We start from the raw sequence: 144,179 nt of genomic DNA on the forward strand, positions 1-144,179 counted from the left end.
GGGGAAATGCTTCGGAAAGCAGAAGCACAAAGGGACTTGGGAGTCCTTATTCACGATTCTCTTAAGGTTAATGTGGAGGTCCAGTCGGCAGTTAAGAAGGCAAATGCAATGTTAGCATTCATGTCAAGAGGGCTAGAATACAAGACCAGGGACGTACCTCTGAGGCTGTATGAGGCTTTGGTCAGACCCAATTTGGAGTATTGTGAGCAGTTTTGGGCCCCATATCTAAGGACGGATGTGCTGGCCTTGGAAAGGGTCCAGAGGAGATTCACAAGAATGATCCCTGGAATGAAGAACTTGTTGTATGAGGAACGTTTGAGGATTCGGGGTCTGCACTCATTGGAGTTTAGAGGGATGAGCGGGGTCTTAGTGAAAAGTAGAAGATACTGCGAGGCCTGGATAGAGTGGACGTGGAGAGGATGTTTCCACTTGTAGGAAAAACTAGAAACAGAGGACACCATCTCAGGTTAAAGGGACGATCCTTTAAAACTGAGATGAGGAGGAATTTCTTCAGCCAGAGGATGGTGAATCTGCGGAACTCTTTGCCGCAGAAAGCTGTGGAGGCCAATTCACTGAGTGCCTTTAAGACAGATATAGATAGGTTCTTGATTAATAAAGGGATCAAGGGTTATGGGGAGAAGGCAGGAGAATGGGGATGAGAAAATATCAGCCATGATTGAATGGCAGGGCAGACTCGCTGGGCCAAGTGGCCTAATTCTGCTCCGATGTCTTATGGTTTTTGCTGCATGACTTATTTGAAGCAGTTGGGTGAACTTGCTCGGTCCATATTTTCCAGTTCATCATTTTTGTCCATAGATATATAGTTGATGGAACAGAGACAGTGAACCCAGAATTATACTTCGATCTGCCAAGGTGACAGACCAAGAAAGAACAGTTAGGGAAAATATTTCAATTTATATGGTATTGGCTTACAGTGTATGATTAACAGTTGACATTGGGTACCAGTAATGATGACTGGTACCAGGATATTGGACTCAATTCAGAAATAATGAGATATGTGAAAGAAAAGATAGGTTAGTATTCTAGAATAAATGATCTGCGGGGCTTCTTCATCTGTATCTTGCTACAATCCTCATAGAGAATGAAAATTTTCAAATAATTAGATTAATTTCTCGTGACCGATGGTAAAACTCACGTTATAAGATTTCACTTTAGAAGAATTTTATCTGAGCAAACAAACTAAAATCAACATATGTCAAACATTACCTAACAGGCAAGAAAACCATCTTTTCAAGCATTCTGCTTAGCTGGTAACACAAAACAGTTCACCTTGCTCTTCACAGCAGTACCTGCTACTTCCCCACACAGATGTAATCACTTTGTCTGCCTCTTTGTGTCTGTCTGACTGTGTTTCACAAATCAGCTACCCCTCCAAGTGTGAAATATGGGGCCGGGATTCTCCCCTACCCGGCGGGGCAGGGAGTCCCGGCAGGATGGAGTGGAGTGAACCACTCGGCGTCGGCCCCCCCAAAGGTGCGGAATCCTGCGCATCTTTAAGGGCCAAGCCCTCACCTTTAGGGGCTAGGAGTGGTTGGCGCGCCGCCGGCCGGTGGGAAAGGCCTTTGGCACCACGCCAGCCGGGGCCGAAGGGACTCTGCCGGCTGGCGGAAGTCCCTTCGGGACGTCAGCGGCTGCTGACGTCATCCCCACCCGTGCACGGGGGGGGGGGGGGTCACCTCCGCATCGGCCATCGCGGAGGTTGATGCCTGACGTGGAAGGAAAAGAGTGTCCCCATGGCACAGGCCCGCCCGTGGATCGGTGGGCCCCGATCACGGGCAGGCCATCGTGGGGGCACCCCCCCGGGCCAGATCGTCCCGTGGCCCCCCTCCCAGGATCCCGGAGCCTGCCTGCGCTGCCTGGTCCCGCTGGTAAATATCTTGTTTGAATCACGCCGGCGGGACCGGCATAACAGCAGCAGCAGCAGCAGGCCGGAGAATCGTCCGGGGGTGGGGGGGGGGGGGGGGGGGGGACCTGCCGACAGGCAGTGCGCGATTCCCGCTCCCCGCCGAATATCCGGTGCCGGAGAATTTGATGGCCGGCGGCGGCGGGATTCACGCCAGTCCCCGCCGATTCTCCGACCCGGCGGGGGGTCGGAGAATCCAGCCCCCGGTATTTAGTTTTCAATATGTTTCAATTGCAGATCACATGGACCTGTCTCTGTTAAAAATTGGTATGACCCATTCAGAATATTTTATTTTACCTTAAGTTAAAAGAGACAATTAAAACATGCCAATCTAATAAAGTCCTGAATTCATAACAACCTGTCTTATGATTGTGTAAATGGGAAAACATTATATGTTCATTTTAATAAAAATCAATTATTTTTTTTAAATTCAGCTTTTAAATAGGAATTTCAAAAGATTGAATCTTCTTAAATATACAGTTGGATTGTTGTTCTTATTATTGATAGGAGGAATTTCATCCTTGTAGAATGTGCATATGCTAACCACCAAGAAGATTACAGGCTAGATTCTCTGTTTTGGAGACTTTGGGCTGGATTCTCCGTTTCAGTGGCTAAGTGCCGGTGCCAGTGGAGCATGTGTGTTCTTTTATGACCAAAATATTGGCGCAGACCCCTCACCGACTCCAGAACCTGTGAATGCCTAGCACCGCCGCCGGTGAAATTCCCGCCTCACGTGCCAAAAACAGCTGGAGAATGATTGGGTCCCGGACCACACATGCACACAGCTGACGACCTGCAGCGGTCGCGCTGTACAACATGGCGCTGGTCATGTGCGGGCCCGACCATAGTGGGCCGGATCTCGAATAACGACGAGTCCGAATACCGGAGGGAGATAGAGAACCTAGTGGAGTGGTGTAACAACAACAATCTCTCCCTCAATGCCAGTAAAACTAAAGAGCGGGTCATCGACTTCAGGAAGCAAAGTACTGTACACACCCCTGTCAGCATCAACGGGGCCGAGGTGGAGATGGTTAGCAGTTTCAAATTCCTAGGGGTGCACATCACCAAAAATCTGTCCTGGTCCACCCACGTCGACGCTATCACCAAGAAAGCACAACAGCGCCTATACTTCCTCAGGAAACTAAGGAAATTTGGCATGTCCACATTAACCCTTACCAACTTTTACAGATGCACTATAGAAAGCATCCTATCGGGCTGCATCACAGCCTGGTATGGCAACTGCTCGGCCCAGGACCGCAAGGAACTTCAGAGAGTCGTGAATACCGCCCAGTCCATCACACGAACCTGCCTCCCATCCATTGACTCCATCTACACCTCCCGCTGCCGGGGGAAAGCAGGCAGCATAATCAAGGATCCCTCCCACCCGGCTTACTCACTTTTCCAACTTCTTCCATCGTGCAGGAGATACAGAAGTCTGAGAACACGCACGAACAGACTCAAAAACAGCTTCTTCCCCGCTGTCACCAGACTCCTAAATTACCCTCTTATTGACTGACCTCATTAACACTACACCCTGTATGCTTCAACCGATACCAATGCTTATGCAGTTACATTGTATATCTTGTGTTGCCCATTATGTATTCTCATGTATTTTCTTGTATTTTCTTGAATTTTGTTTCATTCCCTTTTCTTCCATGTACTGAATAATCTGTTGGGCTGCTTGCAGAAAAATACTTTCCACTGTACCTCGGTACACGTGACAATAAACAAATCCAATCCAATCCAATCCAATTCCACCATCTGCAACCCCACAGCCAACCCCCTGGCCACCCCCTGGCCGTACCAGTCCCCCAGCCCTCGCGGAAGCACCCCCCCCCCCCCCGCCATCGACCAGCGGCACAGAACCCGGCCCAAGCGTGGCTGTGCTGGCCAATGACGTGCCAACAACGTTGCAACGGCGCATGGCACGTTATCCGGTGACACCATTTCTGAGGGGGTGGAGCATGGCTGACTTACATCATACCCGCGCTGGACCCGATTTTGCCGTTTGATCCCATTCTCCATCCGATCGCCGAACACGATTTTGGCGTTGGACGCCAGAGATATTGTTTAAAGTTTAAATACAGTACAATGTGCAGCGCTTTGCATTCCTACTGAAATAATCTGTGAAATAAAATAAAGAACCAAATAGTCACCCGCCAATGACTTCCTTCCACTCCAGCAAGATAGGTTCTGAAATGGCTGATAAGTAAAATGTGCAATCTCTAGCCATTGTCACGTCTGGGCAGATATTGTTTGAAGGACCTTCACTCTCTTCACTTCCTTGACTATGTTCCAAAGGAAGTCTCTGGCCAGAATTTTATGCTCCCCTTCCTGATGGGTTCTGATTCGGGGAGGGTGAGCGGAGTGGGGTGCGGTGGGGGAGTGGGGCGGCAGTGTGGAGTGTAAAAATAGCATGGAGAGGATTCTCTTCAGAATCCCACCGGCCCTGACCTAGATGCAAATTTATGTTGGGGCAGACAGGGCCTCCGAGAGGAAGCCGTCCCATGCCCCTATTATGGCCATTAATTTTTCATTGAGCCTTAACCTTTAGGCCAGTGGGATCCGATGACAGAGGATGGGAAGCATAAAAAGTTCTCACCCGCGATCTCGGGTGGGAAGATGTGGGTACTCAATTGAAAGGCCTCTTCACTCTGAGGGCATCCTCCCTTCAGGGTTCAGAAAGCTCCGGCCCTCCATCACACCCCCAGCCTATTCCCCAACAGTGAGATTGCCTCCCCTCCCCAAGACCCCTGGTATTTGCCTGAAGTGCAGTCCCAGGACTAAGTCTCTGGCACAGCGCTGCTGACAGCTCTCTGAACTGGAACTCTGTCTAAATGCTGACAGAATTCCCACCTGCTGCTAATTAATGCTCAAATGAGTGATTCAGAACTTCATTGGTGATACTCACCTGCTGCAAAAGGACAAGCAGAGTAGACACACTGGACAGCAGAACGGAGAAGTTTCCCTCATCACCGGTTCAGATTATATTTGCTGGAGTTTAGAAGATTGAGGGGGATCTCATAGAAACCTATAGAATTCCAACAAGACTGGGCATGGTAGACACAGGAAGGATGTGCCCAATGGCGGGGGAGTCCAGAACAAGGGGTCACAGTCATGGGGATACGCGGTTGACCATTTAGGACTGAGATGAGGAGAACAGTCTTCATATAGAGAGTGGTGAACATGTGGTATTCTGTACCACAGAAAGCGGTTGCGACCAAAACACTGTTTATTTTCAAGGTGTTAGATATAGCTCTTTGGGCTAAACGGATCAAAGGATATGGGGGAAAGCAGGACTAGTTATTATCAGCCATGATCGTAATGAATGGTGGAGCAGGCTCAAAAGGACCGAATGGCCTGCGCCTGCTCCTGTTTTCTATGTTTTTAATTATTAGCAAGGCATGCTTCTGTGAACCCTCTCTCCCTTATTCACAACAGTCTGACAGTGTAGTTTTCCAGAGGCGTTTCAACTAACCAACCAATAGCACCCCAGCTCATGGTTTAGCCACTTGGGAAAACACTTGGGTATTTTGCATCTCTGTGCTATTCACACAGCTTTTCTGATTTTAGACCTCTTTAGTCAGCTCACTTAGTACTTCAAAAAGCTCCTCTCTCCTTTTCAGTCAAACAAAAAAACTGACCTTTTCTTGAGAGTGATTTGCTTCTTCTTCACACAGGAATTAACTGTTGCTGCTTCGATCTCTCTTTGCTTTCTCATTTGCATCTGTGCACAGTTCACCTTCATTTTAAAAAAAAATTTAGATTACCCAATTATTTTTTCCGATTAAGGGGCAATTTAGCGTGGCCAATCCACCTACTCTGCACATTTTTGGGTTGTGGGGGCGAAACCCACGCAGACACAGGGAGAATGTGCAAACTCCACATGGACAGTGACCCAGAGCCGGGATCGAACCTGGGACCTCAGCGCCGTGAGGCGGTTGTGCTAACCACTAGGCCACCGTGCTGCCCACAGTTCACCTTCATGTCACTATTCCCCTGTTTGTTATTATCCTTTGTGTCTGCAGTTTTCCTTTATGTCTGCCAGCCACGCGGATTCTTTCTTAACTTGCTTCCTATTGGTACTGCTTCTAGGTCAAAGCTGGCCACGTCACATGAACCAACGTTATTAATTAGGCAAGAAAATTACATTTGATCCCATTACAATTGATGCAAACTCTGAGAAGTCATTTTTGGACATTCTTGAACTAATTACAAATTCCAGAGACCTTTAAAATAAATTACTCATTTAAAAAATATTATACCACTTACCACTACGCCCTCTGTCCCCTTGGCTGCCTGGTGTGCAGTAACTATTCTCTGGCTAAAGTTTTCCACGAATTGGTGAGGAGGGGGAGGTAAGACTGGAAGCTGGTGGCGCTGGTGTTCCCACTCCGATCCACCATCTTGCCAAACTGACATGTCACATGTCAGTGGCTTTTCACAGTAACTTCATTGAAGTCTACTCGTGACAATAAGCGATTTTCATTTTCATTTCATTTCACATGGTCAATTAAAGACAAGCAGGTGTTGGAGGGAGGGAGCAACCATTCAGTGGTTGGAAGCAGGGTCTGAGGGGCCAGTCGCACTGTCAGCTGATGCTGAAGGATGTGCTGGAACTCGAATGCTGCTTCCGTTTGAAGGGACATATATTTTGAACCTTCTGAAGTCTCCCACAGATCATACACAATAATAGAGAACTATTGTCTCTGATGGAAGCCGGTCACCTCTGATTAAGAGGAGGAGGGAACCTCAGAAGGTGCAGCATTACATCATTCCCCTCACCTTTCAATAGTGCAGCTTATTTCCCCATGAGTATGTAGCCATGACTAGAATCAGGTTCACAAGCTGGTGAGAGGCCCGCACATGCACATAACCAGTCGCTGTCCTTTGACATCCGAGTTCACTGACTCTAAGATGAGTGTGGGAAGCCAAGCCAATAGTAAGCCCTGACCGCGTATCCCCATGACTGTGACACACCTCGGGAATCATCAGTAAGGCAGCAGATACTGAAAGCTGAGCGTGAAGGGTATGATGATCTGTCAGGGATTCCAGAAGGTATCCACACAGTGGAGGTGTCCATCCAAGCAATGAGAGCAGCAATTTCCCGTTCACCTTTACACATGGCCTCCTCCATCAAAGGATTGCCAACTCTTATGGAGAGCCAGACTCAGCAGGCTTAGCAGTAGATGCTAGAGTTGCATGCCGACCTGTAAGCAATTGGCTTTTCCATAAGCTGAAGGGAGCATTTACAACGTGGGACGGTTATGAAGTACCTGCAGTCTGCCCCAGGTCATTGTCCTTCTCAGATTAGCAGTGGTATAACTGCACCTTGCAAGGGAGCAGGAGCGGCTACCCTCCAATTCTTGGGCTCTTCTCAGAGCGCTCGTACTGTGGATGGCAACTCCTCAGTCCCTCTACCAGTGCACCAGTGCCTCAGGTTGCCATGGCAATAGAGAATGACCCTGTAGCTGTGCAAGCGTCACTCAGCATGCCAGAGTCCGTAAGGTCCCAGGCAGTGGCGGACAGCCACCAAGGCCATCCCAGACAATAGGGAAGCAAGATCAGCAGCCTGCCTTCAATACAGCTGGCAGATGGGGGAGAATAGATAGGCGCACTCAAAAGAGAATTTTAAAAACACACTAGGTGCACTTGGTCGTTACAGGTAAATAGAAAAATGTTATTGCTTAATTATGACTGCTTATGCTTGTAATAAAGGTGCTATTTTGTTGTCTCCGCATTTTATAATAATCTTTATTGTCGCAAGTAGGCTTACATTAACATACAATGAAGTTACTGTGAAAAGCCCCATTTGCATGCAATATTGGAGGCCTCAGAAGTGCAGGATGACCACTGCTCACCTCAGGGGCTGTTGGAGGAGGATATGGCACATGATCATTTTTTGGCCCATCTAGGAGGACCAGCTGGCAGTGGTTGAAAGAGTCTGGGATGATTGGCAACAACAGAGATTGATGGTGGACCTTTGGTTGGTGGAATAATGTGGGAAAGGTCATCTGAACCAAGCACCTTCCAAGCCTCTCTTGTCCCTATGTCATTGTGTCCTCCACACAGCCCCGCATGCCTGCGCACATTGCAGGGCTGATCATCATCCTCCAAGGATGCCTTGCACTCTCCCAAATTCTCATTGGCCAGGACCACCTCATTCTGCAGCATCAGCATATGGACCACCATGATCTGGGACACCTTCACTGGGGCATGTTACTCTTCCCACCAGATCCCTCCAGGTACTTGAATTTCATTTTCAGGGGACCCATGGTCAGCTTGATGGTGATTTGGGTCATCGGCTGCCTAGTGTTGTATTTCTCCTCTCCCTCCTTCTCATTTCCCCACTAGTGACAGTACCCATCTCGTGGGTGGTCCTCGTAGCCAAGAATTCAAACATGTCGGCACGTGGGGGGTGGAAAAGGTCAGGCACCTGTGAGTGCATGAGGGTGCAGGCATCATGGCTGCTCTCAGGATAAGGAGCACACACCTGTAGAATCCACTGGCAGTGGTCACAGATCAGTTGCACACTGATGGAATGGAATGGACTCCCTTCCTGTTAATGAAGGCTGCTGGCTGCCTGTGCGGCCCTTAAATATATGCAGTTTTATCAAACATTGCATCTGGTGATTGCAGTGATGGCCCTGAATCCTTTGGCTGTTTCGGCCTGACTGCCTGCAGCATTTTGAGAGTGTATGTATTGGCTGGTCTTCCTGAAGAGGGCATTGGTCATGACATTGTTGCAATGATGTGCCACCGATTGGGCGATGTGATTGGGTACATGTCTTCAATTGACCCTAGGAATGAGCAGGGGTGAAGGAATTAAGGGTCATAGTGACCTTTCCTACTTGCATCAGTGGGCACCAATGCCAATAGGCTTCAGCTCATCTGTCATCATGGCGTAAAGATCAATAAAGACCATGCAGGAGAGATGCAGTGATTGGCAACACTGCAGCTCTAACATCTGGAGCTTATCATCTCTTTGCAGGCCCTTTCCACAGGGTACCTTCTTGTCCACATAATGCCTGCTTGCCGTCCTTTCTGTGGCCTTCTCAATCTTCCCCTTCAGTTTTTTTTCTTCTTAATTCTTTGATGGGATGTGGGTGTCACTGGCAAGATCAGCATTTATTTCCCATCCATTATTATTCATGAACTGAGTGGTTTACTAGGCCATTTCAGTGAAGAGTCAACCCCATTTCTGTGGGTCTGGAGTCACGTGACCTTACTCGCTCCGTATCCCTCTATTTCCTCCCTATTCATGTACCCATCCAGATGCCTCTTAAATGTTGCTAACGAGGTCTTATGAGGATGAGATCCAGATTTACATATTTAAGTGAACCATTAGTTCCATTTAAGTATGTCGGTGCACCATTTTCTCAAGGTCCAGGAATAAACGCCCGTGCTTGGGAGACCTCGCCATGGCACCATTTAGCCCTGGGCCACACAAACATGGACCAGGCATTACAGCAACTGGGGGATCGTCCAAACCATCAGAGGCCCCAGGTGATCAGGCTCTGGGCAGTGTGGTACATTGGCACTCCTGCTGGCACCCGGTCACCTTGGCACTGCCAGCCTGGCACCTTGGCACTGCCGTTTGGGCATCCTGGCAGTGTGCCCAGTGACACTGCTAGGCTGGCAATGCCTAGGCACCCAGGTGCTAGGTAGCCTATGCCAGTGATCAGGCCTCGGGTTGTCCGGTCCTGAAGAAGTGGTGTGAGTGAGGGCTCGAGCACCCCCGATAAGGTAAGTTGGGTCTGTGAGGGAGTCCTGAGGCCACAGTGCCGTATCTGAGGATGGGTAGAGAGACCAGGGTGACATTTGAAAAGTGAGGTAAGTGCAGTCTCAGCCTCCGAGAAAGACCGCGCGCGCTATGTACGCCCAAAATTGGATTTTTTTTTTGCGTTAAATCATACCATAAGACTCGTTTTGATTTCCCAATGTGGGATTTGAACCTACTTCCCCAGGGCATTAACTTGGGCCTTTGGATTATTAATCTAGCAACATTACCACTACATCACCATTCCCCCATGATGGCCATGAGTTTGCTTCCGTGTGCCTGCACCTTCCCTCCTCTCAAGTTCTCTTCCTTACAGATGATCCACCTCCTGACAGGATGATGCCCATGGCAACATTGCACTGTCAAAAACCTGCCCCACCTCCATCTCTGCCCCCTCTCAAATGATGCTTGTGTGAGCAACCAGGTAGCATAATGGGAGCTCGACCCCAAATCCTAGCACGCTAACTCACTCTCCTTGATGCTAATCGCTCTGGCTGCACTGCACCAGACCTCCTGTGAAGGCAAGCTGCCTGACACCAAGCTGCCAAATGCAGCACTCTCATCAGCTGCTACGACATTAACAAGCTGATAAACCAGCCAGGTGTCTGATGTCCCATAGCCCCCATGTCGTCTGCATTAAATTCAAACAGACCTGTGAAATACAGCTCAATTAAATCTTTAATCATTTAACTAGTTCTCAATAGCTATTTTTACAAACTGTGGCTTGGCACGCATGACTTGCTGTCTGCCACTGGTAAAATATGGACTTAGCATGATAACGTCCGAAGTCCGTGCCAACGCCACCTCGCGCATTATTTTGCCCACCTCTGCTTCTAAGGCTATCCTCAAAGAGGCCAGAGAGTCACGATTCTGTAAATAAGAAGCTGGCAATATGTATCACGGAACAAAGTATTATATGTATTAGAACAAAGAACAAATACAATTACAGCACAGGAACAGGCCCTTTGGCCCTCCCAGCCAGTGCCGATCCAGATCCATTATCTAAACTTGTCACCTACTTCCCTCTGTTCCCCACCTGTTCATATATCTGTCTCAATACATCTTACATGATGCTATCGTGGCCGCCTCTACCACCTCCACTGGCAAAGCCTTCCAGGCACCCACCACCCACTGCGTAAAAAACTTTCCACACACATTTCCCTTAAACTTTCCCTCTCTCACCTTGAAATCGTGACAACCTCGCTATCAGCAACTCCACCAATCTTAGTATCATCTGCGAACTTGCTAATCAGATCACCTATACCTTCATCCAGATCATTTATGTATATCACAAACAACAGTAGTCCAAGCACGGATCCCTGTGGAACACCACTAGTCACCCTTCTCCATTTTGAGATACTCCCTTCCACCACTACTCTCTGTCTCCTGCTGCCCAGCCAGTTCTTTATCCATCTAGCTAGTACACCCTGAACCCCATGCAACTTCACTTTTTCCATCAAGCTGCCATGGGAAACTTTATCAAACGCCTTACTGAAGTCCATGTATATGACATCTACAGCCCTTCCCTCATCAATTAACTTTGTCACTTCCTCAAAGAATTCTATTAGTTTTGTAAGACGTGACCTTCCCTGCACAAAACCATGCTGCCTATCACTGATAAGTCTAATTTCCTCCAAATGTGAATAGATCCTTTCCCTCAGTATCTTCTCCAACAGTTTGCCTACCACTGACGTCAGGCTCACAGGTCTATAATTCCCTGGATTATCCCTGCTACCCTTCTGAAACAAATGGACAACATTAGCAATTCTCCAGTCCTCAGGGACCTCACCCGTGCTCAAGGATGCTGCAAAGATATCTGTTAAGGCCCCAGCTATTTCGTCCCTCGCTTCCCTCAGTAACCTGGGGATAGATCCCATCCGGACCTGGGGACTTGTCCACCATAATGCCTTTTAGAATACCCAAAACTTCCCCCTTCCTTATGCCGACTTGACCTAGAGTATTTAAACATTCATCCCGAACCTCAGCATCCGTCTTGTCCCTCTCCTTGGTGAATACCGATGCAAAATACTCATTAAGAATCTCACCCATTTCCTCTGACTCCACGCATAAATTCCCTCTTTTGTCTTTGAGTGGGCCAATCGTTTCTCAAGTTACCCTCTTGCGCCTTATATATGAATAAAAGGCTTTGGTATTTTCCTTAACCCTGTTAGCCAAAGATATTTCATGACCCCTTTTAGCCCTCTTTATTGCGCGTTTGAGATTTGTCCTACTTTCCCGATATTCCAACAAAGCTTCATCAGTTTTAAGTTGCCAAGATCTTATGTTGCTTCCTTTTTCATCTTAGCTAGTCTCACAATTCCACCTGTCATCCATGGTTCCCTAATCTTGCCATTTCTATCCCTCATTTTCACAGGGACATGTCTCTCCTGCACTCTAATCAACCGTTCCTTAAAAGACTCCCACATTTCAAATGTGCATTTACCCTTAAACAGCTGCTCCCAATCCACATTCCCGAGCTCCTGCCGAATTTTGTTATAGTTGGCCTTTCCCCAATTTAGCACTCTTCCTTTAGGACCACACTCGTCTTTGTCCATGAGTATTCTAAAACTTACGTAATTGTGATCGCTATTCCCAAAGTAATCACCAACTGAAACTTCAATCACCTGGCTGGGATCATTCCCCAATCCCAGGTCCAGTATGGCTCCTTCCCGAGTTGGACTATTTACATACTGCTCTAAAAAACTCTCCTGGATGCTCCTTACAAATTCTGCTCCATCTACGCCTCCAACACTACATGAGTCCCATTCAATGTTGGGGAAGTTAAACTTTCCCATCACGACTACCCTACTGCCCCAATATTTTTCTATAATCTGTCTACATATTTGTACCTCTACTTCATGCTCACTTTTGGGAGGCCTGTAGTAAAGTCCCAACAATGTTACTGCACCCTTCTTATTTCTTCGCTCTACCCATATGGCCTCAGTGCTAAAATCCTCCAAAGTGCCCTCCTTAATCACAGCTGTGATATCATCTCTGACCAGTAATGCAACTCCTCCACCCCTTTTACCTCCCTCTCCATCCCTTCTGAAGCATCTATACCCTAGGATATTTAGTTGCCAATCTTACCCTTCCCTCAACCAAGTCTCAGTAATACCAATAACATCATATTCCCAGGTACTAATCCAAGTCCTGAGTTCATCTGCCTTACCTGCTACACTTCTCGCATTAAAACAAGTGTTTTTCAGACCACCTGTCCCTTTGCGTTCATCATCTCTTCCCTGTCTACTCTTCCCCTTAGTCACAATGAGTTTATTATCTAGTACCTTACTGGCTTTAGTTGTTGCCTCTTTACTGACCTCTAACTTCCTAATCTGGTTCCCATCCCCCTGCCACATTAGTTTAAAACCTCCCCAACAGTGTTAGCAAAATCACCCCCGAGACATTGCTTCCAGTCCTGCCCAGGTGTAGACCATCCGATTTGTAATGGTCCCACCGCCCCCAGAACCGGTTCCAATGTCCCAAAAATCTGAACCCCCTCCCTCCTGCACCATCTCTCAAGCCACGTATTCATTCTGACTATTTTTGAATTTCTACTCTGACTGTCTCGTGGCACTGGTTGCAACCCTAAGATTACTACCTTTGAGGTCCTACTTTTTAACTTATCTCCTAACTACCTAAATTCTGATTGTAGGAACTCATCCCATTTTGTACCTATATCGTTGGTGCCTATATGCACCACGACAAATGGCTGTTCACCCTCCCCCTTCAGTATGTCCTGCAGCGGATCTGAGACATCACTGACACATGCACCCAGGAGGTAACATACCATTCGGGAGTCTCGTTTTCGACCACAGAAACACCTGTCTACTGCCCTTACGATTGAATCCCCTAAGACTATAGCCCTGCCAGTCTTTTTCCCGCCCTTCTGTGCAGCAGAGCCAGCCATGGTGCCATGAGCCTGGCAACTACTGCCTTCCGCTGGTGAGTCATCTCCCCCAACAGTATCCAAAACGGTATAGCTGTTGTGGAGGGAGATGCCTGCAGGGGACACCTGCACTGCCTTCCTGCTCTTTCTCTGCCTTTTGGTCACCCATTCCCTCTCTCCCTTACCAATCCTAATCTGTGATCAACTCACTGAACGTGCTATCCACGACCTCCTCAGCATCGCCGATGCTCCAAAGTGAGTCCATCCTCAGCTCAAGAGCCGTCATGCGGTCTAACAGGAGCTGCAGCTGGACACACTTCCCGCACATGAAGGGGTCAGGGGCATCGGCTGCGTCCCTGAACTCCCACATTGAGCACGAGGAGCATAACACGAGTCTGGATCTCCTGCCATTTTTACACTTTACCTTAACTGATTACAAATATAATATCAAATAATGAATAAGTGAAAGGAATTTTGGAAGCTATATGGATGAATCTGAATGCCATTTGTCACGACAATAAGGACTCTGCATTCTGTGACTCATATTTTCTGTCAGCAAGTTGTTCGTAATTACTGCAGACTTTAATAATAACAAGAATCTTTATTGTCACAAGTAGGCTTACATTAACACTGCAATGAAGTTACCGTGAAAAGCTCCTAGTCGCCACATTCCGGTGCCTGTTTGGATCCACAGAGGGAGAATTCAGAATGTCCAAATTACCTAACAGCACATCTTTCAGGAAACCTGAGCATTCGGAGGAAACCCACGCAAATACGAGGAGAACGTGCAGACCCCGCACAGACAGTGACCCAAGCCGGGAATTGAACCTGGGATTGTGGAGCTGTGAAGCAACAGTGCTAACTACTGTGCCACCGTGCTTATTCATTTCCAAGCATTGAGAAGTATCCCTTTGGAGAAGTTGTACTGGAGAGCAATCAGAGTCTGACGGTTTCTGCCCTGAAGCTCCTGGGCAGAGGCAAATGAGATTATGATCATTTACGATCCCTATAGTGTGCAGTCCCTCATGGTGTCAGTACTTGTGGATGGCTTGGAACATGTTTCTGATTATGTCAGTCAGCTCGATATAAGCTAACCTCTCAATAGCACTGAACACAAGTTCAGTGTATACTCATGCTGAATGCCATGGGCTAGTTTTAAAAAGAGCAAAGGTATTCCATAGGGCACATTGGGAAACACGTGAGATTTAATTCTGACCACCAGAGATTCTTCATTGTGAAGTTACAGAGATGTAAACAGACGTGATATGGTGTGCATTTATTTTCAGTGCAGAGAGTTTGGAATTTCATTAACTGTTGGAAAGCAGAAATTGATTTGATATTTGACACAGAACATATCAAAATAGGGTGCAAATAAAACAACTGAAGGTAATGTGTGAGCATTTGATTTAACCTGAATCTAAACAACAATATGATTATTAAGAAATTTCCTTTTCTCTTCTTGCATTATTTTCAAATATTCCTATTGACACTAACCTTAGGTGTATTTTTCAATGCAACCACTTACTGTTATGGCTGAAGGTTAGGGTAATAAACAGAAGAAGATCTTAGTTACATAGTGGCCTTCTTAACATTCTGAATAAAAATAAAGGTATCTTAAAATAAAATAATACCATCTGTCATGTGCAATTGCTCAATTGTTTGGTGTTTGATTGTTTGTGTCTGTTGACTGCTCATTGTGCTGATACTGTGAGTCACGGTTGTGGGTGTGGTTACAGAAAAACTGTAAGTAGTATAAGTATGAGAAAGCAGACATTTTAAAAGCATTTGTAATAAAGCTCCTGTTCACACATGGAAGCTAGTGACAGACATCTCTGCATTTCTCCGAGGCATAAAACACAATGGGCTGGAATCTCCAATTTTCAGGCTATGTCCTGACGCCGGTGTGGGATTGGTGGCGTTTTACGACCGAAAAATCGGCGCAAAACGGCCACCAATCCTCCTTTTGGTGGAGGGCTAGCAGACAGGCAGTGTATAGCACCTGGCTCTAGCTGCTGATACGGCCGGAGAATTGCCGGATACGTGGCTGCAAATGCGCACGGCCTGCAGAGGCCCCGGCTGCGCACAGACCGAGCCTGCCAAGTAGTGCTTCCCCTTTGGCCAGGCTCGCGACTCCCAAACCACCCGCTACAGTGTCCCCAGCCCCTGCCAATGCCACCCCCTGCATGCGGATCAGCTCTTCCCCGACTGTGGCGGCGTTGACCTCAGACTGCAGCTGCCATGCTGAGTTCCTGACAAATAATAGCATGAGACCCACGCCATTGAAAACTCGGGCGGTTGTGGGCAGAGCATCATGGGGAAGGCCTCAGGTAACGTCCTGACTTGGTCCATATGGTGTGCCGCGTACTCCTAGAGTACGGCGCTTTGGAGGGGATGGCGCCCCTTTCGCGATGCGCCGCCCCCGATTTCAGCGCCAACGTTGATTCTCCAGCTGATCGCCAAACGCAATTTTGGCGTTGGGGAATCCCACCCAGAGTCTGGTGACAAATGTAGAGAACAGTTACAATTTATCGGTTCCAGCATCAGTCCTTTTTTCACCACGAGATCCACCCATGCCATTGGGATCGATGGATTTGGGCTTCACGGCCTACTTGCTCACTCTGGGAGTGGGGGGTAACAGAAACCCACAAGAGGGCGATACTAGTCCATTGCCTCTGACAGAAAGCCAGAAGTATTCGAGATGCTCAAACAATAAACGTCCATGTTTAATATGGCAGGAAGTGATCGCAGAAAAATATTTGGGCCAAGAAATGTACGCTGATTAAACAAAACACATTCTGCTAGGGATGGCAGGGCAATGGTGAATGCATAAAACAATATGTGGAATTATTTTGACAGTTGGCTTCAACGTGTGAATTTGATATGTTAGCCAATGAACAAAATTTTAATCAACTACTTATGGAGAGGAAGCATGTCTGCCCGTGAGCCAGAGGCTGCATTTATTCCACACTTAAAGGGCAAAGTAAGATGTGTTCATAACATGGACAGACAGGTTGAGTATCAACCTGCAAATCCAACCAACACTTTCCAATGACAAGCAGTAGAATGGGAGAGATGTTTTAGTCAGCCATGGAATGGAAAGAAATTGGATCCTCTACCTTCATTCTCCATAGCTTCAGACTACAACATACACGCAAGAGTGCTTGTTGCCACAGCAACTTTGATTCCCTGAGTAAACTGTAACAAACCGCTCATGAAGGACGATTATTTAATCTTGAAAAAAGCCACGTCTCAAATCTGCTATGACTGATTCAAACAAGTTACACAGAAATGCACCTTCAACTCAGGGTCAATTTGAAAATCCATGTCCAGCTCAAGGGAAAAAGTGTCACGAGTGCACGGAAATGAATCACGTAGCAAAGGTGTGCAGGACAGCGAAGAAGACTTCATTTGTTCGTAACGTGAAGAAATCTAGTCCTGAGAGTAAATGTGTACAGTAGCAAGGACAGTAAAGCACCTGGTAATTTTAAAGAATTCTCAGTCAAGATCATGGGTATTTCAGTGTTGCTTCTCAGTGATGTTGGCTTGGAGGTATCTGTTGTATTCTGTGTTCTTGTCCAGCAATGATTCAACTGAAATGCTTGTGGCTAAGTCAGAATGATGTTTTATTTATGTACAGATGGTTTAGTAACAATGCAAATCTTATACAGACTAAGTTGTTACAGAGTTTCTCTGGGCTCTCCTGGAACTTGACTTATGTGCGACTGTCCTTGTGTAAACCTTACAACCTTCTGCGAGTAGACGGAAGTCACCTGACTTATATCGGTCGCCACCTGCTAGTGGGAGGTCATCCTGCTGAGTACATGGCCACCTGCTATTTGGAGGTCACACTGCTGAGTATACGTAGTATTATCTATAGGCATATCACCACATCCCCCTTCCTGAGGAGATATAGATGTTTGTATACAGACATGATTACTCTCTTTGCTTTATACATTTGTGATAAGCATAAACAATATAAACAGGTTTAACTAGGGTGTTCATGGACATGAAATGCCTGGTCACTGTTATATTTTAAATAATGACTTATCTAAAATATATATTACTCTTGAATCAACTAGGGTGATAAAATGACCAATGGTCTTCTTGTTGAAAGATGAACTATTTAACAAGTAATAAAATAATAAACTGAGTCCTTTTACTCAGTACTAAACTAACAATAAATAATTAAAGTACAATGCAAATAACTATATAACTCTACACTATTATAACAAACTAGTTCTAACTTCTCTCACTCTAGCTATTCTATGTCTTGCTTGTTCACTGTTCTGAATCACATCATCATCTGAATCATCTGCATCATCTGACTTAGAAAAGGCGGGAAACCAGTTCTTATAGGATCTGATAGTGAGCCAGCTAGTGTTGAAATGACTGTACTACATTTACATAATTGATCATGTATATTGATATCTGAATATCACTACAGTCACTGTCTGTTTCTTTTGCACAGTTCATAGTGCCTCCCTCATGGGATCGCCCCTGTGATCACTTGGGCAATTGCCAGCCTTTTCAAAGACTGGTTTGCGTGCCAGTCCTTGCTTCGTATCCTTTGAAGACTGTGCCTTTTGGAGGGATCCTGAATGGTCAGATGCGCATCACCAACTTCTTTTTTTATTTCTTGCTACAACATTGTTTGCTGCTTTGCTGTATGCTTTCTGTCTCTTCCGTCACTGGCTTGTCACTCAAACATCAACTTCATCTTGTTTGTTTCCGTCAATGGGATGAGCTAGCTCTCCCACTGTTCTCCACTGTCTCCTTTTTATTTTAACAATTACTTTGCAAACTCTTTTCTTTTTATGTTTGGGTTTGGCAACTCCTATTTCGGTGTTGGTCTGCACCCTGTGCATAGAATTATGTGGATCCTCAGCTTGGACCTGTGGCATCATCACGGCCACGCCTAATTCTTTGCCCTCATCTGGAGGTTGGAGTGTCTCACTCGCTGGGTGGAAGCTACATCAAAGACATGGGTGCTGGCCTTTCTTGGCTTGCTAGAGCAGCTATCAATGGCTCCTCATCATAGAACATAGAACATAGAACAGTACAGCACAGAACAGGCCCTTCGGCCCTCAATGTTGTGCCGAGCCATGATCACCCTACTCAAACCCACGTATCCACCCTATACCCGTAACCCAACAACCCCCCTTAACCTTACTTTTATTAGGACACTACGGGCAATTTAGCATGGCCAATCCACCTAACCCGCACATCTTTGGACTGTGGGAGGAAACCGGAGCACCCGGAGGAAACCCACGCTCACAGGGGGAGGACGTGCAGACTCCACACAGACAGTGACCCAGCCGGGAATCGAACCTGGGACCCTGGAGCTGTGAAGCATTTATGCTAACCACCATGCTACCCTGCTGACGATGCAAACACTCTCTGGCCCTGACGATCCAGGCTTTGGGACATCCTGGTCTTGCTTGAGTACATATGTGTAATCAGTCAAGCTGCAGAGTGAGATAGTCATCAGCTCCTCCAACTCATCTTCCGGTGGAGTCACCTCAAGGACCATGGAGTCGATCACTGGAACCACTTTAGAGGCCTGAAAAGATTCGCCCGGTGGCTCTGAAGCAAACTTCTCTAAGATTGGAATGATGTCATCTGTTGCTAGCTTGTTCATAAGAACATAAGAACATAAGAACTAGGAGCAGGAGTAGGCCATCTGGCCCCTTGAGCCTGCTCCGCCATTCAGTGAGATCATGGCTGATCTTTTGTGGACTCAGCTCCACTTTCCGGCCCGAACACCATAACCCTTAATCCCTTTATTCTTCATTAATCCCTTTATTCTTCAGAAGTGCTGTTCTTCCAAGGTATTAGCCCTGCAATCTCACTTTCTATTTTGAAGTGTGCCACCTTCGAGTTCTTGCCCTTCTCAGTGTCCAGCATGGTCTGGGTGCCCCTTGTGACCACCTCGTCATTCCCGCCAAACCACCAGAGCAGCACTTCTCGGGCCTTTTCACTAACCCCGTCATTGCTCCTGCGAAATAGATTTATAAACATTTTGCATTCATCTTCATCTGGCTCACCTTCGACGTCTTTACTTTCCGTAAACATCTTCAAAGTCATCATATATGTCTTCATAGTATTCATCATCTGATTCAGCATCGTCTGCAATGATTTCTCCAGTAAAATACAACATCGCACACAAATTATGTGTTTGCTCAGAAGGCAGCCAATTTCAAAGTAAACATGGAGGTTTGCTGTGGAACCTCAGGAGGACTTGAGAAATAAAAGAATGATTCATTTAGTACAGTTTTCAGAACTGTTCTGCGATTACTCCGACCCTTATGCTTCGGCTTGGCTTTAATTGTTTTCAACGTGACATTTTTCCTTTCTTCCAATTGATCTTGCAGCCTGTGCATCTCATTATTTCCAGTTCATCATGGAATGAATATTCAAGCTTATCAGGCCTCGATTGAAGCTGGTACACTTTCATAAGTACCTCATTTGTAAAGTATTCATCAGGCTCGAACTTAAGCTCATCGGCTTTTCACGCTCTGAACATTTAACAGTCACATCTTGTAAATGCTTTAATATGGGCTCATCATGTTCCTGTATCATGCCACTAAGTACAGATACCTTCTACATAGATATAGATAGATATATAGGCATAGAATTTACAGTGCAGAAGGCGGCCATTCGGCCCATCGAGTCTACACCGGCTCTTGGAAAGAGCACCCTACCCAAGGTCCACACCTCCACCCTATCCCCATAACCCAGCAACCCCACCCAACACTAAGGGCAATTTTGGACACTAAGGGCAATTTATCATGGCCAAGCCACCTAACCTGCACACCTTTGGACTGTGGGAGGAAACCGGAGCACCCGGAGGAAACCCACGCACACACGGGGAGGATGTGCAGACTCCGCACAGACAGTGACCCAAGCCGGAATCGAACCTGGGACCCTGGAGCTGTGAAGCAATTATGCTATCCACAATGCTACCATGCTGCCCAAGACGTTTAACCAGAAACCTGGAGTGCTCTCTGGCTCTTCCTTTTCTTCATCTGATTCGTCGTCTTCTGCCTGGATTTCTGCTGAATCATCATCAAATAACTGCACCTATATATCTGGCTGGGATTTGTTGAGCTTGGCTAGCCACCCATTTTCTGAAGCATACTGTCGCTCAACGAAGTTCAGGGATTCTGCTCCTATGAAAGACCCAATTTTCATGTCCACAATATAAACATGTATATTGCGTCTTGTATGCAAAGCTCAAGTTCACATTCACTGAACATCTCCATCTTTTTGTATCGTAGTGCACTGGCAACCCCGGCCGAACAACGGCTTTCGGTTGCACATACAGCTTGTGCAAAGCGGATAGACTGACGAGGTTGGCTTTGTTCGAATGTCAAGGTTGCATCGTTTCAATGAGTCATTTAATAGCACCATCGTTTTCCACCTGGTTTTGATGGGTTCAGGTTTGTCCTTACCATTGTCATTATTTTTTTAGATTATATTTTCATTTATATGGGTCGAACTCTTCAGGTCCTTTGTTGCGATGAGATCGATGAAGAACTGTTCATCCGAGACATCTCATCCACCACGTCAACTGATCTGATTTGGTCCACTGGAGGACGCGAAAAACACAGTTTCGCAAAATGACCAATACCCCCACATTTTGAAACAAACTTTTTCAAATGCGAGACATTGCCATGGGCCATATCGATTGCCACATTCCTCGCACAAGGGGCTGTTTAGCACACAGGGGCTGTTTAGCACAGGGCTAAATTGCTGGCTTTGAAAGCAGACCAAGCAGGCCAGCAGCACGGTATGATTCCCGTAACAGCCTCCCCGAACAGGTGCCGGAATGTGGCGACTAGGGGCTTTTCACAGTAACTTCATTGAAGCCTACTCGTGACAATAAGCGATTTTCATTTTTTTCATTTCATTTTTCACAAGGTGGCAGCTCCTCCATGTTTACTTGGAAATTGGCTGCCTTCTGCGCGAACACATAATTCCGTGTACATATTTGTATTTTACTGGATAAATCATTGCAGACGATGCTTAAAATGGCCGAGACCACTTCACTGAGATTAATGGGGTTTTGGGAACAATCATAGTTCCAGCAGAAATACTAACCAAGGCAAGGTCATGTTCTATGAAGCCTTCTGGGGGTAAATTTGTTTGATAAGGTTGACTTTAAACTTGAACGTTCCAATGGAGCACACATTAATGTGATTGATGATACTGACTCGGTAGAACAGTCTTCTTCTTTATTTACTGTACTTTAACAGATTAAGAGATACTGTCATGCTCCTCACATTGACACATCGATGAAGTGGCCCTCAATTTGAGATGGTCACCATTTGTAATACATGACAGTGTCACAGAAACTAAAATGACTAGAAGCAGAAGATATCTTTGAGCAAATCAACACATCCCCATGGATTTCAAACCTAACACAATGCAAAAATGGTGAACTTAGGTCAAGTGTCGACCTTAAGGCAGCCACAAAAACAATAATTTCAGACATATATCCACCTCCTGTGGACCAATAACAATCAGCATTATTTCATAGCTCCATGGTCCTCACAAAGCACGAGATGCAATGGATATGACTAACAAAGCCAAGCTGATATATTTGTTTTATTTATTTTTAAAAATAAATTTAGAGTACCTAATTCATTTTTTTTACAATTAAGGGGCAATTTAGCGTGGCCAATCCACCTACCCTGCACATCTTTGGGTTGTGGGGGTGAAACCCACGCAAACACAGGGAGAATGTGCAAACTCCACACGGACCGTGACCCAGAGCCGGGATTGAACCTGGTACTTCAGTTCCGTGAAGGTGTGTTTCAGTACTGCAGAATTCCCCATGGACCAGCGATGTGGATCAGAAATTGGCTAGTTGAAAGAAGACAGAGGGTGGTAGTTGATGGCAAATGTTCAGAATGGAGTTCAGTTACGAGTGGCATACCACAAGGATCTGTTCTGGGGCCGTTGCTGTTTGTCATTTTTATAAATGACCTAGAGGAGGGCACAGAAGGTTGGGTGAGTAAATTTCCAGACGACACTAAAGTCGGTGGAGTTGTAGACAGTGTGGAAGGATGTTGCAGGTTACAGAGGGACATAGATAAGCTGCAGAGCTGGGATGAGAGGTGGCAAATGGAGTTTAATGTAGAGAAGTGTGAGGTGATTTACTTTGGAAAGAATAACAGGAATGCGGAATATTTGGCTAATGGTAAAATTCTTGGTAGTGTGGATGAGCAGAGGGATCTCGGTGTCCATGTACATAGATCCCTGAAAGTTGCCACCCAGGTTGATAGGGTTGTGAAGAAGGCCTATGGTGTGCTGGCCTTTATTGGTAGAGGGATTGAGTTCCGGAGCCATGAGGTCATGTTGCAGCTGTACAAAACTCTGGTACAGCCGCATTTGGAGTATTGCGTACAGTTCTGGTCGCCTCATTATAGGAAGGACGTGGAAGCTTCTCCCGCGGATGGAGGTGGCTAACATGAGGGGACATAGCCTTAAATTGAGGGGTAATAGATATAGGACAGAGGTCAGAGGTAGGTTTTTTACGCAAAGAGTGGTGAGGCCATGGAATGCCCTACCTGCAACAGTAGTGAACTCGCCAACATTGAGGGCATTTAAAAGTTTATTGGATAAGCATATGGATGATAATGGCATAGTGTAGTTTAGATGGCCTTTAGTTTTTGACTTCCCATGTCGGTGCAACATCGTGGGCCGAAGGGCCTGTACTGCGCTGTATTGTTCTATGTTCTATGTTCTATGTTCTATGACCTACTTCTTCAGCCTTGTCAGACATGGAAGAGAGCTCAACTCACTTGATTTTGTTCTTCATGGAAGAGATGAAGCAGAACACAATCACTTATTACAGGTGGTACTCACGCGACTTGCACAATGCAATTTGATGCTCAACAAAGAAAACGTATATTCACAGCATTGTGATTGACTTTCTGGATAAAAATGTCGACAGTTGGGGTCAAGCCTACCCGGGACAAAGTCAAATCCATTCCTATGCTTTCAAACCCATCTAACATGAAAGAGTTGGCATCATTCCTTGGTACTACCAACATTTATCATGAATTTGATCCGAAGTCTGCAGCACGCATACTCTTCAGAAGTTACTGAGTAAAGACACACAATGGAAATGAACAATCACACAGCAAACAGTGATTGTTATGTTCAAGGTGAAGATGCATCTCTTTCCTCAAGCATTTCAATCCACATGCTGAAACATATGTCACAACAGATGTGTCAGAAACAATTGACCAAACACATATAGATCATGCCCATTGTCAGAAGCAGAAACAAATGCTTTATTAGAGAGCAGGAAGCACTAGCCTGCAACTATGCATGTGAAAGTTGGCGCATGTATCTTTATGGCCGAAAGTTTACTCTCTGTACTGATCATCAAGTGTTGGTTATGTTGTTAGCACATCAGGATCTGACCATCGATCGCCATGCATCTACAGATGGTCAGATTGTCTTCATCAGTACAACTTTGGGGGTGAGTATCTCGCAGATTCATGCAACCGAGTAGCAGAAATGCTTTGCTGACAGCATCAGCAATGGTGAAGCAGCAGTGAAGACTATGTGCTCACATTGATTTCACAAATGATTGCGAAACCTGTTGGGCAAGAGGAGTTGGAGGCAGAATCAGTGACAGATAACATTCTGCAGGAAGTCCAGAGTACACAATCAGCTTGCATTGTTTGATGACAACTGTATTGTACAAGGAGCTTGAGTGGGTATCCCAAAAGTACACCAATAATGTGTATTGAATCTTGCACATGAAGGACATCGGGATGTTGTTGAGATGAGCACATAGTTGCTGGCAATAGACCGCTGCATAAAAGAATTCATTAGAAACTGAGTGCTTTAACTGTGTCCCACAACATTGCTACTGACAACATGGACAATTAAAATAACTCCAAAGATCTCCTTGGAGAAGTGCAAGATGTCTGTAACCATCAACATTTTTTCCTCGCTGTTTTTGATCTAAAAATCAAATCGCCATGATAAATTCCATAACGATCGCTTCGGTCATTAACATTTTAGTAAAGTTGTTTACAAAATGGGGTTTACTGGAGACTATCATGTCAAAAGATTGACCACAGTTTGCTTCCAGTCAACGCATGGGGTTCCTAGCAAGTTAAGAAACTCACCACTCTCTGACATGGCTGTAAAACCTTCAATCGAATGGTGGCTTCAAACAGTTCAACAGGGTGATCCAAGGACAGTCTACGAGTTAGCATCGGAGGGGGAATCGTTCAAACAACCCATTGGCATTGTACTTGACACATATTGATTAATTTCACACACTCTGATCAGAAAGCAACAGTTGAAATTATGGCTGATCATAACCATTCTTAAACTGTAACCACTGTCCTATGAGAATGTCAGAACGAAAGAAGGAGAATTTGCCCAGTGACAAGGTAAACATGAGTGTACTTCAACTAGTGAACAGGTGCAAAGAAACCACAATTTGAAGTTGGAGATTGATTTGAATCAAAAGGTCAAATTGCGCCCACAAACCCGCTCGCAACATCTCTAGCAGGACCAAAGCTGATCAAGCAGTTGCTTGGTATCAATGCTTATCTTTTGTATGACAACACCAAGTACAAAATGAGGTACTTGAGAGAGAGCAGTCCAGTAGAAATCGAGGACAGTGATTATGAGGATGCTTTTCCGTTCTCAGTGTTAATCATCTGCCTTATTGAGGTGATCACATGGAACTACAGCCTCAATTTCATAGATCACAGCACCATCAATAACAACAGTGGTACCTCAAAGGCCGTTTCCGTACTTGGAGAAAACGGATACTGAAAACTAAGATATGACTTGATGAACATTTCTTTTCAGGGTTGTTTAATATATATTAAAGTCTTTTAGTTTTACAGGGGGCAAAAGTTGTGTTCAATTATTCAATTGTTTGGTATTTGATTGTGTATGCCTGTTGATTGCTCACTGTGCTGTCTGATGTGTCTCAACCCTGAGGGTGTGTGGTGACAGCAAAATTGAAACAAACCTGCAAAAATGTCAATGCAGGCATTTTCAAAGCATTTCTAATAAAGTTCCTTGTTCATAGTTAGGGAAAATTAAGATTAAAGAAATTAAATTGGGATGTAATGAAATAATACCGAGTTGATAGGGCTGCTGCCTGAAGAGAGTTTGAGTTGGAAATCAGCATATCAGTGAAAAAGGCAAGTGTTTACCTTTGTGACTAGAGAAGGGGTAACTTCAAGGTGGAGAGATAAGGAAATTGACACGTATGCTAAAAGCCGGATTGAATGGCAAGACCATAAGAAATAAGAACAATAGTGGGCTGCTGGGTCCCTTGAGCCTGCTCCGCCATTCAATAGGATTGTGGTAGTCACCACTGTTGTATATATATCACATATGAGGTGTAATACGGTAAGGCTCCTGTACTACAGATACAGGGGTAGATCCGTGCCTGCTGGCTCCGCCCAGTAGGCAGAGTATAAATCTGTGGGCTCTCCGAGCTGCAGCCATTTTGGCAGCAGCTGCTGGAGGCTACACATCTCTGTACACTCTGTACACATCTCTGTCTACAGATCCATCTCACAACGATGGATACTGCATCAAGCCGGATCACCTGCAGCTGCACCCTCAAGCAGACAACGCCAAGTCGGCCTTCGTACATTGGCTAGCTTGCTTTGAAGCCTCCATCGGATCTGCGACAGAACCACCCTCAGAGGCACAGAAGCTCCAAATCCTGTATACGTGGCTGAGCTCCGATAGCTTTCCACTCATCTGGGACGTGCCTACCTACCCTGAGGCCCTGGTGCTACTGAAGGAGAACTACACTCAGCAGACCAGCAAAATCTATGCCAGGCACCTTCTGTCCACGCGGCATCAACTCCCCGGTGAGTCTGTGGAAGATTTCAGGCGTACCCTACACGCCCTGGCGAGGGACTGCGATTGCCAGGCCATTTCAGCCGTTGACCATTCCAAACTCCTAATTAGGGATGCTTTTGTTACGGGCATAGGGTCAGCGTACATTCGCCAGTGCCTCTTAGAAGGGGCTACCCTCGACCTCGCGGCGACCAAGAAACTCACGATCTCACTACCGGTCGCCTCCCGTAATGTACAAGCATACGCCCCTGACCGCACGGCGCCCCCCTCCTGGGCATAATGGACCCCACCAGCGAACACCCCATTGTGGACCCCACCAGTGACCGCCCCCAGCCAATCCCAAGCCTGCGCCGCGCAGCAGCCAATCAATCCTGGGGGACCCAAGTGCTACTTCTGCAGGCAGACAAAGCACCCCCATGCGGTAAGAAAGGACATTTCTCTGCTGTGTGTCAGGCCCACTCGATCGCCGCTGTAACCAGGCCCATTGTCCCTGCACCCCCCCACGTGCGACCCGTGGGCTCCGTCACATTCCTCGCCTCAGACCACGTGCGGCCCATGGGTGCCGCCATCTTGCTTGCCTCAGGACACGTGCGGCCCATGGGCGCAACCATCTTTCCCCCCATCAGGCCTAGTGCAGCTCGTGGGCGCCACCATCTTTAACAGCGCCCACCGCGTGCGCCCCGTGGGGCAGCCATCTTCCCCGCCTCAGGACCCCTGCTCGTCGGGCACCTTATCGGGCCACACATACTTGCAACCGCCACCGATCAGCCAGGGGCATTCCAACACCAGCCGCGTCTCATCTCCATCACGATCGACCAGTCCCGACCGCACAACCTCGCGACCGCGTCAGCGACAGTGAAGGTCGATGGGCACAAGATATCATGCCTTCTTGACTCCGGGAGCACTGAGAGCTTCATCCACCCTTCTATGGTAAGGCTGTATACCCCATTAACCAGAGAATCTCCCTGGCCTCTGGATCCCACTCCATGGCGATCCGGGGCTACTGCACCACCACCCTCACCATCCAGGGCGTAGAGTTCAACGACTTCCGGCTTTATGTCCTCCCCAACCTCTGCGCTGCCTTGCTACTCGGCCTGGACTTCCAGTGCAACCTCCAAAGTCTAACCCTGAAATTTGGCGGGCCCCTACCACCCCTTACTGTCTGCGGTCTCACGACCCTTAAGGTCTACCCGCCTTCTCTGTTTGCAAACCTCACCCCGGATTGTAAACACGTTGCCACCAGGAGCAGACGGTACAGTGCCCAGGACAGGACCTTCATCAGGTCTGAGGTCCAGCAGCTGCGGGCCACCTTCCTGTACCTGGATAACATCACCATCTGTGGCCACGACCAGCAGAACCACGACGCTAACCTTTCCAAATTCCTCCACACCACCAAACTCCTCAACCTAATGTACAACAAGGAGAAGTGCGTGTTCAGCACCAACTGCTTAGCCATTCTCAGCTATGTGGTGCAAAATGGAGTTCTTGGGCCCGACCCCGATCGCATGCGCCCCCTCATGGAACTTCCTCTCTCCCACTGCCCCAAGGCCCTCAAACAATGCCTGGGGTTCTTCTCATACTACGTCCAGTGGGTCCCTAACTATGCGGACAAGGCCCGCCCACTCATTCACTCCACCGTTTTCCCACTGACGGCCGAGGCTCACCAGGCCTTCAACCGTATCAAGGCCGACATCGCCAAGGCCACGGTGCACGCGGTCGACGAGACACTCCCCTTCCAGGTCGAGAGCAATGCATCTGACGTCACTCTGGCCGCCACCCTCAACCAGGCAGTCAGGCCCGTGGAATTATTTTCACGCACCCTTCATGGCTCCGAAATTTGGCACTCCTCTATCAAGAAGGAGGCCCAAGTCATTGTAGAAGCTGTGCGACATTGGAGGCATTACCTGGCCGGCAGGAGATTCAATCTCCTCACTGACCAAAGGTCGGTTGCCTTCATGTTTAACAACACACAGCGGGGCAAGATCAAAAATGATAAAATCTTGAGGTGGAGGATCGAGCTCTCTACCTACAATTACGAGATTTTGTATCGTCCCGGTAAGCTCAACGATCCCCCCGATGCCCTATCCTGAGGTACATGTGCCAGCGCACAAGTAGACCGACTCCGGACCCGACACGACGATCTCTGTCACACAGGGGTCACCCAGTTCTTTCACTTCATAAAGGCCCGCAATCTGCCCTACTCCAGTGAAGAGGTCAGGGTTATCACTAGAGACTGCCAGGTCTGCGTGGAGTGCAAACCGCACTTCTACCGGTCAGACTGTGCGCGCCTGGTGAAGGCCTCCCGCCCCTTTGAATGCCTCAGCTTGGATTTCGAAGGGCCCCTCCCCTTCACTGACTGAAACACGTATTTCCTTCACGTGGTCGACGAATACTCCAGATTCCCCTTTGTCGCCGCACGTGCTTGTGGAGGAGAACGGGTCCTGGAGCTGCTAACCATGTTGGGAGCGAAACCCCGGAGCTGGACTTCCTGGGGAAGGCAAGGAGATGTTCATGGGGGTTTCATTAGTTGCAGTGCAAAGGAGCGACCGAATGGAGGGAAGGGCATCAGGCAGGGCTTACTGCCAGCAGGAGCCCGGCAGATTCTTGGACCGTAGGGCCAGCTGGACGGCCTTCCAGACCGTCCCATTCTCCCGCTCCACCTGTCCGTTTCCCCGGGGCTTGTAGCTGGTCGTCCTGCTCAAGGCGATGTCCTTGCTGAGCAGGTACTGGCGCAGCTCATCGCTCATAAATGAGGATCCCCGGTCGCTGTGGATGTAGGCGGGGAAACCGAACAGAGCGAAGATGGTGTTGAGTGCTTTGATGACGGTGGCAGACGTCATATCGGGACATGGGATCACAAGTCGGACCCGTTGGTCAAGAGGGTACAGCTACTCCACGCAAACCTGCAGTACGCCTACGTGGCATACCCCGACGGCTGCCAAGACACAGTCTCCCTCAGGGACCTGGCACCAGCTGGGTCCCCAAACACCCCCCCCCCCCCCCTCTGACCCGGCGTCACCCTCCCTTCCCCCGGCGCACCTCACCACAGCCCCTGCTCCAGGACGATCCGTCCTCCCCTTGGTCCCACCCGGGGATGAAGATGAAGTCGACACGCTTCCGGAGTCACCGGCGACCGAACCGACGCCTGCATCGTCACTGGGACTGCGGCACTCGCAACGGAGGATAAAGCCACCCAATCATCTTAATTTGTGAACTTTCCCTAAAAATGTTAACCTATTCATGTAAATAGTCTTCCACCACCCCTGCTGGACTCTTTTTTTAACAGGGGTTGATTGTGGTAGTCACCACTGTTGTGTATATATCACATATGAGGTGTAATACGGTAAGGCTCCTGTACTACAGGTACGGGGTAGATCCCTGCCTGCTGGCTCCACCCAGTAGGTGGAGTATAAATGTGTGGGCTCTCCGTGCTGCAGCCATTTTGGCGGCAGCTACGGGAGGCTTCACATCTCTGCTTAATAAAGCCTCGATTACACTCTACTCTCGTCTCGTCATAATTGATCGGGCATCAAGGATCATGGCTGATCCAACATTCCTCACATCCACTTTCCTGCCCTTTCCCTGTAACCCTTGCTTCCCTTACTGATCAAGAATCTATCAATCTCAGCTTTAAATATAGCCATAGCACAATGATTGTGGAAGGGGACACAGTCATGGCTACCATCACAGTGACACCGAGAAACAATCTCCCGAAAAGAGATATTGTTAAACAGGCAACAGGTTAGATCCAAAACTCAAATCGAGCAGAATTCACCTTCGCTGAAACTGAAGACTATTTTCTCAAACGTGGCTACATAACACTATGTGTGGTAATTATTTGCTGGAGTTAGCTTGTAGAGTTGTATAATATTAGATGTTGTTTGGGAACAATGGGATATCTCAGAGTTCAGGGAGCATAGGTAGTTGGGAACCAAGATGTAATTGCAAGTAATACTGGATGTGGATACCCATCACTGTAATTAAGCATTGTCGTGTATTAAAGTCCTTCTTCTTGTGTTTTTTAAGTTAATAAATATTTTTTCTTAATTGATCACACATTGCCAGGACTATTCCTCCCTAGTTCGTATATGTTTCTCACAGTATGCCAAATTTAAAATATAACCAGTGTTCCAAGTTACCTTTCTTATTTTTGCGATACTCTCGCATTTAATACCAGCGGGGTTCTTAACATCTGCTTTATACTAGTACTTGATGAGTCATCTCTGCATATCTCTGAGGCAATAAACATAATGCCACCCTATACATCCCATTTGTGAGGGTCCAGATATTTCAGGAAGTTGCACACGCTGCCTTTAGAAAATATATTTAGATTGTACAGCATGAGTAAGTCATGGTTTTAAATTAATTAGTGGACAAATTATGGAATCCTAAATGTCTACTCCTCTTGATGTAGTTATAGCCATTAATATTCAGCAATACATCATGTTCTGATAACAAGATGAACGGGAACAGTTCAATAGTAATTTCAGAAGCTGTATTTCACTGGTTATAATAAATGTCTCGCAGTGCAATAGGGAAGAGAACTGATGAAGGTTCCATGTGAAACTCTGCTCTCCTACCCCTTCTCCTACTTCCCTCCCCTCAATTCAGTGATAAATCATGCTCAAAATTTTGAATCAGTGATGTGCCTAAAGTTTCAAAGAACAAGAGTGCAGCTGGAGTTGCATCCCCTCCAGTGCTGTAACCACTAGAAGGGCTGTGGAAACTTCAGTTATGGTGGATTAAGAGGAGTTCAGCAAATTCACATTAGGTAGTGATATAAAATACAGTAAAAGGCAATTCTTAAAAAAAAAAATTTAGAGTACCCAATTTTTCTTTTCTAATTAAGGGGCAATTTAGCTTGGCCAATCCACCTAACCTGCACATCTTTGGGTTGTGGGGGTGAAAGCCATGCAGACACGAGGAGAATGTGCAAACTCCACACGGACAGTGACCCAGAGCCGGGATTCGAACCCGGGTCCTCAGCAACGTAGGCAGCAATGCTAACCACTGTGCCACGTGCCGCCTGTAAAAGGCAATTCTAATATATTCTAAAATATAAATTCTAAAATAATAATCTCTGTCTTTTAAGCTTGACAACTCGAGTATGTAAACCAAACTTTTATGACAGCCTTTATATTTCCTTAACATAGGGGATCAACTTACTTTTTAACAAAAATCACTGAAATTGTACACCTGCAATTTCTGGATTATCCAGTGGTTGATAGTTTAAGCAAAGCCAGAAGGAGTTTTTCTTAATTGTGATCTACCATAGAGCAGTGTATAAGTCAACCATTGAAGCTTCAATCAAAATGTCCTTCCCGAAAATGGCGGTTTACTTGAGTGCCAAGTATAAAATGTGAACCATCGTTGTTGGTGCAGGTGATCGCCATTTTGAAATGTGAAAAAAAATAACATTGGCAATCCAAAATAAGTCTTATGTGTCACATTTTATTTAATGAAATAATTCTACAAGGATAGTTTGAATCACAGTCATAGCATTCTAAAACCCATCAAATTCATCTTTTTTAGCATGCAACATGAAAAAGATTTGATGATGACACAAAACATCAAATGGGGCAGTCCACACATTCCCATTCTTTGTGAAGATTTTTTTCATCCATCTATTCCATTGATCCCTGAATAGATTGTGGAGGCACACACCCAAAGGTTAAACCATGGATGTTAGAACTCTTGGTATAGCTGTAATTTGGGTGTTATTTTTTACACAGGCACTTCTTGATCTCAGCGGTTATATAGGATCTGAACATGCCTGTGCTAATAACTTATGTTCTTTGTGTAGGCCACCAGGCTCTTTCCACACATCACTGATCCACAACTTTACTTTATCTCCATCCATTCAACCGTTGCCACAGACATGCACAAATACTCCCAACACGGAACTTGTCGAACATTTCCTGGGAAAATACCCAGGTAAGCACTGCAGTTCCATCCAAAATCTCTGACACTAACTCAGAGCCAGAGACATCCGTGCAGGGACCCAGGGAGCAGGGTAATTGTCCAATGGAAGTTGAAATATTCTGGCCAATTTCAACAGAGTCAATGTGTTGGGGCTTCTGGGGGGTCCCACAGCACACATTTACTCATATGTATAGTCTCCAATGAACAGGGGATTTGGCTCAATATCTTGCCCCAGTCATGATCTTCGAACTCACATGGCATATCCTGTCCTGAATTAAATGAGTGTATGGATGAGTTAAATCATGGAATTTTCAATCCAGAATTTCCAATATGACCAATGTGCCCTGTGGAAAGTTGGGAAATTACCTCCATAGAGCAATGGTTTAGCAGCCATTTTATTGACTTTTAATGCCTCAAATGATACCTTTTCTTATGTGCATACTATCAGAGATGGAAGCTTACATTGACTAATTATGTTGACTCCTCATCCTCCCATGTAGAATTATGGGTTTGCATCATCTGACATTATAATTAAATATAGGGGCTGCGATTTAATGGAAAAATTTCAAGGTATCATTTTGTGCACGAATAATGGAGCATTTCTCGACGGTTATGTTGGCAAGATCGCTGTTTGTATTTAACGCCACTTAGTGCTGGAAATAAGCCCTCACAGAATTCTCACCATTACTGGCTATCTCACCGTCTGATTCATCAGACTCGCCCCTCAGCAGCTTTCCGATAACAAGGAAGAGCTGCTTTTAACAGCTCCCTTAAAAGATCCCAGACGTAGGGTCAGCAATGCCACCTGAGAGGCAGCGGCTGTCGTGTGGGCAGCATGACAAGGGGGACCACCATTCAATGTCGGAAGCAGACCAACAACCTCCAATCAGCTGCAAGGGCAAGTTACCAACTCTCTCCTGGCATCAGTGCCACCTGCCAAAACTCCCAAACCCCTACCACCCCACACAAATCTCTGGTTGACACACCCACATCCTATCTTTGTACTTGCTGCTCAGCATCCCCTGGCACCCACCAGCACAACCCCTTCATGTCCAGGTGCGGTGCCACACATGCCACTTGCCATAGATCTCCGAACCATCAGGCGCATGCTCTCTGTTTGTTCCGAATGGAGAAGATAGCCCATAAAAAGTGAGAAAGGGCCAAGATGGGGGAGAGGGGCAGTGGTGTACCAGAGGTCCGAGTCCTCATCCCCTATGCGGAACGGGCCTTGGAGATCACACGGTTGGCTGAGGAGGGAACAGTCACTAACAGTGAGGTTGGCCTATACCGAGGAGGTGAATCCATTGCCCCTTCATCCAAATGATCTGCCTCAAGTGAGTTTTTTATGCCAGAAAAAATTATCCTTCCCTCTCACTGACCACATGTCCATTCTCTTGCCGGAACCCCAAATGATTGGGCCTGGCCATCTGGCGTCTTCCCCCCTCCCTGTCATCCAAGAGAACACCGGGACTCCGAGGAGACCACCATCAAAGAGTCACAGCTATCACCCACACCTTCCACCAGTGCAGATCCACACACCTTGGTAGGTGACATTAGTGGACAGACTTCAGGTACACATTCTGGTGAGCACCTCACAGTTGTTGATGCACATCAGTTGGAGGCGGGAATATTTAAGGGAGTCAGCAGTCAAAGGGCTGATGGAAACCAGGACTCAGCTGTGTCCCAGTCAGATGCTGAGCCTCTGGACAAGGTTATCCCAGAGTTAATGCACATGCTAGGACATGGCCGCGAGATTCAAAAGAGAATGTCAATGACATTCCAGTGAGTGCATTGCCGACTGTAGGAGCCAATGGGTGCATGAGATGATACCGACAATGCATGGCACCGAGGCCAACAATCCCCAGGTGGAGAACAGAGTGGAAAGTCTGAAGTGCAAGGTCAGCATCTTGAGTGGTTGTGTCCAAGGCATGGCTCAGTCTGTGACAACCATGATTGAGGGCATTGACATCATGTTGCAGTCGCTGAGGGACATGTCCCATACACAGCTGGACAGTGCCGAGGCTTTCCATAGCATGTTCCAGTCACTGAGGGAAGTGTCCCAGACGCAGGTGCACATTACCGGGGCACTACAGAGCATGATCCAGTCATTGAGGCGCATCACTGAGGGAGTCAACACCATGGTGCAGACAATCGCAAGCTGCCACGGTTAGCTGAGTCATATGGTGCAGAGGCTGCTTTAGCACGCTCCCGCTGCTCATGCTCCCATGGAGATCCCTCGGGCCTTACAGCACCATCAGGAAGGAGGAGGTGCTGGAGGCCAACCCAGGACCTGCCACCAGGGAGACGACGGCGGTCTCCAGTTCTTCTGAATCCCTCCCTCCTAACACATGCGCATCTCAAGGGCAGCGGGCAGAATAGGGCGGCAAGCTGATACCAGTGACACTGGTAAGTCAGCCGGGGTCTCTGGCTCCAGGCCCTCCAGAGGACTTCTACCAAGGGCATCAAAGGCGACGGGGCGTGAAAAGCAGCTGCCTGCCCAATCTCTGATGTGCATCTTGGGACACAACCAGGCATAGCTGTGGACCACATCAGATCAAGAAGATTGAGGATCACTGAGTGGGCAATTGGGGTGGGGGGGGGGGGGGGGGGGGGGGGGGGGTCACAATCTGTAGCTAGGGGGAATGGGAACATCCAATGTTCACCATTAAAATACATTACAACTGATGCATGAGAAACCTCTGTCACGTTAATCTTCACAGGGTGCCTGCCTGCACTCCACCCCCTGTTGCACTCTGCTTCCCCCAAACGCCACCGTCAAACACAGTGGTCCAAGACCAAGCACCCCAGCGAGGACATGACCCAGGTGCCACACTATCTCATCGTTGAGACGGAATCTCCTGTGGCAGATGCTGTCCGTCATCTCCTCGAAAGACCAACAACACCTACACCATGGGCCATCGCTGGTATCTCCCTCTGGGTTCTTTGGCCTGATGTGCGGTGGCCCCCTGCACCTCAGTACCATGTCCAGCTTGTGTCAACGTTCCTGCTGCATTCTCCAGTGTCTGATCACCTGGGCTGCCACCAGCAATGTGAGGGCATCCTCTGCCCAATACCAGCTTCATTTTGATACCTGTAAGGAATTGGAGAAGGAGATAAACCAACAATCAGTTAGGGCTTCCACCCCATGACCCTCAATCCCCCAAGCATCTCCCACCCTTACATGTCCTTCCTTCTTTCAGGGTGCCATCCAGCGAGCCAGTTGTGCTGGAAAACCTCAGTTTGCACATTCACTCCCTGCCACATCAGGAAGCCCTGGACCCCAGACCCCTGCCAGGAACATTGGGGAGACCATGTTCAGGTGCCCTCCCCTGATCCACACACTCACCATTTGCTTGTGAGGATATCGTGAGGATATTGAATGTTTAATTGTTAACTGCTGCCTCTATGGATCTGACACTTTCAGAGTTCAGGCAAAGTATTCAGGCTTCAAAGTTTAAGTGAAATGCAATGCAATAATCATAATATGAGACATGGCACATGGACCCACGAGAAGCCACTTGCGAGTTATGAAATACTGTCATAACTAACAAGGCCAATTCCTTACTAAAAATAGCCTTCAACTGTGAAGGTTGCCCTTAGTGTTGGTTGTGGTTACTGGGTTATGCGGATAGGGTGGCGGTGCGGGCTTGGGTAGGGTGCTGTTTCCAAGAGCCGGTGCAGACTTGATGGGCCGAATGGCCTCCTTCTGCACTGTAAATTCTATGAATTCTATGAAGCTTGAGGCTGCACACAGTAAAGGGAGCTAAAGTGACCTTCAGCATATAACTAAGAACAAGTGCCCTTGAGCTGCATTGCTGAAAATGGAAATGGCTACTCCCCTCCTCAGTTCACCTGAGCAGCCATTGCACCAGCTTCACATTTTAAAAGGAATGAACTTCAATCTCACTAATGAGATGGAACTTAATGTAAATTGGGGTTAATGATATGCTCGCTATTCTTGGGCGTGATCCGGAACTCTCCATTGTGAGTGGGGCGTTTAGATGGCGGCCAGATCCACACCGAGCGCAAAACTGGTTAAATCGTGCCCAGGGAAGAATGAATCCATTGTTTTTGGTCCCAATACAAACTCTGTTCCTCAGCTACCAATTTCATCCCTATCCCCTTGGTAACAATTCAGGATTAAAGTAATTTGTTTGCAACCTTGATGTCATATTTGATCCCAAGGTGAGCTTCTGACCTCCTATTCGTGTCATGACTAAGACTGTCTTTTTCAATCTCCCTAACATTGCCTGACAGCACTCTTCTCTCAGCTCATCTGATGTTGAAACTCTTGTCCATGCCTTTGTTAGCTCTAAATTCTACAACGACGTAAATTTGAGGTGATCCAAAATTCAGCTGCCCATGATTTAATCACAAGTCCCATTGCCCTATGACCCCTGTGCTCACTGACTTCCATTGGAATCCAGTCAAGCAATTTCTTGATTTTAAAATCTACATGTTGGTTTTCAAATCCCTCCTTGGCCTTGCCTATCCCTATCTCAGTAATCTCCTCCAGCCCCACAACCCACTAGGTTATTTGTGCACCTCTAATTATTGTGCGTTCCCAATTTTAATTGCCATGGGGCTGGTTTAGTTCCGTGGGCTAGGCATCTGGTTTATGATGCAGAACAAGGCTAGCAGCGCGGGTTCAATTCTCGTACCAGCTGAGAATTCTGAATTTTCCCTCTTTGTACCCGAACAGGCGCCTGAATATGGCGACTAGGGGCTTTTCACAGTAATTTCATTGCAGTGTTAATGTAAGCCCACTTGTGACAATAAATGATCTTTATCTTTTATCTTTTTATCTACCATTGGTGATCGTGCCTCAGTTGCCTAGGCCCCAAGCTCTGGAATTCCCTCCGTAGACTCATTTTTTAAATATAATCCCTACAGTGCTTAAGGGGGGCATTCGGCCTATTGGGTCTGCACTGACACTCTGAAAGAGCACTAGGCCCAATCCCCCACCCTATCCCCATAACCCCACCTATCCTTTGAACACTAAGGGGCAATTTAACATGGCCAATTCACCTAACCTACACATCTTTGGGCTGTGGGAGGAAACTGAAGCACCCAGAGGAAACCCACTCAGACATCAGGACAATGTGCAAACTCCACACACAGCCACCCAAAGCTAGAGTTGATGGAACCATCAATTCACCAGACACGTGTTTCCGATATGAATATAGGCTTTAATCGACTTACTACAGAGCCAGCCTGTTACCCGTTGATGAACTCTCAGTGAACTGCAGGCTGACTCTGGACAAGGATATTTATACAGCAGCACTAGGGGGAGGAGTCGTGGGCGGAGCCAAGGCTGGAGCCCTGTACAAGCTCCTGAGCATTCCCAGAGCTACTCCGCTTAGTGGTCGGATAACGCTACTGCGCTTACAAAGACATAGTGTGAATTATCATGATACATTCACCACAAGAGTCAAACCCAGGTCTTTGGCGTGTTAGGCAGCAGTGCTAACGCGTGCCACCCTTACCTCAGTTTCCTTCTTTAAGACGCTGCTTAAAACCTACCTCTTTCACCAAGTTCTTTGACATCTGCTCTAATATCTCCTTTTGTAACCGTTTGTCATACCTTGTTTTATAATGCTCTAGTGAAGTGCTTTGGGATGTGTCAGTACATGAAATCGTTAATATATTTGTATAAGTACATCATTGTTGTTAAATTACCACATTGTTAAGTCATAATATTCAAGCATTAAAGTAATAAAACTAGGCCAGAGCATATAGCCACAAAGGGCTAAGTTTACTAACTTGAATGAAAAGATAGACATGGGCAAAGTGAATGAACCAATACATACCCCAAATTGTCACCTTCCTGTATGAGACAGCATGTATCCTACTATTGGAGGACACACTATTCTCTGGCCGGCATGAGTTTCATCCCCATTGTCTGACTGCTGGGCTTGTCCTATTCATAGAACAAAATTCACACCATTCGAAATGATAACCCCATATCCAATATCTGATGTGGCCTTTATTTTTATGGCACACAGATTGCAATCTTTATGGAATGGTGTGTGGTGTGAGGGAACAACTTATGTGCAAAATCAATGAATGTATTGTAAAAAAAACATAAAAGAAGAATGCCTTCCATTCTTTTTTATATGGTATAGGCCCCAAACCTGTGATAAATGCTGAATCAATCCAACAGCCAACGGATTAAGTAAAAATGATTCCTCCTCTTTGTGGAACTGCTTCTTTGTAGATAATCACAATCTGTTCTGTTCACTGAAGTCCAGAACCACAATATATCATTTATTTACTGAGCTAGTTACGTGGCCATGAAATCGGAATTTTCTGCCTAAAATCCAGCTACTTTCTATCACAGAAGAGCTCCTTTTCCAGTGCAAATGCCAAGTATCAAGGGATTATCTCAAGTTTTACATGATTAGTTTCAGCTCATTGCCTCACAGACAATGTTATTTCCCCAGATAGGCTGGCGAGTGTCATTTGCTCAGAGGTCTATTAACGGGAAAATTCCTTTCATTGATTGAAAATACTAAGTTGAAACCTATTCACAGTAAAACCCATCGGCAGCGATTTGAGGAGATTCTCCCCAGGGTCGCGAGTTTCTGCCACGGGATCTTCATATGATTGAATAGGCCCATTTTCAACCTGCAGATGTTTCAGCACATGCAGCAGGATTTTCTGTCCTTCGCTGGTGTCGTTAAGCCTCATCATTAAGGCGACTGGGCTCCAAGTGTGATTCTGCTTGTAGGCCAAGTTGTCACCATTTTAAATGACTGGTAGCAAGCTCCTCCCAGTCCTTAATGTCAATGCGATGGCGCATCAAGCAGAGCTTCAGAGGGTCTTTGAAATGTTTTCCTTTTCCGAAATTAAGATATAATGACTTAATGAATGGTATACAAATAGATGTGATTTTTATGTTTTGCCTTATCTCTGTTAACAACACAATTTGTAAAATCTTTGATTCCTGACAGAAATCATGAACTTTGCCTCCAGGACAATTTGACACAAGGGACGGGATTCTCCGACCCGCCCCCGCCGTGTCCCGAATTCTCCGCCCCCCCCGTGATTTGGCGGGGGCAGGAATCATGCCGCGCCAGTCGGTGGGACCCCCGCGGCGATTCTCCGGTCCGCGATGGGCCAAAGTCCCGCCGCTGCCAAGCCTCTCCCGCCACGTGGATGAAACCACCTACCTGACCGGCAGGATTGGCGGCGCGGGCGGGCTCCGGGGTCCTGGGGGGGGGGGGGGGGGCCGCGGGGCGATCTGACCTGGGGGGTGCTTCCACGGTGGGCTGGCCAGCGATCGGGGCCCACCCATCGGCGGGCGGGCCTGTGCATTGGGGGGGCACTCTTTTTCTTCCGCCTTCGCCATGGTCTTCACCATGGCGGAGGCGGAAGAGACCCCCTCCACTGCGCATGCCCTGTATGACATCAGCAGCCGCTGACGCTCCGGCGCATGCGCAGACTTACGCCGGCCGGCAAAGTCCTTTCGGCCCTGGCTGGCGTGGCGTCAAAGGCCGTTCACGCCAGCCGGCGGAGTGGGAACCACTCCAGCGCGGGCCTAGCCCCCTCAATGTGAGGGCTTGGCCCCCAAAGATGCGGACACATCCGCACCTTTGGGGTGGCCCGACACCGGAGTGGTTCACGCCACTCCGACACGCCAGGACTCCACGCCCCGCCGGGTATGGTAGAATCCCGGCCCAGATTAGTAACTTCTTAATACTTTACGAATGCTGAATTTATACAGATATTGGGCTGGATTCTCCGACACTCCGTGCCGAAATTGTGAAACGCGATCGGCCGCAGAATAGGATTTGACGCCAAAATCGACTCTGACGCCAGTTTGGCGGCGATTTTTGATTCTTCACACCCCCAAATATGGCGTGATCGCGGTGGGCGCCACACAGCCCGGAGAATTGCGGGACGTGCCCCGACAACCGATTCTCCCGGCCCTAACACATTCTGCATCCCGAATAGGCCGAAATCCCGACAGCGTGGTTTTAACCACGTTTTAAAAATCGTCAACCAGTCGTGCTGGCTGTTGATGCTTCTGGAGGAGGTAGGGGTCAGCGTGGGAGGAACCTCGGGTTCCCCAAAGGGACACAGCCGTGGCTATTGCGGAGGGGGAGGGCTTCCAGGGTCGGGGGCATGTCGAGGAAGGGGGGGAGATAGTCTGGGCAACCGGGAATCACCCACCATGACAGGGCAGTGCCCACGCAATGGATGCCGTTACAGCGGCCATGTTGATGGGCACCCACCCTGGGCGCTGGCTCAGCGCAGGCCTTTCGGCCATTTGGGTGGGTGCTGGACCCCTCATGGGGCACCCCACCCAGCCGGCGGCACCCACCAGGGGGACGACCCAGGGCCACACCCATGGCAGCCCCTAGTGAGGGAATTGCCATTAATCGGTGGCCATGGCAGGAGGGATGGGCGACAGGAGCCGAGGTACCGAGGGGGCAGGGGTGGGGGGCATGCGTGGCTTGGGCACACGCTGCCAACCCGGGCGATCATGTAGCCCATGTCACCTGGTTGTGGAGGGGTGTATGCGCCATGATAGAATTTTGCATATCCTCACCCCCTGCAGATCATAATGTTTGGGCACCAGCCAGCGACATTGGCCACCTTGGCAGGGGCCGCTCTCCTGCAAAATAATATAATAATCGCTCATTGTCACAAGTAGGCTTCAATGAAGTTACTGTGAAAAGCCCCTAGTCACCACATTCTGGTGCTGTTCGGGGAGGCCGGTATGGGAATTGCACTTGCACTGCTGCCTTGTTCTGCATTACAAGCCAGCTGTTTAGCCCACTGTTCTAAACCAGCCCCTGTGCTAAACCAGCATGCAGCACTGTGGGAGCTGGAGCTGGGGCGTCTCAGAGATGAGGCGGAGGCTGCAGCAGAGGAGTGGGCCGCAGAGGGGCAGGTGCCAACGCTCAGGCTGGAGGGCCGCCTGCCCGACAGGCCAAGGAGGACGAAGGGGGAGCCACAAGGCGAGCATGCCGATGAGGGGTATGAGGAGGTGGTGCCGCGGAGGCGCCTGATGAGGCCTGGTGTATACCGGCGTTGCATGTGCTGTCAGGAACTCCCGGACTTGACATGCAGGAGGAACTGTGAATGAGCCGGGAAACTGTTACCATATCTGCCACATGATGACACACCTGGCACAGCGTGGAACTGGGGGAGGACATGGTGTCCTGGTGGCTGCCAAGGTGACGATCGCCCTAAACTTCAATGCCACGGCATCATTCTCGTCGCCGTGTGGGGACCTGTCCAGCATCTCCCAGGCATTGATGCACCGGTGCATCCGTGCCCTGACGGACGTCCTGTATGACCTTGTGGACTGGTACCTACAGTTCCCTGTGGATCGCCCCCACCAGGATGCCCGGGCAGCAGGCTTCGCTGCCGTCGCCATGATACCCATAGTTCAGGTGGTAATTGATGGGGTACACGTCGCCCTGTGGCTCCCAGCAGATAACAGGCTGACATTCATGAACAGGAAGGGGTACCACTCCATGAACATTCAGGTAGTCTGTGACCACCGGATGAAGATCCTGCACGTCTGCACCCAGTACCGGGCAGTGTGCATGATTTATTCATTCTGGCGCAATCATTCATGCCCGGCATGTCCGAGGGACACCCTGCACGGCTGCGGGGCTGGTTGCTGGGCGACAGGGGTTACCGTTGCGGTTGTGGCTGATGGCGCCTATACGGAGGCCACAGACCGAAGCGGAGACCCGATACAATGATGCCTATAGTGCGACCAGGGGTGTGGTCGAGAGGTGTTTTGGGGCCCTGAAAATGCGCTTCATGTCCTTGGACCGCTCTGGAGGGGCCCTCCAGTACGACTCGAGGAGGATCAGCCGCATCGTTTTGGTCTGCTGCGTCCTTCACAATATAGCTCAGCAGAGGGGCTGGAAGAGGAGGACGAGGATCACGGAGGGGCACGCCTCTCCAGATGAGGAGGAGGAGGGGGAGAGGGAGGAGGGGGAGGGGGACAATGTACACGTCATGGGGTCTGGACATGGACGGGAGGCTGCACTATGCCACCGGCAGGGCCAGCGAGCACGGAACGATTTAATCGCCGCACATTTCACCAACTAGGGGTGGAGTGGAGGATTTGCTGAGCAGGGGCATGGACTCCACAGTACCACACCACCTCACCACCAACCACCCTCACCTCCCACAACATCAATGAGATTCACCTCCCCCTCCACCGACCAACCTTACTTCCCACACCACCGCATCACCTGCATTCACACCATTCTTCCATTACACACCCAGCTGCGGCACAACGAGCTGGGGTTACAGGGTTGCCAGTGAAAGCGGGTCTGGCCCGTGGGATGGAGGATGATGACATCCCACTCTGCGATGAGCTCTGAGCTCCACATCATTAGACAATGTCTGACTCATGGCCACAGTAAGACCCTACACCTGGGTGATCCCTGTGTGCGGGCTGGAGACTCCATCGCATGGCCCTGTCATTTCGCTGTGGGCAGGGTGATGTGGACGTCCGGTGGGAGGGGTGGGGGGAGACACAACGTTCCATCGTCCCTCACCCACAGTGGCACTCACTTCCCGCCCCACCCCCGCACAAATCAGACAGCGCACAGAGGCAGCTTCCATTGTTGGAAAAATGTGTTTAATTAGAAAAGTTATATGCATATGCCCTAGCCCCTATAACTGGACTGTGTCCTGTACCCATGCCAACTTACTAAGTGTCTAACTTTCTGGCCTTACGGGCCCTATCACTACGCCTAAGTGGTTCCTCAGAAGGTTCAGCAGGAGTGGAGGTGGACTGCTGTGATCCCTGCCCTGCGACAATGGCCCCTGTTGGCACACGTTTCCTGGGGCGGCCCGGCCTAGATGGGCCACGCTGCTCCTTGGTTTCTCGGCTGGCGTGGTGCCGCCCTGTTCTGCTTGCTCACCACCAGATGCACCAGAGACGGAACCGGGGGGGTGGAATCCGAGGTGCTGCAGTGTGCCAGGGCCTTCCCTGCAAGAGTTACCAGCACAGCCCCAGCACCTCCTCCTCCCCGGGGTGCCCAATGGCCCCCGGGCTTCTCCATGGGACAGGGGTGCGAGCGGGGCCAAACCCCGAGGCCCCCCGGACACCTGGAGCTGCCAGTCCTGGAGGCCCACTCTGGTATTGACCAGGGTCTGCATGTTAGCGGCCATGGAGTTCAGGGAGTGGGCCACCCCTGACTGGGCTTGTGACACCTCCCTCTGAGACTGTGCCTCTTCCCTCTGGGACTGCGCCATCTCCCTGTGGGTCTCTGCAATGCCGGCCAGCGGCTGGGCAATGGCACGGATGCTCTCAGTAATGGCCTGCTGGGACTGGGCCATGCTGAGGAGCGCTGCTGCAATCTGCAGCTGGCTCTGGCTCATGGCTGCCTGTGAGTGGGCAGCCATGTCCTAAGACATGGCCTCCACCTTCACAGATAGCCCCACGCATTGCATAACCTGACCCATGTCCAACACATTCACCCCCATAACTTCCAATGCGGACCCCACCCATGTAGTTTTAGCTTGGGTGGCAAGAATGACAGGCACCACTCCCTGATTCTGCACACGGATGGACTCCTCCACCTGCGTCTGCAGGTGCTGGAAGTTGGCCGTCATCCCCTTCTCTCGTTCCTGGGCCGCTGACTGCATCGGATCTATGAGTAGGAGTGGAAATTCCAGGATCCCGGGACCCGTCTGGGTGACAGCTGGTGGTTGGTGCCTGTCTGCCCTCCGACCGTCCGGCCCCTCGGCTGCTCCTACCTCCACCTGCTGTACCGGGGCAGCTGTGTGCTGTGCACCAGGAGCCTCATCACTAAACAGCCCAGCCGAGGTGATAGTCTCTGAGATGGTGGAGGGTGTGGGAGACAGCAGTGCCGGATAGTCTAATTGCTGGATGGGCCGGGACCATCACCAGCTGGTCCTGCAAGACACAAAACAGTATGTATGTTTAGACAGACGGACGGGGGTGAGGGGGTGGGGTGAGGGAGTGGGGGTTGGCACAAATATGTTGTGAGGAGCCGCGGCTAGGCAGGGGGTTCTCACTTGGTGGTGCGCCTCCGATCTCTGCATTGCCAACCTCCCGCTCCTCGGGTCCGCCAACAATGTCCAGTGCCCTCTGCTCGGGCACTGTGTGGGGACGCAATTCAGGTGCAACCCCTCCCTGTGGTTATGCGCAGACTTCTCCTGGGGTGCGCACACAAACATCAACAGTGTCAAACAGTCCGACGCATGCAGCCCAGCGGTTGGGTCTATGATGGCATAGGTGCACAGGGCACCCGGCTACTGCAGCTGGCATGGGTGGCGTGGGTGCAGCCATGTTGGTCAAAGCGGTGGTTGGACCGTCCCCCTGGGGGGGAAGGGGGTGAGTGGTGTCACATGTGTGGGGGGTAGGGGGGTTGATGCCAGGGGCACAGTGCTGGCTACTCACCTGGCTGCCCTGAGTCGGTCGTGCAGCTTCTTCCTGCACTGTTCCCCTGTCCTTTCAACTGGCCCGATAACACTGAGGGCCTCGCCCACCTCCCTCCACAGCTGCCAAACGGTGGTGCCTGGTGTCGTGTGGCCGGGTCCAGGGTACAGAACTCCCCTCCTCTGCTCCGCGGCGTCCAAGAGGGTGTCTAATTCGCTGTTTTGGAACTTTGCGCTGTGACGGCTGTGTGTGAATTTTATTAAGCCGCCGCGGCGTCACGTCAATGAAGCAACCTGCGTATTGGCAGCCGATCGGCGGCCGCTCCCTCGGGCTCTTCCCATGGCGCCCATGTTGGCCACTTGTGGGCCGCTGAATTGATGGATCTGGGGGCCCGTTGACGCTGTCGTAAAACACAACGGTATTTACGATGGCGTCAACACTCATTATCGGACAATCCCGCCCATTATGTCTGCAGGAGGCTGAGGTTAAAGAGAAACACCCATAATCAGTTCAAAAAGTGCTTTGCACAATAATTCAGATGCACCTAATTTTTTTAAGAGTCTTCTTGTAGTGTAACTAGTGTTGAACTAAGTAGTTGCTTTTAACAGATTTGTGACTAAATGTGGAAAGTGATTTATTGCTTTACAAATCTAGACGTGAAATGTTTATTCTGAAAAGTCTGATTTTCTTTTAACCCAGTTGCTTATTCAAACAAAAATATGCATTTTCTTTCTCAAATCTAAAGGTTTTAAAGCTGTCGGTTTCATGAAAATGGACAGGACCTCTTGGGCCAGATTTTCACCACTGTGGCAGGTAGCTCAAATCTGGAAATTTCACAATTCGACTGACCCGGCTCAGTTTAAATGTTCCATGAGGCCCAATTTTCAGCCCATGGAGATGGGAGTAGGATAGGATGGTGGATGCAGGAGCAAGCACGTACTAAGGTGAGTTACCTCAAGGCCCTCGGTTCTCTGGTACTTTGCCTCAGTTGTTTAAGAAGTTGTCAGGCCCTCTCAACCGTCACCCACCCTCACCCTCACACATTTCTTAGGCCCCTCAATGTCAGCACATATGCCCCACCTACCGCTAATTACCTCATACCCTGAAGCCCTATCCATGCGAACTCATGCATCCTCCATGCCACCGCCATTCCTCTTCACACTCCCCATAGCCAAATCTTTAGCCTCTCACCCAGCATCCACTATTGGCAGACCTCAGGAGCCACGTAGAGCTGGAAAAAATATTTTAATAATTTTATAGAGCTCTCACTCATACACGTTTGATACTGAAAAAAAAATCCCTAGCATTCAAGAAACCTATTAAAATATTTTAAATCCCATCAATATCAGCCCTTTGGAAATGTCTACAAAGAGCTCCAATTGAAACTTCAGGAGCAGAGGGTAATCAGTATTTATCGCTTAACCAGATGTTATGTCAATAAAAGCAGTCCAAAAGAGGGCTTTTTAAAATTCTGGCATCTTAAGTCTGCTTTTTGTGTTTAAATGGCTGGAGATTTAAAAACTTTAGATCACAGCACCGAGACTTATCTGTCCTTCAAGAACTATTAGAGCTATTCCATTAATTTGTTCCTCTCACACTGTTAGTTAATGCTCTTGGAACAGAGAAAATGAGGTATGGTTGAACTCTCCCCCAGTTTCAAATGGCTCTGCCGAGTTCAGGTTTACCACCTGTGTAATTCTCTCTGACAGTACAAATAGGGGGCGCAATTCTCTGACCCTCCTGCCGGGCCGGAGAATTGGCGGGGGGCAGCGCGAATCATGACACGCTGCCCCGATGCCGGGATGCCATTCTCCCGCCCGTGAAAAAACAGGTGGGCGCGCATGGCACCGGGCAGCATGGAGAATCGCCAAAAACAGCCATAGCGGCGATCCTCTGCCGGCGCTGCGATTCTCTGGCCCAGATGGCCGTCCGAAAAAAATCAGAGTCCCACCAGCGCCGCTCTAACATGCTCTGGGCCGGCAGGGTTGAAGGATCCAGGGCGGCCTGTGGGGGGGAGAGGGAGGGTCCAACCCCGGGGAGGGCCTTCATAGTGACCTGGTCCGCGATTGGGGCCCACCGATCGGCAGGCCGGTCTCTCTGTCGAGGGCTCTCCTTTTCCTTTCCTCCGCGCCAGCCCCTGGATCCCTGTGTCATTTGGCGTTGGGGCCGGTGCGGGGAAGAAGGCCACTGTGCATGCTCTAGTTGGTGCCGGCCCAACTGCTCAGGTTTACCACCTGTGTAATTCTCTCTGACAGTACAAATAGGGGGCGCAATTCTCTGACCCTCCTGCCGGGCCGGAGAATTGGCGGGGGGCAGCGCGAATCATGACACGCTGCCCCGATGCCGGGATGCCATTCTCCCGCCCGTGAAAAAACAGGTGGGCGCGCATGGGTCGATGCCAGGACCGGCAGCTGGAGCCGCGTGGGCCCTCCAGCGCCGAGCTGCCCCCCCCCCCCCCCCCCCCCCCCCCCCCCAGGAATAGAGAATCGGCCAGGATCTGTCACAAATTGGTCCAGCACATCTATATCAGAATCCCACTCCATTTTTAAATGTTTCCAATTTTGGCTAAAATCGACAAAAATCCAGCACTTCAAGACAAATATAAAGAATGTTATATTCTTATAATAATATGAATGAAGAACTGTCTGTGAAAGTTTTTTTACTTATTCTCACTTTTCCATGGAAAATTACTTGCAATTAACATAAAGTGAAACTTTACAAAGTGAACTAGGACGAGAGGCGAACTGCATAATTCCACTCTTGATAGGATTTTAAATATGCACCAATGCTTTCAAAAGGAACTCAAAATGTATGCATTCTAAACAGCACAAATTCACCACACAATCTAGAGAGGTCAAGTAAAAAGGAAAATCAATTCCTTGGATCTAGATTTGTGCATCAGGAAGGATGTCAAGGCTTTAGAGAGGGTACAGAAGAAATTATGTAAGATGCCATAAGGCATGAAATACATTAGAGATGAGAAGAAACTAGACTGCAGTTTGTGTCATACAGTAAAGAATGTAAGTGGATATCTGGTTTTGCAAAAGCTTGAAGAGTGTTAATCGGAGAAATGGAAACCAGTTAGTAAGTCAGAAACTAAAAGATATACATTTAAGATCATTGGCAAAAGAATGAAGGCAAAGCCGATGATAATCTTTTTACAATCTCTTCAGCACGACTGCATCACGGCTGTGATGAACTTAATTTTAAAAGATTAGGAATTAAAAAGTAAAAGTGAACATAAAACTGTTAATTATACCAACCAAGCGAAGTCACTATTGATCTCTTGGGAATAATTATTGTCTCCTTATACCCTTTGGCCGATGTGTAACAAGTCTAACATCTATATAATAGACTATAAACTACCCACTGAAGTGGCCCAGCAGTTGTACTAAACTACTACCAGTTCAAAAAGAAAAGAAAGGGCTCTACTAGCCAGCCTAACAGTAATGCCCACATCCTGAGATTATATGGTATGTCATCTTTTTATTCATTCATGGGATTTGGGGTTAGATGGAAAGCCCAGCATTTGCTGCCCACCTACGGAAGACATTGGTGATGCTCTTTGTTCAACCATGACAGCCTGTGTGGTGTTGGTACATTGGTGCCGGTTAGCTAGGGAATTCAAAGACTTTGATTGAATATGGTGCCAAGCGAACCTGGGATCATTAGGAATTATGGAGGAAACTCTCCACTGGTTGGAGTTATACTTTGCACAAAGGAAGATGGTTGTGGTTGTTAGAAGTCAATCATCTCAGCTTCAGGGCATCACTGTTGGAGCTCCTCAGGGTAGTATCCTAGGCCCAACCATTAATAACCTTCCTTCAATCATAAAGTCAGAATTGGGGATGTTGGCTGATGATTGCATAATGTTCAGTACCATTCAAGCCTCCTCATATACTGAAGCAATCTATGTCCTAATGCAACAAGACCTGGGCAATATCCAGACTTGGGCTGACAAGTGGCAAGTAACATTCATACAACCCAAGTATCAGGCAATGACCATCTCCATCAAGGGAGGATCTAACCATCGGCCCTTGACACTTAATAACATTACCATTGCTGAAATCCCCACCATCAACATCCTGGGGGTTACCATTGACCAGAATCTGAACTGGACAGGCCATGTAAATAGTGTGACTACCAGAACATCAAAGGCTAGGAATCCTACAGCGAGTAACTCGCCTCCTGACTCCCTAAAATGAGGCACAAGTCAGGAGTGTAATGGAAAACTCTCTACTTGCTGAGATGAGTGCAGCTCCAACAACACTCAAAAGTTCAAAATTATCCAGGACAAAGAAGCCCGCTTGATTGCTCCCCCTTCCACAAACATTCAATCTTTCCACCAATGACAAACAGTGGCAGCCGAGTGAACCATCCACAAGATATACTGCAGTAACTCATCAAGATTCCTTAGGCAGCACCTTCCAAACCCACAACCACTAGCATCTAGAAGGACAGGAGCAGCAGATACCTGGGAACCCCACCACCTGGAGGTTCTCCTCCAAATCACTCATTCTCCAGAACTTGGAAATATGTATCACCACTGTTTCACTGTCGCTGAATAAAAATTACGGAACTCCCTTCCTAACAGCACGAGCAACTCAGGGACTGCAGCGGTTTCAGGTGGCAGTTCACCACCACCTTCTAAATGGCAATTAGGAATGGGCAATAAATGCTGGCCTAGCCAGCAATGCCCACATCCCTTAAGTTCTTGGTGAGGGAGTGTGGAATCTAATTCCAAGTCAGGAAATATGTGCTGCGCTTATCCAAGCAAGTGGAGAGTATTCATTTGCACTCCTGACTTAGGCTTTCAGATGGTGGGAAGCCTTTGAAAGTCAAGAAGTTCAGAATTCTAAGCCCCCAACTTGCTCTTAAGCTACAGCATTTATGTAATTGTTTCAGTTATTGTGTCCCTCAGGATGTTGGTGGTGGGGCAATTCAGCAATGGTAATACCCTTGAATATGAAGGGAGATGGTTAGATTCTACTTTTTTGGAGATGGTCATTGCCTGGCACTGAGTGGTGTGAATATTACTTGTTATATATCAGCACAAGCCTGACTGTTGCCCTGGTCTTGCTGCATGTGGGCATGGAGTGGTTCAGTGTCTAAGGAGGTGAAAATTATACTGAACAGTGTGCAAACATCAGCAGCTTCCCCCATTCTGATCTTATGTAGGAGGGAAGGTCACTAATGAATACCTGAAGATAGCTTGATTGAGTGCTCTGCCCTGAGGAACTCCTGCAGCCATATCCTGGGACTGAGATAATTGGCTTCAACAATCACAACCATCATTCTTTGTGCCAGTTTTGAATCTTAAGAAGTGCAGAACTTTCCTCAAGATTTCCATTGGCTTCTATTTGGCTATGGTGACTTGATGCCACTTGTGATAAATGCTGCACTGGATGTCATGGGCAGTCACTTTCAATTCTTTTCTGGAATTCAGCAAGGTATTGCCATGTAAGTGCAGCTTGATAGCAAAGTCAATGACACCTTTGCTGTTGATTGAGAGTAGACTGGTGGAGTGGTAATTTGCTGGATTACATTTGTTCTGGTTGATTTGAACAAGCTACATCTGGACATTTCTCCACTTGTTGACTGGGTGCGACACAACGCATAAGCTATGATTGTGTGAGTATGAATATGTCAAACTGGTGCTCAGCTAGACTATGGGACAAGTTTCCCAATTTTGGCACAAGTTTCCATATATTAGGGACAGCATGGTAGCACAGTGGTTAGCACAGTTGCTTCACAGCTCTGGGGTCCCAGGTTCGATTCGTGGCTTAGGTCACTGCCTGTGTGGAGTTTGCACTTTCTCCTCCTGTCTGCATGGGTTTCCTCCAGGTGCTCCGGTTTCCTCCCACAGTCCAAAGATGTGCAGGTTAGGTGGATTTAGGCCATGCTAAATTTCCCTTAGTGCCCAAAAAGGTGAGGTGGGATTACTGGGTTACGGGGATTGGGTGGAGGTGTGTGCTTGGGTGAGGTGCTCTTTCCAAGGACCGTGGCAGACTCGATGAGCCGAATAGCCTCCTTCTGCACTGTAAATGCTATGATTCTATGTTCGTGAAGATTACTAATAGCTGTTAAAAGACAAGTAGATAAATATATGCAGAGAAACGTAATGACATATGGAGAAAGGCCAGAAGAGTGAGACTAAATTGATTGCTTTTTCAAGAGCCACTACTTGTACCAAATGGCCTCCTTCAGTATGATAACATTCTGTGATTCTAATCTATCAAATATAAATTAATTTCAATCTTTTGCCCTTTGAATTCCTTTGGGTGCTGCTGGCTTGTACTTCTGGCTTTGCCTGCTTGGACCCTTCAGCTGTTAGAGGCATTGGCCTAGATTCTCCATCGCCCGTCGCAGGGTAACGAAGTTCCCGATGTGGCGGAGAATCTAGCGTCATCCAAAAAAATGGGATCTGTGCCATGTTGGCGATGGCATCAAGGTTTACGCCCCATGCCAATGGGAGGGTGCAAATAGGTCCAATTCACCCATTTTCATCCTATTAACGACTGGGCATCGGATTCTCCAAGTCTGCGTGAATCTCTGGTCCTCTGGGTGAGATTTAGTGCAGGTATTTCCCAGCATGGCCCTGGCATGGTGGACCTTGAATTGGGCCAAGGGGATAGTTATTTTCAGGATATTCCCCCAAAGTCCATCGGAGGGCCGAAATGCAAATCCTGCCCACCCCACGAGCACCAGACCTCACCCCACCATCGCCCCCATATCAGAGACCCCCCCATAAGAGAGAACCATACAAGAAAATCCCCACAAGAGAGACTCCCGCTGGAAACTTCGTCATTAAAGATAGCCTACCAGCACATTCTCCCCGTGTTTGCGTGGGTTTCGCCCCCACAACCCAAAGATGTGCAAGGTAGGTGGATTGAACACGCTAAATTGCCCCTTAATTGGAAAAAATTGAATTGGGTACTCTAAATTTATATTTTTAAGAAAGATAGCCTGCCTGAAAGCCCCCCATTACAGAGATCCGTGCCTGGAAGCTAGAGAGGAGTCCAGACAGAGACAGTGAAAAAAAATCACCGCGCTGTCCAATTGGCTAAAATGTACTGGTTGGATGACACTATGGCCCTCCAATCAGCTGAATGTATCCTTGACTTTTGCCAGCATTGCACAGGAGACCAGCGGGCCCTGAAGTATTTTGGCTGGGCTTCAGCATCCACATATATCTTGGCCACAGCACCCTTAGGTTTTCCCAGGCACCTGGATACTCCCCCGGGACTTTGTAAAGCCCTCCGATGCCTATACAGAAGATTTGTTGCCAGCCCAGCCGGAGGCGTTGTAGCCAATCGCGGCCCAGCAGCCTCGGTTTGGTTACCACACTATTATTACTGGTAGTCTAATGAGCTGCTATCCACAGTTGACTGGGGTCATAGTCGCACCTGCTATGGTTAAGGGTTCCCCGGTGTAGGTTGCTGGTCTTGCCTCAGTGTCCCGCAAACCCAGCTGTTGAATCCCCGTCCTAATTTTCTCAAATGTCTGTCTCCCTATTATGAAACCGCGACCCCTGTGTCCAGATACATATCCAACAGGTGGCCATTTACCTGGACAGTTATTCGGATGGGGACAACCCGCGGGGCGGTAATGCACTCATCCTCCGCAGGCCATTCCAGGTGGAGGGTCCTGGCTCTGGGCTGACTGCTCCTTCGCGTAGTGTGGTGGTGATGCACCGTCAATTACCACAAGACAGTAATGTTGGAACAATCGAGGCATTATTGAGCAAGATGTTGCGTCTCCTGTAGCTGGAACCAGAAAGGCTGCAGCGCCGGAGAGCACACACTTTTCTACGCTGCCTGCTGGGTGGAGCCAGCAGGCAGGGATTTACCATTGTACCTTTAATATATGGGCAGTGCCGTAATACATATAATATGCCATGAGTGGTGACTATCATAGGTGGGTTCTGGCTTACCTGTGGTTTCCTTTCCCTGTGGCTTCTTCGGACACAAGCGCCACGCTGCTGCAAATCATCCTCCACCGACTGCCTGGTTACAACGGCCCTCAGCTAACGGCCTGGTCCCGACTATGTTTGGTGGGGTTCCAGGGATCCCACCCCTAGGGAGTACATCACAATATGGGGCATCCTGGGCAACACGGTGGCGCAGTGCGTTAGCCTTGCTGCCTCACAGCACCGAGGTCCCAGGTTCGATCCCGGCTCTGGGTCACTGTCCGTGTGGAGTTTGCACATTCTCCCCGTGCCTGCGTGGGTTTCACCCCCACAACCCAAAGATGTGCAGGTTAGGTGGATTGGCCAAGCTAAATTGCCCCTTAATTGGAAAAAAAATGAATTGGGTACTCTAAATGTTATTTTAAAGAAGGTATGCAATTCTGTTCACCTCCATCCTAGACATCTCGTAGAAATCCTGGACTCCCTTCTCTACACTTTCCCATGAGAGGGAGATCTCAACAACTTTTTGTAGGTCCAGCAGTTTGGGCAGAGATGGCCCTGTTCACCTTAAGAAAATAGCACATATGCTTTGCATAATGAGCCCAGTCCTCCAGCCCCACGACATAAGCTTCAAGTCTGCCAAAGAACAGCATTTTCAAAATGGTGCAAACCTTATTCCTTCGTGCAGAGAGATGGCTGTACTCAGAATGGCCAGTAGAGCTGACTACAATTCTGCTGTATCCTCGTCGCCTTTACCATGCTGAAGTAGGAGTCTGGAAAGAAGAGTCCAAAAAATAGTTTATTTCCAACCCTTGGTTAGGAAAGGCATATACAAGCAAAAGTCCAAGTCCCAGCCTGGACTATTCCGGCTCCTATCTAGGCCGGGTTTTATACTGTGGAATTAATGAGCCTGCCAATGAGCCTCTGCACCTCAGCGGGGGAGCTCGTACTCCATGAGACTCAGGGGGAGATTATTCAGGTCGTCCCCGTGGGTCTTGGCGTTATAACATTCAGTATCAAGCCTTTCCCGTGTCTGAATTGTTTCCATTCAAAAAAGGCAGTTTGCCAGTGAGCCAGAGATTGCCACAATGCCTCTCCTGGCAGATATTGTGAGCAGGATCAGCTGAGGAAGGCAGGATAAAAGACAGCTGGATTCTCCTTCGGCAGAATCCTCCATTTTACTGGCAGCGCACTCACGCCCATGGATTTCCCGACGGCATGGGATGCACACAATGGGAAACCCCATTGGCCAGGTGCGGCAGGATGGACAGTCTCACACAGAATGTGTCATCAACATTAACAAAAATGGTAATGAAAAACTAACTTGTTCCTGGTGACATTTTTGGGACAACAGTTTTTTAAAAGATATTTTAGATTTGGTATCATTCAGAAAAAAATTCAGACTTAAGAAAGTGAACAAAATATACTAGATTGATTCCGGGGATGAAAGGGTTGATGTGTGAGAAGAAATTAAACAGTTTGTGTTTATACTTGCTGGAGTTTAGAAGGATGAGAGAGGATCTGATCGAGGTATATATAATAATAAAAGGGATTGATAAAGTAAATGTAGACCAAATGTTCCCCCTTGCGGGGATATCTAAATTGAGAGGTCACGGATATAGGTTGACAGGCGATAGATTTAGAACTGAGATGAGGAGGAGCTGCTTCTCGTAGAGGGTGGTGAATTTGTGGAACTCCTGCCCCATAGTGCGGTGGAATCTGAGTCATTAAATGGTTTCAAGGAGCTAGATGTATTTCTGATTTACCAGGAAGAGATTAGCCATGATCTGATTGAATGGCAGAGCAGGCATGGGATGCACACAATGGGAAACTTGAATGGCTGAATTGCCTACTTATGCTCCTAATTCCTATGTTCCTTTGTCCCTATGTTCCTATGTTCCTATGTATCCAGCTTTTCTCCCAAATTTCTCTCCATTCCTCTTTAAAGTAGAATTTCATGCTACAGCACCTCCATAATGTTTGTATCGAGACAGTGTCTGTGGAAAAGTTATTCTGACATGGGAGCATCACAGTTCAAAATCCATCCATGTACACTTTCCCACATGGGTCACCAAATAGCAGATATGAACACTTATCCTGTTTAACGTTTACTCTCTCTAACTGAAGCCAATTTATCCTCTTAACAGTTACTATTGATTGAGATTAGCTGCACACCTGCGGCATTTTCTGGATAACCTCAACCTATCTGATTTATAAGTGGCATCAGAGCTTCTTCATTTTCAGCGCTTCCAATAAGATTCAAATCTCGAAGGTTGAGGTAAACAATATGTTCTTCCATTTATATTTTTTATTTGGGTTTGAGCACAATTCTCAGGTAATCACAATTGTCCGCCAAGAGTACTCCCACTTGATTGCCTCTAAAATGGTGAAAATATGGCAAGAGTAATTCAGTAGTGTTGTGTCAAAACTCTTGCAGTAGAATCTAGCTTTCAGACCTTCAATAGTGATTGCAAATTCTGAAACTAATATGTGTTCAGCAGGGATTTGGAGTAATCACCGCCTGCTTGAAATCTTAAATTCTTGACAGCCCGAATATAAAAAAAATCAATTATTTTGAAATTGACACTGGGATTTATACCAATAATGAATCTGCTTCTTAAGTAGGTGCACATTTGCTGAGTATTGATTTTTATCGATGCTGGTTATATTTAATTTCTTTTATTGATTTAAAAAAAAATCTTATTCAAGTGAAACAGGTTGTAAAAAATGTAAACTTGCCATATAACACAGTAACAACAGGGTGATAGTTTAATTATTCATGAGGTAAAAAATTGCATATTACAAGGTATCAATGAAAATAAAAAATACACTGACTTCCTTAATATTTATTGATATGGAAGATCACAACTGGCATACTGACAAGAAGCAGCCTGAAAATTACTGTATTATAATGCAAACTCTGCTCATTGCAGTGAATCTCCTCCACCTAAAATATTAGCAGTAAACCTCGACAATTCTGGTTAGCAATGGAGTCGTTTTCAAAATGGTCAAAGATCTAAAATCTTTTTGTCAGTGTGATGCTGATCTGTTTTGCGGCACTTGGCTGAGACTTCAGCATCACCCCCATGCTCAGCTCCACCTGTGTGAAAAGTATCACAGACTCACAGAATTGTTATAGAGCAGAAGGAGGTCATGCGGCTCATCGTGTCTGCACTGGCTCTCAAGATGAGTATTATGACTGAGTGCCAAGGGGGGAGAACTATTAGAATTCCTACACTGCAGAAGGAAGCCATTCGGCCAATCGGGTTTGCACCAACCCTCTGTAAGAGCATCCTACCTAGGCCTAATACCCCGTTGCATCCCCGTAACCCCACATAACCTTCACACCTTTAGACACAATGGGGCAATTTATCATGGCCAATCCACCCAATCTGCACACTGAGAGGAAATTGGAGCACCCGGAGGGCAAATTCCTCACAGATAGCTGCCCAAGGCCGGAATTAAACCTGAGGTAGTACTGCTAAGCACTCTGCCACTGTGCCACCCGTGCTTTTATTTTCAGTCTGTCTCACAGCTCCTGGGAGAGTGACCATCACACAACTTGCCCTCACTTTTTATGGTTCGTACCTGGGGCAGTGCTTGCTCCAGTGCGATATGTAGGCCCAGACTGCAAATATCAAAGGTTGGTTCAGGTGCTTAGTTTGTTGGAATAGGTTGTTTTTAATCCAATAGCAGATCCATAGCCCCACAATTTATTAGGTCTAGAAAAATGCCAGTTCCCGGAAATTGAATTGTTTATACTTAGGAATTCAGTTTACAATATGCTTTGTAATATGTGATTTTTTCTCTCCATGTCCCTCGATGCAAAGTGTTACGAGTGTTAAACAGTTACTACCATCACCTCCAGCGCAGCATGTCATTCTCTGCATTTCCTGGTTCTCCCTTTCCCTTATGTCAATTTTAAACAATTTCAAAATTCTTCAGCGGAATGCTGAAGGATCACAAACTTTCACCAGGGGGTTGCCCCTGGAAGAGAGGATGTAAGATGACCTGCTGCCAGCACTGGAGAAGGGAAAGGGAGCTCCTTCTCACTTCTGGTCTGCTCTGTGACAGTGTGATTTTCTCCCTGCTGTGGAGTCTACTGCTGGGAGCTGCAAGAGGGAGAGAGAGGCCGATTGATCCGAATGAATAACTTGATGGAGGTATTGAAGAAATGAATTTGTAGATTGCTGGTGACCTATCTTTGTTGACTGTTCAATGTTTAATGCCTGGAGTCCGTGTGTTTGTTTGCTGCCTCTTTTGCTTCTGTGGCCTGGAGTAAGGAAAGGAAGGATATAAGATGACCTGGTGCCAGAGCAATTTGATGAAAGTAGAAGCAAATTACTGCAGATCCTGGAATCTGAAACAAAAACAGAAAATATTGGATAATTGCAGCAGGTCTGAAAACATCTGTGGAGAGAGAAGGGAGCGAACACCCGCTTTGACAAAGAGTCATCGGAATTTGATGAAGGTATTAAAGAAATGCTTTTGCAGATTGCTGGTGGCACTACTGTACTGTTAATTGGTTAATGTTTATATGAACTGCTGTATCTTTGTGTTTGTACTGATAGTTTGTAGTGAAAAGGTGTGTCTGGCACGGTACCTTTTTCCTGTTGGTTATGAGTTAGTGTTATGTATGAACTGTTAAATTTTTTTTTTCATCTTTTTGTATAAAGGTATTGTTGATCGTTTAATAAATAAAATATTCTCCAGTGCGTTCCCGTGGTTACACATGCCACGTCGCAGCCAAGTGTTATTGCCTAGCATTCCAATCAAACTGTGAGACCTGAACACTTATCCTGAACCCTGGAGGTGTCAGCACTACAAAGGCAGCAGCTAACAAACACTTTATAGTTGGGCTTCAGCGCTGGGAATATCCCCACAATCAGAAGGTGAGTGTGTGGATCAGGGCTGGGTACCTGAGCTCGGTCCCACTAATGTTCCCGACAGGAGTCTAGTGTTCGGAGTCTAGGCAGTGGCCTGGAGTAAGGAACCTGCAGTGGCCGAGGTGCATGTGCAGAGCGGGATCCCCCAGCACAACCGGCTCTTTGGATGGCACTCTGAGAGAAGGCGGAACACGTAAGGGGGTGGGAGGTTTGGGATTGAGGTTCCCAGGGTGGAAGCAATAACTGCTTGTTGGTCTTTCACCTTCTCCAATTCCTTCCAGATATAAGAATATGGATGGTATTGTCGATCCCGCAGAGTCTGTCCACATGGTGCTGGTGGCAGCTCGGGCGGCCAGACTCCGGAGAACGCGGCAGCAGCATTGGGTAGGCTCAAGGTGGCACCCCATGTGCAGGAGGTCTCCTGCTTTATGATGGTCTCTTCTGTGCCCTCCACAATCTGGCAGAGCAGTGGGGAGGTGGAGAAGGAGGGACATACGGCCTCGTACGAGAAGGACAAAGAGGGCTGGAGGACGCGCCAGAGGAGGACCATTGGTGTCAGCCAAGTGAAAGAAGGCAGATGGCGGCAGTGGCAAGCGTCTGGCATGCTGGAGGGTGAGGAAGGCCCTCATCCTCACCCACTTCACATACGACGAAGCTTTGTCCGTCATCTCACTCTTTACTCACCCCCCCCCCCCCCCCCAGTGCACCCTGCCTCCTTTCCCCTTTCCCTCCTAATCCCACCCCGTCCCGCCCTCTCCCCGAGTTCCACGGACCCTGTGGCCTTTGGTGCCCCTGGTGGACATCCTCCATAGGGCCTGGGGCTGGAGGGCACTGGCCGCCTTACCGGTGACACTGGTGTTGCCATGCCACCCTATTCTGCCCACTGACCTTGAGATGTGCTGGTGTCAGGAGGGTGGATTCGGAAGAATTGGAGACCTCCATCGACTCCTTGGTGGAAGACAACAAGTCGGCCTCCAGCACTCCCTCCTCCCAGATGGTGCCCGTAGGGCTTTGATGGTTTCCATGGGAACAAGTCGCAGCTGGTGTGAGCTCCAGAGGCCTAAGTGTCATCCGGCCCTGGCTGCCCCCCATTGTCTGTACCATGGTGTCAATGTCCTCAGTGCCTCAGCAATGTCCATCTTTATCTGGGACAAGTCCCCTGCTGGGACATGATGTTGAGACTCTCAGCCATGTCCGTCACTGATTGAACAATGCCTTGAACACCACCACTCGTGGCTCTTACATCGTGCTCCAGACTTTCCACTACGGACGCCACCCTAGCAGTGTTGGCCTCGGTGCCACGCATGGCCGGTGCCATCTCCTGTGCCATTAGCTTTGGAACTCCTCCAATTGGATATGCACACATTGACATCCCCTCCTGTATCTCACAACTGTCTGCGTCAGCTCGAGATTACCTTGTCTAGAGGCTCGACATCTGACTGGAAAGCAGCTGTGTCCTGGGATCCATCAGACCTCCGACTGCTGACTCCCTCGGATGTTCCTGCCTTCATGTGAGGAACATCAGCAATTATGTTGTGCCCCAGAAGTCCACTAATGTCACCCACCGAGGTGTGCATCTCTGCACTGGCGGAGGGTGGGGTTTATAGCTGTGACGCATTGATGGTAGCATCCTCGGAGCTCTCCTCCAAGGTAGTCTCTTGGGTGGGCAGGGAAGGAGGCCACCACGGAAGGCCCAGCCCCATCAGATGGAAATCCTGCGAGAGAAAGGACATGTGGTCAGTGAGAGGGAAGGATGATTTTGTATGACATGCACAAAAGTCACTGGAGACAGGTCATCTGGGTGGAGGGCAGTGGATCCTCAACTCTGCGGCGCAGGCCAACCTCACTGTCCGTGACTGCTCTATCCTCAGCTAACCCTGTGGTGAGCCACGTATGGCTACTGTATATACTCACTGTTGTTCTATTATTACTATTGTCATTGACATCCACTATTGTATATACTTACTGTGGGTGCTGTTACTGTTGCTGTTGAATTGTTGTGTTGATGCTGCTGTTGTCTCCACCTGTGGCTCCGCCCCTCTGGCGAGGTATATAACCAGCTGATCTGAGACAGGCTCTCAGTGCGGGAGAAGCTACAGGTTGTCCCGCCCAATCTTTAATCTAGTTGATTAAAGCCACTGTTCTTTGATACAAACTGTCTCGACTGAATTGATGGTCATCAAACCCCACGATCGCCAGGGCCCGCTCCTCAAAGGAGGTGGGCACTCTGATGTCCGCCCCCTCCCCCCCTCCCCCAACGTCTGGACCCATCCCGCCTGTTATGTGCCAACTTCTGTGGGAACAAAGAGAAGCCATTTCGAGCCACACACTTTATGCATTGGAGGGGTTCTATGGCAGGTGTCATGTGTGGGCACCACTGCTGGGTTTGGGTAGGTTATGCCAGAATGTGCTGGGGCACAGCTGCAATATTATGCTTGGGGTGGGGGGGTGCAGAGTGTTGGGGGGGGGGGGGCGATATGAGGTGCCAGCCATCGACTCATTTGGTGGTGAGCGGTGTCAACTTTCCTCCGTGGCCTGATCAAGGTCACTGGTCTTCTTCCTACATGAGACTGAGGTCCTCCTGGTCACTCTGACAGCCACTGTCACTGTCTCTCAGGCAGCTTTGTGACTGAGCCTCCAGACCCGTCGGGGGAACAGGATGTCCCATCTCTCCTCCACGGCATCCTGGCCAGGTCAGTGTCCACGAAGCATGGAGCAGCTCTCTCTGGTGGCATGACTGTGTGCTGTCAGGAGTGTGTTTGGAGGGAGCGGTTTACGTGCCGCTCCCCCGTGTTAGCAGGGAGCTGCCAGGAGCGGACCAGGCAAATTAATTGGCAGGATGGCATTTCTGCCCGAACTGACGTCAGAGCCCGTGGTCTCGCCGGGTCAGCTGTCGGGATGCACCCAGAAAGACATGCCCGCTACCACACCTAGCGCTTCTTCCATTAGATCGTAAATTTAGCCATACAGCTGGTGGAAAGACATACCCCCGCTATCTTCCTGCATTGCCAGCCCATTTCCTCCAGATGGGGTACTGTTATTTCCACCATAGCTTTTAGTAGGAGTCACTGACTAGAAATCAGGAACAGAAATCCTGCCAGAATTTAGGGGCTTAATGGGAAATTGCTGAGTCTCTAAAGTCTGCTGTAGTTGTGATCAGCTAACCCAGTCGAGATGAGCTTTCTTTGTCTGTAGGCTCAATACCACGCTGGTCAATGAGCTGGCAGGAGAGTGAATGCTGGTGCTGAAAAAATACATTTCTTTTCTTCCCATAGCATATTATTTGCACTTCTAATGAAAGTCAAACAAAGCCATATTCAATTATAACAGAAAAGAAACCTGCAGTACACTTGTGTTATGAGTATAATGGGTTTTCACAATATTTCATACATAATTGGATACGAACTGTTCTCTGCCAGATTGTGCAATTTCCATAATTATCTCTGTCTATTAGTAACTTCCAGTGGATGCCAATACAGCTGGGGTTTCACATGGTGATTAAGACTATGCAAAAAAAAGTTACGTGATGTTTTTATTTCTTAGTTGTATAAACAAAAGGCATACTATGAGAACACTTTGAAAATACTTACAGAAGAAAACTTGCATCATGTCATCTTGTGTGCATTGTTATTAGTCACAACAGTTGCTGAATATTTTCGACATTTAACACACAAGATGACTTTTCAGATGCACAAGCCCATTGTGAAAATTCAAGTATGTTTTGCATTGCTCACATTTTCCAATGTATTGTTTGGACTGGTCTAGGTATTCATTATCGTTCTGTACTAGTTTGAATAAGATGTTGTCAGCTCACGAGTGCCCCTATTTCTCCGTCACTCCCATTGCCACATGGCAGAACTAAAATCTGTCAGCCTGCATACTGCTAGCTTTTTGCCAACCGTCAATTTAGCACCTTTGGCTAGTATCAAAATGACAGCAGTAATTTGTCGCAATTTCATTAATAAACAATCTTCAAAGAGCCAGTCACATCAGGATTGTTTGGCAATAATGAAAATTTCAGACAAGAGGGCTGCAAATACGCCTTGCTTGGGTATCACTCTGAGTCACAGATCAAGACATATTACTCTCCAAATAAGCATATCAGGTGTTTAGGCCCATAGCTTCACTGTAGTAAATCCCATATAGCAGCCAGCTGCCTTTCACCATCAAGGCACAGATCTGGCAGTTTTTCATTCCTGCAAATGGGAACACCTGTCGATAGCTTTTTCACCTTCACCTGCTTCTGTGCATTGCAATAAAATGTAACAGCTGTATCACAGCAGCAGCCTATCTATAACAATCAGAAGGTAATCATATCTGGTCCAATCTTTCAGACGTCTGTAAGAGACAGATCTTGAAACATTGACAGTCTGCCTTGCGAGCTATTAGAGAACTTGCCCACATCAACCATCTGTTTACAATAGCCACCTTTGCAGTTTTAATTGCATAGGTCATTATACTTCTGTATTGTATGTATGTGAATAACATCAATATCACAGGTAGAGAGAAATTGTGTGCATGTTTCTTTTCCTCACCATCCTTTTGTCTGTTTTTAAGCACCTGAGGGTTTTTTCCAGTTCTGATGAACCATCCGTACTTATGTTAACTTGTCTGTTTCCTTCTCTGGTGCTGAGTTATCAGCAGAGTTTTTCAGCTTTGTGTTATTTTAGAAATACCAACTGTTATCTTTTTTAATGTGCGTTTCAATGGTGCCTGTTAAGTGGCTTTCTGCAACAAAAACCAAAGGCTAGCAAAGTCATGAACTCATCACAATGGAAGGAACCTTGAGGTCATTATGACGCCGCAGTCTTAATGTAACCTGTGGGTTGAGGTCCAATCCCTCACTAATCTATATTGCAGTTTGGATAACCAATTATTCCTCCTTTGCTTCTCACAATTCCCCTTGTGTTTTATAAAGTTTCTCCAAATTTCGCTCCCATTATTGTCTCTAGGCTGTAATTGGCTGAAGTCATCTTGAGCACTTTGATTAGAGACTGTAATCTTTTTCCCTTTGATTTGATACTACCCCAATTTACAATATTCTAAGAGAGAATTATTCATACCTGCTTTGTATTTTGATGGATGTTGGTTGTTTCCCTTTTATAAATTTTGCGTTTGAAAACCTAATTACGGCTGTTGAGAGATCTCGAGGGGCAATCTAATTAAGTTTTCAACTGCGGATCTGTGAAGGCCTGTAGTAGCAGATCAAAGAAATCAGGCTATAGACAAAGTGTCAGGATCTCTTTTACAGCTGGGGCTATAAGTAGGAATGAACAAATAAAATAATGTCTTCATAGCCCTTCAAGGGAGATTGATAGGATAAGAAACATTCAACATTTTGCAGCCTAGTGTTAACATCTCAAATTTGCTAAATTATTTAAGTATTTTGGCATGGTTTTTCTCCGGACTGAAATTCATATAACTGATAATATTTGTACAGGCTTGCTCCAAATTTAAAAGTAAAGGGGAGTGAAAATTCTGTTGCACTTGTATCATTAGCTCAGGCAATAGTTGAAATTTCTTAACTTTCTTCATAGATGCTGCCTGACCTGCTGAGTGTTTCCAACATTTTCTGTTTTTAGTTCGGATTTCCAGCATCCACGATATTTTGCTTTTGTATCTGCAAGGTGAATAAATTCCTTCTTAGTACAGGTTCTCAGCTGGATTTGACATGATCTTGATAAAACAGCAACCCTCAATCCCAATACTTTGGCCAAAACACATGGGACTGAATTTTCAGTCCTTCTGCTTGGTAGAAATAGGGTAGTTAAAGGCCCAAAATGCTAAGATGACCAAGAGCACCTTTGTCACGATGATGTTGCCTGAGGCCAACCACTGGGCACCTGGTATGGCCCATGGATTCAGGAAATCCTATGATATTGATCAGAACCCTGATTGCCACTGAAGTCTATAGCTGGCAGCGGATGGATGAGAGTGTCACCAGCAGATGGACTGAAGCAATGGCGGAGGCAGGTGATGTTATGAAGGTGGTCTTTGCAATTGAAAATTGAAAAATTGAAAATCGCTTATTGTCACAAGTAGGCTTCAAATGAAGTTACTGTGAAAAGCCGCTAGCCATCGCATTCCGGCGCCTGTTCGGGGAGGCTGTTACGGGCATTGAACCGTGCTGCTGGCCTGCCTTGGTCTGCTTTTAAAGCCAGTGATTTAGCCCTGTGCTAAACAGCCCCTGATTGGTATACAGTTTGGAGGTTCAGCTCACAATCAAATATCTCTAAGGTGGTGAATAGTCTGGTTCAACCTGAGACAATGGTCTGGGCAGGAGATGAAGTTGATTAAAAGGTTAGATAGAGATTGTGTTATGTACAAAGATGATGACATTAATCTTCCTAGTGTTTAATATCATCCAAACAGCACAAAAGTGTATAAGAGCACTACACTTAACACCAATGCCAATTACAGCTTCCAGGCATGAGTGGGAGATATCACTGGGATTTGTGAGAGATGCTCACTGTTGTATTTTTCACATATGGTTGTTGTCTTTCGACATGTATTAGTGAACATTAAAATCAATGACTGCAGGCATCATCAACTGGGAAGGCAGATCCAATTTCACAGGCCATATCTGTATGTGACATTCCATAAGGACAAAGTGCAATTTATTGTATTTGGACTTATGAATTTCGTGCCATTGTCATCTTTATTAACAACGCTCTTGGGCACGATTCAACCACCGCGTTGCGCCCGGCACGGATCTGGGCGCATCGGATAAATAGCAGGAAAGGCCAAAATTGAGATTTGCACCAGATAAAAGCAGTTTGCAATTCACCCGGCCCGCTCCCGATGGAGGTGGCACTCCATGAGCAGGGGACTGCCGCACACCCTGAAGAGCTGGGATCCAACAGACCTCTAGCTGTTGTTTTTGGGTGTTCCTGCCTCCACCTTTGGATTTAGATTTATTGTTACGTGTACCAAAAGTATTGTTCTATGTACAGTCTAGACAGATCGTTCCATCATGAAAAAACCTAGGACATATGTAAATACACAATGTAAATACATAGATGCAGGCATCGGGTGAGCATACAGAGTGTAGTACTACTCAACAGAGAAGATATGTGAAGAGATTGGTCCCATAAGAGGGTCATTCAGGTAACAGTGTGGAAGAAGCTGCTTTTGAACCAGTTAGTGTGTGTTCTCAGACTTTTATATCTCCTGCTCGATGGAAGATGTTAGAAGAGGGAATAACCCGAGTGGGAGAGGTTTTTAATTATGCTGCCCGCTTTCCCAAGGCAGAGGGAGGTATAGACAGAGTCCATGGATGGGAGCACCTGATGTGTATCAGCAACTGTGTGGTGCTCCCAGATTATGCCCCAAAAGCCTGTCCACTAATGTCCCCCACCGAGGTGTGTATTCCTGCGCTTGTGGAAGGTGAGGGTGATAGCTATGAAGCCTCAATGGTGGTCTCCTCAGAGCTCTCCTCCGAGATGATCTTTTGGATGACAGGGAGAGAAGAGGGCTCCGGATGGTCCAGACCCATCAGTTGGAGATCTTCCGAGAGAATGGACATGTGGTCAGTGAGAGGGAAAGATCATGTTGTCTAAAATGAACAAACTCACTTGAGACAGGTCATCTTGGTGAAGGGACATTAGATACTCACATCTATGGCGAAGGCCAACCTCGCTGTCGATGACTGCTCTTTCCTCGGTCAACCCCACAATCTCCAGGGCCTGTTTCTCATAGTGGGTGAGTACTCGGATCTGTGGGACTCCACCCCCTGCCTTGGCCTTTTCCCACTGATTATTGGCTTCCTCCTCCTGCGGGGCAATTTGAATGATGGCAGGTGGAACTGATGCCAGGAGAGAGGTGGCAACTTATCTTTGTAGCTCATGGAGGTCGTTGGTCTTCTTCCGACATTGGACGGCGGTCCTGCTTATCATGCTGCAACACTAACAGCCACTACCACTGCATCCCAGGCTGCTTTTCTGACCCTGCTTTTGGTCCTCCTACCCCCTCGAGGGAACAAGGGGCTGGATTCTCCCAAAATGGGGCAATGTCCCTATGCTGGCTTAAAAACGCTGGTGTTTCATGTCCCAGTTTCCTGCAAAATATAAAAGGATATTCACTTACCTGCAGGGCGTTAGCAGAGACCCGGGGAACTTCATGCAGCTTTGGCTGCGGATACGGGCCTATGCACCTCCGGTTCCAAGTCCGCACATGCGCATGGCGGCGGCCTCCAGCGGCCATGCCGAGCGCTGTGGCGGACTTGGACCGCGGACCAACACGCACAATCTAGGCCCCCCGATCGGCCGCACGCCGCTGCATCGGACTGGCCCGATCGCAGCCCCGGTCGCCCATAAGGATCCCCTTGGTACTCGATCCCTCCCCCCCCCCCCAGGATGAGTCCTCAGCCGCCACACGAGAGGCCCAACTGGCCATACCACATTAGTTCCACGCCATTGGGAACTCAGCTGGTCAGGAGCAGAGTATTGCTGGGAGGGCCTCTGGCAATGGCTCCGCAGCCGCGTGGCTTAATTCACGGACAAGCGATTCTCCGGGGCTCGATACGGTCGGGAATGTTGATTCCCCGCCCCCGCGCGAAACGCGATTTCAGCGAGGGGTTACAGAAAAACCAGCCCAAGATGTCCCACCTCACATCCACAGCATCGAGAAGGCTGGCCAGGTCGGCATCGCCAAAGTGAGGAGCAGGTCTGTGCACTGCCATTCTTGTGTGATGACTGGAGTGAGTGGTGAGGAAGGTTTTAAAAGCAGCCCCCACCTTGTTAGTGGTGAAATACTGAGGCATCAGTCTGACGAATCAGAAAGCGAGACAGCCAGTACTGGCGAGAAGCTGATAGGGGCTCATTTTTGGCACTAAGTGCTGTTGAAGACAGGTTGCAAACTCGCCAATGCAGCCATTGAGAAACACTCTGCCAAACATACCCAAAATGACACTTAGAAATGTTCCTGTTGAATTGTGCCGCTTATTAATGGAATACATGTGACCAATAGAATTTCTATATGTTTGTGCTTGGTTTCTAAGGTCCACTCACAGCACACACAGCATAAAGAGATGTGTTTGTCGAGAAAGTAGTGCAAACCTAGTTGTTGGGAATAATGTGCTATCCAATTTGAAGATGAATGATGATACTTCTGCAAAAAAATCAGATCTTAAGAAAACGACCACAATGGTAGCGTGAACAATGCATTAACAATAATAGAGCATGACTTGACTCTATATAATATTACCAATCTACTAACGTATTCTGGTGGTGCCTCACAAAATATAATAGAGTGACTTGGTAGAACAACTGTATTTTGTAACATATTACATAATATTGGCATTGAAAGAAGCACCTGAAAATAAATAGTCAGACAGACGTCAGGATGATGATGCTGGGGAAAAGAGGCTTCGCAGTAAGGACTCGCAGCTTTTATTTGTAGCAAGATGTATATCCCAGAAGTTGTGTAGCTGTGTGGATTGTCACTGCACTAGGAATGTTGAATATCTTTGTTTTATCCTTCGATGCAAAAGACATGATGACTTTCAATCAATAATTTAGGCTTGCGCAGGAAGTGGCCCAATGCAATTTAAGACATTGACTCTTTTGGAAGAGGTTACCATTGAAACGAGAGGCCAAGGGGGAGCATTATGTGAGTGGTGGATTATGAGACATTTGGATTTTGCCAAGCTAGAGGCTAGTATCATAATGTTCCCTTGGATAAAGGCTGGGATTTTCTTGCCTGGCCATCGCGGAACCTGCTGCAGGGAATGGGTTGGCCAGCCAAAAGTCCATTGACTTTTCCATTTCTAATCCCACTTTCCTGCACCACCCGGTCCCTAGTGCTGACAGCACTTAATAATAATTATAATCGCTTAAGGTGCAGATCCAGGGACTTGTTAAAAGAGTTTAGGGTCTCTGCCTCCATCTCCAACTTGGCCAGCGAATTCCAGACTTCCACTACCCTCTCCGGATAAAAATTCTTTCTCATGTCCCCTCAACACATTCTGTCCCTTATCATGAATCTATGTCCCCTAGATTCTAGAATTCTCCACCAAACGAAACAACTTTATCCTGTCCATTCTATCACTTCCCCTCATAATTTTGTAGACCTCAATTAAGTCACCCCTCTGTCTTCTTTGTTCCAAGGAAAATAACTTCAACTTATCCAATCTCTCCTCATAGCTACACTTTTCCAGCCCTGACAACATTCTTGTAAACCTCTTCTGCACTCTCTACAGGGCAATTATGTCCTTCCTTTAATATGGTGACCAGAATTGCACAAAATACTCCAGTTGTGGCCTCACCAGTGTTTTATTCGATTCCAACATTATATCCTCACTTTTATATTCTATACATATGCCAATGAAGGAGTGCATTTCATATGCTTTCTTTGCCACCTTGTCTGCTTGAACTGCTGCCTTTAGGGACCAGTGTCCTTGTTTGCCAAGAGTCATTGTAACTTTTATCCCTCCTCACAGGCTGTACACAGCTTTCTCTGACTCGGACACCTCCTTACACCCTGTGCCACTGACTCTAAACATGGGCTTTATGTCTCTGATGTGCCTGTATCTGGGACAGGGTTTGAGCTAGTATGTTGGGATGGTGCCTTGTTCCTCTTCTTGAAGTCCGAGGGATAAAATTAACCTCGGATGGTCAGGAGAGTTGGTGGAGCCAGGCCTTGTGTGAGACACAAAAGGAGACATTTAGGCATAGCCCTTCTCATAGTGAAAGGACTCTGTGATGATCCCACTTCCTGATATACCCAACCCACACGGTGCCTGCCTCGGAACTCTCCCCACTTCTGTGGTTGCCCACCCGGCCCTCCTCATCTGACCAAGAGTCCTATCTGTGAGCGGACATGTTTAAAAGTCGGTTTTGTCAATCGCAAAATCTCCAGACTCTCAGATTTGGCTCACTTCTGATCTATTAATAACCATCAGCACATCATAGATTTTGTCATGTCACTCATTGCTGAACATTTATTTGGTTTAACAGGGCTCAAAACAGCAGAAGCTCTAGAGGTGTATAAAATGTTCTGGAGGGAACTTAAAAAGGAAATTTGGAGAACAAAAAGGGGACATGAAAGGATACTGGCAGGTAAAATATAGGAAAATCCTAAGTTATTTTACAAGTACGTTAAGGGTAAACGGATAACTCGGGAAAGAGTTGAGCCCATTAAGGCCCACAGGGTAATTTGTGCGTCGAGCCGAAGGATGTAGGTCGGGTTCGAAATTAATACTTGTGTTGGTGTTCACTCGTGAGAAGGACAATGTAGGCCTTTGCGTACAGGTTACCCGCAAGGATGTGTGCTCGGTCCTCTACTGTACTCCCTATACACACACGACTGTGTGGCAATATTTAACTCCAACTCAATCTATAAGTTTGCGGATGATACAACTGTGGTGGGCCGTATCTCAAACAACGACAATTCAGACGACAGAAGGGAGATAAATCACTTGGTTGCGTAATGTACCGAAAACAACCTCTCTCTAAATGTCAGCAAAACTAGGGAACTGATCATCAACTTCAAGAAGCGTAGCATGACACACACCCCTGTCTACATCAATGGCTCCGAAATGGAGATGGTCGATAGCTTTAAGTTCCTGGGGGTCACCATCATCAACAGCCTGTCCTGCTCCACTCACATTGATACAACAGTCAAAAAAGCCCAACAACATCTCTACTTCCTACGGAAGCTAAAGAAATTTGGCATGTCTGCATCAACTCTCACAAACGTCTACAGATGTACGATAGAGAGCATCCAATCCGGCCGCATCACAGCCTGGTATGGCAACTGCTTGGTCCAAGATCGCAAGACTGCAGAGTGTAGTGAACTCAGCCCAACTCATCACACAAGCTTGCCATCCCCACATTGATTCTGTATAAAGCTCCCGCTGCCTCAAGAAGGAAGACAGCATTTTCAGAGATCCCTCCCACCCAGGCATTGCCTTCTTCCAGACCCTTCCATCAGGCAGAAGGTACAGAAGTCTGAAGACTCGCACATCCATATATAGGAACAGCTTTTCCCCCACATCTACAAGACTCCTAAACGACTCTGCCTCGGACTGATCTGTTCCCAGTAAGAACACTATTCACGACGCCCTATGCTGCTCTTGCTCATGTATTTACTTTGTTTGGCCCCTTATTCCGCACTGTAACCAATCACTGTTTGTCGATGTACCAATTGTCAATGTTCTGTTGATTATTCTTTTGTCTACTATGTACGTACTGTGTACGTTCCCTTGGCCACAGAAAAATACTTTTCACTGTACTTCGGTACATGTGACAATAAATCAAATCAATCAATCAATCAATCAATTCATGTGCATGGTAGCAGGGTCGGTGGATATTGTTCGTAAGAAGGCATACGGTATATATTATAACTGGCCCCAAAGGAAGGAGTCCACATCAGGTTGCACGATAAACAAGATTTTCATTGAAGTTTACTACAAAGTCTTTCATACAAGCTTCTCCTCCGAGTGAGTACCAGGCGGATATGAGCTGGTCAGCTTTATACCGGAACTCCTCGGAGGCACATGCCTGATGGGTCAGGGGGTCTATAGCAGGTGTGGGCACCGCACCTGGACATGAAGGGGTTGTGCTGGTGGTGCCAGGGTGTACTGCAAAACAAACTTGTAGATCGGATGTGGGGAGGGTGTGAGGTGTCAGCCAGTCAATTTGGGAAGGGTGTGGGGGAATTTGGAGGGTGGCAGGTGGACCTGATGCCAGGAGGGGGCTGGTAACGTACCCTTGCAATTCTTTGGAGATTGTTTCCTTCCAACATTAGATGACAATTTAGCGGCCTCGTCGTAACCGACTTTGTGTTGGGACGAGGCCGTTGAATCACATGAGAGGCCTGCATCAAGATTACATCGTTCGAAATGTCTTGCGAGATTCAACTGAATCCCACGGTGCGTCTCAGTCTTGATCTTGCTCTCACAGGACAAGATCCAGGCGCGCACATTTAAATGAGCCATTCACCCAATTCACCTGGGGCCCAGGATTCGCCAGCCTCACCAGTGAGGCCTCAGCCAGGTACCATTTGGTACTGGTTCACAAAGTCATGAACCAGTCATGATGGCACCTCGTGGGGTTTCACTGGGGAATTGAGGCCCCCGGGTGGTCAGACATTGGGCCATGTGGTATCTGGCACTCCCCCGGCACCAGCCACATTGGTACTGCCAGCCTGACACCCTGGAAGTGATAACCTGGCACTGTCAAGGTGCCCAGGTGTAACTGCCCAGCTGGCATTGCCCAGGCTCCAGGTTGCCCATGGCAGAGGTCTGACCGGGGGGGGGGGGGGGGTCTTGCCCATGAGAGGTGGGCTTAAGCGGGCTCAAGGATCCCGGAAGAGGTACAATGGGTGAAGTGGGGTGGCCCTGAGGCCAAGGTGGGGGCACAGAGGTGGGGGGGGGGGGTCGAAAGATCGGGGCTGCCTTTAAAAGTGGGACGCAGATCCACGAATGGTCATCCTGCACTGGCAAGCTGGGTGCAAGAAATTACTCAAAGCGTGGCCTCCCCGAGGCCAAAAAAAATGGTAAAGTGCCATTGAATAGCGATGGCCTCCTCGTCACTGCAGGTGCTAAGAAACACCTTGCTAAACGTGCCATTCAGCGGACTTGGATTTGGATTTTGGTTTATTGTCACGTGTACCGAGGTCTAGTGAAAAGTATTGTTCTGCGTACAATCCAGGCAGATCATTCCGATCATGAAAACATTGGACATATGATAAATACACAATGTAAATACATAGACATAGACATTGGGTGAAGCATACGAAGTGTAGAACTATTCAATAGAGAAGATGCGTGGAGAGATCAGTCCAGTTCATAAGAGAATCATTCAGGAGTCTGGTAACAACGGGGAAAAAGTTGCTTTTGTATCTTTTAGTGTGTGTTCTCAGACATTTGTATCTCCTGCCCGAAGGAAGATGTTGCAAAAGAGAATACCCCGGGGGTTTTTGATTCTGCTGCTCGCTTTCCCAAGGCAGCGGGAGGTGGAGATAGAGTCTATGGATGAGAGGTAGATTCGGGTGATGGACTGAGCTGTGTTCACAACTATCTGTAGTTTCTTACGATCTTGGGCCGAGCGGTTAGCATATCAGGCTGTAATGCAGCCAGATAGGATGCTTTCTATGGTGCATCTGTAAAAATTAGTAAGAGTCAATGTGGGCATGCCGAATTTACTTGATTTCCTGAGGACGTATATGTGCTGTTGTGCTTTCTTGGTTGTAGCGTTGGTGTGGGTGGACCAGGACAGATTGTTGGTGATGTTCACACCTAGGAATTAGAAGCTGTCAACCATCTTCACCTCGACCCCGTTGATGTAGACAGGGGTGTGTATGACACTTTGCTTCCTGAAGTCGATGACCAGCAACTTAGTCTTGCTGATGTTGAAAGAGAGAATGTTTTTTTTTTCAATTTAGAGTACCCAATTAATTTTTTCCAATTAAGGGACAATTTAGCATGTCCAATCCACCTACCCTGCACATCTTTGGGTTGTTGGGGTGAAACACGGGGAGAATGTGCAAACTCCACATGGACAGTGACCCAGAGCCAGGATCGAAGCTGGGACCTCAGCGCCGTGAGACTGGCGATTGTCACAAACTGCGCCACCGTGCTGCCCCAAAGGAGAGCATGTTGGCATTACATCATGCCTCTAGGTTCTCTATCTCATTCCTGTACTCTGACTCATCGTTGTTCGAGATTCGATCAGCATCCGACCCATTACTGTTGCATCATTGGCAAACTTGTTGATGGCATTGTAGCCAAATTTTGCCACACAGTCGTGTGTGTTTAGGGAGTATGATGTGTAGATGCCAGCATTGGACTGGGGTGAGCACAGTAAGAAGTCTTACAACAGCAGGTTAAAGTTCAACAGGTTTGTTTTGAATCACTAGCTTTCATAACACTGCTCCTCCCTTAGGTGAATGAAGAGGTGGGTTCCAGAAACATATAGATAGGCAAAGTCAAGATGCAATACGATACTTGGAATGCGAGTCTTTGCAGGTAATTAAGTCTACAGGTCCAGACAGGGAAACTGGAGAGAGGGATAATCACAGGTTAAAGAGGTGTGAATTGTCTCAAGCCAGGACAGTTCCCCGACTGGAAGGGAACATTCCTGCCTTGCGATTGTCACAAACTACCCAGCCTTCAGAACAGCGACCACGACACCACACAACCTTGCCATGGCAATCTCTGCAAGATGTGCCAGATCATCGACGTGGGTACCACCATTACATATGAGAACACCACCCACCAGGTACGTGGTACATACTCGTGCGACTCGGCCAAGGTTATCTACATCATCCGCTGCAGGAAAAGATGTCCCGAAGCGTGATACATTGGCGAGACCATGCAGACGCTGTGACAACGGATGAACGGACATTGCACGACAATCACCAGGCAGGAATGTTCCCTTCCAGTCGGGGAACACTTCAGTGTCAAGGGATTCAGCCTCTGATCTTCGGGTAAGCGTTCTCCAAGGCAGCCTTCAGGACGCGCGACAACGCAGAATCGCCGAGCAGAAACTTATAGGCAAGTTCTACACACATGAGTATGGCCTCAACTGGGACCTTGGATTCATATTGCATTTCATTCATCCCCCACCATCTGACCTGGGCTTGTGAAATCCTACCAACTGTCCTGGCTTGAGACAATTCACATCTCTTCAACCTATGATTATCCATCTCTCCAGTTGCTCTGCTCTGGACCTATAGACTTAATTACCTGCAAAAACTCTCATTCAAATTATTGCACCTTTGACTTTGCCAATATATATGTTTCTGGAATCCACCTCTTCATTCTCCTGAGGAAGGAGCAGTGCTCCAAAAGCTAGTGATTAAAAACAAACCTGTTGGACTTTAACAGGGACAGCATGGTAGCATGGTGGTTAGCATCAATGCTTCACAGCTCCAGGGTCCCAGGTTCGGTTCCCGGCTGGGTCACTGTCTGTGCGGAGTCTGCACGTCCTCCCCATGTGTGCGTGGGTTTCCTCCGGGTGCTCCGGTTTCCTCCCACAGTCCAAAGATGTGCGGGTTAGGTGGATTGGCCATGCTAAATTGCCCGTAGTGTCCTAAAAAAAAAGTAAGGTTAAGGGTGAGTTGTTGGGTTACGGGTATAGGGTGGATACGTGAGTTTGAGTGGGGTGATCATTGCTCGGCACAACATCGAAGGCCGAAGGGCCTGTTCTGTGCTGTACTGTTCTATGGTGTTGTAAGACTTCTTACTATAGGGAGTATGGTAGGGGGTTAAGTACGCAGTCTTGCAGGGCCCCAGTATTGAGGACTTTCATGGAGGAGGCGCTGTTGTTTATCCTTACTGATTGTGGTCTATGGATCAGGAAGTCGAGGATCCAATTTTAGAGGGAGGAGTCAAATCCTAGGTTTTGGGGTTTGGATATGAGCTTTGTTGAGAGCATGGTGTTGAAGGCGGAACTGTAGTCAATGAACTGTAGTCTGACATAGGAGTCCTTGTTGTTGAGATGCTCCAGGGATGAGTGTAGTGCCAGGGAAGTGGCGTCTGCTGTGGACTTGTTGTGGCAGTATGCGAATTGCAGTAGATCGAGGCGTTCTGGGAGTATGGAGTTGATGTGTCTCACAACCAAACTTTCAAAGCCACCTGATGGCAACCATTGAGGAACGTTGTTTGGTTCTTATTTGGCATCGGTATGATGGTGGTCTTCTTGAAGCAGGTGGGGACCTCGGAACGGAGTAGGGACAGGTTGAAGATGTTCGAGACACACCCACCAGTTGGTCCATGCAACATCTGAGTGCACGTGGGGTCTCAGCCGTTTTGGGGGTGCTTAGTCTGGGTTTGGTTCGGAGGCATGGTCTTCCTGGGTCAGATAGGGCCGGGTCACGTGTTCGGTTCCAGCATTGGTGGTCTGGTCTGGCATTCCTGGAACTGGGCCTAGTCTGCTGAAATGCGCCCGTAATGTTATTGCTGTTTTGCTTCGATTACATGTGCTGCCTGTCATAATATACATCTATGTATATAATGGAGTGCAGACAGGCAGTGATTGACGCACAGGATGACCAGTAAGCACACAGAACAGAGTAGCCAATCACCAGACAGGACACCTACCACAAAAAAGCCAGAGGGTACTAGGTTTCCCACTCTCTCGGGACCCAGCCACTGAGACAGTCAGAGTTCGTGAGCTAGCCAGTGCAAACACCATGCAGTAGCTAGTAAGTCTGGTCAGGCTCGTACATAGGTCTCCAGTCAAGTCAGCATAGTGTCAACCCACAGTTGAACATGTATAATAGTTAAGACGTTAAATAAAATCGTGTTGCATCTTATCAAGTGTTGGAGGTCTGTCTCTCACTACACTGCATCAAGTGCAGTCCACATCGGCCAACACATCACTGCCCATTCTTTATTTAAGATACAGTTCCACTGCAAAACTGAAATTACCTCTTTGTCGCAACTGTGCTGCATATGTTGTTTGTGAATTTAGCAGACTTGCAATTTGCCTCAGCATAAAGTTACTTCTGTTTGCAAAAAAAACAAAGGCATAGAAATTATCCTCAGGCAGTTGCACGAAACAGGTGACATTGTATCAGCCGTCTGTTACATGCAGAGCCAGATATTGAATTCCATTGACAGCAACACAACTGAATACCAGGTGCTGCATACAATGGTCAATCTGAAATCCCACACTTGGGCCTGAACTTTATGTTTGGGGAGAGCCAAAAGTCGGTGTGGGTAGAAGCGGATGTCAAACCCCCTCCCGTCCGAGATACCATTGTTAACGTAATATTCGGCTGGCTGGCCAATTGATGGCCATCAAGCATGAAACACGCTTTGTGAAAGGCTGAGCACCTACTAGCAAGTTTAGGAAAAGCATAAACATGAGAAAAGGGAGTGTGCGGGCTGGTGATTCCAATGTGCTCCCTCAGGTGGACAACCGCTCAGAGACCAGTCTCAGGCAGCTGCTGGCTTGTAAAAAAATAAATATCAATGGGGAAACTATGTCATGAGTGTTTGGACAGCACAATCATACACAGACCTCAGTCCTCAGACACGTTTGTTAATTTTATTTGAGCCTTGGCTTTAATCCCATCCTCAATTGAGGTTGCAACTCAAATATAAAGGCCCCCTTGCCAATCGGAACAGCCGCCAATAATAAAGGCAGATGGGCAACGTAAAGTACCAGTCAACTGTTGCTTAATTATTTTAAATTGGCTTTTTGATAGTCAGCGGGCACTCTTCTGGCTTGCTCCGCGTGAGGGTATGATGATGTCAGAACACACGCCAATGTCTTCGCAAGTGATTTTCTGTGCTTCAGGGTTTGCATTACGATCTAAATGCACACAGAATATGAAATAAGGTAAATGAGCTTGTTGCGCACATTGAAATTGGCCGGTACGATGTTATGGGCATCACAGAGACGTGGCTGCAAGTACATCAGGGCTGGGATCTAAATATCCAAGGATATGTGTCCTATCAGAAGGACAGGCAGATGGGCAGAGGGGGTGGGGTTGCATTTTTAGTAAGGAATGAAGTTAAATTAATAGCAAGGAGCAATATAGTATCAGAAGGCATATAATCTCTGTGGGTAGAGTTGAGGAATTGAAAAGGTAAAAAGACCCTGATGGGATTTATGTTCAGGCTCCCTATCAGTAGTCAAGATATGGGGCAGAAAATGAGAGATAGAAAAGGCATGTAAAAAAGGCAATATTGCAATAATCATGGGGGCTTCAATATGCAGGTGGACTGGGAAAATCAGGTTGTAGCGGATCCCAAGAAAAGGAATTTGTGGAATGTTCACAAGATGGTTTTTGGAGCAGCTTGTGCCAGAGCATACTAGAGAACAAGCAATTCTGGATTTGGTGATGTGTAATGAGGCCGACCTGATTAGGGAACTTAAGGTGAAGGAACCCTTAGAGAGAAGTGACCACAATAGCCTCACGGTAGCATGGTGGTTAGCATCAATGCTTCACAGCTCCATGGTCCCAGGTTCGATTCCCGGCTGGGTCACTGTCTGTGTGGAGTCTGCACGTCCTCCCTGTGTGTGCGTGGGTTTCCTCCGGGTGCTCCGGTTTCCTCCCACAGTCCAAAGATGTGCGGGTTAGGTGGATTGGCCATGCTAAATTGCCCGTAGTGTAAGGTTAATGGGGGGATTGTTGGGATACGGGTTACGTGGGTTTAAGTAGGGTGATCATTGCTCGGCACAACATCGAGGGCCGAAGGGCCTGTTCTGTGCTGTACTGTTCTATGTTCTATATGATAGAATCCACCCTGCAGTTTGAGACGGAGAAGCTAGAATCAGATGTAACGATATTACAATTGAATAAAGGCAACTACAAAGACATGAGGGAGGAGTTGGCCAGAGCTGATTGGAAAAGGAGCCTAGCAGGCAAGACAGCGAAACAGCAAGGCAGGGGTTTTTGGGGATTATTCGGGAGGCACAAAGAAATTCATCCCAAGAAGGAGGAAACTTGTTAAGGGAAAGTCGAGGCATCCATCACAACAACAAATTGCGGAGTACTTGGAAATGCATGATAGAATAGGACTGAGTCAGCACAGCTTCATCAAGGGGAGGTCATGTTTGACAAATCTGTTAACAGTTCTTTGAGGAGGTAACAAGGAAGTTAGACAAAGGATAACCAGTGGACGTGATCTATTTAGATTTCCAGAAGACCTATAGAAATCTGTTAAATAAGTTAAGAACCCTTGGTGTTAAGGGTAAGATACTAGCATGGATAAAGGATTGGTTGACAAGCAGTAGGCAGAGAGTGGGGAAAAAGGAGTATTTTTCAGGATGGCAGCCAGTGACTAACGGTGTGCCTCAGGGGTCAGTGTCGGGCCAAATCTTTTCACAATATACATTAACGATCTGAAAGACGGAGCTGAGGGCGCTGTTGCAAAGATTGCAGATGATACAAAGATATGCAGAGGAACAGGCGGCATTGAGAAAGCAGGGGGGTGCTGTAGAAGGGCTTTGACAGGCTAGGAGAGTGGGCAAAGAAGTTGCAGATGGAATACACTGTGGAAAAGTGTGAGGTTATGCACTTTGGTAGGAAGAATGGAGGCATAGAATATTTTCTCAATGGGAAAAGGCTTAGGAAATCAGAATCATAAAGGGACTTAGGAATCCTAATTCATGATTCTCTTAAGGTTAACATACAGGTGCAGCCGGCAGTAAGGAAGGCAAATGCAATGTTAGCATTCATGTCGAGAGGGTTAGAAATCAATAGCAGGGATGCATTTCTGAGGCTGTATAAGGCTCTGGTCAGACCCCATTTGCAGTATTGAGAGCAGTTTTGGGTCCCATATTTAAGGAAGGATGTGCTGGCTTGGAAAGGGTCCAGAGGAGGTTCACAAGAATGATCCCTGGAATCATTCCAGGTTGTCATATGAGGAGTGGTTGAGGACTCTGGGTCTGTACTCATTAGAGTTTAGAAGGATGAGGGGGGATCTTATTGAAACTTACAGAATACTGAGAGATCGAGATTGGACGTGGAGAGGATGTTTCCACTAGTAGGAAAAACTAGAATACGAGGCCACAGACTCAAACTGAAGGAACAATCCTTTAAAACTGAAACGTGGAAGAATTTCTTCAGCCAGAGAGTAGAGAATCCGTGGAACTCTTTGCCGCAGAAGGCTGTGGAGGCCAATTCACTGAGTGTCTTTGAGGCAGTGATAGAAAGGTTCTTGATTAATAAGGGAATCAGGGATTATGAGGAGGAGGCAGGCAAATGGGGCTGAGAAAAATATCAGCCATCATTGAATGGTGGAGCTGACTCGATGGGCCGAGTGGCCTAACTCTGCTCCTGTGTATTATGGTCTTATCTGAGACAAATCTTGACCCCAAGTACCCAAGCACCAAGCCATGTTGTGCTTCAGTTAGTACACTCTTACACATTTTAGTTCTGTCCATTTACTTCTGTGTTTATCCAATTCCTGATCATATTTTCTCTTGCACTCTTGTAGATTTTAAGGAAGAAAAGGAATAGCTGGTATTTTAAATGCTGCAAACTACAGTACTGTCCTCTCTCAACTAAGAAAATGGATTCAGATCTTGGTCACAATAAAACCAACATAAATTTAGAAAAATAAGATCCTCACTTTAGATTTAGCCACTGTGGTTACTCATTGTTGAAGTTATATATGGCCAGGTACAAGCTAATTAGTCATATCACCTGCCCAGGGGGTGTGAGCCTACAGCCTTCTTGTGACAAGGATTTTAAGTTTCGCGAGAGGCCACCATGCTCAGAACGCCTCGTGAGATCTAAGAAAATGTCAAGAGACGTGATCTGGATGTCACCCTCAGTGGGCAGGATCCAGTTTGTATTTTAAGTGAGCAGTTAGCCTCATGGTGCAGTTTATTACAGGCCCACATAAACATTAACCAGGCATAATGGCACCTAGGGGGAGGGTGGCACCTGGGGGGGGAGGGGGGGGGGGGTGGCCTCCCAGACGATCGGAGGCCCCAAGTGTTCAAACTCTGGGAAAGGTGGTACTGTGGCACTCCTGCTGCTACCCGGGCCTCTTGGCATTGCCAGCCTTACACCTTGGAACTGCTGCCTGGGTGCCCTGGCACTGTCACTTTGGCACCCTAGCAGTGCTACCCAGGGAAGTAAGTTAGGGCAGTGGGGGGGGGGGGGGGGGGGGGAGGTCTCGAGGCCAGGGTGGAGTTTGAGAAAATCAGGCCGGCATTTAAAAATGGCGCCCCAATCTCTTCCTGAACTCGTCATTGCAGGAAATAAAGGTAAATGTGGTCTCAGCAGGGTCTTCCTCACTGGTGACATTGCAGCGAGATTATCCACTGATGGGCTCGTCTTCCATTTGTTGCCCATTTGCTTCAATAGTGGTTGGTGAATGTGGAAATGGAAAATGTTCGCCTGCATCTTTATGTGGTACTGTAAAGATCATCTAGATTTGGCTGGCTGCTGATTTCCTCTTGCTAATCTGATGAGAACATTTCCTCTTAACAATTCAATCATTTTGGCCAGCGAGACCTCCTAGCGCAGTATTGCCTCCTACTTCAAATTGTGGTGACATTTTGAAAATTGTCCCCTCCACATCGGCAATGTGGAAATTAATCACCAATTATTTTTGCTACATAAAAATACACAGCATTTAGCAGTTTAATTGCAGATATCTGAATTAAAGCAAATTTATTTGTGCTGGAAGATTGCCATATCAAAATATATATGTCAAAACAATGATGGACTTTAAACTTTGAGGTAGCCCCTCCCACTCTTTCATTTAACAAGATTCCTGGCAAATATGCTGAGCCACTGAGTTGGCAATTTTTATAAAGTAATCCAACAGAATAGTTGGGGAAAAAGAACAGTTTTTATTTGCCACATTTGGGAATGTCCCTCTAAATGTTTTAAAATATGCAGTTTGTAAAAATCCTAAAACACCTCTGTGATTGCATTATAATGAACTCCAAAAGATCCATAAATCATATCACTTTCATATGAACCAGAACATATGTAACAGCTTAGTGAGTAACCACTTCTTTACAGAGGGGAGACATTAAACTGACTTCAAACATGGCTTATTGTACAGAACCATGTCCCAGAATTTCTAGCTGGCTCAGTTTAGTTTGGTTGGAACTTACAAATTGATGATTTACTGTTTAAGCGTTAATGCCTTCCACTTGTATTTTTATTTTTAAATTTGGCAGCCTCGCAGCAATTTGTAACTGGAGATAACTGCTAGGAGCTAACCCTCCCAACAAACGTTCAAAGTTCCCATTTTGCAAAGAACAGTGTCTATTCCCTTGATTATCATCTCCCGTATCACTGCTACATTCTTTTTTACTCCCACTACTTGAATGGCCTGCGATCCATGGTGCTTTGGTTAGTTTGCCCATTCACCCTTCAGTCCGTGTTCCTATTCACACGGGTAGCAAGTGCCTCATACCTGTTGCTCAAAGTCAAGGGCCAAGTCTATTCCATCACTACATCCTGGATCCCCAGACCTGCCTGACTCAATCACACTATTACGTCCCTGACCATTGATCAGTTCTGAAGCTCTGCTTAACTTAAAGTTTATGACTTCCTTCTGGAACAGAGTGCCATGGTAACTCTCCCCCACCACAACATCCTGCAGCTTAAATTACAGTTCAACAACTTGGAGCTGAAGTTGTTCCAGCTGCAGACACTTACTATAGATATGGATGTCTGGGATCACAATGCCCTGCCCAAACTCCCACATGCTACATTTATAGGTCACCATCTGCCCTGCCTGGTCCATCAAATTTATTAATTTTTGGTTATATTCTTTTAATTGAAGTGATTATTTTAGTTGTATTAATTCATTGACTTACCAAATTAAGTTACAAATTAGTGAAGCACATGAATAGCAAGTTCGAGACAAAAGAAAAATGCTTAACAGCAATTGGAGGTAAAAAAAATAAATAGAAAAAGCAGCACACCCTCCCCCCTCTGCAACAAAGTCCCACTTGTACCAAATTCTGACATTAACATTTTTTTCATGGCCATTCTGCTCCACTAGTGATAACACTCCAATGTTTTATTCTACTCTGTGCATGAATGTGTCTCAAACACCATCATCCAAGAACACATTGATTTAATTACACAAGATGCAGTAGTTATGTAAACTTGGTGCTGAAATAACCATCATGCTGTGAGCCTTTGTTAGGTTTTAACATTGTTACAGGCAGCATGACTCCAGTTCAGAAGTTTTCAGTGCAAAAAGGGAAGGCCACAATTCAAAACTGTTCCACACCCATTGGTGTATAGATCCACAGCAGAATTTTACATTCCCTGGTGGGCAAGTTTGCACCCCACGGGGTGTCTGTAAAATTATTTGAATGGCCTTCATACCACCCTCCTGTTCACCCTCTCCAAATCTTCCTAGTTGGGATGGGCGAAGCCTAGGCTGGCAACCTCACCCTTGCCTCAGTTGAGGTCCATAAGTGGTCCATTGACGATCACTTTCCCATCTTGCCTCAATTTTGAAAATGGTGGGAGAAGTTCAACAGCAGGGGAGGAACTCAGACCTAGATTGGCTGGGAGCTGAAAGGGACAACTCCTTCAATGGCCTTCTCTCAACATCAGGAGTACCCACAAGGTCTGCCCCCCCTATGGATGTTCCCACTCCCCCATTCCCCCCTCCCAGCCTCTTCACCAATACCTTGTGTGAAGGGCAGAAGTACTAACTCCAGCCGATTAATGCTCTTTTGAGTATCAGTGGGGATGCATTTGCGAATGACTCTTTGGACGGTTGGCCTTGTAAACCTGGCATCTGAAAAATCTTGGCCGTAGTATGTTTGCACTCAGAAAATCCCCATACTTTGAGAGAGCAGGGCAAATAAATAGCCTCCAATTTAAGACATTTAGATGTTCATAGAATAGATCATAGAATTTACAGTGCAGAAGGAGGCCATTCGGCCCATCGAGTCTGCACCGGCTCCTGGAAAGGGCACCCTACCCAAGGTTAACACCTTCACCCTATCCCCATAACCCAGTAACCCCACCCAACACTAAGGGACACTAAGGGCAATTTATCATGGCCAATCCGCCTAACCTGCACATCTTTGGACTGTGGGAGGAAACCGGAGCACCCGGAGGAAACCCACGCACACACGGGGAGGATGTGCAGACTCCGCACAGACAGTGACCCAAGCCGGAATCGAACCTGGGACCCTGGAGCTGTGAAGCGATTGTGCTATCCACAATGCTACCGTGCTGATCTGGTAATGGTGCAGAATAGAGTCCACCGGTGACATTGCAGCGAGATTATCCACTGATGTGCTAGTCAAAAAGTTGGTGATTAATTTCCACATTGCCTGTGTGGAGGGGACAATATGTCAAAATGTCACCACAATAGATCCCAATTGCACCTAAATCTTTTTGCATGTGATTGCACAGCTTTATTGTATTAACTGTTTCACAAATGTTACTGTCATAAACCATAACCAGAATCCCAACACTGCCACTGTTCAGGGCATTGATAAAAATATTGAATGGTGTTTGGCCCAGGCCTGATCCCTGGAGGACACAAGTATGGCTCCAGACTGAACCATATCAGTTAACTACAACTTTTTGGCTGTGGGGGTAGAGGCAATTCCTAACCTGAAACAGGGCAAAAGAAGCTCTGCTTGCCTCATGTAACTGTTGATCTGCAAAGTTAATTATGTTGATTGGTAGCTTTTACAACCTATCTAGTGATTAGGTTGGTTGATCTTTAATCAGTTTAATTGCTGGGGAAGTTGCAAAAGCTATCATTCATCAATGAAAAACAAACCCAGACAGTACAATTGAATAGCTCATCGTGTCACAATACTACTATTGAGTTTGCAGAAGAAGCCACACTTGGGAACAAAAGGTTTATTTACAGAAGTATGGAAATACTATGTACACAGGCCCCAGAAGGGACTGCCCACATCCGGCTCACACTCTGTTTTTATAGTCTGGTTTCCTCTCCCGCTGATAAGAGGGCTTCACCCCTTAGCGGGGAAGTGTATACTCCACAAGGCTCACGGGGAACCTGATCGACCCGCCCCATGGGTCTCATGTAAGTTACAACTATAACACCTGTAATGAATGTTGGTCTAAACATTTTAAGAAAGATCTCCAAATTCCTTCTTCAACACCACATCAGAATATATGGTTGGAGTCTTACCTCCCATCTCTCAGTTTTATTAGATACTTAAAGTGTGGTTTGTTTGATCTGACTCACATTAATCAATCCAAAGTACATTAACAAATACACAAACCAAACTATTCGTTTTGGGAATACAACATGCTTCCAAGTAGATTAACTAATTCCCTCTTGCCAGAAGCTAGACGTAAACTAACATCACTTTAACACATTTTGTATGCTATTATAACAATAAGCATTAAATAATACCCAAAGCGCTGTTAACTAATAGAATTCTAATCATTAGAGGCACATAGTTCAAATTTATCTCAATAATTCAGTTCAGCTCTACTTAACGCAGAATAATGTTTTCAACATCCATTTAAGTCAACAAGGCTAATTTATAGATGAATTTCTTACCCGGTCAACAGGTTAATAATAGAAGTTTCTATAACAGACAGGCTACACAGTTCCCATTTTAAACCTGGTTTATGCATTGGAAGCCTTCTCCACAGTGAGCAAATTTAAATTTTTCAATGAGAATTAGGCCTGCTCAAACGGATGAGCTTCTTCCATTTCCCAACCTTACATCATAAAGAAAAACAGCTAGAACCCCATGAATGATTGATTGTCTTTCAAATTGATTCCCAGATTAAACATTTTCCATCCAGTAAAATTATTAGACTTAAAATCCTACTGAGCTCACTGATTTTATTTCATAAAGTACATGTCTGAGAGGCAAATGTAGTGTGTTATTTATATATGTGATGGGGGTGTAGATTCAGGTTCCATATATATCAAAAAAATCATCTTCATCACATAAAAATAATATTAAAAAATTAAAAACATCTGAAACAAATCACTAAAATTAGCTATTAGTTTATCTTAACTTGTAAAATCAGGCCTGGATGTGTGCAGCTCCAACAACATGGGCAGCACGGTAGCATTGTGGATAGCACAATCGCTTCACAGCTCCAGGGTCCCAGGTTCAATTCCGGCTTGGGTCACTGTCTGTGCGGAGTCTGCACATCCTCCCCGTGTGTGCGTGGGTTTCCTCCGGGTGCTCCGGTTTCCTCCCACAGTCCAAAGATGTGCCGGTTAGGTGGATTGGCCATGATAAATTGCCCTTAGTGTCCAAAATTGCCCTTAGTGTGGGTGGGGTTACGGGTTATGGGGATAGGGTGGAGGTGTTGACCTTGGGTAGGGTGCTCTTTCCAAGAGCCAGTGCAGACTCGATGGGCTGAATGGCCTCCTTCTGCACTGTAAATTCTATGAACACTCAAGAAGCTCAACCCCATTTAGGAAAAAACACCCGATCCACCACCTTCAATATTCAGTCCCTCAAGCAGTGGTGCACAGTAGCAACACACAACAGTGTTTACCATCTACAAGATTCACTGCAGCAATGCACCAAGGCTCCTTATAAAGCACCTTCCAACCCCAAGACTACTGTTTTTAACTTATTAAACATGCGGCCATGAGGAGCATGTCAAATCTCGTGAACAGGAAGTGGCCCAATCCATCATCACCTCATAGGCTCCAATGTCCGGGCGCCATGTTCAAACAGCACCTGGACAGCCATTCACTCACTGCAGGCCAGGACCTCTGGATTCTGTGAATGAAGATGTTGAGGAGAAGGCAGAAACCTCTGAACCCATGGTTCAGCGACGCCTCCCTGGAGGTTTTCCTCCAAGGAAAGGAAGGAGTTCCTCTTTCCAAGCGATGGGAGCAGGAGGCCATCCCTTCTGAACATGGCAGCCTGGAAACATGCAGGAAATGGATGACCATGCAGGAAATGGGTGACCGATCTCACTAGGGTAAGTCGAACTTCCACATACAGCAAACTCACACTCTCTTACATCTATGAGTTAGAGTTCAGAGGGAGGTTACACACGATCAGCAGACAGGATATCAGCATTGATTTTAAAAAAGTCTTTCATGGGATTTGGACGTCACTGGCTGTACCAACATTTGCAATGCCCATCCCTAATTACCCTGGAGAAGCTGCCTCTTGAACTGCTGCATTCCAGGTAATGTAGGTAGACCCACAGTGCTGTTTGGGAGGAAGTTCCAGGATTTTGACTCAGCAACAATGAAGGAACAGTGATGAAGTTCCATGTCAAGATGCCGTGCAGCTTGGACGGAAAGGTGGTGGTGTTCCCATATGCCTGTTGCCCATGTCCTTTGGTAAAGGTCGTGTATTTAGAAGAAGTTGTCAAAGGAGCCTGGATGCGTTGCTGCAGTGCATCTTACAACTGGAGCACACTCTGCATTGTTGGTGGAGGGAGTAGATATTGAAGATGGAGTTCCAATCAAGCAGCCTGCTTGATCCTGAATGGTGTTAAGCTTCTTGAGTGTTGATGGAGCTGCACTCATCCCGGCAAGGGTATTCCATCACACTCCTGGCCTTCCCTTGTAAATGATGAGCAGGCTTTGGGGAGTTAAGAAGTAAGTTACTTTAAGCAGAATGTCAAGCCTCTGGTCTTGTAACCACAGTATTTACATGGCTGGTCTAATTCAGTTTCAGGTCAAAGCTAACTTCAATAATGTTGGTAGTGGGAGATTCATTGATGGTAATGCTATTGAATGTCAAGGAAGATTGTTTGATTCTCTCTTGTTGGAGATAGTTATCGCCTGGCACCTGTGTGGTGCAAATTTTACTTGCCATTTATCAGTTTAAGCTTGAATGTTGTCCATGACTTGCTGCATATGGGCTAGGACTGCTTCAGTATCTGAGAAATCATGAATCCTGGTGAACATTGTGCAATCATCAGTATCCATCCCCTCTTCTGACCTTGTGATGGAAGGAATTGATGAAGCAGCTGAAGTAGGTTGGGCCTAAGGAACTACCCTGAGGAACTTCTGCAGTGATGTCCTGGGATTGAGATGATTGACACCTGACAACCACAACCATCTTCCTATGTGCTAGGTATGACTCCAACCAGTGCAAAGTTTTCCCTTGATTCCCATAACTCCAATTTTGCTAGGGCTCCTTTATGCCACAGTCAGTTAAATGCTGTCTTGATGTCAAGAGCAGTCGCTCTTGCCTCACCTCTTGAGCTCTACCCTTTTGTCCATGTTTGTACTGATGCTGTAATAAAGTCAGGAGCTGAGTAGTATACGGGAATCCAAGCTGAGCATCAGTCATCAGGCTATTGCTGAGGAATTGACACCTGATAGCACTGTCGATGACACATTGCTCATTATCGCAACAATGTTAATGGAGTGGTAATTGGCTGGGTTGCATTTGTCCTTGTTTTTGTGGATAAATCTGACAGCCACATTAATGGCGGCATTTTGTGAAGGTCCCAGTTGATGTTACGACTGGACAAGTCAGATCCCAGGTGGAACCTGGCTTGATAGATCCTTGGCGGGATTCTCTCAGCCCAGTGCCGGACTGGAGAATTCCCGCGACCGGCGCGAATCGCACCATGCCGTCCCGATGCTGGCATGCAATTCTACGCAGAGTGGAGAATCGGCGCCATTGGCGCCTGCGTGGCTGACGTGGCGTCGGTTGGGGGCCGCTCTATGCGGCTGGCATGCCGATTCTCGGCCCGAGATGGGCCGAGGGACCATCATAAAAATGAACAGTCCCGCCGGTGCCATCCACACATGATCTCATCCGGCAGGAACTCAGTGTTGAAGGGTTGGGGGCGGCCTGTGGGGACGGAGGGGGGTCCGAACCCAGGGGGGGGCATCCAATGTGGCCTGGCCCGCGATCAGGGCCCACCAATCGGCGGGCCGGCTTCTCTGGCTGGGGGCCTCTTTTCCTACGCTCCTGCCGCGTTGAATGAGGCCACTGCGCATGTGCACATTGGCACCACTGCGTATGCGCAGATCCCGCAGCACCCAGTTCGTGCCAGGATCGGCAGCTGGAGCAGCGTGGACCGCTTCAGTGCCATCCTGGCCCCCTGTAGGCCCCAAAATTAGTCCTCGGCTCGGCGACGGCGTTTACGACAGCGTGGACACTCTGCTGCGGGATTAGAGAATCTCGCCCCATAACTCTTGTTTTTCTGTTTAGAAATGTGGCGAGCAGCTATTGAACTGAGTCATAGCGTTCGGTGATGAACTTTTAAGAAAAGAATGAAGCATTTTTTAAAGAAGAAATTATGAACTATTTTGCAATACTCCTTCATCCCAACTATATCTTTACAGGTATATGCAGATGTGTATGGACAATACAAATTGCTAAATCTATTTTACACTGTAATATTCTCAGTAGGTACACAGTTCATGTAAACTAATGGTTGATGAACTGTGGTCAGACAAACCACAGTGAGAAAACAAGTGGCAGATGCCACCCAAATCAACAGGTTTTTTATCAATTCTCCCCAGACACTTGACACACTGTGAGCCAACTGGTCTTGCTGGAGCTCTATCTTTCACACAAGAGTTTCCAATCTGCATTCTCGAAGATCACACTTTGGCAAGATTTAACTCCAATTCGATCTATAAGTTTGTGGATGATACGACCGTGGTGGGTCGTACCTTAAACAACGATGAATCAGATCACAGAAGGGAGATAGATCACTTGGTTGCATGGTGTACTGAAAACAACCTCTCTCTAAATGTTAGCAAAACTAGAGAACTGATCATCAACTTCAAGAAGCGTAGCACGACACACACCCCTGTCTACATCAATGGCTCCGAAGCGGAGATTGTTGATAGCTTTAAGTTCCTGGGTGTCACCATCATCAACAGTCTGTCCTGGTCCACTCACGTTAATGCAACAGTCAAGAAAGCCCATCAACGTCTCTACTTCCTACGGCATGTCTGCGTCGACTCTCACAAACTTCTACAGATGTGCGATAGAGAGCATCCTATCCGACTGCATCACAGCTTGGTATTGCAACTGTTCGGTCCAAGATCACAAAAAACTGCAGAGTGTGATGAACTCAGCCCAACGCATCACACAAGCTTGCCACCCCCACATTGATTCTGTCTCAGAAAGCCTCAGAAAGGCAGACAGCATTATCAGAGACCCATCCCACACAGTCTTTGCCTTCTTCTAGACTCTTCCATCAGGCAGAAGGTACAGAAGTCTGGACCCGCACATCCAGACATAGGAACAGCTTTTCCCCCACAGCTACTAGACTCCCCAACAACTCTCCCTCGGACTGATCTGTTCCCTGTAAGAACACTATTCACATCGCTCTATGCTGCTCTTGCTCATCTATTTGCTTTGTTTGGTCCCTTGTTCTACACTGTAACCAATCGCTATTTGTCGATGTAGTTTGTCGATTATTTTTTTATCCACTGTGTACGTACTATATAAGTTCCCTTGGCCACAGAAAAATAGTTTTCAGGGTACTTCGGTACATGTGACAATAAATCAATCAATCAATTCTTCTCACAATTGATGCCTTCACCAAGAATCCGCATCCAGCGTTTCAACCTCCCCTTCTGATGTTCCTCTGCCCTGAAGAGCCACAGACATTCAAGCTTTGCCTTCTATGCAATCTCTGAAATGCCATAGGGCACCACTGCTTCACAGACTCATAATAAGGAATCACCAACTTTTGGGCCTTCAATCTCTGGCTTCAAGCAAGTCTGTGTTATTTCAGGTCTTCACCTTCCAGCCCTGTATTTTAGCCGTTCCTCTTCTCCTCACTCGTAAACTCAATTAACAGGATATTTTTCCAGATTGACTAGAAACTCTTCTTGGGACTGATTTCTGTCGTTCTCCCTGATTTTGGTACCTTTCTGTTCTTTACAGTGGTGCCTGTTCCCTGCAGTCTTCTTTCATGTCCTGTTAGAAAGAGACTCAAACTTCTCCCTGCACCTCAGAGAACAATCACGAACTGAACTTCACACTGCTTCCTGTCTCCTGTGGCCTCTGTTACAAGGCAGCAGTCCAGTTTTGTATACCCTGTGTTTGCTTTAGGCTTGTAAAACTTCATTAAAACATGGAAATTGTTTAAAGAGAAACTAAACTCAAGCCTCCCTAACACACAACTGCAGAAATATGAATGAAACTTAAACTGAAACTCAAAGCAATGACTTATGCCCAACACACAGGAGAACAATCTCACCTAACATTTTGCAAAAACACATATTAATCCCTTACTGGGGATAACCTAGCACACACAGCAGGCATGCAACCTTCTGAAATGCTCTTTAACCCAGAGAACAGACACTCAATCTATTTGCATTTATGCAGGTCAAGATAACTCACAATGGGAGGGAGAAAGAGAAGACAGGAGCTGGCGTTCCGAAGCTGAGGATCTTCACCCAATTCGATGAGCAGGATGGGGAGGATACAGGTCGTGCTTGTACCGAGAGTGAGATTGGCCTCCACCAACAACCCAGTGAGGAAGCATCCATTTTACTGAGACAGCATTTGGACAATGTGAGTTATTTGTGATGTTTGACCCAGACTAGGCAATCATTCATTCTCTCCATGGTGTAATTCTCTCTTGGAATCCTTCATTCCACCAATTCCAGCATGATACCACCACTAAACATATCTTCCCCTCACTCCCCCTGTCAGTATTTCACAGGAACTGTTCCCTCCAGGATACCCTGGCCCACTCCCCCACCACCCCCAACACCTCACATCCTTCCCCCAATAACCTCCAATGTAACCGCAGAAAGTGCAACATCTGCCCCTTTATCTCTTCCCTGCTCATCTTCCAAGGGCCTAAATACTCTTTTCAGGTGAGGCAGTGCTTCATGTGCACCTCCTCCAATCTGGTCTATTGCATAAGAAGGCAAATGGAATTTTGTCCTTCATTGCTAGAGGGATGGAGTTTAAGACTAGGGAGGTTATGTTGTAATTGTATAAGGTGTTAGTGAGGCCACACCTGGAGTATTGTGTTCAGTTTTGGTCTCCTTACTTGAGAAAGGACGTACTAGCGCTGGAGGGTGTGCAGAGGAGATTCACGACATTAATCCCAGACCTGAAGGGGTTGGATTATGAGGAGAGGTTGAGTAGACTGGGACTATACTCGTTGGAATTTAGAAGGATGAGGGGGGATCTTATAGAAACATATAAAATTATGAAGGGAATAGATAGGATAGATGCGGGCAGGTTGTTTCCACTTGCTGGTGAAAGCAGAACTAGGGGACATAGCCTCAAAATAAGGGGAAGTAGATTTAGGACTGAGTTTAGGAGGAACTTCTTCACCCAAAGGGTTGTGAATCTATGGAATTCCTTGCCCAGTGAAGCAGTTGAGGCTCCTTCATTACATGTTTTTAAGGTAAAGATAGATAGTTTTTTGAAGAATAAAGGGATTAAGGGTTATGGTGTTCGGGCCGGAAAGTGGAGCTGAGTCCACAAAAGATCAGCCATGATCTAATTGAATGGCGGAGCAGGCTTGAGGGGCCAGATGGCCTACTCCTGCTCCTAGTTCTTATGTTCTTATGTTCTTATTATTCACTGCGACCAATGCAGTCTACTCTGCATTGGAGAGACTAAACAGTGTTTGGGTGACTGCTTTGAAGAGTACCTTTGGTCCGTCCACAGGCAGGACCCAGATCTTCCTGTCGCTTTCCATTTTAACGCACCATCCTGCTCTCATGTCCATATCTCCATCCTTGGCCTGCTGCAAAGTTCCAGTGAAGCTCAGCGCAAATTGGAGGAACAGCACCTCATTTTTATTTCTATCAATTTATTTTATTTCTTTCATTGATTCATTTTTCCATAATTATTTTCATCCCACCTTCTATTTTGGTTTCCCATTACCACCATCTCCCCCTCCCCCCATCCCTCTGAGGCCTTTTCCAGGTTGTCCTTTGATACACTGCTTACCTTTGCTCTGCCATTAATACATTCTGATCTCTTAATTTGCCACTGCCAGCACCCTTCTTAGCCATTATCACCACCATTTACATTCACTTTGTTTATTTGTTGATATCTCTGTCAATATCTTCCCAGTCTCCACCTATTCCTGACCCTCTGTTCAGCTCTTACTGCTCCATTCCCCCCACCCCACAACAGTATAAATTAAAGTTCTCTGTAGCTTTGATGAAGAATCATCCATTCGAAACGTGAGATCTGTCTTTCTCCACAGATGCTGTCAGACCTGCTGAGATTCTCCAGTATTTTCCTTTATGACTCATTCTTTCTTGTCCGTATCAGATGCCAGCATGAAGAAAGGGAGGGCCAGTGACCTCCACAGAAGAAAGCCTCAGCACTCACCCTCATCCTCGGCCTCTTCTAGGTCATCCAGATGCAAGGTCCAGCCCCTGGGCTGTGCCTATTCAACTGTGGTGCCTGGAGAGCTGACCCTCTGCTGCCCACGGGCACACCTAGACCGACATGAACATATCACACTTGTCGGATTCGCCTTCAGCCGAGTGCGGGGATGTTGCATGTCTTGGCTGTCGACTCTTTGCCCAGAGGTCAGAGTCGCAGCGGCATTCAGTCCGAGCCATGAGGATATCACATGAGGGGCAATGCCCCAAAACATTCAGCTTCCTGCCTTGTAGTTCCTGGATGCTACTTTCCACACGTTCGTGGGATAGGGAGACCTCTACCGCCTGCTGAAAAGTTAGGGAAGCTTCGCCCAAAAGATTTTTCTGAGTTTCCATATGAGTGATACCGCTGACCAAATTATCGCGGAGCATACCGGACAAAACAGTTCCATACTCACAAATCGTGGCTATGTTTCGTGGCTGAGATATGAACTCAGTGACGGACTCAGAGTTGGAGAACTCCGTTGCATTAAACCAATATCTTGAATAATTATCAAGGCGATTGGGTTAAAGTGTTGTGCCACAAGTACACAAACTGGTCGAATGATTTCGCATCCGGCATCACTGGGTACGTGAGCCTCCGGATCACCGCAAAGTATGCGGTCTACAGGACGTCCACAGTATGACCATCTGGTGCAAGTTCTCCGTGATATTGTTGACCTGGAAGAAATATAGCATTTATTCGGCCTATTGATTCCAGTCTTCAACATCAGCGTCAAATGCATCTAACCGCCCAAACAGAGGCACAGCGATTCAAAGATATCCAAACCTGGGCTCAGAAAATCGGGGAGGTGGCTCAACTGCGTAGGTTGCAGCAGCGACAGAAAACCAGTTTACTCCTCGTCGCCAGTTTAATAAGGACATGGGGAGTCCACACCGAGTAAAATAAGAAACAAAGGGGTAGCACGGTGGCACAGTGGGTTAGCCCTGCTGCCTCATGGCGCCAAGGTCCCAGGTTCAATCCCAGCTCTGGGTCACTGTCTGTGTGGAGTTTGCACATTCTCCCCGTGTCTGCGTGGGTTCTGCTCCCACAATCCAAAGATGTGCAGGCTACGTGGATTGGCCACGCTAAATTGCCCCTTAATTGGAAAAAATTAATTGTTTACTGTAAAATTTAAAAAAAACATGAAACAAAGTTTTATTTACTCAAACGATATGTACACTACTAGATAGATCCCTGCCGGGTTCCTATTCTTGTTGGTGCCTTACTGGCCGACCTTTTATGCATTGGTTAATTGAGATACCCTACCTCTAGCAGGAGAGCTCGACTTCCAGAAGGAGCACGGTGAAGATAAGCTTTCCCACCCCACAGTTCCCATGCGGGATATTACATATTCCGCTCTGTTTCTTCTCCAAGCCTCAACAATACGAAGGATATTCCTGAGATACCACATTTTCCCTGCATAAAGGGGTAAAATAATGCCCCTCTCATTCCCCAAAGAACTCCCAACTGGAACCTCAGATGTATTGATTCTCATAAGATCTCACCATGGTGAGTCGGCTTTATCTCCACATTTGTGCCTCAGCAATGTCACATAATATGTGTTGCCTGTTCCAGAGTAAGGGCATCCTGGAGGACCAGAGATGGGTTTTCCTCCCATTTACACATGAATGTATATGGAGATGTTACAAGGAAATGATGGCCACGTGCAGAGTCTGATGTGGAAATGTTTCTGTTTCTCCCACCACCCTTGAAACTCTGTGGAGACACCATTGCCACAGCATGGTCCCTTGTCGGCCATAACCATTCACCTAGTAGGACAGCGGTTTGGAGTTGCTTGTTGGCTGCCTTCCATTAGCCATGTCCCTTGATGGCATCTAAACTCCTCTCTCCCTCCATGCCTGTCTCTCTGACTGCACCAAATGGCAAATATCACAGAATGAATAGCAGCTCCACATCTTGCTGGGTTACAACCCTGGGACAGACTTGCTGCCATGTGGGCTGCATCATGGACTGAGTATCTCAACTGATCATCATTCTCGTACATGACGCTCATGATTATTAGGGTGTCTCTTTAGTGGGCCAATTCTACTTATCTTGAGCTCCACCCACCCAAAAAAATCTCTTCCTACTTTGATGAGGCATTGCCCTGCTGTTGCTGCAGAGGTGGTATGTGTCTCCTTCGAAAACCACTCAACCACCCTTTACCTTTCTTCTATTATGCATAAACAAGCCCCCATCGCCACTGACCCATCCAATGTGACCTTCACTCTCCCTTCTGTCACCTTTGAACCTCCCTCTGTAAACTGGGCATTATCACTAACCACGGGCGGGATTCTTCGGAAACCGCCGGGGCGGGCAACTCCAGGGTGAAGGTGTGGCGTGACCCAGTCCGGCGTCGGGCCGCCCCAAAGGTGCAGAATCCTCCGCACCTTCAGGGACTAGGCCTGCCCCGGAGTGGTTTGCGCCGCGCCGGCCAGTGCGGAAGGGGCTTGGCGCCACAACAACCAGCGCCAAAGGGCCTCCGCCAGCCGGCGTGAGTTGGTGCATGTACGGGAGCGCCAGCGTGTGTTGGCGTCATCCCAGTGCATACGCAGGGTGGGTCCGTCTCCACACCTGCTTTGGCGGACCGGTACACCAGCCCGCACGGAGGAATAGAGTACCCCCATAGCACAGGCCCACCCGCGGATCGGTGGGCTCCGATCGCGGGCCAGGCCACCATTGGGGCACCCCCTGGGGGCAGATGCCCCCGTGCCCCTCCGAGGACCCCGTAGGCCGCCCGTGCAGCCAGGTCTCACCGGTAAGTACCTATTGTAATATACGCCGGCGGGACCAGCCGAAAACAGGCGGCCACCCGGCCCATCGGGGCCGGAGAATCGCCAGGGTGGGCAGCTGCTGCCTACGGCCCCCGACGCGATTCCCGCCCTCGCCAAATCCCCGGCGCCAGAGAATTTGGCATACACGCCGCCCCCTGGCGATTCTCCGACCCAGCGGGGGGGTCGGAGAATCCTGCCCCACCTCTTTTCTTGCCTCGGAGCCAACGGATGGGAATCTCCGTGAATCGGAGCGACGGCCCGAACCCGGCGGCAAAAACGTTGCGAATCACTCCAGCATCGGGCCCCTGAAAAGTCGCGAAATCTCCGGTCAGGAATGGGCTAGCAGCAGCGTGACGCCATTTGCGATGGCCTCACCCGTCATGGACGCGTGAGGCGTCGCAGCACAAAGGACGCCCCCCCCCCCCCCCCGTCGCAGCACAAATGACGGCCCCCCCTTTCCCAGTTGCCGGTCAAAATGGCCACCCGCTGTGCAGTGCCGAGGTTCCAGGAGCAGGTCATCGTGGTGCTCCTGGATGTAGTGGAGCAGAAGAGGGAGGCCCTTTACACCGGACATGGCGGCAGGGTCGCACCACACCTCAGCTGGAGCCTGTGGAGGGAGGTGGCAGAGGCCATCAGTGCCGTGGCCGTGACAGCAAGGACAGGTGTCCAGTGGCACAAGAAGATCAAAGACCTTGTCAGGGCAGCCAGTGAGTATCCCCCCCCCCCCCCCCCCCCCCCCCCCCACCTCCGAGGTGCGACACAGCCCTAGGCGTAACCAAAATGGCTGCACCAACCCATGCAGGCTGCAGTGGCAGTATGGGTTGTGAAACTCTGCCATCATACACACAACCGCTGGTCTGCATGTATATCTCTGCCTAACACTTGCCCTTTATCCCTGCCACCCTCCCGCCCCCCACAGGAGAAGCGCGCTCACTACAACCAGGAGCGTGAGAGGACCAGAAGGGAGTCCACCTGAACTGCAACCACTCACCATCCATGAGGAGAGAGCCCTGGAATTTGCAGGTGGACTCGAGGACCGGGAGGTTGCGGATGCAGAGGTCGGGAGGGCACCACCAAGTGAGATGCCCCACTGCCTGCCCCCCTTTCCTCCTTCCCCCTTATCCCCCTTATCCCCCCTGCCCCCGATCCCTGTCTGCGTGTTTAACCATGCATGCTGTATTGTGTATTGCAGGACCAAACATCGACCCACCCATCTCCGCGGATGGCGACCGTCCCCAGGCTGATCCAGGGCGGCCATGAGCCAGGGACAGACCCGGAGCACCAGGGAGACGACACCCCCATCTAGTGCGAGTGCAGCGACGCAGGCGGGCCAGACCCAGCGACGAGGGGGGGCAGCCACAGGAACAGATCCCCATTGCAGAACACACCTACCCAGGACACACCTACCCAGGACACACCTACCCAGAACACACCTACCCAGGACACCGACACCCAGGACACACCTACCCAGGACACACCTACCCAGGACACACCTACCCAGAACACACCTACCCAGGACACCGACACCCAGGACACACCTACCCAGGACACACCTACTCAGGACACACCTACCCAGGACACACCTACCCAGGACACCGACACCCAGGACACACCTACCCAGAACACACCTACCCAGGACACACCTACCCAGGACACACCTACCCAGGACACCGACACCCAGGACACACCTACCCAGAACACACCTACCCAGGACACACCTACCCAGGACACACCTACCCAGGACACACCTACCCAGGACACACCTACCCAGGACACACCTACCCAGAACACACCTACCCAGAACACACCTACCCAGGACACACCTACCCAGGACACACCTACCCAGAACACACCTACCCAGGACACATCTACCCAGGACACACCTACCCAGGACACACCTACCCAGAACACACTTACCCAGGACACATCTACCCAGGACACTACCGCCCAGGACACCGACACCCAGGACACCGGCGCTCAGGACACTGACGCACACGACACCCACACATAGGGGACGGATGGACAAGAATCACCACTCCAGGGGACCCTGGACATCAGGTCGGATGAGGAGCACGACACTACACCACTGCTATCTCCTACACCCTCCACCATCGGAGACACTCACCTCAGTTGGGCACTTTAGCGATGAGGCTTCTGGTACACTCACTGGTGAGCACAACACAGCCGTCCCGGTACAGCAGGTGGAGGCAGGATCAGCCGAGGGGCCCGGCGGTCAGAGGGCAGCCCGGCGCATGCAACCATCTGCCGCCCAGATGGTTTCCGGGTTCCTGGAGTTACCACACCCACCCATAGACCCGATGCAGTCACGGACCAAGGGTCGATCGAAGGCGGTGACGGCCGGCTTGTGGCAGCTGCAGACGCAGGTGGAGGAGTCCACCCCCGTGCAGGAGCTGGGAGTGGTGCCGGTCATGCGTGCCACGCTGGCCAAAACCGCAAGGGTGGCGTCCGCGACGGAGGCAATGGGTGCGACGGTGTCAGACATGGATCGCAGTATGCAAGGCCTGGGGTGTTCCATGCGGGCGGCGCCTGTGGCCCAGGACATGTCTGCCCTCTCACAGGAAGCCATGAGCCAGAGCCAGCTGCAGATCGCAGAGGCGCTCAACGCCGTGGCCCATGCTCAGCAGGCTGTGGGCCAGTCTCTGCAGGCAATGGCCCAGTGTCTGCAGGCAATGGCCCAGTGTCTGCAGGCAATGGCCCAGTGTCTGCAAGCCATCAGTGAGGGCATCGCCGCCATTGCCCAGGTGCTGGCCAGCTGACACAGACAGGGATGGCCAACTCCCTGAGCTCAATGGCTGCAAACTTGCAGGCCCTTGTTGATACCAGGGCTGGCCTCCAGGACTGGCAGCGCCAGGTGTTGGGGGGGCGTATGATGCTTGGTCCTTTCGCATCCCGAACCCATGTAGAGGCCTAGGGGCCGTCGGGCACCCCGAGGGTGAAGGAGGTGCTGGGGCGCGTTCCAGATCCCCCTGTAGGGGAGGCCCCAGAACACCGCAACACCTCGGACTCCCCCCCTTCCATCCCAGGTTCAACTGGTGGGCAGGCCAGGCTGGCAGCTCACCATCCCAGTCGCCCGAGCCGCAGCCTGGCCCCAGGAAACGGCCGCCAAAGGGGTCGCTAGTCACAGGGCAGGAATCACAGGAGTCCACCTCTAGTTCTGCTGTACCATTTGGGGAACCACCTAGATGTAGTCGAAAGGCCTGTAAGGCCAAACAATTAGACACTGAGTAAGTTGGCACGATGCAGGGCACAGATGAGTTAGAGGGGCTCGGGCACGTGTATGAACTGTTTGTTTTTAAAATCACTTTCACACCCACAGAAGCTGCCTTTGTGCTCTGTCCGGTGCATGCGGGGTTGTGGTGTGAGGTGCGCGCCAGAGTGTGTGTGAGGGGTGATAGAATGTCGGCCTCAGGTGAGTGTGCTCCCCCTCCCCCCAGGTCGCCCTCGCTGTCCCCCCGGGCAGACGACGGTGATGTGTTGGGTATACTCATCACTGAGAGGGGTTTAGCCTTTTTTGCGGAAAGCATCGTATGCTTGGTGATGATGCCCACCCGGAATGGGGATGTGAGATCCTCGGTGTCGGGATCTGGAACCATGTCGGAGTCGGAATCTGCAATGGGTTGACCGGACGTTCCTGCGCTGCTGCTGGGATCGATATGTGGTGGGCAGTTGAGCAGATCTGCGTAGTGGCCAAGCTTGCCACACTGGAGACATTGTCGAGATTTCGCGGGACATTGCCGCTTTAAGTGGGAGGAGCCACAGTTGTTGCACGTCATGGCACCGATGTCAGGACGCACCGTGTGCCACCACGCATGCGCGGTGCGATCGAACGATGTGCGCATCTGCGCAGTTCGGTCCTCGGCCTCGCCGTCCCCTCGGTCATTGCGCGCATGCGCAGGAGCCTGGGAAAAGTGCGCAAAATGGCTGCCCTCATCCAGACTCAGGCCTTGGAGCTGTTTTACGGCCTGCACTCGCTCTGCATCGTGGGGGCCTTGCCGCGCCATCTCTGCCGCCTTGATGTGGCAGTACTGGTTAGTAGCGTGCTCATGTAGGACGCAGGTCTCGATGGCGATGGCGAGGGTGAGCTGCTTCACTTTAAGGAGCTGCTGGCGAAGGGGGTCGGAGTGGACCCCGAAAACGATCTGGTCGCGGATCATGGAGTCGGAAGTGGAGCCGTAGTTACAGGATTGCGCGAGGATACAGAGATGAGTTGAGAAGGACCGAAAAGGTTCATCCTTACCGTGAAGCCTTTGCAGGAACACTTAGCGTTCAAAGCTCTCATTGACTTCGATGTCACAGTGGCTGTCGAACTTCAGCAGGACTGTTTTGAACTTGGTATTTTCCTCACCTTCAGCAAACGTGAGGGAGTTAGAAATGTGGATAGCGTGGTCCCCGGCTGTACAGAGGAAGAGAGCAATCTTCCTGGCATCCGATGCGGCTTCGAGGTCGGTGGCTTCAAGATGCAGCTGTAACTTCTGCTTAAAAATCTTCCAGTTAGCACCGAGGTTGCTGGCGATGCAGAGAGGCGGGGGAGGGCTGACGCTGTCCATGTTACCGGATGGCTGATCGCTGGCCAAAGGCAGACTATCTCAAGGTAGGTCCGTCAAACTCTCACATCACGCACTGGTACCATGATGTGTTGGGTAAGCTGGGTCTGCGAGGACTGCGTTTACTGTAGCAGTGAGAGGGACAGCCTTCCAACATTTGGAGAAATGCAACGCTATTTTATTGAACTCTTTACTATTAAACATACTTTAACGGTGGGTTGACACTATGCTGAGTTGACTGGAGACCTGAGGCTAACCTGACCAGACTATCTTACTGCCACATGATGGATGTTCTAGTTGTTGCTCACAGGCTCTGGCTGTCTCAGAGGCTGCATCCCAAGAGAGCCGGAAAACTAGTGCCCTCTGGCTTTATAGTGGCCGTGTCCTGTCTGTTGATTGGTTGCTGTGTTCTGTGTGTTCATTGGTCATCCTGTGTGTCAATCAATGTCTGTCTGTGCACCATCATATACCTGAGTGTATATTATGACAGACGGGACCATGCGTGCAGTGTCACGGCCGCATGCAGGGACGGTCCGGGTGGAGAGTTGTACTGTGGTCATGGGTCAGACATTGTCCAACGATGTAGAGCCCATGTGGAGCCCAGAGCTCATCGCAGAGTGGGTTTTCATCATCCTCCATGGCCTGCAATAGACACGCTTCCACCGGCGACCATGTGAGCCCGGCGCGTTGTGCTGCAGGTGGATGTGCAATCGAGGTGTGGTATGCATGCGGGTAGGGTGATTGTGGTTGGTGTTGGGTGGGTGGGGTGAGGGTGGTAGGCTGGTGGGTGGGTGGGGTGAGGGTGGTAGGCTGGTGGGCGGGTGGGGTGAGGGTGGTAGGCTGGTGCTGTAGTGTCCAGTCTGCACCCATACTCGGCGATTCCCATGCCCCCCCTTGTCCATGAACCGGGCGGCTATCAGCCTGTCACGTGCCGCTGGTCCAGCAGCCAATGGTGGGCAGCATCCCGTCCATGGCCACCGTCATGGAATAGATACCCTTCCTATTCGTGAACACAGCCCTGTTATCCTGTAGCCACCTGAGGTGGCCACGTCCCGATTCAAAATGGACACTCGCAAGGTGTGCAGGGAAAAACGGACAACACCAGAGAAAACAAGCAGGTGCAAAGTTTCCTGTGTATTAAGATTTGCAGAACCCAGACAGAACCAAAACCAATAGCCATTAACATATTAATGTGCTATCTCTAGGGACAGAAAAGAAACATTGAAACAATCGGGACCAAGACAGACTCCCCGGCGCCAGTGGGAGCTAAAAAAAAGGCAAGCCACCGACCACCTAGGGCCCGCCCAACGATTAGGGAACAACTCCGGTACTGGAGAAAATCGATAGGAACGATTGGGACATGGTCCAATTAATTGGGACCAAGTCCGGATCCGCCCAGAAGGGCGCGAAACCCCTTGGGGTATAAAGCAGAGTCCCCAAGTTCAGTTCGCTCTCTTAGCTCTCGGCTCTTGGCTCTCAGCTAGCAGCTGTACCAGAACAAGTAAGTCTAAGGTCAATGCACGCTATGAGATAGAGGCTCCTAGCTAGTATTCCGTACCAGTTCGAAGCCAGCAGTATCAGAACCGGACAATGGCCATTGTTCCTCTGACCCTGTGGGCCACTCGAAGCTAAGTATAGGCTTTTAGTAGTAGTTGTAGTTTAGCAAGTAGAGTTTATGCATGAGTAATAATTGACTGTGTGTAAATAAATATGTATTGATTTCAAACTTACTAACTGGTGTATCGAGTTATTGATCAGTACTTAGCTATGAACCCTATGGTGGTAACAGAAAGATACCTGGCGACTCTAGAGAAAAGGTCATTAAAACAGACGACGTGCATCCCATTGATCGCCCCCTGGACCATGGCCAACCTGGCCACCACAGCAAAGCCTGCTGCCCGGGCATCCTGGCTGCCCCGTTTCACAGGGAACTGGATGTTGCGGTCCGCAATGGCATATGGGGCGTCCGTCACTGCACAGATGCACCGGTGTACCGATGCTTGTGAAATGCCGGACAGGTCCCCACTCGGCGCCTGGAATGACCACGTGGCATAAAATTTCAGGGCTACCGTACCCTTGACAGCCACGTGGAGAGGGTGTCCTCCCCCAGTGCTATGCGGTGCCAGGTGCGCCATCAGGTGGCAGATATGGGCGACGGTTTCCTGGCTCATCCGGAGTCTCCTCCTGCATGCCCGGTCCGTGAGGTCCTGGAACGACGAGCCGGGCCGGTACGCACGGGGCCTCATCGGGCGTCTCCGTCGTCGTAGCACCACCACCTCCTCCTCCTCCTCCTCCTTGTCCTGTCAGGCGGGCGGCCCTCCAGCTGGGGCGCCTGCCATCTGCTTCCCTTCAGCACGCTCCTCTGCAGCAGCCTCCGCTGCCTCCCTGGCATGCTCCTGCTCCTGCTCCCCCAGGGCAACTTGTAGAAGAGTGGCTCCTATCACGGCGGCCAACATCGCTGGGGGATGACCAAACATAACGGCCTGCAGGGGGTGGGGGGTGGGGGTGGGGGGGATAGACGACATGTCATCATTGCCCATACCCCGCCCCACCTCCGCGGCCAGTTGCCATGGACTGCATGGCTGCGACTGTTAGAAGCTGGCACCAGGCCAGGTGGACAACCTTCCAAAACCACCCCCTCCCCATCACGTGCCCTCTCCCCCAGCACTCGCCCCCCCCCCCCCGGCACTCACCCTCTCCTACCCGTAACTTGCCCTCTCCTCTCCGGCACTCGCCCTCGTCTCCCCGGCACTCGCCCCCCACTCTTCAGCACTCGCCACTCGTGCTAAATCTAGAGGGAGGGCAAGATTGTGGTGTGTTAATCTTTCATTGAGCATTCGTGAGATCCAAATTTGGTTCCCGACATAGATCCACAGAATACTTGATTTGCCTTTAAACTGCCATGAAAGTCAGGCGAACAAGGTCCAAATTAATTTCCTGACGTTGGGAACCTGATTTTTGTCCTCCCCCAAATCTTGCTCCCTTGCCCATCACGATACCAGCGAGTGGCATGAATGAAAATTTCCATCCGATATTCCTGTTTTACTGTCTTTCACTTCGAGTGCTGTGGATCCTATTGAGGGACAAATGTGTAGCTGGGTGAGACCTCACTCAGGTGTTGCCTCCATCCAAAATTCTGGCGTAGGATCGTTCAAAAGTTCAATTGTGACAAATGTGACCAGCAGGAGCTGGAAGTTGGTGAGGGAATTTACGGCCTACATTGATACCTACTCAGAACTAGTTAGGCAGAATTCTGTGGAAATCCAGGAGCAGAAAAGCAGAGATGACATACACCTGGTGCTAAGTGTTGACAGGACTTTATAACAGAAGCTTTTTTCAAAGATCTCTGCATCTACAAGCCTCCTTTCAGTTTCTTTCTTTGTAACCAAACCCATTGGTTTGATTAACAGCACACAGCAAGAGAACACGCAACAGACATACACACATTCAAACACCGAACAATTGAACACAAGACAACCAATGGCTGTAGGGTTTTCCATTGAAGCAACAAGGCAAGTAGAAGCCAGTGTCTCCCCCGAGGTCAATTTGGCACAGCAACCTATAAGAGTTGAATAGCCAGTCAATCCAACTTCTGCTCCAAGTTGCTTTAATTGTGATGCAGTTCAGTATTGCAGCTAGCCAACAATTCTAGGCTCATATATGTTGAGTCCATGGGAGATATGTTGGTATATTAAATAAAGGATAAACTTGAAATCCCATCTCAGTGCAATACACAACATATGCTGCTCGATTTCATGATTCACAGCTATTACATGCTGTCTTTAAAGTAAAATAAAATCTCGGAGGTAAACCTGACTTTTCAGATTTTATTAAGAAATAAGAACATATGTGGAATATTGTTTGACATATTTTCCTTTGAAAAATGTAAACAATGGTTTCTCATGGGCCCCGTATCTGAGAAAGTTGGGTTAACCATTTAGGACTGATGTGAGGAGAACTTTCTTCACCCAATAGTAGTCAGCCTGTGGAATTCATTACCACAGAAAGAAGTTGAGGTCAAAACATGGTGGGCGTGGTATAACGGAAACATTTCTAATGTAACTTTGGTTGTGATTGACGGGCTGTTTCTCGACGGCCACGTTTGCGAGATCGTGGCTCCATATTTAATGGCCCTTAGTGCCGGAAATGAGCCCCACGAGCTTCTCACTATTACTGACTGTCTCGCGCAGTCTGTGGCGTAATCAGCCACAACCGCAATGGGTAACCAGCCCCTCAGCTGGGGGGATGTCCCTCGAACATGGTGGGGATGAAAGATTGCGCCAATACGAATGAGTCATGTCCACTGCCCGCGTACCGGGCGCAGACGTGTAGGATCATCATGCGGTGGTCGCAGACCACCTGAATGTTCATGGAATAGATCCCTTTCCTATTCGTGAACATGGCCCTGTTATCCGCAGGTGGCCGCAGGCGATGTGCATCCCATCGATCGCCCCCTGAATCATGGGCATCCTGGCCACCACAGCAAAGCCTGCTGCCCGGGCATCCTGGCTGGCCCGTTTCACAGGGAACTGGATGTTGCGGTCTGCAATGGCATATGGGGCATCTGTCACTGCACAGATGCACTGGTGCACCGATGCCTGTGAGATGCCGGACAGGTCCCCACTCGGCACCTGGAATGACCACGTGGCATAAAGGTTCAGGGCCACCGTAACCTTGATGGCCACGTGAAGAGGGTGTCCTCCCCCAGTGCCACGAGGTGCCAGGTGTGCCATCAGGTAGCAGATATGGGCGACGATTTACTGGCTCATCTGGAGTCTCCTCCTGCGTGCCCGGTCCGTGAGGTCCTAGAACAACGAGCCGAGCCGGTACACATGGGGCCTCATCGGGCGTCTCCGTCACCGTGGCACCACCACCTCCTCCTCCTCCTCCTCCTCCTTGTCCTGTCGGTAGGCGGCCCTGCAGCACGCTCCTCTGTGGCAGCCTCCGCCGCCTCCCTGGCATGCTCCTGCTCCCCCACGGCAACATGTAGAAGTGCGGCTCCAGGCACGTCGGCCAACATCGCTGGGTGATGAACAAATATAACGGCCTGCATAACAGTGGGGGGTGGGGGTGGGGGGGATAGACGACATGTCATCATTGTCTGAGTCGCACACAAGCATGGCAGATCTGCTCCTCGCTTTGGCGATGCCAACCTGGCCAGACTTCGGCACGCGAGATGGGAAATCCTGTTCTTACGAGGGGGCAGAGCACCAGCAGCAGGCTCGCCAATACCACCTGGGAGGCAGAGGCAGCGGCTGTCAACGTGGACAGCATGACCAGGATGACCGGCATCCAATGTAGGAAGAAAACCAATGACCTCCACTGATCTGCAAGAGTAAGTTACAAACTGTCTCCTGGCATGAGCTCTGTCTTCTACCCTTTAAATTTGCAATGCACCCCCAAAAAAATCACTGGCTGTTACCTCACACCCTGCCCACATCTGACCTTCGTGCTTGTTCCTCAGCATCCCCTGGCACCCAACAGCCCAACCCCTTCATGTCCAGTTGCAATGCCCACTGGTCATTTTATCAGATGGCAATATGGAGGTTTAGTGTGTCAGGATTCAAATCTAGGAATCAAAGGAAAATACTGAACTAGAATTACTACAGGTCAAAAATATTTCATTGGCTTTAAAACAACTTGGAGTGTCCCGTGGTCATGCTATGTAAATATAAGACTTTTTTTTGCAGCAAGAGGGAGGAAAATAATGGCAGATGGACAGGACCAAAGAATCCTTGCTATGGACTGGCATAGATTTTGGTTTCAGTTTTTGTGTTCCTCAAAAAACAATGTTGATAGAAAATGATAGTTTCGGAACTAATTTTATAAAGAAATTGGTCATGTTACGAAATGTGCGTTTTGAAGATCAGGGGTTGGATTCCCCGGCCCCCCGAGCCTTGTGTCTCTCAGCGCAGTGCCATTCGCTGGCAGAGGGATCCACTGTGTTGCTCTGTTTCTCTGGTTCTAAATATGGCAGTTAATATGGTCGCCTTCCTTAATCCTAATTATGTTTGCTTTAGAGTCGCCAGGTATCTCTCGATACCGCTACAAGGTTCAAACCTGAATACTGATCAAAGAGCCAATACACCAGTTAGTTAGTTCAAAGTCAATACTACTCATTCACACACACAGTAATATCTACTCATGCACAAAATACCACAAACTAAACTATCTCTAACGCTAACGCATATGCTTAACTTCGGGTGCCCACTCAGTCAGAGGAACAATGGCCGTTGTTCGGATCTGAGGTTGCTGGGTTCGAAGTGGTACAGGAGAACAGCTAAGGTCATCCATCTGGTAGCGAGCGTTGACCTTGGACTTACTTGCTTCTGGTGCAGCTGGTGGAAGGGTCTCTTCGCTTTGAGAGCCAATTCCAAGAGAGCGATTCTCTCTCGGGGGTTTCTTCTTATACCCGAAGGGGCTTCGCGCGCTTATGGGCGGGCCTTGAACTTGGCCCCACTTAATTGGGCAGCATCTTGATCACTGGTATTGATCTTGACCAATAAAGGGGTGGCTGCCCTGATGGCTGGGCGTGTCCTAGGTGGCCGTTGGTCTGGCTTTGTTTACGCTTTTGGTTTGGGGAACTGGCGCCTGGATGTCTGGAGCTGTATTGGTTGCTTGAGTGTCTTTCCCTTGTTCCCGGAGATGGGCCATCAATATGTTAATTGACCTACAGTTTCAGTCTCGTCTGGGAGCTGCCTTCTCCAATATGCATGCAGGCTCTGTGCCTGCTTGCTTTCTTAAAATTGTCCATATTTCCCGACAGTCATTGCGATCATCTATTTTGTATTCTGGAAGTGGCCATTCCAGATGGCTACAACTGCTCCTGCTGTTTGTCAAAGAGATATCCCATTAAAGCCTCCACCCGCCACCAGGAACCACTGGGCAGGGCTGCGCTGCCAACATGAACAGGGAATCGCAAAAGGCAGGAGAATTCCAGCACGGATTTCTGATTTGTCCACTGGCTGGATTTTGAATTGGCTGTATACAAACAATTGTGCATTTTCTTAAAGGAACAGCCCAGGAAGGCCAAGCTGCTACATAGCATTGCACAAAGTTAGAATTACAACCATCAACCCCCTGGGGAGCATTAACAATTCCATCTCACGACTACTCATAACATACCGAAACTTTGCAAATATTTCTGTGATGAGACATGAACATTAAATTACCTGCTCTGAAACAACAACTGCAGCACACATAAAACCCCTCTGGAATACTGGAATATACAACCAGCATGGTACCACAAAGGGAACCCCTGCCAAGCAGTAGAGAGGAAGATGTGACAAGGGCTGAAACAGGAAAGAATGACTTATCTTTCTCTCTGGAAGTACTGCACTCGGTTTATAAAGTAACCACTCCGAGAAAAGTGAAATCTTTCAAAACATGGAAATCTGCTCTATATGACCGCATCCATGAAAACAGCTAGGCTAAATGGCCGCAATGTTGAAACAGTGCATCAAGGTCAATCAAGGGACAGCTAACCATGTGCTCCATTTCTCTTCACCAACTATAAACTCCTTATAAGCACTTTCTTTACCATCCAGAGTTGTGTGTGCATGGACCCAGACAAGTGTGTGTGTGTGTGTGTAACAGTTGTTCTGTTTCTCTAATGTTTTACACCTCGGGAATAATTGTAATGAACTTACCTTATTCTTTGTTTAACCTGTGAAAATCTATCTGGGTAATTCTCTACAATCTCAACACATAAGTAATGGGACACTTACTGAATTTGCTAATTATTCTGAATTCTTAAAAAAAACTGTTCCAATCGAACAAGTAATGGGAGAGTAGGGGGGTAATTTCACCGCTCCTCGCTTGGTCATAACATTATAAATTTAATCATCCGCCTTGTTAATATTACAGTTGTTATTGAAAAATGTTACTGACAAGACGAGAGAAAAACACTGAAATCACTATCCTCTTCTCACTCTCCATAATCAGTAAATTTGGCGAGAGGAGGATTTGGGTGTGTTTCTAACTCCAGATTGTAGGGACAGTTTGAATGACCAGCAAGAAATTCATGCATTTAAATAAAGAAAGATGATTGATTATTCAGTCAGTCACCTGGAAATATAATACTAAAGCACCTGCTCACACAATCACACACATAAACACACCCAAGAAAAGTACAGTAGGAGTGAATAGTACACTTTTACAAGTTATAATCAAAACAATAGCTTGGAATTCACATGGCTATCTTTTTGGAGGAATGTTGCAGCTGGGATGGAGCATCTTCTTCACTCTTGAAGTGCAGTTTATGTGAATTCAACAGCCAAAGTCATATGTCACAGTCATTTTCAGCAGTTTCCGCCAGTCACAAAGTCAGATTCTTGTAGTCTTGTAACCAGAAGTTCAGTTTGTGATTTTGGCGGGCCCGAAAAAGGAACAGGTTTGGGGAGCTTACGATATTGTAGCTTTCAGACTTTTCCTCAGGAATAGATGTCACTGGCATTTTCCTGTGCCTTTCTATTTGCAGATAGAATTTTAAAATTAAAAGGACAACCATGACTGTCCCACCATGTGGTTTCTTTTGCCAAATATGGTGGTGTTCTGAGATTGATGAACCGCATCCTGCTTTATTGTTCCTTGATTATTGTTCCAGTGCTTTGAGAAATCCATCTTGCTGCATTGAGACAATTGCTTTCTTTCTTTCAAAAGACCCATTCAATTCAGGAATGTCTTCTGACAGTCTTTAGGATATGTGTAATTAACACCGTTAGTTCTGGAATGTAACTTTCTGGCCTAATGAGACAGTGAGTCAGTTCTTGAATACATAGAACAGGTCAGCCAGCCTTCGGAAATCATCTTTGCACATTGTCCATTTTAAAAAGAAAAATATCTCCATTCAAAAGATTCCATACTGATTAAAGTTCATACAAGAGTTAGAAATAGAGGGCGGCATTCTCTGTTGCCCGGCGCCGATATTCTAATCGGCAATCGGGCGGCGAATCCCTTCCGACGACCAAATGCAGAGCGGTACCAGTTTAATGCTCGTTTTCAAGACTCCACCCCTCCGGAATGGCGTTGTTGCATGCCGCACGCCGTTGGAACGGCGTTGGCGCGTCATCGGAAGGCCCTCCCCCGATGGGCCGAGTTCCCAACCGCCATGATATCCTTCAATGGGCATCACAAAAATGTGACCTGTAGGGATCACTTTAGTCTTAATCAAGGGAGCATTTATAGTTTGCATTTAATTTCCAACCAATGAAACTAAGCAAAATGCGTATAGATTAAGTTGATAATTTGGGATCCGATCTGAGACAATTTTCCAGTATCCCCACCTCAAAAGTGAAATATTTTTGATGTAAAATTTTTGTTACAAAATAGTTGTGTCTTCATTTATAGTGCAACTTAAACTGTTGACTTGAGCCTAACTTTTGCAACAGAGCTAAAGCAGGCTTGAATCAGATGCCCATTTTATACCCTACTGTATACTTTTAGAGTGTAGGAAGTGTGTTGAAAACCAGGGTATTGAAGAGAGAAAAGACTGAATGGCTGATGTCCTAGCATTGCTGTCTCAGTGAGGTCATTGCATCACTGTTCTGTAAACCTGAGAGTTAGAGTCTTGACACTCATTGCCAGCCCCATTTCCTTCCAGGTGACTTGACTGACATGTCTAGCAGGCTTACTGCTGCAGGGATTGTTTCCTGATGTTAATTTTCTTAACAATGGCTTGCTGCTCAGAGACAGTGGATTTGTGAAGTCATCTCCTCTGCCTGCATGCCAGGCTCTGCTGCTATTTTAGACTGCATGCATCAACTGTTCCTATTGTAGATATTCCTGAAAAGGGGTAGAAAATGATCCGTGAGACATGCAGTGGACTAAACTCACAGTCAAATTGAGTGAACACTGTTTCTTACTTACTGCTGGCACCCAGTCTCCTGTTGCAGTCTTCAGCCAAAGCTAATTTATAGAATGGTGCACTCCATGTTTCATGCCTAACTGCTCTGCTTCACTCCCTCTCTCCAGACCGTGAAAGCCCTTTACAAAACCCAACTTTTGAGAATTCTCCCAGACATATGCCCAACTTTCCTTTTACGTATTGATCCAAATTTCTCTTCTGTGAAGCACAATTTAAAGTGTTATTGTCAGGGTCCTTTCTGTTTATTCTCTTATTTCCCTTTTCTTTTATTTTGCTGTTATTATCTTTGATTCATGGATGATTAATGTACATGCGTCTTTAAGTCAAGCAGCAGAGAGAATGGGTAATTTAGAAATTACAGGAGAGAACACTCTGCTAATTGGTGGTTTAAACAGGAGCTTCAGACTTGTCGGCACCCGAGAGAGAGAGGTGGGTGGGACTCAATTTGATTGATTAGCTGGTGGCTAATGAATTGGCTCAAACTGCTGCATTCTGGCCGGTAACCGGTGATGATTGGATTGTATCCCAGTGGAATGAGTCCCAAGGACTTTCAGTTTGACTCCTGGCAGCACAAAGACACAAACATTCTCCCTCTTTCTCCAGAAAGGTTGTATTCCTCAGACTACAGATAATCTGAATGAACAAATCTATAGGTAACTGTCTGTAGTGTTCCGAGTTGTTGAGTTGTCGGTACACCTCTTTGCAGTAGTCCGTTCTGTTCAGTATGACGGTGGCCCCTCCTTTGTCTGCTGGTTTGATGACGATGTTGTGGTTGGTCTTGAGAGCGCGGATGGCGTTGCGTTGTGCTTGGGTGATGTTCGGGGCTGTATTGTGAATGCGACTGATGAATCTGGCATTGACGTGATTCCTGACAGCTTGAGCATACATGTCGAGTCTAGGGCAGCGGCCTTCTGGAGGGTTCCAATTCGACTCTTTCCTCTTCGGTTGCCGCACCGCAGATCTCTCGGTCTGCTGTTCCGGTTCATTGGTTGACTGATTGCGTTTGCTGTCAACCTCTTGTGGTCTGTGGAACAACTCCTGGAGCCTCATTCGCCTGATGAATTCCTCCATGTCTGCCGCAAGATTGATGGGGTCCATTTTGGTGGTGGTGTAGAAATTGAGCCCTTTGCTGAGGACTTTGATTTTGTCTGATTGAAGCATTGTCCGGCATTGCTGACTTTGTCTATATATATGTTTCTGGAACATACCTCTTCATTCACCTGAGGAAGGAGCAGTGTTCCGAAAGCTAGTGATTTGAAACAAACCTGTTGGACTTTAACCTGGTGTTGTAAGAATAGTTGTCTAAAAGGAAAATTAAGCCTGTAGGAAATAGCCCATGATGATCCCGTGCAACATTCAATGTTATTCGTAAGATGAACTGAATTAAACACATTTTTTTTAAAAATTGGATCCATTAGAAAAGCTGAAAGAAGCCTAAATAAAATAAATGTTAAGACCAGGAGAACGCCTACTTCACTAATAGCACAAATTCAAATTGAAGTGATATCCCTGACATTTGGAAGCTGTGCAAACAGGAGAGACAAACCAAGGACGTTCACACTGAGGAAACATTACTCACCAAGCCATTGAAACAAATAATGTGGTGAGGAGAGATTTTTGCTGCATTAGTGATTGCAACCAAAGAGGACAGTGGACATTAAACTGGGAAGTAATGGAACAGGGACAAAAATTGTGAAAACATTCTAAAAGAGCGAGAGTTATGATTCTGCCAGAAATAGCTATCAAAAGGAATTTATATTCTGCATAGCTGTCACACATTGCGATCAAGGGTAATCTTCCTTCATAATTCTTTCCGTATCACAGTCAGAACTCAGGAACAATCATTGCAGTGGTTCAACTGTTGGGTGAAATTAATAATCCCAGTAAATATATTCTTCTTCTGGGGGTTTTTGTTTCTTCACTTCTTCCTTCATTTTAATGGCAAGTAAAACAACTTTTAATGACTATTTAAACCATCCCACCTGTAAATGAAAAAATATGTTTACAATAAAATAAGCAGTAATTAGACAGCATATGAACAGGATCACCATCTGGACAATAAAGAGGGAACTAATCAAAGATATCAAAAACTCAGAGGATCTCTCATTGGGCACAGAAAAACAATTCAATTCCATCAATGATTTATACCACAATTTAATTAAACTGTCTAATTGTTCCACCTTGATGAATGCATACTGGCCGGTCCCTTAAGAACCGAGTGCCTCAGTACTCAATTCTTGAGTAGACAAATCCAGACTAGAACTGGTTAGAAAATCAATAGATACCCAGCTACAAAAATAGCTATTTTGTGCACTTACTTTCACTTGATTGACCATTGTGTTTCCAGTAAAAGCCACCACTTCCGATGCTTCTTACTGACTTAATTAAGATTGATTTGCTTCATATTTCAGTGCTGCCACCAATCAGATACTGAAACAACAGAAATAGATGCAAATAAGATCTTAAACTGAGAGAAATTAAATGACTTGTTTTGACTGACCAATATGATTGTACACTACGTGAGTCTAGGTTCAGTGATTGCACTTTAATAACTGAGTGAAAAGGCAGTGCATCAAAGTCAATAGTTTTCCTGCTTCTGGACTGTGATAGAAAGATTCAACAACGCTCGTTAAGAAAACAAAACAAAGCTTTATTTATGAATTACAGCTGCATGCAGAAATGGCTGAAACTTGAAGTCAGGGAGCAGTCAGCAAGACTACTATTTCTTTCTCCAGTTCCTCACTTTCGCAGAGAATCAGCTCAGCATTTATACATTATTAGAATCAAGATTACGTAACTACAGCTTGGTCAGGAATTCGATCAGAAGTACAAATATAAACAATATCATAAAACAGGCATCATCGTGCTGACCCTTCAGGATGCTGGGTCTCATATCATTATCTTGTCTTTTGATCGCATGTTTAAGAATCGGCGGAGACTTGTCCTGACTCTATCTTGTCGTATTTAGACTGTTTTGGGTTATGACGAGTTAGTCTTATCAGAGTTTACAGAGCCCAGGTGCTTCGGAACAACTTGACCTTCTCTGATTGTATTTGTGCTTTAGGTCATGCAAAGTCAGTTTTAATTTCATTGTACCCAGTAATTTGACCAGTTTTCCCATCATGCCATTATTTACTTCGCACAACATCAGATTCCCTCCTTTTGTCATATCATGACAGTGGGTTCAAGTTTCATTCCAGAGACTTTGGCACGTCATCTAGGATAGTGCATTTATGCAGTACTGAGCGAGTGCTGCACTGCTGGAGGTGCCATCTCTGATTCAGAATCTGGTGTCTTAACGCAGAGTTTCAGAGGGTTCTAGAAGCAGGGGATTTGCCCATTGGCAGTCCAAATTTCCTGGGCAATTCCCATGCAGTCAGTGTGAGTAATTCCAAGAGGTCCCGCCAGTGCAACTTGGGGAGTATCTCCAGAGTAAGACATTCTCAGATTGGATGATCTGGATCCATGAGTTTTTCATGCTAACCATTTTATCTTTAGGGTATATAATAGGATGGGAGAAGAACCAAAAGCTGGACACAATGGGCAGGATTCTCCGTCCCGCCGCACCACATTTGTTTCAGCATGCTGGCGGGATGTTCCATTATGCAGGCTGGTCAATGCGGTTTCCCATTGTGGGCAGCCCCGCGCTGTCAGGAAACCCCCAGGCGGCCGGCAAAATGGAGCATCCCACTGGCAGTGAATCCAGCCCAATCATTTTCTTCCAAAATGTAATTGTGTTTTTCTAATGTGAAAGTTTGAGACCAATGAGTTGCATGGGCTTTGCTTCCTGACTGGTCACATTTTGGCAATCACACAGTTTGAGTCCCATGCAGTCAGTGTGAGTAATTCCAAGAGGTCCCGCCAGAGCAACTTGGGGAGTATCTCCAGAACAAGACATTCTCACACACTATGGACCTGTTGAACACATTCCCACACTCTGCATAGGGCATACAGCAGACGGGAAATGTTTAAATACATTTGTGGTTTTTTAAATATTAGTTTGTCTTTCGAACTGTTTCACTTCATTTTAATTCGGCAAGTTTTGTTAAGCTCTGTTGGGTCAGACACAATGATGGATGGAACACTGGGACCAACACAGCTCCCTGAGAAGTTTACTACCTGCTGAGCTTATGCTGAAAATGAGTGGAGATTTGCAAGTGTAGTGTTGTAGCCAGTCCATGTTAACAGTGTAACTCAAGGATTGTCTTTCTTTCAAAGGTAACAAACTAATTAAAATAGAGAAAAAGCAATAGGATCATTCTGCTCCTGAGAAATTCTACCTAAGTTATACTCTTCATTTAAAAACACATTGCAATGTCCAATTCAATTGTTGTTTAATTGTTGCTAATTAATTTGAAGTTCGGTGTATTGAATTTGTTTTTGTCTTGCCATGTTTCTTCTCTCCCCTACTGTCCTGAAGCCATTGATTCTTTCTGGAGTAAAGTTCTATAAGGTATCATCCAACACCTTACCCAGTATCCTTATGTGAACCAATGCATTGGAACATGTGCTAGTCTTAATAAATGAACCCAGTCCCCTATGAGTAAGTGGTGCATTTTAATCATTATAAAAAAACAACAGTACCCAAATATGAACCATGGCATTGGAACACAGGAACAGGAGTACCCCATTCAGTCTCTCTGTCATTCAGTTAAATCATAGCTAATCTGTAACACTAATCCATTTACCCACCAGAACTTCATGCATTTTCATATAAGGCTGTGACAACATTTAGTTTATAGACTAGTAATTGTGAAGGCCTAGTTTAATAATCTGGTGACAGAAGTCAAATTCCACCTAGCTGCAGGGAAATTTAAATTCATTTAGTTAAATTAATCTTGAACTGAAAAGCTAGTATCAGTAATGATTACCCGAAAACGACTGCATTATTGTAAAAATCACTTTGTTTCACTAATGCCCTTTGGGGAAGGAAATCTGCCGTCTTTACTTGTCCCACAACTGCAGTCCCACAGTCATGTGATTGACTCCTGCCTGCCCTCTGACATAACACCCGCAAATCACCCGTTCATATTTAAATAAGGCAGGTCAACGCCATCTTCTCAAGGGCAATTACAGATGGGTAATAAATGCTTGTCTAGTGAGGGACACCCACTGTATAATTTTTTAAAAACTCAACACTTAACCTGACAGTGAGTGTGCGCAAACCAATGAGTCACAGGTTGGAAGAATTTATAACAAATCTCAATCCTGTCCTTCACCATTGTTCACACATGTGAAGGGAGAACTGCAAACCACTCGGGGGTGGAAACCCAAAAGGTGATTTATACTTCATTTAACTTCACACCGCACACACACCTCCCCACAGCTGAGACCACAGGCTATCCTGTGAGCTCCCCTCCCACAGTGATTGCCTGGCAGCTGTGATCATTCTTCATTTCTAAATGTTGAAAGATCTTCAGAGGGTGCCTCCATCTTGTTTTCCCACCCACTTTGGCAGCATTCAACTGTGACGATGGGGCTGCCAATCTTTCAATGCTGAAGGGTCTCTAATGGGTCTTTAACCTTGGGAACCCATTGGTCGTACTTAATATGGGCAGCACGGTAGCATTGTGGATAGCACAATCGCTTCACAGCTCCAGGGTCCCAGGTTCGATTCCGGCTTGGGTCACTGTCTGTGCGGAGTCTGCACATCCTCCCCGTGTGTGCATGGGTTTCCTCCGGGTGCTCCGGTTTCCTCCCACAGTCACAAAGATGTGCAGGTTAGGTGGATTGGCCATGATAAATTGCCCTTAGTGTCCAAAATTGCCCTTAGTGTTGGGTGGGGTTGCTGGGTTGTGGGGATAGGGTGGAGGTGTTGGCCTTGGGTAGGGTGTTCTTTCCAAGAGCCGGTGCAGACTCGATAGGCCGAATGGCCTCCTTCTGCACTGTAAATTCTATGATCTATGACTCCTGGAGATCACCATTTAATTGTTTGCCTCATCCAGAAACCCCCTCAGGATCCTACTGCAGGCATTTCTGGGGTCCTGAGTGGAATTTCATCCCAATGGTGTGATCAGGATCTGGGAATTAAAATACTATCGTAGGCATGAAACCCTGGTTTCTTATTTTAACTAACTCTTCAATCTTTACGTAAGCAGGTTAGGTGGGGTTACGGGGAGAGGGCAGGGAGTGGGCCTAGGTCAAATGCTCTTGGTAGGGATAGCGTAGACTCAATGGGCCAAACGGCCTCCTTCCTCACTGTCGGGATTCCATGGATTCTATTCTATGGATTCTACAGATTCTACCAAGAGAGTGGTTGAAAATTATTGCAACCCTCAACAAAGGGCTTTGTCTATTTTTAATTCACATACTTTGAGACAAACAGCGGCATGGTGACATAATGGTTCGTACTGCTGCCTCGCAGTGCCAAGGACCGAGTTCAATTCTGACCATGGGTGACTGTGTGGAGTTTGCACTTAGTCCCTGTGTCTATGTGGGTTTCCTCCAGGGGCTCCGGTCTCATCTCACAGGTTAGGTGGAGTTACGGGGATAGGGAAGGGGAGTGCACCTAGGTAGGTGCTCTTTCAATGGGTTGGTGCTGTCTCGTTGGGCCAAATGGACTTATTTATTGCTTCTCGGCCTTTTGGCTAAGATAAGCATGAGGTCAGGTGTAATACCTGGATCTTTTGGGGGCCATGAATTGATTTCAATTTGAATTTGTTTCTGGAGCAAGCAAGGAGCTGGATTAGGAGTTTGCCCCTGTCCACACTCTGAGCTCTGGCTATGTACCTCTGATAAAGTAATAGAAAGAAAATAGCATTCTTCAGCGCTGTAAGGGTTCAATGGTCTTAACTGGTGGATAAGTGAACAACAATATTAAAATAATAAATCCTGGAGAAGTCCCAGAGGATTTGGAAAACTGCCAATGTACAGCCATTATTCAAAAAAGGAAGGTGACAAAAAACAAGTAACCAAAGGCCAGCTAGCTTATCTTCTGTCATCAGAGTCCTTTAGAAAGGATGTAAAAGCAGAGAATTTAGAAATTCATTATATAATCAGAGTCAGCATGGCTTCTTGAAGGGGAAATCATGCCTGACAAATTTATTAGAATTCTTTGAGGTGGTGTCGAGCAGGGTAGATGAAGGGGAACCATTAGATGTAATATACTTGGAATTCCAAAAAGCATTTGATAAGGTGCTGCAAAAGATAATGCTGCAAACTGCAGCCCAGAGATTTGGGGATCCTCGTGCATAAATCACAAAAAGGTAGCCTGCAAGTTCAGCAGGTAACAGGAAACGCAGGTCGATAGAGTGGTCTTGGCAATGCAGGTCGATAGAGTGGTCATGGCAACACAGGTCGATAGAGTGGTCATGGCAACACAGGTCGACAGAGTGGTCAAGAAGGCATACAGCATGCTTTCCTTCATCGGACGGGGTATTGAGTACAAGAGTCGGCAGATCATGTTATAGTTGTATAGACATAGACATAGAACATACAGTGCAGAAGGAGGCCATTAGGACTTTGGTTAGGCCACATTTGGAATACTGTGTGCAGTTCTGGTCACCACATTACCAGAAGGATGTGGATGCTTTAGAGAGGGTGCAAAGGAGGTTCACCAGGATGCTGCCTGGTATGGAGGGTGCTAGCTATGAAGAAAGGGTAGATTAGGATTGTTTTCATTGGATAGACGAAGGTTGAGGGGGGACTTGATTGAGGTCTACAAAATTATGAGAGGTATGGACAGGGTGGATAGCAACAAGCTTTTCCCAAGAGTGGGGGTGTCAATTACAAGGGGTCACGATTTCAAGGTGAGAGGGGGAAAGTTTAAGGGAGATGTGCATGGAAAGTTTTTAACGCAGAGGGTGGTGGGTGCCTGGAATGCTTTGCCAGCGGAGGTGGTAGAGGCGGGCACGATAGCATCATTTAAGATGCATCTGGACAGATACATGAATGGGTGGGGAACAGAGGGAAGTAGATCTTGGAAAATAGGTGACAGGTTTAGATAAAGGATCTGGATCGGTGCAGGCTGGGAGGGCCGAAGGGCCTGTTCCTGTGCTGGAATTTTCTTTGTTCTTTGTTCTTTGTTCTTTGAAAGACAAATGGAATATTTGCGTTTATTTCAAACAAAATAAGACCATAAACCATAAGACATAGTAGCAGATTAGGCCACTCGGCCCATCGTGTCTGCTCCACCATTCAATCATGGCTGATATTTTTCTCATCCCCATTCTATTGTCTTCTCCCTGTAACCCCTGATCCCCGTATTAATCAAGAATCTATCTATCTCTGTCTTAAAGACACTCAATGATTTGGCCTCTCAGCCTTCTGCGGCAATAAGTTCCACAGATTCACCACCCTCTGGCTTAAGAAATTCCTCCTCATCTCAGTTTTAAAGTGTCGTCCCTTTAGTCTGAGATTGTGTCCTCTGGTTCTGATTTTTCCTCCAAGTGGAAACATCCTCTCTTCGTCCATGGAGTATGAAAATAGGGATATCCTGCTAAAACTGTAAAGGCAGTTACACCACACCTGGAATACTGGGAACAGATTTTAAAAAATAAATTTAGAGTATCCATTTCATTATTTTCCAATTAAGGGGCAATTTAGCGTGGCCAATTCACCTACCCTGCACATCTTTGGATTATGGGGGCTAAATCCACACAAACACGTAGAGAATGTGCAAACTCCACAACAACATGACACAGAGCCGGGATAGAACCTGAGACCTCGGCGCTGTGAAGCGGCAGTGCTACCCACTGCGCCACCGTGCTGCCCTGGGAACAGTTTTGGACCCTTATCTGAGGAAAGATATACTGGGCAGAATTCTCAGTTTGGGAGACTCAAGTTCTCCCACCGGAGATGAACCGCACTCCCCAGCGGGAGTGCAAATCACTCAGCAATTCAGCATTCCTCGCCATGCAAATTTTTGTGTGGTGAGGAATATGAGGGATTCTCCAGGGAATCCTACTATTGGGTCACCATTTTGAATGGGTAGCCTAATAACAAAGTCCCGCAGGCAGTCACCCCCATGCACTGCAAATCAGCCCCCCCCCCCGCCTCATCCCGCAAAGAGCAGAGCAGCCCCCAGCCCCAGACTTTCTGGGTGCCCCAAGTATGTCTCTGTGGGGGCGTCACTTTATTTAGTGGGTTTCTGATGGGGGAATGGTGGGTCAGGATGGTGAGGTTGGGGTGGGCAGACCTTGCATTATGGGGGGGACGGTGGTCATCTGATGACTCCTGACCCACCACAAGGTCGACTGTATCAGGTACACGTTTGTCAAGACCAGCACCAGTTCTCACTCATGTGATAACTGGACCAGAGGACTGGAGAAGTACGAGGGCCCAGAAAATATGGCGCCCGGCCCGTTAATAGGATGCAAATGGGTCTTAATAACTCATTTGAATCCTCCCGTAGACATGGGGCCTAAACCGCGAACCTGACGCCAGCGCAGGGTCGGAGCGTCGGCCACTGATACCATTTTTTCCCCGACACTTGATTCTTCGCTGTATTGGAAACCCCACTACCGGCGGAGCACGGCGGATAATCCAGCCCGTTGTCTCCCAAATGATCTCACAGAATGGTGGAGCAGACTCGATGGGCCGAGTGGCCTACTTCTGCTCCTACATCTTATGGTCTTATGGCCTTATGGTCTTATTTAAAGTGCAGCGGGAGATTTATGCTCAGGATGTGACCATATCAATCATAATGCAATTTTGCATGTCATTTCAGGATGGATTTGCAATTATAAGAGTACATTTATCAGCAGCCATCTAAGAGTTTGAAAAAAATCCAAGTCATTCTGCTGCAGCTCATATGAAACTGAATTTGATATGCTGGAACTGCATATCCGCTGATATAAAATGTAAAGTTATTTTCTCTCAAGATCTAAGGTGTCACATTTATAGACAGATTTGAAAAATGCTTCTTTTTTTTCCCTTATTGTGAAACCTGCTGTCACAATCAATCATGTTGAATTACATCATTATACCCTCTTGACCAATTGATTTTTATAAGTTGTCAATTTGCAATCAGTCAAGCTTCAAACCCCTGATGGATTCATCATCCTATGCGGTGTGTGCCCAATTGAGTGAGCAGGTTTGCTTTTCCTGAAGCTGGCACAGACTATGCTTCTCAGTACACGAATGAGTCATCTAACCCCAGACAATGCAACACTTGTTTGGCATCCCACCAGGAGTGACAACATTCCGCTTTGTTTTGTAAATATGAACATGGGGCTATTGGTTTCCTCATGGTTGTGAACGTCTTCAATCATTCCGAATAATATTGATTCCGTCTGGTTGTAGAAACCTCATTTCTAACTCAAAACGGGACTCTGAGGTTCTTACAGAGATTCTGGGACTATGTCATGCAGTTCCATTGCAAGCTGCAGACAAACCTGTGCAACAAATAATGAACGTTGTTTAAATCATTTAAATTGTTGTTTCTCCACCGGCTATGAGTTGCACATGGTCCATGTGTAATAGATTATTTCCAAGCTGGGAGGTAATCAGAAATTGGCATGATCTCTGTGCGTAATTATTCAAAAAAAAATGTCACTTCCCTTGTCAAAAATATTATCTGTAACATTGAACATTCTTCTTTCTTTAATTGCTTTTGCTTTATCTGCTTTAAGTTAAGAATATTATCTAACAAAATACAAAGGATTAGAGATAATTATAATGAGTCACCGGGAACAATTATTTGACCGGAATAACTCATCTAAAATTGACCAATAAATGGTGCAGGTGGTAGTCTCACTGGTTGCTCAGGGTTACGCCCTTTGAACTTCCTGTAATTGAAGCATTCCAATTAATTAACCTTTTAAAGCTAATCCTGGCAATTATGGATTGACAAATACGTCTAATAGTTGAGAGTTATAACCCCACTGATTAAATGAATAGTACAATTATCATTGTATTTGTCCATCAAATGTAGAACTTCTCAATGTTTGAAATTGGTTTTTCAATATGGGTTGGTTATTAGTGACAAATTCAGCAATCTAGAGCATCGCCAGATGGCAGAGAAGGAGGGTGAAAAATGAAGATTGCTTCAAAACCTAAATTACAATCTGGAGGGACAGCTTTCAAAGGAACAGCAATTTTGTGAGGTTATTGCATGCAGGTTTAAATTGGACAGCCTGAAAAATGGGAATGGGGCCTGTGATGCACAATTAACCTGCATCCATTGAGTGTAATGCAGGTGTCTCTTAAACTTTTGTGCACCTTCTCGGTAACTCATGTGGGGAATGGGGATGGTGTTTGTGGTGATCACAAGTTAACCAGATGCAACACAACTGAGCGACCACTAGAGGGAGCACGGGAGAGCCATATAAATAGATCAGGACAGGAAGTGAGGACACACTCTTCACAGCAGGCGGGCTGGTAAGCAGGACACACAGCAAGCAAAGCTGGTAGTTAGCACTGGAAGGTAGTTCTAGGTCGAGCTCTGGAAACTGAACGAACTCACAATAAAGCATCTTCTCGACACTTGAGACTACGAGCTTTATTAAGACACGAGGAACAACACATGGTACCAGCAGTGATTTCAGGACGCTTACGACAGGACAACTCAGCTGCAGATACAGAAAGCACAAAATGGCATGGAAATCTCCTACTGGACATTTGACTGGGGAAGACATCGCTAATTCGAGGATGTGGCATGGATACCCACCTCAGCTGGACACGACTGGTAATGTAAGAAATGTCTGGAAAAGGTTTAAACAAATGTTCGATTTTTATCTCATAGCTAATGATGTAGCAGAGGCCTCAGACAAAATTAAAATAGCAATTCTCATCGAAGGGCCTGTCAATAGGAAAGTGTATAATGGTTTTAAACACTCAAAAGGTGAAGACAGGAACAGTTTACAAACGTTACTAAACAAATTTGAAGAGTACTGTGAGAAATTTGAACAGCAAGGCATGCTCACAGTCCAAACTGCACAGAGACTGAGTGATGCAAGACTTAAAAAATCACAAAAAGATCAGGAAATCGCGAATGCACAGTACAGATCAAAAAGAAGAAATAACATGAATTTTTCACAAAGCCAAAACGCTGAAATCCAGTCCAGATCGGAAAGAAAAGGTAACTTACAACTTTTAGAAAGAAAAAACGCTGAAATCCGCGATAAAATGGCGTCCGAGCACATTTTGCAGTCTCTGGTAAGCAAAGAACTACAAATCGCGTCTGCGCATGCGCCGGAACCGGAAGTCGCGCATGCGCAGTTTACAAAAGATCGCGGCGCCGATCGTTATGCGCATGCGCAAGCCGCGCATGCGCAGTCAAAAATAGTCTTCGTCGCGGACCGTCATGCGCATGCGCAAGCCGCGCATGCGCAATGGACACCGAACCGCACAAGGAAAGAAAGCCGATTTGCGCATGTGCAAGTCGTTCCTACGCGTGACGTCATGACGTCTGAGAATCCTGACCACGCCCACTTAAAAGGGAAATGCCCGAAAATTGAAAACAAGACACTTAAAGTGGTAAAACCAAATTTTCTTGCCTCAGAACACAGAAAAACGCCTGAACTTAAACCAACAGTGAAAAACAACTTGCACAAAACCTTGGAAAAAGCTGCCTTCACCACACACAGTGAAGCGAACAAAAAGAATTCCGAAACAACAAAAGATGATTTGTTTTTCGACGATTACCTCTCAGACCTGACTGGGTCAGTCGGATATGCTTATCACAGCATCAGCGACACGGTCGCAAAGTACAACACGAACCAACTCGTGGTAGATGAATCCAACCAAGATGATTTGGTTTTCAAAGAATACTACTCAGACATGGCTGAGTCAGTCGGATATGCTTATCACAGCATCAGCGACACGGTCGCAAAGTTCAACACGAATCAACTCGTGGTAGAAGAATCCAACCAGGATGATTTGGTTTTCGGAGAATACTACTCAGACACAGCTGAGTCAGTCGGATATGCTTATCACAGCATCAGCGACACGGTCGCAAAGTTCAACACGAATCAACTCGTGGTAGAAGAAGCCAACGAAGATGAAATGGGTTTCAAAGAATACTACTCAGACATGGAGGAGTTATTTGGACATGCTGATCACAGCATCAGCGACACCGTTGCAAAGCTCAACACGACTCTACTCATGGTGGATGAATCCAACACCATGGTGCCATGGCAGCTCGTCGATACATTGGATGACAGCAATACCCAAGACGAAGACGACGCCACACAGAGAGCACAGGAAGACTCCACGGGGCGAGCGATGACAGGCTCCACAGTGCGAGTGATGAAAGACGCCAATAGGGATGCCAGCAAACACTCCTGGGCGGACACCAAGCATGAACAAGACCATGAAGGTAAACCCGCTGTACCTGAGCAACCGCAAGCAGACTATGAAAGTCTACCAAGCTCACAGGAACAAGAAGAAAGAGCGGACTATGAAAGTCCAACACGCTCACAGGAACAAGAAGAAAAAGCAGACTATGAAAGTCCAACACGCTCACAGGAACAAGAAGAAAGAGCAGACTATGAAAGTCCAACACGCTCACAGGAACAAGAAGAAAGAGCGGACTATAAAAGTCCAACACGCTCACAGGAACAAGAAGAAGACAATGCACCTCTGCCCACTGCATGCGAAGACAGTGACAAGGTGATCACACTCAACGTACAGGATCACAGTGAGACTGACAGTTCTCAGCTTGTCTGTACCGAAGCACAGAGCGAAAACAGTGACAAGGTGCTCGCACTCGACGTACAGGATCACAGTGAGACTGACAGTTCTCAGCTTGTCTGTACCGAAGCACAGAGCGAAAACAGTGACAAGGTGCTCGCACTCGACGTACAGGATCACAGTGAGACTGACAGTTCTCAGCTTGTCTGTACAGAAGCACAGAGTCGGGCCACCCAACAGTCCAGAGAGACGATGCCGAAAGAAAACATGCAGATTTTGACTCCAGAAGAGGAGCACCTGGAGCCCAGAGAGACGATGCCGAAAGAAAACATGCAGATTTTGACTCCAGAAGAGGAGCACCTGGAGTCCACAGAGACAATGCCGAAAGAAACCATGCAGATTCTGACTCCAGAAGAGGAGCACCTGGAGTCCAGAGACATCAAACAAAAAGAAACCATGCAGATTTTGACTCCAGAAGAGGAGCACCTGGAGTCCAGTGAGATAACATCAACAGAAATCATGAAGATTTTAACTCCAGAAGCGGAGCACCAAGAGTCTAGAGAAACCACGTCAACTGAAATCATGCAGATTTGGACTCCAGAAGAGGAGCGCCGAGAGTCCACAGACACCGCGTCAAATGTAATCAAGAAGACTTTGACTCCGGAAGACGAGCACCAGGAAAGCAAAGATGCGGAATCCAATTCTCCACAACTGATTGATGTCACCTGCACCGATGCAACATCAGATCATTCGCACCACTCGCGAGAAGACGAGCACCAAGAAAGCAAAGATGCGGAATCCAATTCTCCACAACTGATTGATGTCACCTGCACCGATGCAACATCAGATCATTCGCACCACTCGCGAGACGGAATGCTCAATGACTCAAATTATCCACTCGGGACACTCATAGAGTATAACAAGAAAAACAAAAGTCAAAAGAAACACAGCAAGAAGAAAAGCAACATGAAGCGCGACAAGACAAACAACAATAGCAAGAAGCACAGCAGAAACGAGAACGACAACAGCAAGAATAAAAGCAACATGAAGCGCAACAAGACAAACAACAACGTCAGGCACAAAGATAGCGACAACGACAGAGGCAGAAACAACAAGAATGGCAACAAACACAACAAAGTCAGGAGCAAAGATAGCGACAACAACAAAGACGGAAACGACAAAAACAGCGACAAGTACGGCAACGGAAACAACAAAAACAGGAACGACAGAAACAACAGCAATGAAACAACGACTTGTACACAATGGCACTACTTGGCACATGATGGACGATGCCACAGCACACTGCAAAACGATAACAAGACTACAAACATGTCATGGGATGACAACGAATCGCACAAACTCACGTCTGCTCCAGAACAAGCAAGCACACCAGCATCCAAGGCGGATGAGACAATAAATCAACACCACAAGCACAAAAAAAAGTCCATGCCAGTCAACATCAGTGATGTGACCATGCAAACACCTCGGGATGACGCATTGGGTACTTAAGATAACAAGGAACACCAACAACATTCACAGCGGACTTGCAATATCAATATCACCACGTCATCAACAACAAAAAGAAAAAGAAAAAAAAAGCTCTGAACAAATTCATCAAGTTTGGACTCATAAATGTGTTTATTAAGTTTGGACATATAAATACATTGGCTTTGTTAACTAAGGCAATAGCATCATCACTTGTATAGATACGCATATCATAAGTTACTGTTTTGTATAATTTTCCTTAATGATGTACAGAAACTATGTAATGAGAAAGAGGGGGATGTGGTGATCGTAGATTGACCAGATACAAAAACAACAGAGCAAACACGAGCGGGAGAGCTATAAATACACTGGGACAGGATGTACAATTTTCTTTAACGATGTTCAGAAAATATGTTAAGAGAAAAAGGGGGATGTGGTGATCACAAGTTAACCAGATGCAACACAACTGAGCGACCACTAGAGGGAGCACGGGAGAGCCATATAAATAGATCAGGACAGGAAGTGAGGACACACTCTTCACAGCAGGCGGGCTGGTAAGCAGGACACACAGCAAGCAAAGCTGGTAGTTAGCACTGGAAGGTAGTTCTAGGTCGAGCTCTGGAAACTGAACGAACTCACAATAAAGCATCTTCTCGACACTTGAGACTACGAGCTTTATTAAGACACGAGGAACAACACAGTGTTTACTGGCATTGCACATGAATTAGTTATTCATGTACAACCCAAGATAAAAGGAATGTCAAGTTACAAGCCTCTTCCTCATAATCCCACTTCTCGGCTAATAAAACCTTCATAATGGTGAGGTTGAAGAACTCCATCTTGAGGCCCATTCAGCAGGGTACTGCAGGGTACATGGAGGAGTTCAGGCAGGGAGATCATTCTTATGACTTTCATTGTCTGTGTGTGTGTGTGGGGTGGGGTTGGGAGGGGTGGGGGGTTAGTGGATAGCCTCGTAACCCGGTAGCCAATCTCTGGTTGGTGGCTGATCTGCAACTAGCAGAGACGACTCATGCAGAATGATATATCGTAATTTTCTGGCAATTAACATGCACAAGATACTGGCTATGGTCACGCAGCAGCTGGACATGGAAGAAGTGGGATCATTTTTGATTCAGATACATACAGAGTTGACATGCAGAGCACTCAAAGCAAAGTGCATAAAGTCAAAGACACCCTGCACTGTGGGGCAGCCCGCAAACCTAACTTTCGACCAGAAAGTTGGTACCCCCGCTTTACCTGTGGATACGGCTGGAGAACGGCCGGGAGCTGGAGAATGGCCAGGTCCGTGGCGACGCATGTGCATGGCGGAACCAGCCTGCCAAAAACTACCCCCCCGTAACCCCCCTCCTACCTCCAGAACACCCCCACCAGTCCCCCCAGCTGCTGCCGAAGCCCCTCTGCCAGTGGAACGGACCCCCCGCCAACTGCTGGTCTCAGTCCACAGCTGCCACGTGAGGTCCCTGAACAGTGTGAGCACACGTGTCCCATGCCGTCGGGGACTAGGCCTATCAGGGGAGGGCCTCAGGTAACGTCCTGAGCTCGTCCATACGGCGTGCGGCCTGCTCTCCAAGTATGCCATTTTTGAGGGGGCGGAGTATCGCAAAAAACCGCCGCCCCGATTTCAGCATAAATGGGGATTCTCCGGCTGATTGCCAAATGAAATTTTGGCATCGACGATCGAAGAATCCACCCCATAATTCATAATCGTGGTCACCCTCACAGCCACTGTCAATGCCGTCCTTTGAGGTTACTGCTGCACAGGTTTTTAGTAACAATCTATGTGGTGTCGCCCAGATATTTTAAGCATTGATCAACATTGAGTTTCACGAAGAAGAATGACTCCCTGAACACCCTGGGCAGATATGGCCTTTTGCTAAGAGCCCTTAGGCGGGATTCTCCGCCAGCGGGATTCTCCGTTATGCCGGCACCCGGGGGTTTCCCGACGGCGTAGAGCTGCCCCACATCGGGGAACCCCATTGACCGGCCGGCGTAACAGAGAATCCCGCCAGCCGGTCAGGTCAGAAATGTGGCGCGGTGGGGCGGAGAATCCCGCCCAACCTCACCCTTTTCCTTCTCTGGGTGGGATTCTCCCTTCGGGGGACAAAGTCCCCACGCCGGCAGGAAAATCGGTGCCAACCACTCCAGCGTCAACAGCCCCGAAAGTGAGGAATTCTCCAAATTTTCGGGGACTGGGTTGACGCCGGAGGGGTTGGCGCCACATCAGCTGGAGGCGAAGGGCCGGCATGATCTCACGCATGCGCAGACTGGCTGGCATGGTTCCGCGCATGCGCAGACTGGCTGGCATATTTTGCTGCATGCGTGGGGGTGTCTTCTGCATGCCAGCCATGGCGGAGCTCTACAGGTGCCAGCATGGAAGAAAGTAGTGCCCCCACAGATCAGGCCCGCCTGCAGATCGTGGGCCAGGCCACCGTGGGGGCCTCCCCAGGGTCGGATTCCCCTCCATGCACACCCGGGGACCGCCCCCACCGACTTACCTGCCAGGTCCTGTTGGTACGTGAGTTGAGTGATTCACACCGGCGGGACTGGCCAAAAACGGATGGCCACTTGCCCATCGGGGCCTGGAGAATTGTGGGGGGCTGGAGAATCCCGCTGTCTGGGCGAGATTCTCCTATGCAGCACTGTGTGGGAGAATCACCGTTCGCGCCACTTTTTCCCGCGGCACCGGTCCGATGCCGGCAGACGATTCTCCGAGGGGCGGAGAATCAGCGACATTTGCGCCAGCGCATTTGGCATGGCGCTGGTCGCGGGCCGCTGTCCGCGGCCAGGCCGCTGATTCCCCAGCCTTGATGGGCCGAGCAGCCGTGTGGAAATGGCAGAGTTCCACCGGCACTGTGCACACCTGCTCGCAGCCAGCAGGAACTCTGTGCATAGGGTCGGGGGGTGGCCAGTGGGGCGGGGAAAAGCACTCCTTCACCGCGTGGGGGGACTGCCAATGGGGTCAGGCCCACGATCGGGGCCCACCAATCGGCGGGCTGGCCTCTCCAGCCCCGGCCCTATTTTATTAAGCGACGGCCCCTGAACCCCCACGCCATGTTGCCTCGGGGCCGACGTGTTGAGGAAGTCCCCTGCACATTCGCAGGTTGGCATTGCCCAATTGTGCATGCGCGGGTTGGCGCGGCACCACTATGCATGCGCGGGTTGGCACATCGCCCAGCTGGCACCGGGAAGGGAGGTTGGAGCGGCATGAACCGCTCCAGCGCTGTGCTGGCCCCCTATGTGGGCCAGAATCGGGCATGCCCGCGCCTGTTTTGCGCTGTCATGAAATGCGACGGTTGTACGACTTTGCGAACACTCTGTCGCCATTTCAGAGAATCGCGCCCCACGTCTCTAGCAGTCTGTGCTCTGTGTACCTCTGCTGATTCTCCCAATAATCCATCATTCTAAGAAGAAGGTCTACGAGAGCACCCAGGTCTGGGAGTAACTACCTTGAAATCAGTAAACACGACTTGAGCATCTGTCACACCACATTTTGAAGACTGTTCAAACTTGAAGCTATAATGTAAATCGCCACAAATAGGTAAAATTGTAGCATTAACCAGAAGAGGTAAATAAGCAACCAAAAAGAATGACTTGAATTTTCCTTTTGCTTCTCAGGACCTCAGGATATTCCAAAGGACTTCACAACTAGTAAAGTACTTTTGAAGTGTTGGCACTGCAATAATGAAGGAAGCCAATTAATCCACAGCAAGGTCCTCAAATTAGCGATGTGAAAATGATGAGCTAATCTAATTTTGTGATGTTAAGTGAGATACAAATAGTCAAATGGGGGCGTTGCCAGGCGCATGGTTGGTGGGGTGGGGGGGGAGGCATAGCAGGGGTGGCAGGCAGGACTGATGCCTGGATCCATGGCCAACTCACCCGTACGGCCTGGTGGAGGTATTTTAGCTTTTTGCGCCACTGTGTTGCGGTCCTCCAGGTCATAGTCGCCAGCTGACAGCCGATTCAACCTCCTCGCAGGTGGCACAGGCCCTGTGACTAACCTGCCGAGCACCTTGGGGGAACAGGCTACCCACTGCAACTGTGTCCAGCAGGTGTGCCAGGTCGGCATCCCCGAATCTTGGAGCCGGTCTCCTCGCTAGCATGTCTGCATGTTGAGCGGGATTATCTCTGTGGGGCCAGTTTAGGTGCAGCTCCCCTTCATTAGTGGGGGGCTGGTGAACGCCGTCCTGGCGAATCAGCCAGTGGGAAGCCCGTGGGGCTTCATTAATTGGAACAATTAACGTTTGATAACAATGACGGCCTTCTTGGTACGACCATGTGAAAGCTCGCTGCAGTTCCCGCTCGCTACCGCACTGAGAAACTTTTCCTTAAGATGGCACCCTTAGAATTATTTTATCACTGGGGAGCTGAACTTGTTGGCCAGACCAGCTCCTCAGAGATCAGAGAGCCATTTTGATCGGGTGCCCCAATCTCAAAGTGAGCTTGAGGCTCTCCCACTGCCCTCCCCACCCTTGAGCAATGGCACCCCCCCCCCCCCCCCCTCACACACATGAGAATATTATCACACATCCCCAAATTGAGGACACCTCACTATAGGATCCCTCAGAGCCCGCCTGCTCATGCCTCCCCACACCCCCATACAGGTTCCCCCCTTCCAGGACTCCCACCCTTCACCCACTGGCCCCCATCTACCTGCCCTGCCTACACCCACCCTTCATAACCCCCCACCCTCCTTTCATTGGCATGGCCCGCCTCAGGCCTTGACACCCTGGGTGGTCAGGAACAGGGTAGGGTGGCACCCTGACAGTACCACCCAGGCATCTTTTAGTGACAATGTGCCATCCTGGCAGTGTCAAGGGGCGGAATTCTCCCATCGGGAGACAAACAGCCGACGCCGGAGTGAAATCCGGAGCACCGGCTTCGGAGGCCGCTCCTCACCCCCTATTCCCCCCTCCCCCCCCCGCCGGGGGGGCGAGGAGCAGCGGCGCATGAATTCTGCGCGCCGGGCCTTGATGCTTGCGTCAAAGTGGCGCGCTGGGAATGATGCGGCCGGCGGCGCCAAAGTGACGTCAGCCACGCATGCACAGGTTGGCCGGTGCCAACCCGCGCATGCGCGGTTGCCGTCTTCCCCTCCACTGTCCCGCAAGACATGGTGACTTGGCCTTGCGGGGCGGTGGAGGGAAAAGACCCGACGATCGGTGGGCACCAATCGTGAGCCAGACAACTGCTGAGCATGCCCGTGGTGCTCGAACCTCCCTCCGCCCCCCACAGGCCCCACACTCACTGGTCGCGCGCTGTTTATGCCGGCAGCGACCAGGTGTGGTTGGCGCCAGCGTGAACCGGTCGGGTTCGGCAGACTGCTCGGCCCATCCGGGTCGGAGAATCGCCAGTCGCCGTGAGAAACGGCAAGCGGCGATTCTCCGAGCGGCCTGTCGCAAAACGCGACAAGCCATTTTGGGGGGAGTGGGAGAATCGTGGGGGGGGTGCCAGGGCGGCGTGGCATGATTCGCCCGGCCCTCCCGCGATTCTCCCCCCCCGGCGTGGGGTGCGGAGAATCGCGGCCAAGGTGTCTGGGTGCCAGAGGAAGAGCCAGGGTGCCACCCTACCCTGCTCCTCACCACCCAGAGATCTCCAAAGGCCTGGGAGACCCCTTGTTGACATGACGCCGGGTCCACTTTGTGTGGACCAGTCATTGGGGAGCTGATTAGATCATGGGAGGGTAGGGCAGCACGGTGGTGCAGTGGTTAGGTCCCAGGCTCAATCCCATCCCTGGGTCTCTGTTCTTATGTGGTTTGCACATTCTCCCCTGTTTGCGTGGGTTTCACCCCCACAACCCAAAGATGTGCAGAGTCGGTGGATTGGCCATGCTAAATTGGCCCTTAATTCGAAAAATTAAGTGGGTACTCTTGGGAGGCTGCTAGATAGGGGGTCCTTCACGTTAATGGCTGATTATTTGTTTCTCGTCATGCGGTGGTGGGATCTGGATCGCCAATGGGAGCATGCGGTTAGATCGCAAACTGATCGGCGTCCGGCACGGATTCCGATATTGGACTTTCCTGTGATCTAACCAACTCGCCTGGATTCTTACCCGGTGCGACGCACTTGATCGCTCCCCAGACTTCTGAGGTTTTAAAATGAGACTGGAAGATTCACCAACTTGCATTAGAGGGAGAGACTCCAGAAAAAAAAAACCCTCAGCGTGAAAGACAGTTCTGAGATTAAAAGTTACCATGCTGAGAAAGGAAAATAATGAAAATAAACCTTAAAGAGCTAAGTAAGACTGGTTCCGGGATAATTAGAACTTTAAGGACCCTCATGCCCTCATAGCAGCTAAAGAACAAGTACACCCAATTTCATAGCCCTGAACCCCCACCCCACCACCACCACCACCATTACCACACCGCCTTGTATCATGTCATCGCTAGTTTAGTGTGCTCTTTGCAAAAGGAGCATTTGCACAAGAGATCATCTATATTCATGGCTAGGTGATAGCAATGTATTAAATTATTTTCCTGCTAGATTTTTGCAAGCCTGATAAAGGCCTCAGTGTTGCAAATTCTTCAGGCCAGTTGGAACCTCTCCAGGTGCTCGTGTGTAAAGGGTGAAATCAAACAGATATTCATATTTTATTATGTTAAGTCCATCCTAGAAGCTGAAACTTTTCCCACCTTCCCGATCAGCTTTTGTACACCATACTGCAGAGTTGCTTAATTTTTCAACAGCAGTGCCATCTTCACCCTGATCATATTCTATGAATATATTTTTCCTTCCATCAGTAAATAATGGTAAATTGGATTATTAATGTTGACATTTGTTTCACCCGAGTTCTTTCTCTTCCCTCTTGTCTCCTGATTCTCAGTAAGTTAAGGTTCCCCGAGTACGAGCAACACTCAGCTGCCTCACCCAGTTGTCATTGTTTATACATGATCCGAGCAACTGGCAGCATACTTCTTTGATGGAGATTTCATAAGTCGACCACAATTTTGTCCTTATTCAATCCTCATTTTTCCCATTCCCAGACGGCACTACTGGAAAGCGGTCAAGAATAAGAATCCTGGATGAGATTGTCTTCCCACTTCTTAACCGAATCCACTGTAACATTAAATACTGATCTAATATAAAAGTTATTACTTGGCAACTTTAGTTGACATAGAGTAATTAAACTACTATAAAATTTAATTTCCTTTCTGTTCAATTATTAGTGCATTGGTTAACCCAGTCCAAAGCAGTCTTTCATCCTTTATAATGATAAATGAGTTAAAGATTACTTTAAAATAGCTTAAGAAGAAGTTAATGCAAACATGCTGACCAGTCTCAAATGTATTTTGTATCGGAAGCTAAACTCCATATACGTCTTTAAAAAAATGTCTGCAAATATGCTGTGCCATTTATTTGCACCAACTTGCTAAATAAAATGAAATTTAATTAATTAATGCCCATCAAATACCAAGCCACAGACACAGGTAATGATGATCTGCAGTGTGCTATAAAAAGTATTCTTTCCAGAAATAGGCCATTTTTTTTCTCCAGATGGGGTGGAACTATCCTTGAAAAATATTCTAACCAGTAAAAATAAGGGACAGGAAGAGAATGAAGAACCAAGGGTTAAGAAAGGAATTTTTTAAATGCCGAATCATTAGAGATGTTTTTCTAGGTCACCAATATTAATTAGTTGGGCCAGTCAACATTATGTTCTACTACTAGAGACAAATGACATAATGTTGTACTTTAGGAGATCCTCATAATATAGATTGTCAAAATCAAGGGAGAAAGAGAAGTGGAGAATAATGAAAAACAGACATGTATCAAGAGCACTAAGGTATGAGGAAAACTGGGCAAAGATGAATAAACAATAACTAGTAGCAGGTATCATTATTAGTGCACACTCAGAAGCATATAAGAAATTAGGTCCAGGGGTTTGAGGGTTATGTATGTTGCAAGAAAATAGATATAGTTAACCAAACAAGTCAAAACCACAAAATGGGTAGAAAGTTCATGGAGCTGAAGACATTGAGAAGGGAGAGCAATGAATCATTTGTTGAAAAAGAAGTCACACACATTATTAAAACAGTATTTTAAAAATGAAAGGATGGCTAACTTTTGCTAAGCAGAGGACCTTCTTAATTTGGGTGGAAATCTGTGACACCAAGGGAGGGAAATGAATAATTTGAAATTGTTACAGATCACCAGGGCAAACAGAGGAAATTAATCTGGAATTATTTGAACCAAATGATGATGGCACTAGGGACAAGGAATACATCAAATTGTATAAGAGCATATTTTTTAAAACATTGGGGATCAAATGGGCAAAATAATTGAAATGTATTGCTTTTATGAATATAACAGTGAATTTCTATTAGGCGGAACATATGCTGTGAGTATTAAATGTGCTGTCCCTGCTCAATTTTACTGAGTTAGATCTGTTTATGCAGAATGTGGGCGAGTTCTTGGTTGACATTGAACTTGCATTGGGAGTTCACAGGGTAAGGCAGGAAATTGCCTGCAAGCAACATTTATGTATTCTTAGCATGCACAGCACTGCCTTTAAGTTACATTCAGGTTGGGATTTCCCTGTCTTACAATCATGTCTCCTACCTCTCTTTCATCAACATAAAAAATGGCAATGCTTCAAAACAGGGGGCGGAATTCTCTGATCCTGAGGCTAAGTGTTGATGCTGTCGCGTTACACGACCGCATCAACAGGCCCCCAGGAGCAGTGATTCCGAGCCCCGCGGTAGGCCAGCACAGCACTGGAGCGACCCACGCCACTCCAGCTGACGATACTCTCATCAAATGGGCGCCGCTGGTCTGCGCATGCGCTCTGCGACAGACGCAAATGCGCGCTGGCGTGACTGTGTACATGCGCGGTAGCTTCCTTTCTGCGCCGGCCTCGACGCAACAGACGTAGGGCTACAGGGGCCGGCTCGGAGCAAAAGAGGCCCGCAGCTCGAGAGTCTGGCCCGCCAATTGGCCAGGCCACAGCGGAGGCCCCCCGGGTGTCGGACCCCCTCTTGCCCCCCCTCTCCCCGCACCACCAGGCCGCCTCCAGAAGGATGCATGCCGAGGTCCCGCCAGGTAAGACCACACGTGGATGGCGCCAGCGGGACTCAGGTTTTGTTGCGGCCACTCAACCCATCCCGGGCAGAGAATCACCGGAGAGGGTGCCGTGTAGAGTGGCCCCCGAACCAGCGCCGCGCCAACCATGATGACTCCCCGACGCCGGTCCGCCGATTCTCTGAGAATCGGCAGACCGGCGTCAGGGCGGCATCGCGCGATTCCCGCCCAATCCGGCAATTCTGAGGCCCGACGTGGGCTGAAAGAATCCCGCCAGGTTGTTAGAATGGCTGGACCCAAGGGTCACCCAATTTAGTTCCTCAGGCCTCAATTTATATGAGGCCTAACAAGGTGCAGGCACCTAGATGTGAGTCCTGTTTTGGCTGAAGTAGACTCGGGGTCTGCCTCCTCGATCTTGGAGGAAGAATTCTGCACAGCAGTTTGCTGTTGTCGAGCAAATAATCATGGACAATGTATTTGAGCAGAGAACTCAAGAAGAAGATGTCATAGAATTTACAGTGCAGAAGTTAGCCATTGGGCCCATCGAGTCTGCACCGGCCCTTTGAAAGAGAATCCTACTTAGGCCCACTCCTCCACCATATTCCCGTAACCCAGTAACCCCACCTGACCTCTTTTGGACACTAAGGGCAATTTAGCATGGCCAATCCACCTAACCTGCACATCTTTGGACTGTGGGAGGAAACTGGAGCACCAGGAGGAAACCCACGCAGTCACGGGGAGAACGTGCAAACTCCGCACAGATAGTGACCCACGCCGGGAATCAAACCTGTGACCCTGGAGCTGTGAAGCAACAGTTCTAACCACTGTACTACCATGCCGCCCCAATGTCCTGGGAATGGAAAGAATTGAGTTGAAGGGTTTTTTTTATTCGTTCATGGGAGGTGGACAGAGCTGGCTGGGCCAGCATTTATTGCCCATCGCTGAGTGCAATTAAGAGTCAACCATATTGCTGTAGGTCTGGAGTCACATGTAAGCCAGACAGGTAAGGATGGCAGTTTTCCTTTCCTAAAGGGCATTAGTGAACCAGATGGGGTTTTCACGACAATCAGCAATGGTTTCATGGCCATCGTAAGATTTTAATTCCAGATTTGTATTGAACTCATCTGCCGTAGTGGGATTCGAACCCGAGCTCCCAGAGCATGACCCTGGGTCTCTGAATTACTAGCCGAGCGATGATACGCAGCTGCCTCCCTTAAATTGAGAGGGGAAACGTCAGGGGATGAAATGGCGGTCAGTAACAGTTTCAGAACTGCAGTGAGGGAGCAAGGATGAGAGCTCCTGCTCCTCCCGGCTCCAGGGATACCAAAGTTATTTATTTTAAACTCACCTTCCGAGCGTTGATCAACCTTTTCTGAGTGCCGCTGCATCTGCCTCTCCTGACATAAAGACTGACACAAAGAGTTTCTGTCGACATGTGAAGAGAAAGAGATAGGTAAAAACAAATGTACGTCCCCTACAGACAGAAACAGGGGAATGTATACAAGGAACAAAGAAATGGCTGAGCAATTGAATACATACTTTGGTTCTGTCTTCACAAAAGAGGACACACATCAGATACCAGAAATGTTGGAGAATGAAAGGTTTAGTGAGAGGGAAGAACTGAGGGAGTTCAACATTAGTAGAGAAATGGTGCTGGGAAAATTGATGGGATTGAAGGCGGATAAATCCCCAGGGCCTGAGAATCTGTATTCCAGAGTGCTTAAGGAGGTAGCTCTGGAAATAGTGGATGCATTGGTGGTCATCTTCCATGATTCTATAGACTCTGGAACAGTCCCTGCAGATGGAAGGGCAGCTAATGTCAATCCAACATTCAAAAAGGGAGCTTGAGAGAAAACAGGGAATTATAGACCAGTAAGCCTAACATCGGTAGTGGGGAAGCCTAAAATTGACCATGTCTCGGTTGACTTGGGAGTCGCATGGAATGTCTCGGCACTTAAGGTGACGATCACTTCGGAAAAGGCCGTGACCGAATGAACCACCTCACACATTGATCATTAGGTTTCATAGTTTCCGAGATAAGGAAAAGGTCCTGCAGTGAACTAAGGAGTTGAAGCAACAATGGAGGATGGAGTATTGTTGATGGATTGTTAATAATAATAATAATCACTTATTGTCACAAGTAGGCTTCAATGAAGTTACTGTGAAAAGCCCCTAGTCGCCACATTCTGGCGCTTGCTCTGGGAGGCCAGTACAGGACAGTGCACAGTGGGCTAAACAGCTGGCTTGTAATGCAGAACAAGGCCAGCAGCGCGGGTTCAATTCCCGTACCGGCCTCCCCAAACAGGCGCCGGAATGTGGCGACTCTGGGCTTTTCACAGTAACTTAATTGAAGCTGACTTGTGACAATAAGCGATTATTATTATTATATAGCACTTGGGGCAAATGGGATCAAAGGTTACAGGGAGAAAGCAGGATTAGGCTATTGAGCTGGATGATCAGCCATGATCATGATAAATGGTGGAGCAGGCTCGAAGGGCCAAAAGGCCTCCTCCTGCTCCTATCATCTATGTATCCATGTATCTATGTATCGATGTATTATCTCCCAATCAAAGCCAGAATACAAAGACAGAAGACTTGCATTTGTGTCGCCCCTTTCATGTCCTGAGGACATCCCTAAGCACTTTGCAGGTTATGAGGTTTTTTGAAGTATAGCCACTTTTGTGATGTAGGAAACATAACAGCCTCTGAGTTCCCTCGGAAGCCATTCAGTTGTATTCAGAAAGGTGGCTGACCAACACCTTTTCAATGGCAATTAAGAATGGGCAATAAATGCCACCTTACCAGCGAGGCTCACATCCCATGAATGACTAAAAGTAGAGCACAATCTGCACACAGCAAGCTCCGACAATGTGTTAATGACCAGATAATCAGATTTAGTGATTTTGTTTGTGGGTTAAACATTGGCCAGGACCCAAGGATATTGTCCCAACCTTTGAAATAGATCTTGCACATTCTCCTGACAGAGCAGATGGGAAGTCTGTTTAATGTCTCATCTGAAACATGGCAAATCTAACAGTGCAGCACTCTCTGTACTGCACTGGAGTATCCTCCAATATTTTGCGCTCAAGGCTCTGGAGTGGGACTTGAACCCACAACCTTCTGCGTTAGAAATGAAAATACCACCAACTAACATGAGTGATATCATACAGTCATGTTTCCTCTCCCCATTCACCTGATGGTGCATGGCATGTGTTACTTTGTCTTGAAAGAAAAAGCGTGGAGATTGTGCACGGTAGCACAGTGGCTAGCACAGTGGCTAGCCCAGTTGCTTCACAGCTCCAGGGTCCCAGGTTCGATTCCCGGCTTGGGTCACTGTCTGTGCGGAGTCTGCACGTTCTCCCCGTATCTGCGTGGGTTTCCTCCGGATGTTCCAGTTTCCTCCCACAGTCCAAAGATGTGCAGGTTAGGTGAATTGGGCATGCTAAATTGCCCTTAGTGTCCAAAAAGGTGAGGTGGGGTAACTTTGTTACAGGGATAGGGTGGAGGTGTGGGCTTAAGTGGGGTGCTCTTTCCAAGGGCCGGTGCAGACTCGATGAGCCGAGTGGCCTCCTTCTGCACTATAAAATTCTATGATTCTATGAATTGATTGACAGGTGTTCTTGCATGTGTATGTGATGTCTTACATGGTTGAATAGCTGTGAAATGCATGTTAGTTGTGTCTGAAGTATTACTGTCAATGATCAATGACTAGATGCTAGATTCAGTGTTGCTGCAGAAGTCGTGATGCTGGTGGTGGTGGTGCAATTGAAAACCATGTTTGTATGATGGAATCCTATCTTCGCCACTCGTGTTAAATGTCTTGTTAGAAATGGAGTCTTGTCCTAGGATTGTTTTCTGTGACTTCCTTAGCGATCTCCTCCGCCATTCACCGCATCAGCTGCCTCTGTGGCTTCACTCTCCACTGCGGGTACAGGGTATCCTCCTCTGGACCTCTTCACATCCTCATATGAGACTCTATGGACCCTCTCCATTGGAGAGTGAGTCACCCTGAAATATTCTGTTGTGCAACATGCAGCACTTCCACACTTTTTATTCACAGTAACTTCACTGCACTGTTAATGTAAGCCTACTTGTGACAATAATAAAGATTATTATTATTAAATGATTGGGAGCTGCATATACAGTGCCATGAAAATTGCTCCAAATCAGCACTTGCTTTTAAATATATAGGTTTCCTTTTGAGTGCCTTCAAGCACATTTAAATCATCAATTAATCCCAAAGTTGCAGGCTAATATCAGATTTTCAAACCAGCTTATCTTATTAACGCAGCATCCATTGAGTGCCTATTTTTAGCCTTCCCCCAACATATGCTATCCTATAATGAATTGAATTTTTAATTTAGTATTAAACAACTACAACTGATTCTCTCTCGTGGACTGTCATGAATATCAGGTGCATAACAGGAAATTTTAATTTGCCACAAGAATGCATGGAATAAAGTATTCAGGAGTAAAAAAAAAACATTCATTAAGGCAGCTAGGCAGGCAATCCACAATTTCTGGAATAATACATGGTATAATAATGATTCTTCATAATTATCCATTCATGTATTACATTTATTGTCAGTTTTTAAAACATATCTGTAGTTTTGTTACTTATAACTTATAAGAAAGTCATCTGTTATTAAGTCTAATGCCGGGCAGCACGGTGGCGCAGTTGTTAGTACTGCTGCCTCACGGCGCCGAGGACCCAGGTTCAAACCTGTCTCTGGGTCACTGTCCGTGTGGAGTTTGCACATTCCCCCCGTGTTTGCATGGGTTTCACCCCCACAACCCAAAGATGTGCAGGGTAGGTGGATTGGCCATGCTAAATTGCCCCTTAATTGCAAAAAATGAATTGGATGCTTTAAATTTATTTTTTTTAAAGTCTAATGCCGATGTATAGATGTTACATTATACGATTAACTGGCCAGCAAGTAATGATTGAAGATGGCGTCATATGTTCTAAGAACTCTATGGAAAGAATACTACTTAAGTTTGAAAGTGGTGCGCCAAGAAATATAATGGCTATATTGTAGTATCCAACAAGATCTGCTCTGAAGTAAAAAAAAAGAGCTGCTCACTTGTGTTTTAATCAGCTCTGACTTTTATTCTATCATGAAGCCCCCTGTGGACTGCATGGTAATCATGAGGAAAAATGTAATCAGGGAAATGCTTAGTAGCCAGAAGATTCTGAAGAGCTAATTGAAAATCCAAATTTTTCTATGCTTTTTAGTCGGGCGGACTGTCATTTACATGTCCAGAAGCATAATTTATCTGTCCATATGTATCCAATTGTCGGTAGTCTGACAAAAACTGAAGGAATGTATTTTAATTGTTGCTGCAAAATGCTGGAATTGTTCCTGTGTTCCATTCTCCCTGTTCACATATAGTGGAGAATGTGTCATCTACAGTCTCCAAAGAAATAGTAATTTTTGAATACAAATTTTCTGGTTAATCCCCTTGAAGGCCTGCTGTGCGAAAGCACATAAATTGCCATGTTTGATTCCTGATTGATGTCTTAATATCTGCACTCAGTCAGGGCAGTTGATGAGGAATGGCAACTGACCTACACCAGGAAGGAGGGGGAATGGTAAAATTCAACCAGGATTTCTATTGCTGATTGATACCCAGTCAGCCTTATTGGAAAGTGCATGATGTAGGGTAAAAAGTAAAAACAGAATCAAGCTCAGATATGATACCTCAATGTCCAAATTCTATTGACAAGTACTAATATAGTTAGAGAACAAAGCTTCTTAGTACCCTGTGGTTAGGTGTTGTGAAGGTTGCAAGCAGAGGCTGAGTGAACTCTGTTTAAAGCTGGTTTAAAACTCACCTTCTTCCAACCCAATCAGCAACTTTCAAGTCAATTTATTAAAGAAAAGAAAGACACGTCTCTGGACGTGCAGAGTGGAACGCATTGACTCTGCTGTCAAGGGAATTAGGCGATTTGCCGTGAAACCGGCGCACGCCACAATTTCGGCTTCAGAACCGATGCTCCGCCCAATCGCGTTTCCCGAGTCCGGCATGGGCCAACGGAGAATGCCACCCATTTTCTTTGATTTTATGTGGTTAATTCTGTTAAACAAATTAAAGTTTGTTTAACATGAAAGATACCTGTTTGTCAAAGTCATCACTCCTGGGGTGAACTATGATTTTCTCACGGTTTTAAAATATAAAAATAAGTTTTTGGATTTCCTGTCCAGTATCCTCACAAATATTGGGGTCTGGTCTGGGCTCTTAACACATTGAATAACTGTTGCCCTTCAAATTCTACAAATTCTATGTGCAGTCTCTTTACACACTTCAGCTGGCTGTTTCCATGGTTGCAAAGGGACTGATAGTGGCTTCTTTTCGAGAGCTTGACATAATCATAAAATACACAGTGCAGAAGGAAGCCATTGGACCCACTGGGTCTGCACCGGCCCTTGGAAAGAACAACCTACTTCAGCCCACGCCTCCACCCTATCCCCATAACCCAGTATCCCCACCTACCCTTTTGGACACAAAGGGGCAATTTAGCATGGCCAATCTACCTAACTCGCGCATCTTTGGACTGTGGGAGGAAACCGGAGCACCCGGAGGAAACGCACGCAAACAAGGGGAGAAAGTTCAAATTCCACACAAATAGTCACCCGAGGCCGGAATTGAACACGGGACCCTGGAGCTGTGAGGCAGCAGTGCTAACCACTGTGCCACCATGCCAACATGCTTTACACTGTTTTACTCTGTCTTCTATGTCCTTATCTGAAATTGACCACCAAAGATAGCTTCCTGATCGACTGTTTGTCAAGCTCATCCTTAAATGTTGATCATGAAGATCAAATAACAATGGACATAGTCACCTTTCAGGAATTATAACACTGGCCCCCCTATAACACAACCTTTATCAACAGACAATTTATTTTTACACATAAAAAAGGTCTAATATCTAAATCCATAGAATCATAAAATTTATAGTGCAGAAAGAGGCCATTCAGCCCATCGAGTCTCCACCAGCTCTTGGAAAGAGCACCCCACTAATGCTCAAACCTCAACCCTATCCCCGTAACCAAGTAACCCCACCTCACCTTTTTGGACACTAGAGGCAATTTAGCATGCCCAATCCACCTAACCTGCACATCTTTGGACTGTGGGTGTAAACCAGAGCACCCAGAGGAAGCCCACACAGACAGAGGAAAAACGTGCAGACACCACACAGACAGTGACCCAAGCAGGGAATCGGACCTGGGACCCTGGAGCTGTGAAGCAACAGTGCTAACCACTGTGCTACAATGTTGCCCATCGTCCAATGTGTTGTCCACCCATTCACGATACAATGTACCCATAGCTTGTTCTACCACTCTCAATTACTGTGACTGACAACTCGTGAAAAGAAAATATATCATTCCTGTTGAGCTTGGTCGCTGATGGGGATGTTAATCTAGACATCACATTGGCTTTGCAATGATCATCCGTACTTAATGTCGCACTGATAAGCAGATGAATTCAAATCTAATCTCCATATTTATGTTGCAGATAATGTAGATACTGGAGACTTTCAAATCAAAATAGCCATAAGTGGCTTATGATCAGTTTTGATTGATCATACTACCATCCAAATATTTGTGAAATCGTCTCACCGCAAATATTAAAGACAATGTCCGGAATTCTCCTCTATGAGGATTCTCTGTTCATGCTGGCAGCGCACCCCCACCTACGGGTTTCCCGGCAGCGTGGGGTGGCTACAATGGGAAATCCCATTGCCAAGTGGCAGGAACAGAGAACCTGCCGCTTGTGAACGGCGTGTCTCCGAGAAACAAGTGCTGGGGAACGGAGCATCCAGTCTAATGCTTCACATTCTATCTGAGCAGAATTCCACTCACTGGCACTGAGGATGCATGAGGCAAATGCAGTCATCCTCTCCTCATCATGATGTACAGATCCACAGGTCACTGAAAGGGGCAGCACAGGTGGAGGAGATAGTCAAGAAGGCACATGGCATGCTTGCCTTCATTGACCGGGGATTTGAGTATAAAAATTAGCAAGTCATGTTGCAGCTGTATAGAACCTTAGTTAGGCCACACTTGGAGTGTAGTGTCCAATTCTGGTCGCCACACTACCAGAAGGATATGGAGGCTTTAGAGAGGGTGCAGAAGATATTTACCAGGAAGTTGCCTTGTATGGAGGGTATTAGCTTTGAGGAGAGGTTGAATAAACTTGGTTTGTTCTCAGTGGAACGAAAGAGGTTGAGGGGTGACATGATAGAGGTCTACAAAATGATGAGGGGCATAGACAGAGTGGATAGTCAGAGACTTTCTCCCAGGGTAGAGGGGTCAATTACTAGGGGCGTAGTTTTAAGGTGCGAGGGGCAAGGTTTAGAGGAGATGTTTGAGGCAAATTTTTACACAGAGGGTATTGGGTGCCTGGAACTCGCTGCCGAAGGAGGTGGTGGAAGCAGGGACGATAGTGACGTTTAAGGGGCATCTTGACAAATACATAAATAGGATGGGAATAGAGGGATACTGTGCTAAACCACTGAACATAAATTACACGTATGATGGCACAGTGCCATTGTACTCCAATTATTACGTTAAATCCCGGCCTGCTGGCCCCACCTAGCAGGCTCTGTATAAAAGTGTACGCTCGCCTGCACGGCCCCCATTCACGGGTCCAGCTGCAGGAAGCTTTACATCTAGCACAATAAAGCCACAATAGTTCACCATTCATCACGTGGTCATTGATGATACATCAGATACGGACCCCGGAAGTGGAGAAGATTTTAGTTTAGACGGGCAGCATGGTCGGCGCAAGTTTGGAGGGCCGAAGGGCCTGTTCCTGTGCTGTACTTTTCTTTGTTCTTTGTTCTTTGTTCTCTTTGTTCTATGATCCAACACATGAGAGATCACCGCAACTACTCCTCATGGAGAGTTAGCACGTGCTAGCTTAATCTTTTTGTACTCATCATAGTGTACAAGCAGTGTGCCATCTGCCAATTTACTTTTACACAACTGGATCACCTTGTCACATTCCTTCTCAGAATACGTTTCCTCAGGGTTCATCCAAAGGATGCAATAGTTTAATATGAATTTACTGCAGTAATCTACTAAACCCAAAAAAGATCTCAGCTCAGGGACATTCAGAGGGTGTGGTGAATTTCTTATTGTTTGAAGCTTACCCTTGGTAGGATGTAACTCATCATGATCTACACTGTGACCTAAATACATTTAGCGAGGCTTTCCGAATTCCATAGATGGGGCACGATTCTCCGCTGCCCACGATGGGTCGGAGAATAGCGGGAGGGCCTTCCCGACAATTTTCACGGCCTCCCGCTATTCTCTCCCCCCCCCCCTCCGGCCGCCCCCCGACACAAATCGCTGCTCGCCATTTTTTACGGCGAACAGCGATTCTCCGCAGGCTGATGGGCCGAATACCGCGGAGTTTACGGCCGTTTTCACGGCCGCGATCACACCTGCTTTCAGCGTTCGTAAAAACGGCCGCTAAGTGCCCGTCCCGGACAACCATGGCACCGATTGCCACGGCCACACCACGGCCGTGCCAAGGGTGGCATGGGCTTGCGATCGGTGGGCACCGATCACGGGCAGCGGGTCCGATACCCGCGCACTATTTGGTCCTCCGCCGCCCCGCAGGATCAGTCCACAGGATGGCTGAGGGGCATGACGGCCCGCGCATGCGCGGGTTTGACGAGTCTGCGTGATGACGTCATCCGCGCATGCGCGGGTTGGAGCCGTCCAACCCGCGCATGCGCGGCTGACGTCATCGTGCACGTCAGCCGCTGTGACTCTTGGAGGGTGGAGTTAGCGACGTTCGCTAACTCCGCGTCACCATGATTCCCCCGGCCCGATACTAGCCCCGCCCGGGGGGGAGAATCGGGTCCCGGGACGGAGCTCCGAGGCTGGCGTGAAACACGGCCAGTTTCACGGCACGCCAGATTTGTGGAGAATCGCGCCCGGGATTCTTCGTCGGCATCGCTGGAATCGGTTTTGATGCCGAAATCGTGGCGTGTGTTCCGTTCACGCCAAATCGCAATTCTCCAGTGCCTTGACCCCACTGAACACCCATCTTGGCCCTTGGTTTTGCAGTGACACTGGCTGCATGGGTGCCCCCACCCCACCATCCCCACAGCACAGCCCCTGCCCTCCACCCCCTCACCCCAGCATTCCATCCCCCACCACCCCTGCTGCTCAGCCCCCAACCTTCACCCCATCACCCTGCACCTCACACTCCACCATGCCACCCCCTGACCAGCTGCCACCTACTGGAGGGGCCCAAGGGCAATACCCACGGTAGCTCCTACAGTGGGGTGCCTGATGGGGCCACAAAGTGTGCTGCGCGCATGGGCAGCGCCAGCTGACAGTACCCCTGACAGCAGGAATGAGTGCCAGGGCCAGAGGCTGCTACAGTGCAGGGCAGCAAACGGGTCCATGGGTGCGGGGATGGGGGAGGGGGAACATGTGGGGTCAGAGTCCGCAGTGCCAACATGGGGCACCATGTAGCCCTGTGGACCTGGTTTGATATGGGGATATGCACCATGCTAACAGGTCTGCCTTTCACCCCTGCAGGAAATGGACGTTGGAATACAACCAGAAATGGTGGCCTTACTCCTAGTCGCCGCAGCCCTGGGATTTGAACTACGGCTGTACGAGCTGGAGCTGCTCGAGGAGGAGGATGCTGCAGCAGTGGAGCATGCCCTAGAGGAACAGGAGGCAGCCACTAAGGATGGAGAGCCGATCGCTCAACAGGCCGAGGAGGAGGCACCGCGTACACCGGCAGCACCAGTCATTTGAAGACCTGCTGGACCGGGCATGCCGTCGAAGACTCCAGCTGAGCAAGGGGACAGTGCGACATATATGCCAGATCATGGCATACCTGTCACTCTGGGGATATGGGGAAGGACACCTGCTCCTGGTGGCCATCAAGGTGACGGTTGCCCTGAGCGTCTACGGAACGGGGTCCTTCCAGGCGCCAAGTGGGGACCTGACCAGGATCTCTCAGGCCTCGGTGCACAGGTATATCTGTGCTGTCATGGAGGCCCTATATGCCCAAACGGCACAATAGGTCCATTTCAATATGGAGCAAGCCCAGCTGGATGCCAGGGCAGGGGGGTTCGCCGCCATTGCTGAGTTGCCTTGGGTCCAGGATGTGATCTACTGGATGCATGTTGCCCTTCAAGCACCAGCTGATGACAATTCACTCTTCGCAAACCAAAAGGGGTTCCATTTGATGAATATGCAGGTGGTTTGTGACCATCAGATTTGCATCAAGGATGTCTGCAGCCGATATCTGGGCAGGTTACACAACGCCTTCTTCCTGGCGCACAATTCCCAGCTTCCGAAGGCGCACCCCAGCTGGGGAGGTTGGCCCCTGGGTGACAGGAGTTATCTGCTGCGGTTGTGGCTGATGACGCCTATCCTGAGACCACTGACTGACGTAGAGACCCACTACAACAACACCTATGATGCGACCAGGAGCATCGTCGAGCAGTGCTTCAGCATCCTGAAGAGGCGGTTCAGGTGCCTGGACTGCTCTGGAGGGGCCACCCAGTATGGCGGTGGGAGATTGCATGCATTTTGGCAGCCTGCTATGTCCTCCACAACATTGTGCAGCAGAGGGGCAATGTGCTGG

This window comes from Scyliorhinus canicula, chromosome 6 (genome assembly GCF_902713615.1).
Source record: "Scyliorhinus canicula chromosome 6, sScyCan1.1, whole genome shotgun sequence".
Taxonomy (NCBI): Eukaryota; Metazoa; Chordata; class Chondrichthyes; order Carcharhiniformes; family Scyliorhinidae; genus Scyliorhinus; species Scyliorhinus canicula.